We start from the raw sequence: 144179 nt of genomic DNA on the forward strand, positions 1-144179 counted from the left end.
ATGTACTGTGTTGTATTTACATTTTAATACAACACGTGCGCTATAACGTGTCACCAGTTTGTTCATAGTCAGCTGTTTATTGCGGATTGCGTCTAACGTGATCATTCATATTCATACGAAAACTTCCACAGAAGCTCAGCTTCTCTCGGAGTCAATGGAGCAGTTGGCGTGTGCAGACGCTGGGCTTCTGCATGATGATTGGAGGAACTGTCTGAAAAGGCGGAACCACTTTTTGATTGACAGATTGCAGAAACATACACAACAGCAGAAGCTTTTCTGCTTCAGTCCTGTGTGGATTTTGTGAGAGAAGTCTGTAGACAAATAGCTGGTCGTTATTGACCATTTTCATTTGTGCACATGCACTGTAAATAAAATCACTTTCATAGCATTTCAGTTTTACTTAATTAGCGCATTTTCTTGTTCTAGTTCTGAAGTGAACTTCCGCTTTTTCAAAGACCAGCAACTGCCACTGTTGTCTACATTACCCCGGCGTTTCATTGGACCCCAAAACAGAAGTTTGAAATTGTTCCTGGTTCAGTTTTCATTTGAAAACTCCAGGGCTTCGTTTTCATACATATGGGCAAAAACAGAGCCCTTTGAAAATGATACACAGTTTCTCACATACGGTTCTTTAAAGGTTCTAATCAGTCGTAACTCGACTATCGACTATCATGAAAATGTAGATTGTAGCCTTTATTGATAAATCATTCAAACAGAGCAGGAAAAAAACAAGCTTTGTGTTTACTTTTTCATCTAGATGTTAGACATGTATATTCTGGTGCTGGAGGGTAACTATTCACACGTCCACATAATGAAACCAGTTATGTCACTGACATATTGTCCTGTGTGAGGTGTCACGAGGCAGGTAAAGCAGGGCGATGACTAAAAGTAGAAAGCAGTATGATAGCAGGGGGACAGTGATACTGACAATGCTGACTGACCTTTACAGAGTAATCACATATCAACAAGTCACCTTGTGTGTTGGGGGGAAGAATTTAACATGACAAGATTTACCACAGGCTGCTGTGATTTAATATGTAGACGTGCTACAGGTTGGCATGGCATGCGTGATATACAGTGGGCACTGGTTGGCAAACAGTTTAAGAAGTTTAATTCTCTCTCAGTTTACTTTATGTCAATATGTTATAAAGAAATTATTAATAGCACCAAATATATCCTGCCAAATGTGCCTTTAAAGCTTTGTGGAAATGAAAAGCGATGTTCTTTTAAATCAGGGCTGCTTGTATTTGTCACGATGCCTTTCATACCGTATCTTATGCAAAGCATTTTGAACTGGTTTGCCTTTTGATGGCGTTGTATAAATAAGTTTGCCCTCCAGTTTTGTTTTTGAAATGTCAAAGGCAGTGAGAAGTGTGTATGACTTGTTTATATGATCTTTTTATCCAAAGTGATACACACACAATCGTTAAAAGCCAAAATACAAAGAAAGAAAACCTTCCTCATACATGTGCAATAAATACATAAATAAATAAATAAATAAATAAACTCGCCTGATTTTTTTTTCTCTGTGTCATTTCTTGAGAAAATGTCAAAAACCCACACATTTCCTGAACCCACCCCTCTTAATCTGATCCAATCCGGGTTTCTTCATGGGTCATGTTCCATCCCACGGCCAACTTTCATGTAAATCAGTTCAGCTGGGTTATTACATAATCCTTGTGAAAACAGACAGACAGATGACACAGAAAACATAACCTTGAGGTGGATGATCTACATCAGCAGAGACCACGTCAGGTTCCATGTCTGCCAGCCAAGAACAGAAATATGAGGCTGCAGTAGACAGTGAAATGATATATATTTAATCTTCTGCTTTTTTTTCTCTCCTGTGTCATAAAGAAACATGGAAATGAATGTGCAGACAGGGAGAGAGACGAGAAGAGGAGCGTGAAGGACTATTGTGTTCATACTCCACCCAAATCAGATGTTTGATTCTGGGAGACGAGAGAGCACAGACTGGTCCCAAACTCCAGGTTTATGCTCTCAGTTGGGCGAGTGGTAGCTGTAGGTGAGACTGCCAAAGGCTACAGTCTGGGAAAACAATGTCTTCCAGAACTGTTACATCAACTGTTGGCCCTGGTTGGACACTGTACTGCACTGCAGTGAAGCTGGAAAACCGGTACAAGGATAACCTTTGGATGGCACTTTTCTACTATACAGTTGACTACTCATGTTTTTTTTTTTAAATTGAATTGTTTTCAATCAATTGTTTTATTTGACTTGGAAAACTCAATGGAGTATTTTGTATTCTATCATGAATATTGCCATCGGGTATTAAAGACATTTGCTTTACCATTTGAATGGCAAGCATGTCGGGTTCAATGTCGTAAACGCCACAAAAAGCCAATAAAGTTTGATGGAGTGTCGATGACACTGCATGCCTTGTCAGCTGATTCTTCAAAAAGCAGCAGCAGCCAAGAGGTAAAGTTAGCATCTCGTAGCTAAATCTGTGTGGAGAACAAATGACACGAGTCAGCAAAACAATACCTAAAAAAAACATTATAATACAGCAGTAGAATCTGTTATAATCACTCAATCACACACAAACACACACACACTCACATCATCCCTGTGGAAGTGAGCAGTGTCCCTGTGCTACAACCTTGGGTTGACCTCCTGGGGATGTTTATGGACAGGGGCTCAGGTCATGTTCTCAGTGCTGTGTGGGAATCACACGCTCCGAGAGGTTGTTGGCCAGTTCACCATGGAAAACATTTCTGACGTCTGCAAATAAACTCTAGTGGGGGGGGGGGGGGGCAGGAGATGTTGTTGTGGTTCTTTGGTCTCACTGAACTTACAGCATTGTCCTGCAATAACACACACACTATGTTAGGTCATCCCCATTGGAGACATAGTGAAACTGGAATATGAGCTTGATCGAGCTCAGGAGATAATCTCATCAATGTGAATTCATCCCAGACCTTTACCAGCCGTGACTGTACATGTGTGCGTGTACTTGTATGCCTTGCCTCTTTAGGACCTTGTCTGGTGTACGTTCTCATGACCAGTGGTCCCGAGATGTCGTCTGTGAGAGCCGCCAAAGACTTACGCTCCATCATGACATTGCACGTCCTCATGTGACAGAGATTTGCACTTCTCTGTTTGATGGTGGATTGTGCCGTCCTGCTTTGGCCTGCACAAGCGCCAGACATGTCGGCCACTAAGCCACTGTGGGATTCCCCGGACCTTTCAAGGCAGTTCATACCACAGGCTGAGAACTTGTGACGGCTGCTGCAGGCCAGTAACTGCTGCAGAGGTGTGAAACACACAACACGACACAAAGGGGGACATGGTGAGTGGGTGAAAATCCCTCTAGTCATCGTCATACTTACGCTTCACAGCTACTTTTAAGTTCAAGGGCTCACTTAGCACACTGCAATTCAATCTAGAACTGCCATAAAGAAACAGTTTTAACGAAAACAAGACAAGAGGAGGAGGTCACATGGTGGAGGAGTGGCTAGTACTGTTGCAACCTGGTCTGACTAAGGGCCTTTCTGTATGGAGTTTGCATGTTCTGCCCGTGATCCTCCCACAGTCCAAAAACATGGACATCCATGTTAATTGGACACTCTAAACTGACTGTAGGGGTGAATATGAGAGTGAAAGGTCGTTCATCTCTGCGTGTTTGGAATGGCGACCTGTCCAGGATGTACCCTTTAGTGTACTGTGTCAGCTGGAATTGGCTCCTGCTCCATAAAAGAAGTCCATAAAAGGGGGGGAATCTACAGTTCAGACCACAGGTAATGTGTCAACACCCTGTCACAGTCAACTTTAGTTTCCAGCAAATCACCACCTGCAAACACACATAATCTGCCTGGATTTCCATTCCCCTCAGAGGGACAGCTGCATCCTTCATGTGCTCGCGCTTCTGGAGCCATGACTGCTGGCGGCAAAGCTCGCAGGTGCAGGTAATCTGACACTCGATCATCTGTCATCACAGCAGAAGAGAAAAACAAATCGTGCCACACATACAGATGTGAAAATCAAGCAAATAAATACATCAAATCATGCAAATAATACATTTAAAACATTTGTGGATTTGTGACGCATAACACATCTTCTAGATTATTGCAGAAAACCTGACCCGACCGCAGTTAACATAAGTCAGCCTACAGGCCATTGTAGGGAACAGAAGCTCTTTTTAAGCGGGGCATACACGAGTTTTCAATGGTGTGACTATTTTTGGGATTGGGCCAAATTTCAGCTTAGTCATGCATTGTGTAACATGCACGATTAACCCTTCACGACCGACTCCCGATCGGCAATCGTACGGTCGGATGAAAATCAAACCTGTTTGAAAGTTTGGTCGACCCTTGTGAGGGTATGACACTGTTGAAGCAGAGCCACGAGCCGACTCACCTGAACCGTGTAGTAAATCGTGAGCTTTGGCTTTTCATCGCATGTGATTTAGTCATAGAGTTTGAGCTGGAGGTTTACAAAACAGCTTTACATAATCGGCATTTGAACCTAACCACACTGTGTAATTAAATAAGAATCCACTGTTTTCTGTTATTTCATGGGATTATTATTTTTTTTTTCTTGTTGAAAGACTTTTGAAGGGTTTATATTTGAATGATCTTTACTACGTTTGTCTTCAGACACACAACCATCCAGCTCTGTCCGTGCTCTTGTTCATCATGTATCCAGTGACTGGACTGCTTGTAGCCTGGGATTAGTTTAGGGACATCTTGTCTCACAAATCAAACATGCTTCATTTCCGTGTTATTAGAGGCTATTAGTGGTCGAGGCTAATAGATGCCATATTTGTTGCCAGGGGCAGCTGGAAGATAAATGTGCATCTCATGTTGATCCAGTGGAGCTAATGTCTCCCATTAACATCGAGACCAGTTTGTCCGACAGGAGAGGACTGCCAAAGTACACAGAGATGTAGCAACAAGTGGAGCAGAAAGCTTCGCTAAAATGGAAAAAGAAGCAGATTAAATGATGGGAATCGAGAGCGTATGATACAAGAGCATTGTTTTCAACATCCTCTTCACAGATACTTTCTGGAATAAGTGTGGATGAGTCATCCTGGGGAGAAAATGAACGGTTTATCTGATTAAACCATATTTGCCAGAATGAAAGAAGATCCTCTCTGACACCACTTCACAGAAATCTGCTGAGACCAGCATCTACTGTACATTTGGGTAACAAACTCACCACTGGAAACAAATAAACTATAAATACATCAAACGCATCCAAACTTTATCCACTTAACCATCAGCTGAATGAAAAAGACCTTTTTACAAACTGATTGGACCAAAAGAACCAAAAAAAAACATTATCAAATCACTACTATAAGTTCATTTAAAATACATTATGTTGGTTTTTTTTTAATGTTCAAAAGCACCACAGGTGGATAAAACATTGTTATATCAATATGCAAGTCTAGATTAGATTAGGTTAGATTCAACTTGATTGTCATTACACATGTCACAAATACAAGGAATACAATGAAATGCAGAAAGTATCTGACCAGAAGTGCATAGCAGTGAGGTATAGACACAAATATGTACATATGGTTATGATGAAAAGTAGAAATATGGCTGTATAGACATGAGATTGTATTGAATTGAATATGGCAGTATATACAGACTGAAACAGAATGTGTAAAACAACAGGATATGGAGCGGTTTAAGTAAATATGGCAGTATGAATATGGTGGTATGTACAAGTTGGTACACAAATAAAGAAATGGTATTGTTAATTTGCAGTAAATGTAAAATGGCATTTACTGGGTTGGAATATGATCGTGACTCATCATTACACAGTTTCACTTGAAGTCCAACAAGCTGAGTCTAAGTCAGTGTAATAAAACACCTTCACAGTAAATAATCCACGAAGGTTGGAACGTTCAGTTTGTGTGCAGACATTTTACAAGGTGTTGATTTATTTGTGTGATCATTCTGTGCCTGTTAGAATGTTAGAATGCGGTCCGATTGTCAATTTTGCTTCGGAAGCTTCCTCTAACTAAGCAGAACGACCACAAAGTATTTCAGTGGCGGCCATGATTATGGACCATATTCTAAATGATAAGGAAAAATGTTTTCCTATCTGATGTCCTTGAGCGGAGGAAACACTGGACATTTCTTCCTTTTACATAAAAGTGGTTTGGACAAGCAAATCGGAGAGGGGTTTTTTCACGTTGGTTTTTACAGCATACAGCTGTTTCCTGGAAGTGTTTTGCAGCTTGACAAAAACAGGACCCAAAGTGCAGATAGGGTGATGGGGTGAGGGTAAGTCTTTTATATGCACTTACAGCAAGCTGACAGGCAACAGGACCCAAAATAAACTCTCATAATATATATGTGTGAGAGTGTGTGTAAGAATCCAGACGCAGATGGAGAGAACAATGGTCAGAGCTCAAACATCTGCCGAGGCTGCTCAGTTTCCCACAACACAATCTCTTTCCTCACAAAGGTAAAACAATTACAATAAGAAAAATAATCAATCTAGATCAACATCTGGAGCACCACCAAAATCTTATAATTTCACCCGTTGGCCATAACATTACATCCCCAGAATATTTCTTTACTTTTTGAGCCTTTTTTGACTCACAGAAAGAGACTAAACAGACAGACAAATGTGACCAAAAACATGACCTGCTTTTTGGAAGTAACAACACAAACTGGCCTCAGATGAAGGGAAACACACAGACCAAAGGGAAAGGGAGTTAACAAGGCACAGCTGACACACATGAGAACCTAACAGGGAACAGTTGTGTGAGTGATCAGGGTAGGTTAGTGGGAAGTAAGACACACAAGGCGGTAAACTGGTAGGTAAAACAGCAAGCAAGCGGCAGAAAGGAGGAAACTTCAAAGTAGGACAACAAAGGTAATGTCATAACAGAAATGCATGCCAGATGTGACACTCAAACAAGAGTGAGCCATCCCAGTGCACATCCACTGAGACATACCTGTTCAAATCTGCATGCTCTTTCTCTTGGTACTCAGTTCAAACTGGACATTATCGACTCTGAAATAAGCTTTAACCCTCCACCATCCACACGAAGCTCATGAATTAGTTGCACCCCAGACGTGGCAGCGCTTTTCTGTAAGGTGGCAGGAGTGTGACCTGCAAGAGCCTTGCTCATGAACGCCTCTGGCTTCGTCCACGTGTTTTTCATGCATTTCTAACCTCAGAAAATATGATATTCTGGATGCAGGGCATTTCATGATGTTACTACAGTAATTCTGTCGTATGCAAGTATTTGCTAATAAGCACAGAATATATTGAAGAGATGGGAAGCATATATATATGTCGGCTGTCGACAGTTATTCATGTGGTGTGACCTCACAACAACAGCAAGATTCCATATCACAAGACAAGTTGTGGAGTGTCAACTGCATGACTCTGAGTGTCATCTTCAGTTGTGCAGGGTCATCAGTCACCATTTTTTCCACATTTACATGTGAGACACAACACGTCACTGGCTCAAACCTGCAGGGATTTAAGTGCTAAGTCATGGTTTAGGAACCACATGGCATCCAGCAGTGTCAGTGGGTGGTTATGACCTTCTGCACTTTCAAGCCATATTTCATCGATGTTATGTAACACGGCAAAGGAATGAGAAAGTGGAGCTTACCTTTGTCTGTGGCTATCTAAAGGTCTACACAACCAGAGACTGTGTTGATTGAAATGTCTCCATACACATGGTGAATTGTGTTATGGCAGTTGTCTTAGGGACCGTACACATGAGAACAAGTTTAGGAGAAAGTTTTGTTTTGTATTTTATCTACCTGAAAGGCTGAACAGCTGTTTTAGAAAATGGTTAAAAATATTGTGAGGGGAAAGTTGTGTGTCCGTGTGGCTAAGGCCTGTGTATTTCACTGAAGCTTGTGTAGATACACCATGGACGGTACTCGTAGCAGATGTTGTTTGTCGTGGGTCAGATTGAATAGTTCCTCACAGAAGATACACTTTGCTCAGAATATTGTGTTCTCTGTTGTGCTACATTTATAACAACCTGTGCAACACTAACACAGAAGAAGGTCCCAAATGCAAATGTTGGCTTATGGAGGGTAAAGAGTCATATCAGTCAGGCTGTGATTTAATCTGATTCCCCTCTGATCCACCTGTGTCCCTGTCTGTGATAATATGATGTAAAGATGAGGCACTCAATCTCAATCCAAGAGAGATGAACTAGGCTGAGGTTTTGGCATTATTTTCACATTTTATTTTGAAGAATTTTGTGTAATTAATATGTTATTGTCTGAGTCTTATGAGGGTAAAGTGGATAATGCATAATGTAACCCATGTGACAAGAATTATGCAAATTAAGAGCATTGATTGCACATGGAACAAAGGAAAATGTGTATCCTTTTGTTTTGACTCTTTAGAAGCCAATGCCACAGGTAGAGCAGCTGCAGATGTACAATAAGTGGATGAATCTTGCAGGGAAACCAACAAATACCCAATAAAATACATCAAATTAATCAAATCTGATTTCTATGGATGAGAGTTGCTTCACCCAAAGTAAATGCATCAGAGTAGGTTTTCTCCAAGAAAGTTAATCAGTCATCTAAAGCTCAGACACCACCTTAAACTGCTGGCACTCAAAATATGAAATACCAAAAGATCAATCATCACTGGTCAGATTAGAGAGGAAACTATTAACTCTGACGGGTTTATTTTCTTTGTACAGTGACTCCACATTATTCCGTGTGACCCATCATGTGTGTTAGCGCAGATTTTTGCAACAATTTTAATATATTTTACTTATCCTTGGCCAACCGTTTTTATATAGGATTCAGCATCAGCTCCGCTTGCCCCTGGAACACATGCTTCTCAGAATAGAAGTGCCAATTACCAGAGTTGCTGTCTCCGTGGACATGTTGCTGTGTGAGGTGAATTCATTTGTAACATGAACTGGTGGTGAACCAGAGGCTTTTGTGTAGAGCTATGTTCGTCAGACACACAGTCACCTCACTGATTCTAGCCCTGGCTGAGTCATTGCGAGGCTAAAGGTCCAACACTGGCTTGCAGGAGGTAGAATATTGATAAACAAAGACGCTTTTAGTCCTTCACTGGAGCCCAGACGTGTTCTTGAAATTGTCCAGTGGGACTGTATGTGAGAATATTTTCTGAAACTTCTCCTGCCAGCTCGCTGGTCAAATCTCCAGGTAACATCAGAGAGAGCCAACACAAAAGAAAAGACGGCAGATAAATTATAGCTAGCAAGCAAGTGGGCGAGTGTTCAACCTCCTGCAGCTCAACCCAGGTGCCACCTCTCACCCAGACATTTCACACGTTCTCCTACAGTTGTAAATGTGTCAGACACACAGAGAATGTCCGCACCCAATTTTCTGGAAATGTACTAGTCCAAGTCTGAACACAGCTTTAAGGTATAATTGGGCAGGAACATTATAAAGTAGTTGATTGTTGAGTTTCAGCCACATTAAAATACTATTGTTTCCTATCATGTGACGGATGACGTGAGGCAACCTCCCCATGATTGAAACACTTTCCTTATAAATGACATGTTTTTATCACTTGTGAAGTGCTGAGTCAGCATTTCCAACGATTGTTTTCCAGTTTACTTTATTGTTATTTCATTTTCCTCTGACATTTTCAGCCACCATACACCAAAATGTCTAGTTTAGGATATTCTTTGTCTTTATTGCCTGACTCACTCAGTACTTAAACCCTAACCCTAACCATGCACAGTTTAATCAAGCTATGGCTGTAGTCCGACTAAGACAGGGAATCGGACAACTTGCCAAGTCTGAGTAGGTACCTGCTGTACTGCTGATAATCACAATACAAATTAGATCGAGCATGGCTCTTGTGGTTGCTGTGTTATACAAAGAAAGACACTGTCGCGGTATGATTTCTGCAATTTATACGTCGTCTCCTTCTACTTCCAGGTTAAAGACCGGGGAGGGATGTATACGCTTATTAGACTCCGGTTCAACTAATCGTAGACATGCAGGAGTAGTCAGACTATGAATCGCATTATCAGGTATGTTAGTCCAACTAAGACTAGCAAGAGTTTCGTCAGACTAACATGTTTACATGACATTAGCGATTGTTCCAGCACAAGGACCTAAGAGTAGAGTAGTTTTAGTAGAACAGCCAATAGGAGCACCCAATCTCTAGCTGCATTGTGATTGGTCAGAATCTCCCGTCACAGCCCAGAGGATCACTAACGGTCATTTCTGATATTTATTTCAGACATGAACTGAGCTTCCGCAGTGAGCGACACAGATGCAGCCTCGAGGTAGACATGTTGTCTCCTGCTGCAGACACAGATGCTGTCTGCATGAGTCAGGACTATGCGGATTAGGAGGAAATGTTTTTTTGGTTCTTCTTGGCACTTTCAGCCAAGGAGGCGAGCAGTGACATGAGACCTTCCGCAATCCTCAGGTGAACCTGCAGAGCTTTCTGAAAGGAGGACTCTAGGTCCTTGTTCCAGATGTTCATTGTCATCTTGCCGTCTCCCCGTGTGCAGCACGGAAATGTTGCCACATACGAAAAACACACCTCTGTGAAGGTCATCTTCAGCAGTTAGCTGTAGGCCACTGGACTTGCTTGAGTTGAGTTTAATATTTCAACTTTCATCTAAGAGGATTCTTCAGTTCTGGATTGTCTTTGATAAATTGCAGGAGGAACAGAAATTGAGTGAATCAGATTAGCAGAAACATAATGGACAGTTGTGCATGAGGGGTATGTTGCACTAAGTCCCTGGTCTAAATGTCTTCACGTCCCTGCAGGTGTCTGCGTTGACTTACAGTCACAGCTCACCAGGCTCCCAGTGCCTCACTCTAAAATGAGACCCGTGCTATAACAGTAAGCATGTGGTTAAATCTAAATTGGTGGATCGCTGTATTTGCGTGGGCGGCATTTTTTTTATCACAAGGAAAGTGAAAGCAGGGATTAGAGGAAAAATGCCTGTTTGTGCCGAGGGGAACTGTAATGACAGGGCGACAGACTGGAAGATGTGAACACTGTCATCTACATTGCACGACAACCTCAGGAGAATAGCGAGTCTGCCAATCATGCCTGGTCAGACAAACGCCACATTACTTTGCAGTAACAAGCTTTTTAACATGCAGTTACAGACAGGGACGAATGCGTTTGCTCAGCATTAAGGGAGTCATTTCAAGGTCCTTCAACTCTCAGCTCACTCACTGTGTCCTCACAGACTATTTTTAGGACGGAAACAACCTTTTTCCACAGAGAACGTGACAAATGATCTAATTGCAACAGGTCTGCGAGTAGGTGAAAGGCAATGAGGAGAGAATATATGTGCATATGCTGACCTGTTCCATAATATGCCGTAGTAGTAAACACACGCTACATATTCATTCTATGCAATTTGCTGTTTCCTGCGTTTTTTGATTTGTACATAAACTGTAACAAAGTCTGAAGGATACAGATGAATGCGGTGATGGATATGTGTGTTCTGCTATCTCGAGGCGCCACCGTTATTGTGGTGGTGAGTCACAGTGACTCACTACCTGCTACTGTCTTCTAACCATGTAAACAGTGGACACAGGACAGTCTTTGTGACAATAGCCTGAAGAAAGACAACTTCAACGCCACTTATTGCACCTCGCAAGTCTGTTTATTGGACAAACCTACAATCATAGTCAACAGATTCCCGTTTCTCAAAAACCTTCTTTATTTACGTCTCTCTCTGGGTCTAGGCTTAAACTCCATCGGTTCCTGCAGGACATCGACTTTAGTTTAAAAACACATCTAAAACATTAAGAGATGAGACAAAGTTTTTCTCAAGGTTCTCAAACAAAAATAATGATTTTGACAAATCAGACAAAGTACAAGTGCCATACAGAAACATTCAAGACACTTGACAGGATTGGACGTTGCCCTGTACGTCTTTGGGGCAGCAATGGATTCATTAATAAATTACCCTTGGTCTTAATTCCAGAGACAGGGACTTTTTTTCACAGTGATTTCGTAGTAATTTCCTGAAACAGCTACTCACTGTTAATAGTTAATAGAAATGTTATATATCTGCTCCCGGTCTCTTGCTTCTGTCTCTACCTCAACTTCCTTTCTGCCCCCCATTTTCCTTTCACCACAACCGGTCGAGGCAGATGCTGCACATCTTTAAATCTGGTTCTGTTTTTTCCTGTTAAAAAGTTGTTTTTTTTCTCTCCACTGATGCCTAGTGTTTGCTTATTGTGTGAACTGTTGGGTTGTAGGGTCTCTGCCTTACTATGTACAGTGCCCTAAAAATATTGTGGTTCAGCACGATACAAATAAAGTTGAATTGAATTCAATGTCAAATAATGTCACATGCTCTCTGCCTGTCTGCATGGCCAACCCGTCTTTGCACTCTTGTCCTCTTGGCTCTGTGTGAAGCCACGTTTGGTTTCTCCAGCGCTCACCGAGGTGGGATCACGTCTGTCACACCGTTCTCATGACTGCGCTGAAATGCTCTGGTTTATTTTAGTTCCAGTTTTCATACCGTGTACAAGTCACCACAGTGCGGGTGGAGGCCTTGTGAGTGTATGGTCAGCCTGACACTCGTCCAAACTGAGACACACCCCCTTTTCCATGTCCTCATGTGACCCAATGACCTCATATAGTCATACACACGCGACACACACCTTCTCTCCTAAATTCTTCCTTCAATTCCTTAGTATAACCACTACTTAAGTGCATACCTGGGACCTTAACCACTGACCCAAATATGAACTTTTAGCGGACATGCTTTGTTCCCAATTGGACAAGCTGTACCTAATTAACTGGTCTTTAGTTTTGACTGTCTCTCTCTCTCTCACACACACACTCACTTCGACATTAACACTTGGTCTTTCACAATGTAACACACACCCACTGACCTCCGAGCAGTTGTCCATGTCAGTCGTCGATTGTATCCTGATTGGAGAAAGTGTTGTGGGATACTGGAAATGTTTCTCTTAGATTTACTGTCGGACCTCTGAGGCTGGAAGACCCATGTTAGAACACAGAGCAACTGCTAACTATTGACTTTCCTAAAAGTTAATGTTTGAATTGAGAATTTTAAAGTTAGGCTAAAAGGCTAATATTGTAATATAAAATTGCAGTTCACCAAATTGATTGGTGAACTGGTTCAGGTGTTGAGTTTTTTTGTATTCAGTATTGTGTATGTGTATTTCAATTGCATTGTAAATGCAATTTCTGGCCACATCTTCCTCAAAAAGAAGATTTTTTGACCAGATTTCTGATACTGGTCAAAAATCACTCAGCGAATTCAGAGTAGATCTACAATCAGAGTAGATCTGATTGCATCAGATAAAAAATCTGATGCAATCCAAACATGCTATATATCACATACTTCACTATGCACAGACTGTTAATAGAGATCAGCAACAGTTTTTTTAGCAGAGTCATGTTCAAGTTCCATTTATTTCTTCTTTATGGCAGACTGCAACAATTTGTTGCACAGCTGGAGAATTACGTCTGTGAAATAGCTTGAAATGCACCAGCACATCGTATTGCACATCTGTATTGGACACGAAAAAAGTGGTATTGTGCCATCCCTGATGTCCCCTAGGAGACACAGAATTTGCTCTATCCACCATCACGACCAGTGAGACTGAGTGATCAGCTTCAACGGCAGAGGCTACAGCTCGACATCAGCTCCTGCTCCGTGTACTCAATCATGCACAGAGCTCCTCCTAGTGCTCAGCAGGACTGAGTGAGTGTACTAAGCAAGATTTCTTTGGGTCCAGTGACCCTCTTAATGACTAAATCTAAAGTGAACGCAGAGAGTAGAGGCATAAGCACGGAGACTTTTATTCTCCCTCTGGCTGCATGCAAATGAATTCTGTTCACTTCTACTGACTGTATGTAAAGCATATCTGAGTGAACTGAGTCACCTGTCACAAAAAAACTGTCTCTGCTTCAAACACACTATATATAGAAACCACATCTACCAGTCTGTGCCAGCTCCTTCAAGATCAGCTTGATATTTGGTCATTGCAATGAAACAGTTATCTTCAGTCAGGCAGTTCTGTTCATTTTTAATTTTTAAATCTCATTTTGTGATTTCTGTTGTATGTTCTTGGACTATGGTTTTTGTCAGTTTTCTGTTTTATTTTGTAGTTTGTCTTCCTTGTGTCATCATGTCTCATTTAACTTCCTGTGTTTCCCTGATGAACCACACCTGTTCCTAATTGTTGTCACCTGTTTCTTGTTAGCTCCCCTCCCTCTCTGGTTCTCCATTGTCTTTGGCAGTTTGTCCAGTCTGTTTTCTGTCAGCATCTTCGCCTCTTTGTGTCTCTTCCTCATGTGTGATTTTTGTCATGAAACCTGACCATGCCGCATTTACCTTTTCGTTGTTGTATAACTTTGTCTGACAACGGACCATCTTCTGTTCACCTATTAAGGAAATTGTTCTCCATTATATTATTAATTCATAATATCCTCCTCCTTATCTGGATTACTTATCAGAAGTTTTTTTTTTGTGCACAATCGTGCAAAAAGACAGAATGGAAATATAACTGCCCATTTACCATATTAACATTAACTTTAAGCCACCTGTTTTGTTTTAGTTGGGCATTAATTTGGTTAAATTATTCAGACAAATTTTCATTTACTTTCCATATTGACTTAAACTTGAATTAAAACCATACCTCAAATCTCTGACCTGTGTAATGCCGCAGTGGATACTCCTATCAACAGAGTAAGGATACTGGGCATATTGCACGCAGTTATCTTTTAATTGTCCTCAGGACTCAACTCAACTGCAGTAGATTATTTGAAACATGAGTCTCTGTAAATGGAAGCCAGATGTTGGGGAAAAGGTTAGAGAACCTCATGAAGGGACAGAGGGAGCACCTTCTCCCACTGAGTTCTAACATGAATTACATAAGATTGATGTTTTTCCATCACGGGTCAAGTGTTGAATTATCGGCCCTGTTAAAACTCTGCCACACTGGGGAGATTTCTGTAATAATCATGTGACACATTTCCTCAGAAGTGTTTGATCTGCGGTCAAACGGGCCATGGTTTGCTCTCAGAGGAACTGACTGAAGAAACCGCTCACATGTCCTACATTTATTTAGGTTACACGTCACATAGCACTTATGACTAGCACTTCATAGTTTGGCTTACTTGAAGCTCTTACTTACTTCTAGCTCTTATTTGTACCCAAATGTTTAAATGCACTTATTGTAAGTCGCTTTGGATAAAAGCGTCTGCGAAATGTAATGTAATGTAATGTAACGTTCACATATCTTCACATATCCAAGTACAAGAAAGCATTGTATGTTCTTTAATCAATTTTAATCCAAACAAATTACTTGACACTGATATTGACACTGTAGCTACAAGTTTATCATACACTCCCAAAGGTGCATAAAGCCTGCACACCAGCACATGGACAAAAGCATTGAGAAATCTGACTATTACACCAACAGGGACTGTAATGACAGTACTTTAATATGGAGTCGGTCCCCCTTTTGCAGCTTTAACAGCTTCCACACTTCTTGGAAGACTTTCCTCAAGATTTGGAAGTGTTTCTATGTGAATTTGTGGTGTCCATTCATTTTGTGGAGCATTTATGAGGTCAGGCACTGGTGTTGGACGAGAAGGCTTGGCTCACAATCTCTGTTCCAGTTCATCCCAAAGGTGCTTGAGGGGATTGAGGTCAAGACTCTGTGCAGACCAGTCAAGTTCTTTCACACCAAACTTTATAGTCTTTATAGTCCTTGCTATGTGCACTGGGACACAGTCATGTTGGAATAGAAAAGGGCCTTTAATCAAACTCTTGCCACAAAATTGAAAGCATAGCATTGTCTGAAATGTCTTGGTATGGTGAAGAGTTAAGATTGTCCTCCATTGGAGATAAGGGGTCTAGAGCCCAAAGCCTGATTGAAACACCTGAATTCAATACTTAACAGGTGTGGCCAAATACTTGTGTCCATATTGTGTAGTTGGCTATGACAGATGCTGTTCTCCTAACCTCCAATAGCTGCTTGTTGGATAATATATTTGCATTTGAAACCCCTTTTCAACTCTGCTGATCAATTATTATTATTGATCAGAACTCTTCATTCAAATCTGAAATCACTAAACCTGTTCTTCATTTTAACAAAGCACTTCAGCTTGGAGCAGCTCGACTTCGTGGGCTCATGTGGCTGCTCTACCCTGATAGTAATGGCCGGCAAAATGAAAAGCAAGATGTTCCAAAATGCAATTGTACAGCTCATGCTTTTAGTGTAGGTCAGACCTTGTCTTTGACTGTGGAAATACAGGGGAAATGTGTTAGAAATTTAACTTTTTTTTTCCATGAAACCTGCTGTGGTTAATAAAAAGACTTTTAAGTGCAATGTTAAAAATGTGCTTAATACAAATACAACAAATCTGAATTTCCCAAAGACAGATGAAAAAATAATTAAAGACACATTCAGAAGTAAGTCACTGCATAAGTTCCTCAGATTCATCTATGGCAGCCAGCATAGACACTTGTACGGGGACACAGAATGACACTGTTAGCCATTTAGTCTGCGGTGGCTGTGTTTGAGTTATGTCTAGTTAAGCGTGTAACTGGGCTGTACACCATAATTGCTTCAATAATGGGTCAAATGCTTAATTGGTGTGGTCAAGATGCAGAAATGCTAAAGAACATCAGTGGATGTCAGTGATTCTGGTCTGAAAAGGAAACTTTAATCACACAGAATGATATAAAACTACAAATAATAATAGTAAAAACAGTATTATTAACAATAATGATACATTAAAGTGAAATGAAAGTCCAGCCGTGTTCAATCAACAATGTATACAACAACTGGAAAAGCTGAAACAGCTTGTTGCAGTTTAAAATCCCGCACTGAACCTCACGACCCCAACAATGTTATTTCATCTCAGTTTGTTTGTTTAAACTTAAACCGAACAACCTAACTTGATACATGCACAGGATGCACAAACCATAGGAATGAGGACATGTTGGGAAAGTGAAGACGTTCTGCTGTCCCTTAAGACGAGGTTTTAGGGTTAGGGTTAGGCATTTAGTTGCGATGGTTCAAGTTAGGGTAAAGGGCTAGAGAATGCATTATGTCTCTAAGTGACCTCACTACAAATGCTGCACAAACGTGTGTGTGACTGAAATGTATGTGTCTGTGAGTACGAGCTGTTGAATACATTATGCCAATGAACCGTCTCCATAGGAACAGTAAAAAGACTGTGTTTAGTCTGCTGATCTGATTCGCCTGTGTGTGAATACACATGCCAACCCCTGTTGAAAAAGAGTTAAAAAAAAACAACCCAAAAAACCCCAGAGAAACCATGCAAACAACATGCTGTTTGAGTTTGCTGAAGACACACATGTCAAATTTGTCTTAGATGATGTGGAAAAATTATGGAGCTGTGGAAGTTTAAAATTATCCACAGTCGAGTTTTCCCAACAGCTGTAGAGCTGAATTCTGGAGAACTTGTATCACTTACTGTGTGTGAGTGAGGAGTGGGGGTTAAGGATAGATTTAGATTTGGATTAGATTAGATTCTTTATAGTCATTGTACACATGGACATGGTGCAATGAAACTTTTGGAGAGGTTTCGCTTAAGGGGCATACATTCATTCATCCATACATGTGTGTGTTGTAGCCCTAAAGGTAACGTTAATTTAGTTGTCGACCATTTTTTGAAAATCAAAATGACCACAAAGGTCATTTCTTATTACCTGTAATTGGCTGCATGGCAATCAAAGCAACTACGCTGCATCACCTAAACTTTTTAAAACGGTCACATGGTCATTAGTGTCTGTTCTTTGTCATCACAAGACAAAAAGGTACAAATACTGACTGAGGAACAAACTCCATAGAGTCTCTGCACGTTTGGTTTATTTTTGGACCTAATGTTGATGGTTCCTGTAATGATGTTCCATCAGTGATGGAAGTGCAAACTGTCAGCACTCCAGGGTTTTTGAACTTGATATGTAAGTTTCCTGTTGCCGAGTATGTTTTTGTTCCAACAAGCTGAAAACAGCCGAGTGGCTCTTTGCTTCTGTAAATATTTTAGTGTGTGTCAGCTCCTATACTGTACATCCAAACACACATGTGTGAGACTGTCAGCGCATTTGATGTCTTCCTTTTGTGGATTCACCCATGAATGATGGCAGCTGGCAGAGAGGGGCGCTGACCCACACCGCTCAGGAAGACCTGAAGGGGCTCTGCAGTGGGAAACATGTGGGTGGACATGGATCGCTTGCTCAGGCTCAGCAGATCTTGGGGCCACAGGAAGAGCCAAGGAAGAGCCTGGGGTGCAGAACAGCGCAGCTGGTAGAGAGGGTCAACCTGGCACAGAAATACTCTTCAACACTGAAATAATGTGAACGGAATCTGTGTGTGTGTGTTTATATTTGTTGCTTTTTGAGGACCAAAAATCGTACAAACAATACGGAGTGAGGATATTTTGGCTGGTCCTCACATTTTTAAGAGCTTAGTATTGGGTTAGGGTAAGGGTTACGGTTAGTTGTGATGATCAAGTTTAGGGCAGTGTTTCTCTCGTGTTGCTGGGGACCCACTGCCCTGCACGTCTTAGTTTCCCTGCTAACACACCTGATTCAAATAGTCAGCTCATCAACAAGCTCTGCAAAAGCCTAGTACCGACATATTACTTTGATTCAGGTGTGTTAGAGCAGTGAAACATCTAAAACGTGCAGGGCAGTGGGCCCAGAGGACCAGGATTGAGAAACACTGGTCTAGGGAATGCATTATGTCTATGAAGGCCCTCACTTTGAATGCTGCACAAACGTGTGTGTGTATACTTGTATTTGTTGCTTTGTGAGGACCAACAATTGTATAAACCATACAGAGTGAGGACATTTTGGGAAAGTGGGTACATTTTTGCTGGTCTTCAGATTTTTAAAGGGCTTATGGAGGGGGTGGGGTTAAAACCTGGGGTTAGGGTTAGAATTGGTTTTCATTTCCCTTGTGTGTGAGGGAGAGAGATCAATTTTTAGCCTCAAGATGGCAGAAAAGGTCCAAAATGAGCTAACACATTAGTTATTGGTGAAGTTTCATGTTGCAGCTAAATAGCCCTCACTTCACTCTTCCCTTCCAAGTGTGTTGTAGTTTATGTCAAAGCTCAAAGGATGTTTTATTTGTCTTTTGTGGGCAGTTGTAAAAACGTGGTGGTCCAAAATGTCAAGTCAATTGTATTTACTGTATATAGATGGTGGTCTCCATGCAGCTGACCCAGCTCCTGATATAAATATTAAAGGGTCATAAAAAACAATTCATACAATCAGGTGATCAGTGCACTCAGCATGTGTGTACAATTCAACATGAGCAGGACTTTATTTTACTTTACACACATTCACAGCCCCCTCTAGTGGAGCCTGGTTAAACTTGGACCTGATAGTTTTAGACAATGTACAAAATTGTGAATGATCTCCAACACTGACCATGGAGTGGAAATGTAATACATATATTATAACTAAGCTAAATTGCAGCAGTGATAAGAGCTAGTGTTTCTCATACGGACGAGAAGTTGAGCCACAGTTGAACACATTGTATTTGATTCCAATAAAAACATTCATCACTTATCAAGTTGGCATCGATTGAGTCAGTCAGCATTTGATCATGTATCGTGAATCAGCGTCTTTTTGGTCCTTCATAACACAGTGTGATGCTCAGCTTTAAATTTGCGGAATACATTTGTCTTCTTGTGCTGCTGCTGGTGGTGGAGTCTTTCAACCTGTTGTCGGGACTGTTTTCGTGGGGAGATGTACCACATGACCACACCGGTGGGGTTTATGGAGACTGTAAAGACGGTGGTGGCATTTAACCCTTTCACTGTTGAGGACGTAAACACGTCATAAACCTAAAAGCAGGAAAAGAACATATTTGAGGCTGATTACAACAAATGTAACTCATATTTGATCTTTTGAGATGAAGCAAATGTGCTTGACAGAAGAATTCAAACTCTCACTTAAGTAAATACTCCAAAGGTCCGGGACAAAGGTCCAAGGTCCTTGACATTTAGGAGGACAGTGTATAAGAGACAATGCCAATTATCATTTTGTAACGTGTTACTACGTTTCGTGAAACTAAATGTATTTTTACTGTGATACGTCGTAGAGGTACGCGACTTCTTTGTCCCTTTTGCTTTGTGCCGTAGATTCCTTATTATATTTATTTATTTATATATATATATATTTTATTATGTTTTCTTGTCACATGTAAATACATTTTGTGGAAGTGGAAGCTGAATTCGTTAGCCGAAAAAGTACAGCTCTGTCCACACAAATCAAATGCTTAAACCACCAAAGGACAAAGAGGAAACAGCAAATAATGTGGGAAACTGGTTTATAGTATGCAAACACTACTGTACATCCCTGATGTGCATGACAAAGGGAGTTGTGAGCAGAGTAGTCCTCTGTTTGTTGCACTCTGCAGTCTCTCTATTAGATGTCACGAACATCTACACACCAATGTCCTAAATTTTTGTTCCCACCAACAACTCAACACAGCACATAAAAAAATAAAATAAAAATGATCTTTGGACATAGACAAACCTCATAGTTGCCAGGTTCATACTGGAGTTTTGCCAGAGAAGTGTGGTAGAGGTAGGGCATGTCTGTCCGATGGCTCAGAAACACAAGCGAGCTGGCTGAGTTAGACAGAGGCCTCCAGAACACCTCGATGTGGCTCTTCTCCTGTTCAGCAACACACACAAATATAAATAAAATACACACCTTGATGTTATTGTAGAACTAAGCTCTCTCAGAAGGAGTTCACCAGCCCTCACATTGTTGATTCTTTACTTTTTAATTTCTCTGTATATAACTCATGTGTCAGACCTGCAGCAGGCGTCTGCCCTGTATACCCAGGGGGTCCTGGTTGATGGTAATGGCCATTTTGTTTTGAAGGATTGCCCTTGCGCTGTTGTCCAGGTTTCGCAGGTCATTAGACATGACGAGAGGGGCTGCCATTATCGCCCAAAGAGCCATCTGAGAGCGAGCCTGGTCCACACTGAGACCAAAGTTGCCAATGATGAGCTGTGGAGAAATAACAACTGTATGAATTCAAAGAAGTTAGTCTTCTACAGTGAATACACTGAGGCTAAATCCATACTACAATGTATTTGTTGTATGCTGCAGTTTTTTCTCTCATATCATTTACTGACTATCAGCAAGGACAATTCTTGGTGTTAAGTGTCTTGCCCACACTAAAATTAGCAGGTATACTTGGATTCTTGAATCTAAAAATAGCAAAAAAAATGTTAATGAAAATGAAAAATTGCCAGTGACTGCTCTGCTATTTGGTGTTTTTATGTTAAATATTGAGCACTGTCCCAAATTACAAAAAACAATTAATGGCTCACTGCTAAGCTAAAGACTGGAGGATGAATGTGCAAATGATGGAAGTTGAATTGCTGTCAAAAAATAAAGCTTACAAAGGAGATATTACCTACTCACTCTGGTGAGCATGGTTGTGTGCCCACTAATGCCAATGAGCCAAAACTGAGAACTACCTTGAAGAGTTATTTGACTCAGGAGTGAATGCCAACTAAATACTTTCATTGGTAAAGGGGTGAGGAGGTAAGCAGTTTGAAAGGGGGCCACGACTCGAACCTCAACAATCTGGGCAGTAGACCTACTGAACCTCCTGAGCCCCTGTCCTTATGGTGATCTGCACAGGGAGACAAATCCATTATACTGTACCATGTCGGGGTCATTCCATCGCCCGGGCCCTGCAGCTGGCTGCAGATCATCCTGGTTGTTGGCAAACCACCCAATGATGTCTTGCACACTGTCCCATGAATCCTGGATGTCGTCATAATTCCTCCACAGATGACAAATCTCCCCCAGCAGAGAGTAGTTCACCTGCACAAGCATAGTGTCATCCATTCAAGCACATCTATAGTCAAATACCAGAACCTGGACTTCATACTGACAACTTCTCCATGGAGTGAATGCTAATTATAAGAGGGACACCAGTCATTACAGTAAATCTAGAACATGCGTGCCTTGTTCTGTATTAAGTCCCAAAGTCCCAGCTCTTGGGTTTGACAGTGACACTCACATTAGGTGGAAGTCCCCCTACATAGGCAGGCCAACTGCATGAGTATCCTATTGGTCTGCCTGTAGCGTTCAAAGCCTTGGACATCAGAGGGTAACCTGTGGGACACAAGACAAAAACAACCTATAGTTGGTCCTTGATCTCCAAAAATGTAAAGTTTATGACAACTTCATTCAACAATAGGTCAGCGGTCTTACCCAGCATGTGTTCTATGGGATTAGAGAAACAACCGTCAAACTTCAGATAGTCTACTCCCCAGCTAGCAAAGGTCTGGGCATCAATCACAATTTTGTCCAATGGGGTGCCAGGGTATCTCATACATGTGTGAGAGCCCATGTCTGCATAGATGCCTAGCTTCAGTCCTCGGTCATGGATGTACCTTGCCAGTTTTGCAATGCCCCCTGGGAACCTCGGGGGAGAGCAAACACAGGAACATTTCATGCATCAACTGATACGATACCAGAGAATGACTCTGACTGTGTTTCAGGCTGAGGCCACGGCTCATGTTTTCATTGCTGGGCTACATTTTTAGGATAAGTGCAATACTAACACTGTAATATGACAGGTGCATGTATTGTGCGTGTACTTATTTGTCACGCTACCCAGGATGTAATAGTTTCCCTAAGGGGAAGATCGAGTTCCTATCCTTTCTCCATAAAGCATGTGTGGTTGTCAGTAATCCCTTAATATGACAGTGGAACGTGACAAACATAAATAAGACGTAATTGGGTCACAAAGTTAAACCTTGTGACCCAATTAAATCTTATTTACTGACTAAACAAATACAAGTTCTGACCCAGATTATTTAAGTGTCATAATCATTTCACAATTAACTGCATCAGTGTGAACTGATATAATCCATCATAAGTGTCTAAGTGTTCAAATCTGCCAAAGGATAAAAGCAAGCATTTGAAAATGAACCACTGTATGTACATAATAACAGATTTGTGACAAAGTGTAGGCCTATACTTTAGAAGGTCATCAAATTATTTTTGATTCAATTTCTTCCTAGAGAATTACTGTTTGTTCATGAGTGTTGATGGATCACAGTGAAGTAAACACCAACCTGGAGGGATCAGGCTGGAGCCTCCCTTGTTCATCTCTCTGCATAGACGTCCAGCAATCATCTATCATTACATACTCATAGCCCAGTTCTCTCCAGCCATCCTCCACCAGCCGGTCAGCCATGTCTCTGAACAGCTTCTCACTGCAGGCGAGAGAAGAAGAAAAAAAAACGGCGCTCATCAGTTATGGAGGAGACACATTTACAGGTTTTTGCATCATCTCTGTTTTCAGGTCACATGTTATGCATTCTTCTGTTAGTTTCCTTAAAGTTCTTGTGTTCTATAGCTGCAACTAATAGTTATCTCGTAGAACAGGAATATTTAATTTTCTATCAATTATTTATGACTGCATTGACCACATGCTTTTATTGCTGCACACTTGGTGACATCTCCAAGGTCTGGGCCTTAGACCTCTCAAAATGTCTCCAAAAGGTGCATAGAGGTCCATTGTGTGACATTTGAAAGCTTTTAAAGGTGGGAATCACATATATTAGTCATAGGTATGTTTGTTTAAGAGTGAAAGTGTTTTAAAATGAAAATCATTTTCTGTAATCCTGTAAATTATGTTACCTTTTAGAGGAAAATAGACAATACTATGGTGCATATACGGACTCCGGTGTAAATAACAGTGTATTATCCAGTGGATGCAGATGAAGCCTCTGAACTTACAGTTGCAAATGCTGCCAAATCACGATTCTGGAGGCTTCAACGCGGGATTTCAGATTGTCATGGGTGACTTCACAAACGGATCATCACTTGAGCAAATTTCACCGTCTTACATTGGCATGTTTATACAACAGCTGACAAACCAGCCTGCAGCTTGTTATGCAAATGGACAAGAATGGATCCACACATGGTTCATGTGGAGTCATTTCAGTTCAGAATATCCAGTGAAAACTAAATCCGACTTTTTCCCAGTGAATCATACCCGATGCAGTTCTGCGGGTCATCTTTACAGTCGATGTCACAGCGAAAGCGCTCCCACGCCATCCAGCCCATAGGTGGAGTCTTGAGCATTCCATTGTCCAGCGCTGCAGTCAGAGAGATCATGGCAAGGAGCAGAGCTACTGATGAGGGCCCCATTCTATGAGAAGACAATACAATGTTTACTGACATACAGAAGCACACACACAGTCAGAATGTTCCTTGACACTGACACTGGTCACTTTGTTTTGTTGTATTATTGTAATATTGTGGTAATATCTTCTTATTTCTACGGTAATGTTGTAATGAAAAGATACTATTACAGTATTTCCATGTTATTTCCAAAGTAATATCAAGCTAAGAGCATGGTAATCACAGTAACTACAGTCTAGCGTCAGTATAATCAAAATGTATAATTACTAAATATGAGATTCATCCCTCTCTTAGGTCCCACACACATACATTCATTGTTATTATGAAGCTACTACCAGTGTTAACTATGTAACAGTGAATTTAACACTATAGCCTTCAGTTTTTACCATGAAACAGTCACAACTCTCGCTATTATGGATTAACAACGACAATTTTCCATTATGAGGTCGAGTTTGTTTTTACATTACAATAAAGGTGAATGATATAATAAGTAATTTGAGCATGTATTCCTGAACAAACAAAATCTAAACTGTTGAACCAATGTTGCTCCAGGAGGAGTTTTAACATGCAGGAGAATCATACGTCGTGTATTTAAACCCTATGCAAAGAAGAGAATGAGCATGGTGGTGTGTATTACCTGTTTACTAAAGATCCTGCAGTCTTCTCTTCTTCCTGGAATTTGCCCCGAGCAGCAACACTCACTCACTTCCTGATATGTTAAACTGTGTGTCATGTGACTGCTCTGCTCTGTGTCACATGATGAAACAGGAAACATTTAGTAATCTGATCCTCGTGTACTTTGGACCGATGTGTTGTGCTGGGTCTTTTACAGCTTCACCATGAGGTTTGACACAGGAAATGCAAACATAATTAACACCTATGAAATACTGGATTTGTTTGGTTTTTTGCTGTTTGTGCTGCAGTAAAACATAAACTGGGAAGTATTTTCTTTTCAGAGAGGCCTAGTTTTGTCAGTGGTTACTATCATATTATGTATTTAGATGGTTTTGTTTCTTTAGATATTTCTATTTTTATTCATTTATTTGTTAATTGTTGTTACTTTATTGTCATTTCACACGTACAAGTCTTCAGATGATATCAAATAAATAAATAATGAAACATGGTTTAATAAATTCAATGGGGCAGCCCATCGCCAAGTCGAGTAGGAGCTTATAACTGGAGTGTTGCTGGTTTGAGTCCCGCCAAGTCAAGGACTGGGGTACCCTTGAGCAACGTACCCAATCCCCATTGCTCAATGATAACTGGACACTCTAAATTGACCCCAGCCAATCTCTGCCAAACCAAATACACAGATCAACCGCTGTGGCGACCACAAGACAGGGAGAAGCCAAATGAAGAAGAAAAATAAAGCTTCTATTATTAATAACTAAACATAAATGAGATAGTGTGCTTTATCAGGTTATGATAAAGTACAATCATTTCTTTATTTCTCTCTCTCTCTCCCTCTCTCCGTCATACAGTCACATGCAGATGCACTCATGTGTGTACAGTATGTTTGTACTAATGGAATGTAGTTATATGTAAACAAACTGGTACTTTAAACTGTCTACACTCACAAATGATGTTTATCCTTTGGAGCCTGATGACAGACATACAAGTTCACATCAATGTCACTGTTTCTTTGTGCAAAGTAAAACCTTGGTGCAATAAAATAGATTTATTTATAACAAGATACTGGGACGGTAAACTCCAGATTATTGTCCATTCCTGGTCAGGTATCAGATAAATCCAGTCAGAAACATGTTAGTCGTCTGTTCATTTGTACAGTACTGTACTTACCAGAACCTTTTCCCTTTTACCTTAACCACAACCAGTTAAAGCTTAACCCTAACATTAATCTAACCACGCCACATGTTTTAATCCCAACTTTAATCAGAGCCTCAAAATTAGGTTCTGCCTCATTAGGACCAGGTTTTGTTTCCTATGAGGACAACTGATTCCGACAAAGGTCAGCGTTTATGGCGGAAAAGGTCCTTATGACGTAACAAAAAAAAGCACACACACACACACACATTCTTTTACACATTTCATCCTTATCAACACATCACTTGAGTTGCATACATTGTCCTTGTGGCATCCAATTGACAGAAAACCAGAAGAACAACTTGCATACCAAACAGAGGAAAACTGGTCAGTATGGTGTTAAACAGTAAAATAAAATATATTTACTTGAACCCAGGACCTAAAAATGGAATGCATGATTTAATATTCAAATGACAGAGGGATTTAACAAAGGAGTTTTAATCTGAACAGAGGTTGAAACATTTTTGTAGAAAATGGATAACATTGACAAACATTATACGCCATAAAATAGGTAGTTAAACGATAAACATTGGCAGCTCATTGTGCACGAGTAACATTTTTGACGGAAGGCCCATGGGATCTTGACACATGTTGTGTTAAAATGGATTGGTCATGGCAAAGACATAAGCCACAGGCACCTGCAGTCCAATGTTGACAACATGCCATTTCCCCATCACTAATGCCCCGATAACTAATCCTGCTACCGTTCCCAAAGTTCCTTGCCATGACGACCACCTTCCGGCCACAGCTGATGCTGCACCCACCGACACCCCCGCTGCACCCACCACCCCAAGCAGAGCCCCACTTTGACCCCCTTTCCCCAGAGCTGGAGCTAAAGCCTCCACCCCAACCAGTAAACCTAGTGCCACTAAAGCCGCCCCTGCTATGACTTTCACCTCTCCAGCTGCTTGCCTCACTAGTGGCCCCCCCACTGCTGCCCCCAATGCCAGCTGACAAAGTTTTGCCACAAAGAAAGCTGCTTTCAATGCCTCCAAAGAGGACCCCTGGTTCATGCGAGTTCTAACGTCTTCCCGGGATGGTTTCTGCCCTGTCGCATGCATCTTCATGGCAGTTGTGACGACCATCTGTCCAGCGTGTAGGGTGAGCATGGCAATGACAAACGTTGCTAGCATTCCCATGCATCCTACTAACATCCAGAACTTAAAGTCAGAAGATTTTATTAGAAAATAGGCCATGACTATAACCAAAGCCAGAAGCACTATGAATACAGACTGGTGCCCTCCGTAGCCAAAGATCCCAAAGCCTGATGTTACTATGGCAACAATTGTCATTGGTATTCCTGAGAAGGCCAGGAAGTCCACATGTTTGACGACCACAGTGTTGATCCATTCTTGGAGGGTTCTTTGCTCCATCTCTGCCTCTGCAGCTTTCACCTTCTTCCTCTCGATCTCCTCTCTCTTCCGTCGCTCAGTGTCCCACGTTGTCCTGTCCTCATTTCCACCAGTGTCGCTTCCATTCTCCAGTGTCAGGATCTTCTGCTCTATCTGCACAGCCACTCTCTGTCTCTGCTGAGACTCTGTAATCTCGATCTTTTCCCTTTCCCTAACCCAATCTGTAGACCCCAGAGTGCAACAGGCCTCACTCTGTTTCCAGAGGAGCTTCAGTACAAAGTGCAGGGGAGGTTTGGACAGAGTGAAAATGCTCAGAGCCCACAGAAGACCCACCATGCCGTACTTCATCACAATCCATTCAACAGCAAGCCCAAGCGTGGCTCCACTGAGAGTGGTCCCGAAGGCTCCAGCCAATCCTGCTGATGCCCACAAACCACCGGAGTTTGAGTGGGAGGCCGTGCAGCTCCTGGTGGCCACAAACATGGAAGCCGCCACTGCTGCCAGAATCACACCAGCTACTGCCGATGTCATCGCTGTGGTCAGTGCTGAGGCTCCAATTAGGGTCCCAAGCCCTAAAGGACCAACTTTCTCTATCTCCTCTATCACCGGTCTCAGTGATCCTGCTTCAGTCATCATCGACAGGGTTTTGTCCAGTGGGTCCTCGGTGGCTCCCAGTATACAGCCTGCCACGGTTCCCAGTGCAAAGCCTACAGCTGCCTCTGCAAGAGGGCTCCTGGCACCTGAGACAAGTCGAGAGGAAAAATGTTAGGCATTGCTCTGAGGTCATTTTATTTTAAGTAAAGTTCAACTATGTTCAACTCTATTTGGTTTCCTTGGTCACATCTCTCCTCTCTATGAACGTTTGCTAGATTGATGTTAATAAGCATGATTCAATGTTAATAGTTTTAGTTTTTGCTTTTTCTGTCTTCATTACTGGTGGCAAAGACAACACCAGTCTTGTAATACATCCAGCCTAGTATCTTTTGTGTTATCTGTACATTTGGAAACCCTTTTTAAAACGATGAGGCTCCATTTTAATTTCAGCAGTAACCTATGCAGACTTTCTGATTTGCCCTGTCAGATGTGGCTTTACCATTACATGCATAGTGGTACATTTTTATTTCATTTAACGTGTTTTCAAAGGGGCCCATTCAGAATAAATACAGTCCCAGAGTTTTCAGAGTAAATTCCGCAGTGTTAAATATGCAGTGTCAAAGTTCAATGACTTTATCAGAGTTTCTACAACAACAGATTGAGTAGAATGCCCACTAGGAAAGAGTTAATTAAACACCATTTCTGATAAGGACCAAATACACTCTGACACAGTGTGAAATTAACTCTTTAAGTGTTTATTTAACACTGCAAATGTACTGTGTATTTCCAAACATCCTAAGGCCTGAAACACCAGTGTGCTGTGGACGGCAGGTATAACCCAACATACATGATGTGTTTTGAAAAATAATGGTAGTCTGGATGTAGCCTTACTCTCAGTCAGCAGTACTATGTGAAACAAAGCAAAAAATGGACATAGCATTTTATTACACTGTTATTAACTCAATTGAACCGATACTTGTTTATTTACACTCTATTATTTATTTCTTTGATTTTTACTTTGTTCAAAAAGGTGAAAGGCATTTAAGTTAAAAACATATTCACTGTGACAATGACCAAGTTCGCTGACTCTCTGATGTGTAACTGACTGGCTGATCTGGTTTCACCAGCAGAGCCACAATGCTGCCATGATAACTATCGCTACACACTCAGCATGTGACTCCAATAACTCATGACAAAACTATGAAATTCAAGGCAGAAAAAGGAGACAATGGTTGGAACACCGTAATCCCCCATCACCAACAACATTCTTTGCATTTTTATCTCGCAGAAGACAAGACAACTGTTAAACTGTTGTAGCACTGTTACATTGTTTTGTTCGAGAGGCGTAAGCATTAAGACACTGTAGCTTCCTGTCAATATCACAGAGATGAATGAGAATGCAGATTCAGAAAGTGTCTTTACCCATTTGTGTCTGTGCCATGTTGTTCGTCCTCCTCTCCTGCGAGTTTCACCTCAGCCTTTCTCCACACGTGCCTCTCAGGTGAGTGGCTGCTCTCATTGAGTCGTGCTTAGAAGTGCTGCTTTCCCTCGTGTTTATTTGACAGCAGCCGACACACGACACACCTACTACTACCGGTTTGTCCAGCAGTGTCTGTCCTCTGAGTGATCCTGTGTGCAGGTTCCCTGTAGCACTCTGGTGTTCAGTGTCACATGTGACGCAACATGCCTCTATATAGGGTCTGTCAGGTTTCTCTTCCTAATCCTGTACACATCACTAAATAAGGTGGAATATCATTGTTTTGATATTTTTGTGCAACTGTGAGGAAATGTTGTATGTGGCTGTAGTATGTGCTGTCAAGGTGTTGTCATAGCAACTTGTTCTTTTTCACCTTGAGCTCAGGTTGAAATATTTTCACATTGCCATATGTACATTTAATGTACATTTATAATCACTCCCCCAGGACCATAAACATGTTTTATGCATCTAGAACAAGCATGTTAGGCATTGTTTGACTTGAAGCAGACTTATAAAAGAGGCATTATATCTCATATATTACATTTTGAGAACAATTGTTTCCAGAGGGCATGACAGAAAATGTTTGCAAGCAAAATAAGGGAGTGAGATTTCAGGCAGTGGAGGATTCAAAATCACAAGACCAGAGGCAGTGTCACAAAAAGTTGCTCAAATATACTGTAGCTGATTAGACGAGCTGCTGGGGGGTGAATGATAAGTGGAGACTGCATACTAACACTGGTAAGTGAGTAATGACGGGCCCCTTTGACATGTAAGAACGGGTGTTAACAATCATTCACATTAAAAAAAGTCTGTTCAGTTCATGTAAGTCCGGACCGTGTGACAATGAACAAGCATGAAACTGAAGAAGCGAAAAAAGAACTCAGCCATTATTATTTTGTGGTTTTCCATACTGTGGCCTCACAAAATGCAAAGGCCCCACTGAGCAGCAGGTAAAACTAATCAAGGTGTGGGACATATATTGGAGGTAATTGGAAAATGATAATTTGCTATCTAAACACCTTCCTTTACTCATATATTATGCACAATTGTGTTTTACATTATATTGTGTAAAGTCTGCAACTCCACCCTTCCTTGTTATAACAGAAGCAGAAATCTACTTACGGATATTCAAATATAATATCTAATAATTAATAATTAATATTCTACCTACTGTGATGGAAAATACATACAAACACACCCAATGTAAGGTTTATCCTACAACTAGTAAAGCACATTTCTTAATTAAGATGTCAAATTATAGTTATTTACTTGCATTCCTGAACATAACATTTTGTTTTAGTGGTTGTGGTGAATTAAAAAAAGACAATAAAATAACAATAACATTTTTAGTTGTACAGTTTTAAAAGCGTTTTTGAAAGATTTCTAAAACATTTGTGTCATGCTGTGTGGTCGGAACGGAACAGGGCGGAAGTACCGGAAACGGAACTATTTCAATGTAACTCAACTATGGCAGCTGTGGCGAAGAAACATGTGCAGACGCCGGGTGAGTTTTGGGGACTTAATTATTGTTTTATCTGTGTCTTCTTTTAAAAACCCAACACGATGTTCGTTTAGGTCTGAAAAGCGGAAATGGCGGTGAGCGAAATGCTTCCTCTGCCCTACTACGGAGCTAGCTTAGCTTAAGTTAGCCTTACCTTTAGCCTTCGGGCTAACTTGGTGGTGATTGAGAGTGTGTACTATGTCTTAAGGCAGCGCCTGATCATACTATACGATAATACTTTAATGTCAGAACATGTCTGAAAATCATCAGTTGCAATACAGTCGCGTTGTTTGCTAAAACATACGGTACAAAAAAACTACAGACATTAAACATTACAATCACCACAGACATAAATACACACGTTGTAAGATGGTGTTTAAGACTCCTTAAAGTTCCATATTTAGTTCCAAGATTGACTGGTCTACAAAGGCGTTTTTCAGTCTAACCCTATTAAACTCTAGAGACCTAATGATAATAGTCTGCATTTCATGGTTCAGGACCTGGTTAGGGTCACAGGCAATGTTCTTAGCAGATGATTCATTTTGACGAAGTTTTGATTTCACAGCAATAGGCAGACTTAAACATGAAGTGGTTGTGGTTAAGGTAAGGGTGTCCAGCAGTGTCCTAACAAGAGTAGCTGTGCAAACCTGTTTGTCTGTGAGAGGTTGGAGTAATGTTTTCTAATGTGTGTGTTTGTTTGTTTGTGTGACACCGTAGACGAGGAGGAGCCTCAGTCTGAGGACATTGATGACCAGAGTGGCTCTGATGGAGGAAGCATTGATGAAGGGTCAGGTGACGAAGAGAGTGCAGGTGAGGAGGCTGAGGACGAAGACGGAGGAGAAGGAGGAGAAGAAGAAGAAGAAGAAGACGACGACGTGGAGGATGATGAGTCAAATGCCAACGCCGGCTGGGCAGAGTCCATGGCAAAGATTCTGGGGAAGAAAACAGAGAGCAAAAGCACCATCCTCATTAAGAACAAAGAGATGGACAAAGTGAAGGAGCGAGAGCGACAGGAGCAACTGGAGAGAAAGAAAGTGGTAATAAGACCGAATATACAAACATAGTAAATGTTTATCCATAGTAAATGTCATGATTAATTGCAAAATTACACACCTTAAAGGGTTATTTTTCAAGTTTTCAATACTCAAATTTATATGGGATTATTTTAACATATCCAAATAATTACAAACACTGTTATGCCAAAAGCATGACATGTCAATCTCAATCCCAAAAGCATCACATTAAACTGAATGTCACATTACAAACTAATACAGTCAGTTCTTCAACTAACCAATTACCTCCTATTAGTAACACATCTATTACCACAAGGTGGCATCAGTAGTAGTATTTGTGTTAGTGGATGGAGTGTCCTGCCTCCTGTTTGGGTGCAACTTTTTACTTGAATGTTCAAGACTTTCTAAAGCTGCGTTCATGAGCGAATGACTCCGAGCGTTTTTTTTTAGTCAAGTGTTATGTCATCATAATTCATAGTTATGGCCAGCCTAGTATGTGTGCTATCTATATCTATACTATGTACATACTGTATTTGTGCTTGTGTCTACCAGGTTGATAAGAGGCGTACATGGGAGATGATGAACAGAGTGAAACCTGACATAGGGAAGGACCGAGAGACGGAGAAAGGTCTACAGAGGATTGCTACCAGGTGTGTAATTATTTCTGTGACGCGGTGTTCAACTCGGTGTCATCCCTGATGTGACGGTGTATTTTACTGCTCAGAGGGGTGGTGCAGCTGTTCAACGCTGTGAAGAAACATCAGAAGACTGTCGACGACAAGCTGAAAGAAGTAGGAGGCTCAGAGAGGAAGAAAGCCAAGATTCTTTCTTCTGTATCCAAGAGAGATTTCATCGATGTGCTGAGGAGGACGGAGGGAGGCAGCAGCAAGACTGAAAAGAACACTGTGAGTTCAGTCATGTCTTATTCTCTGTGTGTGTTTACGGGTCTGTTTCTAAATGGATATAATACAGCAGCAAACACCACACCACCACTTGGATATGATCAGAAATTGAGGTGCTAGGTTTTTTCCTGCACAATAGTTTGCCATGCCATAATTCTTAACCTCACGTGTCAGGGACAGGGAAACAGAAACTGAGTGCAGCTGTTATTAACTTAACGATATTTAACGATTTGGTTACATAACCACATACACAGCCAGCTGCAGCATAATCCAACAGTTACTCTTGCATTGTTTTTTCATCTTACAAGCTACATTAATTAAAAAATGTATTGGTAGATGTGGCTAGAACTGTGATCCCATGCTCCAAAGACAAAACATATGTATCTCTTAGTTTCTTATTGCAAGCTGTTGAAATACACTTGACCTGTTTTGAGTCAAATAAAGTGTAATTTCACTGCAAGATCACAAGGTGTCAGTGTTGCCTCATAGCATGTTTAAGGAAAAGTACGAGCTGTAGTGTAATAAGTGTGTCTGTGTGTGAGAGCAGGCGGCTGCTGTGGAGGAGGAGAAACCTGCCTGGAGTGTCCTCAGAGACGACTTCATGATGGGAGCCACCATGAAAGACTGGGACAAAGACAGTGATGGAGAAGCGGAACCACACACAGGAGAGGGAGCAGAAGAAAGTGATTCAGACTGATCAGACCTTCTATTCACTGAAGGGACTGTGATGAGAAGGTCTTCATGGAGGACCTGTGTGGGGGAGGGAAGGAACCCTGAGCAAGATGGACACAATACAGAAAGGGTCCTTTACTGATTGTACTCACAAGAAAAACATTTTTTTAATACATGTCACATTCCTGTTTCTGCTTTTGTGTGAAAACGGGGACGTAACAGATGAGAGTGAATGAAATGAAAGAAGCTGCTCAGTGTGGAGCTCCTGCCTCCATCACAGACTAAGCATCGGTTTTTACTCTTTACTGTTGTGTAAATAGAAATGCTTTGTACAGTGCTGGTTGAATAAACAGCCAAGTCATTTATCATCTACAGTGCTGCGTGCTCTTTCTGAAAACTCCAGGAGCCACAGTCGCATCAGAAAAACAGCTGCTCACTGCAGGTTGTAATCAAACTCACACAGGGTTACGGTGCACATGAAGCCACATAAGGTGCTTATTTGGGACACTGGGTTGGTAAAATTATCTTCATTTAAAAATGTGGGTATACATGTTGGAAACAATTCACATCTTTAACTTTGTATCCATCTAATAGTGTGTGATAGTTAATATTTTTGATGGTATAATTTGGTGATGCTTCCATCATTTGTTTAGTCTGTTACACAGTAAATATTCAACTGAATATGAACGTAAAAAATAATGTAAATCAAATTGCAATCATGTTATTTGTCAAATACATATTGTCTCTAAATCGTTCAACCATAGTGTGATTTATAAAACCCTTTTAAAACACTTATAAAACAATACACATTGCATACAGATTGTATGAATTGTTTTTCATTACATGAAATACATTATATTAGAGGCCAGGTCAGCTCTACAAAAGCTGCCATTTTGGATCTTCATGTGTTTACAATAGCCCACATTTGACTAAACATCTTTTGAGTTTTGTTAACTGAACGCTACAAAGATTCTCACACATTTGGAAGGGAAAGGTCAAGTGACGGATATTCAGCTGTAACATTAAACTTCACTCATAAATGTTGCTAGATTTGACACACTGTACCTTCAAGAACGTCCAGCTGTTGTGCGGAGCTCTGCTGAAAACACGCACACACCTCGCCTTTTCTCACATGTGTCGGTGATGTTACTGATTTAATGACAGCATGTGGTTTGCTGCTGTCTGTAGGTGCAGACAGTCACTGAGCAGCTGTCCGGCCTGACAGGTAGCAGCCTCTGGTCGGGATGGAGCGAGCAGGGGCCGACAACAGGTCCTGGTAAATAATTTTAAGAACAGTGGGATTTTGTGAGGGGTGTGAACATCAATCAATCTGGTGCAGAGCAGGTTCAGATTGTGGGGGAGGGAGTGAGTGCACAATGGAGACTCTGCTGGAGCAGCGCACTGTGGAACCTGGCAACATGTGACACATCCAATCAGCCGACAACCTGATCCATGGCCCTTACTGATTTGTTTGTTATGTCACCTTAACAGCACTAACTGGCTCTCACCCATAAATAGCATCATTAACCAGTTGTCATTTACAGATTAATTTTGAATTTTTATTGTTCAATTTATAGTTCCATATCAAAACAAACAACTTTTATTTTTGAAATTCTATGAAATATCATCACAAATGTCATTATGGCTATATATTATGTAGGTTTTTTTTAACTTCCTTCACTTCTGTGGCCCCCAGATCACTTAAGTTTCAGACCCCTGAACTAAACTCTTATTTGTTTTGTGGCAGTCGACATCTGTAATGTTGCATTAATGCCTCCTCCTTTCATTTTTTTCCTTTCCTTCTTTTTTTTTTACTGTGTAAGATGCTCTGCTCTGCTCTCTGTGGGGTTTCATAACCAGAACTGCTCCATATTCTGCTTTGGGCCCAATTAAAGCCTATAAGTTGGTCCTGAATGTTGCGGCATGACAACAGGGCAGAGAATTGCCTGGAGTCACGAGCTGAGAGAGAGAGAGAGAGTGGGGCCTCCTGGATTGTTCACAGCAACTACAGTTTTGTAAGTTCCCCCCCAAAAGTTTATGATTGACAATGCAAAGAAGACTGCCACAATAGTTCTGTCAGGGAACCCACAAAGAGGTCCCAGGCCACAAGCCTGCTGCCAGAAACTCTTATGCCCAACTTGTGAACCATGAAGTGCAGTGCTAACGCCTCAGGGAGTCAAAGGAGAAAGCCAAGAATATGTGTTGTTGTTGAGTAAATTACTAAGCACAGGCCAAATGTTTAATTTGTTGCAGCAGAAACATTTGGTGTAGGTTGTCAGTAAACATCAATTTGATTTGATGCTGTGCTACCCACCCCCCCCCCCCCCCCCCCCCAGTTGCCATTTCCTTGGCCCACTGAATCCTTTGGAGCTTCCCTGCCTGAATGTGGATGTGAGGATCTCCAAAAGTTCACATCAGGGCATTGATGATTAACTCCATCACAGACATAGTGATGTGAGGCAACACTACACGTCACACCTTTGTTCAGTCAACTGTGTGAAGTGAATGAATCTTTTGTGGACAGAATGTATTCACTTGGTTGCAATATGCAACTTCTACCCTAGATGCCACTAAATCCCACACCCTGCATCCATCCAGTCAATAAAGCTGTGGTTGATTTAAGAAAAATGGAAGAGAAGAGAAGAATTTTATGAATTTTTAACCAACAAAAATAAGGTGTAATACATTTCATGTATAAACATCAAGTGTTTTGTTGTCTGTGTTCATTTTACACTGTATTTTATTTTCTATGTGTGAAAGAAGGGCTTTAGGACCCTGCGTCATGACGCATCAGAGTGGGCCAATAGCCGCTGCAGCGCAGTCCCAGAGAGAGAGAGTGTGTGTGTGAGAGAGAGAGAGAGAGAGAGAGAGAGAGCGCGCACTCCTAATGACTCTTTATTCAAATAAGCAGTGGTGAGTCGGAATTGAACGGGTCTCCTCTGCTGCGACAGTGACGCAGTCTCGGTGTGAAGCGGGCTGAGGAGGGAGCACGTGGTAAATCTGAAGGCGGCCACTGCTGTCCACTTGGCACGCGTAAAAGTTCAACCGTTCTCCAACTAGATGGGGTGAGACAGAATACGCGTCAAAGCGCTCTGCACTCGCACCAAGCACAAACTCCCAGCTGAGACTTGTTGTTGATGTTTTTGTTTCTGTGACAGGAAGACTTTTTGTTACTCTGTGTGGATTTGTGAAAACATTGCCTCTCTGTTGACCACAGGACAGTTGTTTTTTTTGTTGCTGTTTCCCGATGAAGCAATGAATGTGTGAATCTGAGCAGAGGAACCTGGGCTGAAGTGCGGTGGAGGTGCGAGATAACCCTCAGATGTTTTCAACTCTCCCGTTTTCCTCCACACATTTAAGACTCGCACGTTCAGCTCGTGAACACCCAGCGGCACCTCAGCCCTGCGTACACCCGCGGTGCGACCACCGTGGCTGGGGAACCTGATCATCCGAGTAACGACTCTCTCTCTACCCCACGCCCCCTCTACCCCATGCCGGTGGAGGCATTTGAATGGATTTTCATGGATACTTTATTGAAACTTGGGAGATAGAATCTAACGGTTTTCAAATACGTGTTCGGGGCCACTTGGCTCGTGTGCGTAAATGCTCTCCACATTGATCTTTACGCAAGAAATGCGTCTACCTGGCGACATTTAAATCAAATATTTTCCAGTCTGTTTTTTATTTTAATTTTAATTTAATTTTTTTTTTTAGATATAAAGACAGTGGTGGAGAAGATGAACCTGTGCGTCGTGAGTCTTCTTCTCACTTTGGATTTAGCCACGGTGGCGCTCAGTCTGTCCACATGCAGCACGCTGGACATGGACCAGTTCAACAAGAAGCGCATCGAGGCCATCCGAGGGCTGATCCTGAGCAAGCTGAAGCTCACCAGCCCGCCGGAGGACTTCCCGGAGCCCGACGAGGTGTCCCGGGACATTGTCGCCATTTACAACAGCACCAGGGACCTGCTGCAGGAGAAAGCCAACGAACGTGCGGCGACGTGTGAGCGGCAGCGCAGCGAGGAGGAGTATTACGCGAAGGAGGTGTACAAAATCGACATGCAGCCTTTCTACCCGTCAGAAAGTAAGTGTTCGTCCGTGCGTAAAACCTTTGCGTACCCACGTGCAGGCCTTATGTGGTCTCTACTGTTTGCCCATCACTTGAGTGTGAAGTCCCAAATAGTATTTGTGTGGTCACGTGTGCTTGTGATTATTTTGGAAAAACAGTCCCATCATGCACCGCTGAAGAGTGTGTGTATGTGTGTGTGTGTGTGTGTGTAAGACCTTCACTGCTTTAAAGCTGCTGTCAGTAAAACCCATGAGTTCAAACGTGTGTTAAAGGGATAGTTCAGGTTTTTTTTTTGCAGTCAGGTTGTATGAGTTTTTATTTTGACACTTTATCAACTCTGACCTCACCGAACGCACTTCTGAGCGTGCCGCTGTTTCCGTAAACTCGCCCGGAACGCAGACACACACTCAGGCCCGTGTCATACTCGCTGTGTTTTATGACCCCGGAGAGATGCTTCGCATTTCTGCATGGCCACCGTGCCGTTCATACCAAACTGAGCGTCTGCGTCAGTCTCACATTATGCTCATGCATACTCGATCACACATTCCATTCCAGTGATTTCTCACCTGGATTTTGCCCTCATTTGTTGGTCCTTGTGTTGCTTGAGTTCCCGGGTTGTACATGTGTTAAGTGTGTGTGGACCTCCTTGCATAATTTCAAGCAAGTTTCCATGGTAACTGTCTTCTTCCTTGTCTCCTTTGACCAAAACAAGAGTGTGCCAGCAGCTGTAATGGAAAGTGCTGTCCTGCAGGGAGCCTGTGCAGTCAGAGCATACAGTGTGTGTGTGGACTCGACACTATAGGTGTCCTCGTGTGTTCGTCGGCGAAGGGTTTGCACGTCACGTGGACTGTAGCGTACCTCTGTGGAAAGTATGACCTAGACATTAGTGTGCTGATCAATCAGGGATTCTTGTATTTAGCAGTCCTGTCTGAGTGATAAAGATGCTTTGGGTTATTTCTGTGCTGAATCCACCACCTTCAGTTGTGTTGTTCTGTAGCTCAATCATTCCCAGAGACTGGGTCAGGGGAGATTTTTGGGGGCTCGCCAAATAAGCCTCGACAATACAGCTGAAAGGTCATTCATGATTGAATGATTTAGTCTTTATTGCTGTTTTTATTGTGTTCCTTGTTTTGTGTTGTGTTATTTCCTCTATTGACCGTGAGACTTGCGCAAGAATTCCATACATTTATACTTGTGAAAATGGCAACAGATTTCCCTCTCGTCTTCAAGATAAAGTATTCCTAAATCACTGGGTATCGATAATCATCATAATTAATATTAAGACTGAATTGATTAGAGTTAAAGAAACCAGTACATTTTGGTTTTAAACATTTTTATGGAAAGAAAGCTAAATATTAAAGAGTGTTTGTACAGTGCATAAACATATTGCTAGAAGTTGAACTTTTGTTATATTGTGATTATATAGATCTTTTGCTCAACCCTATGACCAGTTAGTTTAGTTAGTTCCATAGAGGTATCAGTTTCAGGTATCAGTCGGAAATGGCTGGTTTCACTCATTCAAAAATAATATTGTTACAGAAATGGCAGGAAAGAAAGAATTAGAAACATTACATTGAAGTTTGAGAGTTTGCCATCTTTAAAAATATATATATGAAGTTTGATAAACACTGCTGTGGCTGACCTTGACCTTTTCACCTCTCATGTGGAAAAGACATCTTTGAGTATATCAAAAGAAAAGAACATTGCTCTAGAAAACTAGGTAATCACATCAAATGAGACTGCGGAGCCATTAACTCTATGGTCTCTCCCTCCACATGAGAAACGTGAAACACATGAATTGAAGTGAAAATAAATTAGCACGACGTTTTGTTTGCCCTGAGGTTTACTTTGAATTAAATGTTTTCCTTGGCCTGCCTCTTGTGTAAATACCTTTAAATATGAATAGATTGGGTCTGGTGCCAAGTGCAGCCAGGAAAGCATTCACAGGGTATAAATAATATTGAGTCAACACGCAGAGAGGAGAGAGAGAGAGGAGAGAGGAGAGAGGAGAGAGAGAGGAGAGAGGCCAGAACTGATACCCATTCATGTGAACTGGTGACACTGGCCAGGTCCTCACATCTGGAGACAGTTGCTGACAGGAGAGAGATCAAGCAGTTAACCCTTCAGCTGATAAGACAGATTTATTTAGTCTGTTTCACTTGACACATGAGTTGAAGTTCACACACACAAACACTATCAGCCTTATTTGGTCGGGCTCCAGGAAGACCTTGGGGACAGTGATGTGTGTGTGGCACAGCGGGCCTGGAGACCTTTTAAAAATGTTGGGCATCAGGGCGAGGAGGGTGATTGAGGGGTGTGTGGGGGGGGGGGTGTACAAGGAAGGTTAGGGAGACACCGTTCCAGGCCTCACAGTCATCTATTTAAACCAAGATAGCTGGAAGGCATTGTGTGTATACCCGGCCTGCCACTCACTCCATGGAAAATTCCAGCAGGCGAGATGCTCTGTTGCTGGGCTAAAGGCGGGTGAAAGGAACCCCCCCCCCCCACACACACACACACATCCACACATCCACCTCCACCCTGATCTTGTTCCTTCACACCTCTCTGTCAGTCCATCGGCGTTATCTGCAGGTGCTCACAGTAGCCACGGATGCTCTTCCTCACGCCTCCTACATGTGCAGTACGTGACGGCTGCGGCAGCACTGATCTGCAGCGCCTGTCATTCACTCCAGATGTGTGTATCCCGCTCCTGTGACTTGTGACATGTGCAACAAATCTACACGTTTGAAAGTGCGAAGAAAACTCATTTTTCACTGTATATTTCTGCTGTAAGACACGTGTCGCTCGCGTGGAAAATAGACGAGAGGTCTCTCTCGTGGCTCAAGTGTAGTATGGATGTAAGGATGTCACTGTGATGTCATCATGGTTTTCTCAGTTTGGAGGTTTTGAAAGTTAAGAGTGTTACTAGTTGGGCTGAGTGTCATTTTAAAACCATACTTGAACTTACATACTGTACGCTTTTCTCGCCACCAATGTTGCTGTGTTAACCAAAGAGGAAGCTGACAGTGATGATTCTGAGGCAGAGGAAGATGAGAACATTTCTGGAGCGAGGTCTTTTCACTAAGGGCAGGTCAAAATATCGTTGTGGTGATATTTCGTCGGCGTTTCCTCGTGCAATACGATAATTGATACACCAGGGCAAAACATCAATAATTGACTGCACAGGTGAAGGCACTCTAAAATAAACAGTCCCTGACAGTTTCACTCGCCAGGCGCCACTACTTCCTGTCTCCTCGCGGCGGCGCTGCTCACGGAATGAGGGAAATTTGCAACAGAAGTTACGTGGCCAAAGAAGAGGGAGTTTACAGCGGTAAAAAAGGGTGGAGAAAGCGACATTAAGAGATGCTCCACGTAGACGTAGACCCAGAGAAACTTGGGCTCATCCTCACGACGGAGTCGGAGCATCTGAATGCTAAGTCCGATTGGAGCAGGACATTGAAATAATCACACAAGTTAATATACTCGCGTCTTTATGCGAGATGAGTCATCAAAAGTCTCCCAACAATTTTCAGGGCAGAGCAACCTCTAAAATCTAATAGGAATATTCAGGAAAATGAGTTTTGAAACCAACATGTGTACTTTCCACTATAGAAAGACAAACACTCACTCACGTCTGACAGGGACACGGTGCCCGCTGCTGTAAATCTCCTGTCAGAACACTTATAATCCTGGCAAAGCTTTTTAAAGTGCATTTAAAGAAGGGCTGTTTGTTACAGCGAGTGAACGTGGTGTGCCAGAGATTTACTACTTATTTGCAAAGCAAATGTGGAGCACATGCTGCCCGCTTGCTTTTATTTATTGAGCTGAATTCAAAGGCACTAATTACCTCCCCATCAGGTAGCGATTCAGCACATTACACACTTTGAACCACTCGTCGACGGACGCTTGTGTCGCATTAAAAAACGCGAGCGTTCAAACAGTTCAAATAACCAGTGTGAAAACTCACAAACGAGGCGAAATGAAACATTAGAGCTACTTTAACAATGAAAAGACACTGAGACTGAAGGCTTGTTCGGTTTGGTATTAACCGCATACAGAGACTTTGTTGTGGCGACGACGCTGCAGGGCAGAAAGTGCTGTTTTGCCTCTAATCAGACCTTTAAAAAGTCTGCAGGAAGGATGTGTCACTTTTTTAACAGGATGCACAAAGGCCCGAAAGGAGTAGAAATGCCTAGTAAATGCCTAGTAAATAGCTTAGTAAGCAGAGTGTGTGTAATGTAGTGGCAGACTGTGGGTGCCGGGAACATCGCCTCCTGTCCTGTCTCCACCCAGAGCACAAACACATTTCAACACAAAATTGAGAAGAAGCATTGGTTGCCAGGATCTTAACGTTTCCCCATGTGTCCTGACTCGCGACATCTGCGCTGCGATTCGGTCACCAGATCGTTGTTGTTTTGGATTGTTGTTGTTTAGATGTTTTGGATTGTCGTAGCTGATGTCACACAGTCCCGTCATGCGTCAGAATCCAACACTTTGGCAGGTAGCCGGCAAAATGTTCAAATTAACAGGCAGCATCGAAACCAGGCAACTCTTCTCTTTGCCAGCTGTATGGATAAAAAGAAGAAATGAAGATAGCTGTTGGGCCCTAGGAGGAGGCCTGAACATTAGACTGGATCACTAAGCATCCAGAGAGACAGCAGAGCAGATAAAGAATCCAACACTGAAGACAATAGTCTTCCACAAAATCAACTGTCAGTGAGCATAATATTTGATTAAAGAATAAAACATAAAACACATATAAATGTGTATCAGTTCCACTTTGATAGTGGACCATGTTTGTTTAGTTGTTCAGTCGGCTCGACTATAAAGACAGAAGTTTACTGCATTCTTATTACTGTTTACTTTAGAATTGTCGCTCTTAATTCAGTTTCCTGATCTGGTCACTGTCCGCTCAGTTGTACATTTTCTTTTGTTTTCTAAACATTGGCTCACACAACTATAGAAGTGAGACCATTCTAAGATGAAAGTTGACACGAAACCGGAGAGGCTCATTTTACTGTCTCCTCAGCTCTTGTGCTTTTATGATATTTAAGAACATGAATGTGTCTCTGTTTTGAAGTGAAGGCACAAGTCTGGGCACATGGCTGTGTTTTTAGTTCGCCTTGTTAACACTTGTTTCGTGTGTGTGTGTGTGTTGTGTTGTGTTGTGTTGTGTTGTGTTGTGTTGTGCAGGCCTCAGTCGGCTTTGTTGTTGAGCCTGCGTGTGATAGATGGTGTTAGTCAGAGAGTGAAACCTCTGGATAATCTCCCCCTGCGCTTCTCTAAATAAACCCTGTCATGTGGCGGCTGTTGGTTTGTGGAGGGAGGCTTGTAAAAACAGCCAAAAACACAAACACACACACACACACACACACAGATCAGGCTCAATTTGAAGGCTGGCAAATGCAGAGGACCCAAAATAAATCAAGGAAGTCCACTCATTTTCCTGTTGTGGACCCATGTGTCTCATGGTGATAATGTGAGCATTAAAGATCAGAAACTCGGATAAGTCGCGTTGTTCAAGGGATCAAACGTCTCCCATGTCTCCTCCTTAAGTCGCATAAACCCGGAACATGTGGGACGGAGAATGTGTCTCTGTTCTTTATTTGTCCACCGTCCAACACGGCCACACTAATGGAGGTAACAGTCTTTCCTGAAGGACATTCGTAGCACAACGCTGAGACTGAAGTTCAAATCCAGCTTAAAATCACATGTGAATGAAACACACCTGATTCATCACAGATCAGATTTGACTGTTCGCATTCACAACTACAAGTGACCTTAATGTGAACGTGACTGACAACAGAAAACGGCATATTTTTAAGACCGCTCTATTATATATATGTATAATTAAGAAACTAAAGCTGTCGCAGCTCTGGAGAGCATCGATCTCCTCCAGTGTCGTTTGACTCATCGCATACTTATTCGCAAAAAGTTGCATTGGCCACATTTTGCATATATGCACATTAGGGGTGGGAATCACAGGGTACCTCACGATACGATACAATACACGATACATGGTCCACGATACCTATAATATCACGCTAATCAATATATTGCAGGACAATCGTGTAGCGACACATCACAATATCTGTCTGTCTGAAGAAAACAAAAACGTCCGTGAAAAGTCAAAAGTGCAGGATTTTTCTATTTATTCACAACGTAGAGAACAACGTGCATAAAGTCTATGTATTGAAGACGGATGGAGCATCTGTTAACGTAGCTTTCGCGCCTTCTTTTATGAATTAAAATATCGATATTTGCCGTGGTGTATCGATTCTTGTATTGCACGAGGAAGGACGATGATACTGTATATCATCAAATCGATATTTTGACTCACCCCAAATATACTTTCTAGAACCACATACTGAATTGATGATTCACTTCAGATTGTTCAGATTGTGTTACATTAAGGGGGGTTCATTTGCAGATATACCACCTATAAGTATGTTTGTATTGCTTTAAAATAAACCTTTTATATGTACAGTAGGAAAGGGCCTAACTTTACGCAGGCTCATGGCATACATCACAGTCACTGTGTTACTGTTGTGCGACCGCAGTTGTCCGTTTCTATGTTGTGGCCGCATTTATCTGTGAGGTCTGCAGCCCTATGCTTGAAGTCCAATCCAATCCAACGTTATTTATAAAGCACTTTAAAGACAACACAGACCAAAGTGCTTAGGGACGACTAACAGTGACTGATCTGCCAACCTGAGAGAGTGTGAGGGAGTGTATGACTAAAGCAGGTCGGACAGATACTGTGGGCCAAGACCATGAAGACATTTAAAAACAAAAATAAAAGAATTTTAAAATCAATCCAGAAACAAACTGGGAGCCAGTGAAGTTCTGCTAAAATTGGACTAATGTGCTCTCGTTTTTGTGTAGTCGAGCAAGTGACGTCGGGCTGAACCCAACACAGAGTGCATCACAGAGGGACAGAGAGAATAAAGGCGACTGCAGAGAGAAAAATCTTTAAGATCTCCAGGTATTTTCCCTGAGTGTCGCACCTCACCACAGTGTTGTTGTCGAGAGCCCCGTCTTTCTGTGCACTTACGCAAGACCTGGACTCTGCTGCCATCTGAACTGCTCGGCCACTGTGGCCAAGGAGAATTACATAACACAGGGGAGAGAAGGAGAGAGAGTTAAAAGAATAACACGTCCTCCAGTAGCGTCCTGTATTGTTTACAGCAACAGAACCAGTCCAGTGTAAGGTGATCGTCTTAACAGGAGTGTGGCGGCTGGAGGGAGGGGTCTGCTTTCTGGGCTGTGGTGCAGCTGGACGGGAGACTGGACAGTATTTGTGGCTTTGCCGGTGCTCAGCCTCAGGTTATGCAACACGCTGCAGGAGCAAATTGTGCCGGAGCTGCGGTCGCGGCTGTGTGTGTGTGTGTCATTCGCTGAGTGATGAGGCAACGTTTTTCTGCCTGGCTGCGTCTCCACATCTGCACCTTCCACAGCGTGCGTGCGTGCGTGTGTGTGTGCATGCGTCTCTGCTGTGTGACTCCTAATTGCCTTGTTGCCGTCCAGCAACAGTGGAAGTGAGCCATCCCAGCGAGCATTTGACAGCCTCCACCACGCACGCTCTGCCAAGTTTAACAGCAGCCCAAATTAGAACCAAATTTTTACAGTGTGCTATTATGGGACGGTCAAAGTCATATTCAAAAGGGGTACAGGAGCACGTACAGTAAGTTTTAATAGGATGGGGGGTCGGGGGGGTCGTAGCACAACAGACTTCCACATACAAGACCGGGGTTTGTGTCCTGTCATACACTTGAAAAATAATCTTTGTGTATCAGCCCAGTATTGTCCTGTAAATATTGCACAGGTTGTGTGTATTGTGTGTTCTTTGATGGCACGGAGACAGAAAGTGCTCACGAACCTGGAGGCGCTCGTCTTCACAGATCTCCCTCAGGAGGGTAACAGAGTGAAGAGGTGGTTGCCAGAGTGCAATGAGTCTGGTATGATGATTTCATCGATGCATATGCATCATGTTATGAAGTTGCAACTCAAGCACAAAATGCCACCAACCCACAACTGCAGTCACTTAAGTGCATTTTTTAAGGGATTTTAGTCGCGTTTCGTGCTGAGTTGATAACTCTTTGCAGAAACGGGTTGTTTTATTGACAAACAGTTAGCCTCACTCTATTCTTTAGTTACTGTGTGCACATTTTAGAGCGATCTTTTCGAACACGGACAGGTTTTTATGTGTATTTTCTCACTCTTTGTTGATTACAATATTTCAAAGCATGTGATAATGACACATTTATAGTTAAAACAGTATTTTAACATGCAGTGAATTGTAAATAACTGCCAGATATTGGAAGTTATTCTGGAAAAAATGGCCAAAAGCACTTAGTTTTTTAAATGACTGTAATAACCACATATTGGCTTTGACGTGCAACTTCTCAGCTTTCAGAAACCGTTGCCTTGTGCAAACGTGTCGTCAGCGATACGCTCGTTGTTAAAGGCTTAAAGATTCCTGTGTCTAAGAATTTGTGATATCTAATGATGAGATTGCACATTGTAACAAAGTTTCGCTCACGTATCCAACAAAAAGGATGACGTCCCTCTTCATTTGAATAGTCGGCGTCAGCTTTAAAACACAAAATGCCCTGATTGTTGTAAAACCACGTGGCCCTGGCCCTGCACAGTCACATATCTGAGGCGAAGAAAAAGCGATAGTGCTCTGATATAAACATACTTATTGGTAGTATATTCAATTCCTGCCAATAAACCTTTCTAAATGTTACACGCTGGACCTTTTAAATCCACGGTTGGAAACAGAGATCCTTGTGTCGGTGTGATATTGTGAAAAATCGAATAATCAGTACGACTGCCCGGGTCAGTTTTAGCCCGTCGGACATGTTGTGGTCGTGTCACTGCGGTTTATACTGTTTTACTGACTGTTTTTATTGACTGTACGTGTGTGTGCGTGTGTTTGTGTGTGTTTGTCTGTTGCCGGGCCATGTTGAAAGGACCTTTGGAGTTCTGGGTATTTTTAGTTCCCAGGGATTATGTGTGGAGTTTTTTTGTTTTCAATTTGTTATTGGCAGGTGAGCGACTGGGTGGAGACATGTGCAGGGGAACCAGACAGGCGAGAGCGCTCACATTCTCCCTCTGTAGATCCTTTTCCTCTTTTCTCTCTGTCTCACGTCAAACTCACAGGCTGTTCTTTTTATTCTCTCTTCTGCTGACGCCTCCCTCCCCCTGTCCTCTGGCTGTTTCCTTCATTTCCTCCTGGCTGCATGTCTGTAGCACACTGCTTCTATCTTCAGCTTTTTTTCTTTTTTTTATCATTATTATTATTCTTTCATTCCTAGTCCTGTGCTTTGTCACCATCATTTTATTTGTCATAGTAGCGTGATCATGTAAACCATCATCATTTTCACGTGTCAGATCATTACGACCACCATTGCCGTAACACGCCGGTGGTCCTGCTGAGGTGGGAGACATCTGAAGGTCCCCGTGTTCTCTGGCACCAGCACAGTAGCAGCACATCCTTGACGTCCTGGACACAGAGAGATCAGACGTGTTCCAGCACATTCCCCAACACCTTGTCTTGATTCTTAGTATTTTTCTTTCTCTGATCACTGTCAGTCCATACAAACATCTGCTTAGAAGAAGAAGAAGAAGAACACAGGGCTCTGACTGTGACGATTTAGTTCAGGTCTTCACACTTGCCACGGACTTTTATGTGTTATTGTTAAAGCCGAGTTCACGTCACGCGGCTTTCTGAAGTTGTAGACGTTGTTGTGCCGTCCACACTCACATAGATCCTGTTGTCATTGAGAGTTCACTCCACACGAGCGAGCGGTGACGTGTCTCTTCACGGAAAAAAAAAGTTGCAGAAACGAAATCCATGCCCAAAAGCCCAATGCATGTGTGAAGTTGGATTAATAAATTCCACGAGACACATGCTTTTACTTTGTCCAAAGAAATCATCTGATTGTCATGTTGTCTCCTACTGGGCACCCAGGGGTCTGTTTTAGGACCACTGCTGTTTTTATTGAACATGCTCCCACTTAGCAGTGCCCTTTGTGCACTAAAAGTCAATTTCCACATTTAAACTGATGATATCCAGATTTATGTGGAAATCTTTCCTTGAGTTCTAAATCTGGATTAATGTTTAACTACTTTTCAATCTCTGCTGTGTGAGACCCCCCCCCACACACAAAATACTGAGCACTTTGCCAAAAGTTGGAATAAAAAAAAAAAACCTTAGAACAACCCCTTAGAAATGAGAATGTCCCTTAAAAACAGTTGTTAAAACGTGTGATTGTTTAAAACACATGACAAGTTGTTGAGTGAATGTTCTCCATCAATGTCCTCCATCAACACACGTGATAATGGGGTGACATGGGGGGGGGGGGGGTGCTAACGGCAGCAACAGACAGGAAGTTATCCAAAAGATGTACGACAGACATTTATGTATTAAACGTGATAAAAAAAACATGCTACGTAAACCCATTTCAAATTGTATGTTTTCTCTCTGTTGTTGTTCTCACTGTTCCCTCGATGCTGCCCGCCCCCCCCCCCCTCGTGTGCATGTGTTAAAAAAGTCAGATATACTGTAAAAGTAGGTCAGATATTTTCCCTCAAGTCGATCCCAGCATCTCAACCCTGCAGACCAATATTTAGTCTCTGTTTCCATTCTCAAATGGTAAAAGTGATTCTGAGGTAGTAAACAGTTGCATCCGGTAATAAATCTCAATTTGGTGGAATCTCACCCCCACGCTTTGCTTTGCAGTAAAGTGAACTATGGGAAGTGAAATGTTTAAAATATGGTGCAGACCCCATAATATCTCTCTCTCGCTCTCTTACACGCACACACACATGCAGAGCTGAAAGGGACAATAATAATAATGATGATAATGTCCATGCCAGAACCCACTACCAGTGCTCAGGAGACGTATGTGCACATGTGGATTTCTTCATGCCAACACATCTGCAAAAGCAGTCACAGCTGAATTCTTAACAGCTCGGGATCACAGCATAATTATTTCACAGCAAATGTTTTCATTTATGTATTCCCACACTTTGAATCTGTTATTGTTCAAGCTCATGGCCGCAGCAAAATAATGTGGCTGCCACCTGTTCAGGCCATGAAAGAGAACTGAGGTTTGGAAAATAAAATGGTAAAATGGAAATGGTGAAGAAAAGAAAGAAGAAGAAGAAGAAGAAGAAAAAAAAAAACCTTTCATGATCTAGAATTAGTAATAAGAGCTGAGGTGCCTAAATCCTCATGAACCTCCTCCAAAGGAAACAGTTTTAGCCCGGATTGTTTCTTCCTGTCTTCGAGGTCAGATGTTTACCCACTGCAGGTGTCCTGCTCGGCTCCAGCCAAGACTATAAAGACGCTTTCATGTTGCGACCTCCACCTCCCTGACACTGTGTAAAGTAGCCCAATAACACTGAGGCAACCCCTGCTGAATCAAGACATCTATTCCTCAGAAACCGTGGAGTCCAGCTCAGAGTGGACAGAGTTTGGTCAGCTGCACCCTGTATTTGACACGTCCACACCTGTGGAAGTGTTTCTGTGGTCAGCTGAGCTCAAAGGCTGCTGGGAGCTGGGTGCGAGCTGTACATTTTGTAACAGCAGCTTCCATTAGGTCACGACCTGAGCCTTTTAAAACTGCTGGATACAACACTCGCTTTGAGTTATGTCCTGAAGACGGAAAAGGCTCTACAGTATTTGCAGAAATGGCTGAAATGATGTATGTGGGGGGGAGATAGATTATAGAGACACAGTGTAGACACATTTCAACCTTCAAATAATGTCTCCATGAGGTTTTAATGGTACATCCACTCATAACAGTGTTTTTTAGTGTTAGTTTTAATTTCTAATATCATGAAAAATAAAACAATCTTAGTCAGCATATCTGTATAACATGCTATAACATAGGCTGCTGTACCTGGTCCTGAAGACATTGTTGTTTGTGCAGAAGTCTTGCTTCAGAGTTTACTGGCCTGCAGTCTGTTGACGTTACGTTTTAGTATCGGCTCAGCTCGCTTGGAACCTCACCAGAGCAGGTACCAAAAAAAGCACCAGGTACCAGGCACTATCCCAGGGTTCTAGGAAAATGGCGGTTTTACCTATGGGAAGTAATAGTAGATGTTACAGCAATGGCAGTAAAATCAAAAATCAATCACATTTTTATTGTACATTTGGTGACATTAATTTGTCATCTTTAAAAAGTGGGTCCCCATATAAAAAGGTTGGGAAACACCGGTCTGAGATTAGTCAGAGGGAGTGGAAGCGGTGCGAGGAGCCGGTGGTTTCTGCTGACAAAGCCACCAGTCAGAGAGTTTGCAGGCCAACACTCAGCGTTCTCCCCTCAGGAAGGAAGTCAGTGTTTGACAAACCCTCACACAGGTCTCCTTTGACCTCCGAGGTCCTTCAGTCTGGAGAACTTTCAGAGCTTCAATGTTTCAAACAAATTGGTCACTGACAGATGGCTCTGCTCACGATTTAAACTACTTAGAGGATTTCTGTTTATTATCATACTGTACCACTGTCATGTGATTAAGCACACTGGAGCGTTACGCCTTCCTTTTTGTTCATGTCAGAAAATGTTCAAAGTTATACTGAATGAAGGCTGGAGTTGGAGCTTTTCACACAGCTTGTTCTATCAGGATGTCAACCTACAGCCAGTGTATGACTCATTTTGATATAAAGAGAGCAAAACGTCTCATTTCTCTGACACACGTTTACTGCATTTCTGTGACAAGGTTTCCAGTCCAGCCTCAGACAGATTCAAACAGATATGGCCGGCGTTTGTTGCTATTTTCCCTGGAAATGTTACATTTGTACATGCTGTACTGTGGAAAATGGACGAATGTTTCCTTTTTGGCAAAATGTTACGTGCGTGTCATACAAGCATTCCTTAAGTGACGTACTTCGCAAACATTTGAGGTAAAGTTCTCACTTAGGCGTGGAGTGGTTGGAGGTTTTTGAGACTAAATGCGAGAGGTTTCGTTGCATATTGATGCAGATGTGGAGGCGTTGATTTTCTGAGGAAAAATCATGATCTTTACCACATCGTAACCAGGCAGACAGACAGACAGACAGGTAGACATACAGACAGACAGACAAGATAACTCCCCATAATGTTTTTAATGCCTGCCCTGATTTTTAGAAATCTTGTGGCCTATATATTTAGCCAATTTTTTTGGCCAATCTTAACATAATAATATCTTATTTATAAGGCACTTTACATCGCAAAATCAACAATAATTAAAAAAAGTAAGATCAAAACAGTAAAAACACAGATATAACAATAAAAGCATGATGATTTAATGATTATAAGCAATACAAACCATTGCTTAACACCGTCATTGAACAACACTAATGGTCTATTGCTCCCATCTACATTTTATGCCTGGACTGCAGTGCAATAATAAAAAATAATGTATAAAATAACCAATGAATTGTTTTACCTCTAGCTGTATGGCAGCCACTTGTAAACGTTGTTCTTATTTACAGCTAATCTCCCTGACATTGGCTCATAAACCCTCGACTACTTTAACTTGTCTATAATCCAAAGAGTGCACACGCTTCGGTGCTTTGCCAATAGTATGTGAGGTAATGGGAGTGATGAGTAATGAAGTGACTGATTACAGGACCCGGGCCCAGCGTCGGCTTTGTTTGACAGCTCTCATGTGACATCAGCTTTTCTCTCAAGAGGGAGGGACGGCATGAAAGAAGAGCATCAGTGTCACTGCATGCGTGTGTTCTCGTGTGTTCTCGTGTGTGTGTGCGATGACATCACTGGTCTTACTACTGTCTTAGTCCCGTTGATGTGATGAAACGACCAACACATAAACACACCAGATTGGTGCCAGTTGTGGTGGATCATCTTCATGTTGGGTTTGGGGTGTATCAGCAGTGATGCAGACGCTCACGGCGGCACTGATTTGGATGACACTCCACACCCTCAGCCAATGCTTGGAATTTCCCGTGCAGATCGAATGCCCCAGTGGACGCCCATTTGCTTGCACGGTGTGTGAGGAGTTAGCTGTTCCTTTAGAATGATTTCTGGTGACATGACACTCGTATTTTGTGGAGTAGAAGCCTCTGGTTGAGGCAGATGTTCATCTGGTTCTGTCACAGAGTTCTTGCTTTTTTCTCTCCACTCTTGCCAAGTGCTCGCTCATTGTGTTCCTGTTTGGTTTCTCCACAATAATTTTAAGATTTTAAAATCTGCACCGCACTACAGAAGCATATTGCATTCACTTATTTTCAAAAAAGAGAGATTTTTTTTCTGGTCTGACATGTTTTTGTGAGTGAATACGATCGCTGAGAAGCTTCCATTTCTGTCTTTAGATCCAGTTTTCCTTTGCTTTGGGTTTGAGACATTCTCCTGTCTTTTAGTAATATTGATGGTGTTGTTATTATTAGTTTGTCGACTTGACGCAGGCACCTCGGGACTTTGCTGTTGTTATGACGGAAAGAACGCTCGGATCTGCTGAGCGTTGCAGTGTTTCTCCAATATGATTCAAATAAATATGGCATGCTTCGTGGATATGGGATGATGCACTTGAAATGAATACAGGCTAGTACGTAAGCGCACTGCGTCCTGAGAGCTTCCCGTCAGATGTTTTGAGGTCCCAAAAAATAAAGATCTCATAAATGCAGAAAAACAGAGTTTTTTTTTTTTTAGGTTAATGCAATACGCTTCCGCACTATCCAAAGAAAGAGGAATTCAATTGTAGACCAACAAGAGTTTAGAGCAGAGTTTATCTTAAATGTCAAAGTCACAGGCTTGCTGTTCAAGGTTCAATAATGTTGTTTTTTAATAGCTGATATCAGGGCTGCATGTTTGTTTGGCCACTTTTCTTTTTTTTCTTCTTTTAGCGTAATTAATAACATATACACAAAACGAATAAACATTTATGAACTAGCACGTGTAGCTTGTGTCCCCAGTGTGCATTTTGTGTCTGTGCTGCAGTGCAACATATCATATTTTAAATAACAAAATACTGTGTAAAGTAACAGATCATAAAAGTAGTGACTCTATCAAGTTTCTGAGAACAAAATATACATAAATAATCATCAAATAATAATTGACTGATACTGATTTATTACCTCTATTGTGCAGTTCACTCTCCACATTTGCCAGTTTGTGATTAGGAGTCTTGCTGTTGTTCACATGAGGTCACACACAACACGATATTTGTGTGTACTGATGGATGTTTTCTGTTTGTGACCTCTGACCCATGTTTTGGTTGTTGCATTGCTCTTATCTCCTCCCTCTTCTCTCTGGCGGATCACCGTTGTGTTCCTTCACCTCATCCTGGTCTCTGATTGGTTGGGTCTGAGTTATTGCAGACTCTGATCTGATGCATGTGGGAGGAGTTGGCGAGTTTCTTAAATCATGTCTGAACCGTTTACACGCGGCATCTGCCGATCAAGTGTTGATTTGAGGGGATTTGTCTGAGAGTGGTGAAGCGTATTGGTGGCAAATCAGAGTGAGATTTGTGAATGGACTGAGCTTAAAGCTCCACTTACTTCTGTTGTTTTCCATGTGAGCCATTAGCCACGGCTGAGCGCATTTCAAGGAAACACTGTCTCGACTTGTGCTCTGCTCAGTGCATGTGTATGGCTCATTTTGGTGACACTGTATAGACAAATGTTGGAAACAGGCGCTGCCTTGAGTCAACAGGTTTAAACTCTTTCCTGTGAGCCATGTTTGGACATAATGTTTGCTTGAAACCTACTGAGTTTGCAAGGTCCTGCTGATAGCTATTAGGCTGTCAGGAGACCGGAAATCTGATAAGGGAGCTGGCAGGAGACGTTCCAGAAAATGTCTAGAGTGACTTTTGCACACATTTTGCATTCTTATATGCAGCCACACTGGATAATTACAGGAAAATGAAAGCAGCTTATGTTTGAAATTCAGCCTCGATCGATGCCATTGTCAGTATCGTTCATGCCAGGTTATTCTAGAGGAGCGTGAGACTTAAATATGAACTTTATTTAAGTCTTTTTGTAATTTATGATTAGGGATGAGCCGGCACAATATTCTGTATCGATATTAGTCTGATAGGAGTCGAAACACTGCATTGGATATCAGAAAAAGAAGAATATGGAATATGACACAATTCAAAATCCCTAAATATCACAAGCTTCTATAAGTGCGGATAGTATAAAGTCTAAATATACATAAAAAGCAGCAACTGTATTTTAATTGGTAAATGTTATGAGCTATTTCTTCTTTATTTGTTTCAGAATTGGGGTATTATTTTTTGAAATAACTAGCACAAATGTGTTTTTAACAGCTTATTCGTTTAAAAGATGTGAAACAACTTTATCATACTGAAATCTGTGTAGGTAGATACTCAAGGCTGTGATTTCAGTACGAGACACAAAAAAAGAAGTGGTATGCAGCCGTCCCTATATTTCTAATGTTCTCTGGGCTTCTCATCATGATTTTAAAACAATATAAAAAAGAATTATCACTACGGAAGACAGCAGATATGAGTCCAAACCAAGTACTGTGCTCTCTTTGTGAACGTCCATCAGGAGTAGTAGATCATGGATGTGTGTGTGTATGTCTGCCACGCACAGCATGTGTCAGCGAGGCTGTAGCCCTCCTCTGAACCTCTGCTCAATGCATCCAGTGTTTTGTTGAAGCACAGTAGACTCATTCATGAGGCCCGGCAGCAGTTTGTGTAAACAGTCCCGGTCCTCCAGGAGCTGGAAGTGTGAATTTCTCTGCTGACGAATGGGAAGGAAATGAGAAAGAGCATCGTTAGTCTTGGCTCATCTGCCTCAGCTGCTCAAACTGCATGCTGTTTTATGTTGGCCACAGATCAGGAGCATGAGCATCAACCATGCGGAGGTTGACGTGAGCTTGTCAGATCAAACGAAGGCACACGAAGAAGAAAGTCTGTCGTTTTTGATCAGGTTTCTGCTGTTTTCACTCAATCCCTCAGTACTTTAAACTGTACTTTCCACTCATTCCATCTCTCGTCAGACAACTATTGTTCCAATATTAACAAGTTTGATCCCCGACCCCTCAACTATTGACATTTTAGTGTCCTTATACTTTGTTTATGACAAAATAACAAACAAAATGGGCAATATTCACATTAGCCTCAGCTGCGCCCCGTGTTCTGTGCGAGGACATATGGATTCAGTGAAGCATGATGACGTACAGTACTTTTTTATGTTGAAACAAATCACTGAAACCAATACAAGCCTGCAACAAGAAAGCACCTTGTTTATATTACACTCAGTTATTTTTCAGTTATGCGGACTTGACGCAAAATGTTCTAGATAAGAGACAACGTTTGAAAATGAAAAAGGCCTGTGACTCTTTTGGGATCACAGGTGTAAACAATATCTTCATGGTTCGCTCAGAAATTAGGCCACAGACGAGCTTCTCTGTTTTTGATGGAAAATAGAGCTCACTTTTTAAGAAAGGCTGGGAATTCAAAAATTCTACTGTGTCTAAGTGCTTCAAGTTTTAAAGGCTGATTCCAGAGAAATACTCCTTTTTACTATTAAGTGAAAAGCAAAAAAATTCAGGCAAAACATTTAATATCTACCCCACACATTGAGAACACCAGTTACGAACTCTAACAACTACATATTTTCGGAATAAGCTGCTGTTTCTCTTGCCTCTGAACAATAAGTGGAGGTTTTAGGAGGTTATGGAGTGGTTTTGTAACTAACAGCGTGTGTGGTGTCTCGAAAAATACCCTGTTTTTCTTGTTAAGTTTCTGAATGTGTACTGAACGGCAATCCAGGTCTTAGTTTTCCCTTCAAGGGCCCTTGAATGAACACTTGGACTTGAAGAACTTCTTCTTCTTCTTCTTCTTCTGATCATTTCCAGCAGTCTGTACATTGAGAGGTGTAACGTTGCCCTCAGTTCTTCATCATAGTTTGAGGAGATGAGAGGATGAGAAGAACTGTGATAAAGAACTTCGGTCTCATTTATCTTCATCGCATTTCAAAGTCCTTCGACGTCCCTCAAAGTTCTTTCTCATTTCCTCTGCCTCTTTTTCACAGTTCAACGTTCTCCTTCATTCTAATCCTCATTGTTTTATCCCCATCCTCATTCCTTAAATCTTCTGGATCCTTCCTCTCTCTCAAAGCTCAGTCTCATCCCTCCATCCTCCCGTCTCCACTTGAGGAACTGAAGAAGCTTCTTGGATAAGAGGTGAAATGTCTTCAAGTTGAGGAAGAAATCCAAAAGTCCAGTTTCTACAGATTCAGTAACCTTTGGAGGACAGACCAGGTCTTGAGGATGATGATGACGTTGTCAGCGGACATGATTTTACAGTCACATCAACAGTTATTTTTTTTTATTTGTCAAAGCTAATATATTTTGTCCAAATTCCTCTTGGCTGACGGCAAGCGAGACGATGAGGAGACAACGCGGCAGCAGAGGTATTTCACAGGTCGCTGTGAGAATCCTGAGAGTTGGCTGCAAACTCCACTGATTCATCCAGCAGCTGAATCACACACTAAATTCTTCTGTCGACCAGAACCTGCTGCCGCAGTGCGTTTCCGCCGCCCCGCTCACTTACACACATACTCCAAATCCACGTAGGATGTAACGGTTTCTCATCAAGCAAATGTAAGATTTGCCACTGACGTGGTCGGAGCGTCGCTGCAGCGAGTACATCGCCGAGGTTATAGACACGGAATGTGAATGTAATTAATCATACGCTACGGCCTCCACTGTCACCACATCCCAGCTCAGGATGACAATGACGTCTATTCAGTGCACTTTCTACCTCCGTATGAACCACAAATGTCTCTTCATCCATGATTCAGTGAAAAGAGTAACTTCTAATTTCATGGAGCAGATTGGAAATGGACTGTGTTTTATTTTGTTTTGTGTATTTATTTTCTAGATATTCTCATCCTTCTGCAGGTAGAAGCACAGTGTCAGGAACTTAGCAGTAAAATAGAAACAAAGTTCTGAACAAGAGGTAGTGACACATGCTGCTCCCCTCCCTAATGTCTCGCACCTGTGTGTCTTTGTCTCTGTTCAGGTGTGTTCCTGAATGATCTTAATCCATGTGAGAACTCTCCTGCAGTCCTGAGTCTAGCGTAGAGATTCTGAGTTGAACTCGGTGTTAAATATGCAAACTCCTTTTATCCAGTTCTGCTTTGTGAGCCATTCTGTCCGAGTGCACAGTAACAAATTAACCTGCAGCCGCTGATGCAGGGTTCCCGGGCTCCTGATGGCTGTGCTGGTAGTGTGTGAAGGGGAATGACTCGTAAGTGGCTTTACTGTTGTGTTTGACCTGTGTATTCTGGACATATCAAGGCATAAACTTGTGAAGAATAAGTGAAGGTACACAATTATGTAAGAGTAAGAGTAAAGCACGTTGTGTGGTCTTACATACACTCACTAGCCACTGCTATGTTTTTTTAACCTAATACAGTGTCTGATATGGTCTTCTGCTGCTGTAACAGCATCAGCGTCAAGGTTCTGCTTGTCGTCCATTGAGAGATGGTTGCCTTTCTGTCATCTCGAGCCAGTCTGACCACTTGCATCAACAAGGCATTTCCACCCAGAGGATATTGGATATTTTCTCTTTTTTTGAGGTCAACACTGGTTGTGAATGAAAATCCATGTAGATCAAGTGTTTCTGAAATATTCAGACCAGCCTGAGCGGCATCAACAGCCGAGTCCCATTCAAAGTCACTTGTTACTTCTCAGTTTAACCTTCAGCAGGTCACCTTGATCATGTCTTCATGTCGAAATACACTAAGGTGCTGACACGTGATTGGCTGATCAAATACTGTATCAAAAGAGTAGATGTTCCTAAAGAAGTGCTGTGTGTGTACTTGTATTTATAGCTTTGTAAGAAAATCTATCTTTGTGGGAATATTTTGTCTGGTTCCCACAACATTTAGATGCTTTTTCAGGGTTAAGACCAGGTTTTAGGGTTGAGTTTAGGTTAGGGTTAGGGTCTAAGGAATGCACATATGCACAAACTAATATAAAAACAAGTTTGTGTGTGTGTCTGCTTGTACTTGTTATCTAAGGACCATTTCTGACACAAACACTGACAGGATCTGTAGTCCTCACAGAGACCAAAACCTGGTCGTAATTAGGCAGAACCTCATTTCTTAAGAAGTGGTTAAGTTTAGGGCTAATATTGTGGTTATACTAACGTTGAGGTGAGGCATTAAGTGGTAATGGTTAAGGTTAGGTATGAGGATGTGTTTGCGCTGTCCAAATAAAAGGAAGTCATTGCAGTGTCCTAAGAATAGCAAGCCTGTGTGTGTTGTGTGTGTTTGTCAGCTGGTCGCAGTCTTCCGCCTGCTGCTCTGCTTGTATACTAAACAAACCTCACTTTATTGCTTATCCCCAGCTTTTGCCTCACGTGACCTCCATCAGTCTCAGACCCGCGGCCCGTCTCTGTGTTCAGTGCTGGGCGACACTGTCAAACACTCGTCGACCGCACACATGGTTTCCAGCGTTACACCATACGTATGCATGTGTGTGTGTTCTGCAGCATCTGTCGTGGACATTGCAGCACACATGGCTGTCAGTGCTGCGCGTGTGTCGCCCTGCTCCTGTATAAGCGTCTGTCAAACACTTCCACACACATGCTTCTAAGTACTCCATGAGGGGGGACTGTTGCTACTGTGTGCATGGCTGCTGATGCACCAAGGGAGAGTGTCTGACACTGATCTGTTTTTTCAACGCAAGAAAAAAGCATTACATTTTTAAAGGGGCACTCTGCAAGTTTTGACAAACCAAGCTGTGTTTATTGGCCTCGTAGAGTCCTGTGAAAACAGCTGTGAAATGTCTCTTGGGGCTCTGAATAAGTAACCCCCTGATGATGTCATAGTGACGTCACTGGGTTTGAAGATTGCTTTGAACAGAGAGCTTGAGCTACAAACTGGGGTGCGAGACACTTCACCATGCAGGGGCAATTTCAATGAAAACTAAAAAGAAATCACAGTGTTTATTGTGTCACTTGTGAGTCCCATAATTTAACGAAACTGCAATACAAGTAGCCATCATTACACCCAGGGGTTACATTGGGTTTACTATGGAGGGGGAGAGACCTTGTTTTGGGCAAGGTAAAACTAGCCATTATTATTTTATTAATCACTGCAGACTACTTTGTTACTTTAAACACACTTTAAATTTTTATGTTGGATAAAAAAAACTATGATATACTGCTTCACCAACTTCCACTTTCTCTCACACACACACTATAGGGTGCATGTGTATATATATATATATATATATATATATATATCTATATATAGATAGATAGATAGATATATATATACATATATTCCCATGAAAAGTTTTGGAAGTTTTAAAACATTACATTCAGTCGGACTACGTAAAAGTATTTACATTGGGATTTTGACAGCTGCTGCTGTTCCTGCAGCACGCAGCTCCAAGTTTCCTGGACGCAGTAACACAACAATAAAAGACAGATACTGATTTTTTGATACATAGTCAATGTCTTTTCATACAATCCTTTGTGCTCTACATGCTCCCTGTGCCTATAGAAACTGTTGGAGACACCAGGAATAAAAGATTTTAAACACTCATCAAAATCTTATTATGTTTTATTTGGTTCTATTTTACCAAAGTGTCATTTGGGGTATTGAAATGTGGTGCTTCAAATGTCAAAGAGTGTCAGATCACTGATGTGACGGAAACAACACCAACTTAATGCTTCACTGTCATAACATTTAGCCTCATCCTCCTCACATCTCTGTGTGTTTGTCTGTTTGTTTGAACCTTTAATTCATCCACTGTTTCTTTTCTTTTTTATAGACGTCATCTCTCCTACACACTTCAACCCATACTTCAGGCGTCTGACATTTGATGTCTCCTCCATGGAGAAGAATGCGTCAAACCTGGTGAAGGCTGAGCTCAGGATCTTTCGTCTTCCGAACCATGCGGCTCGAGTGTCTGAGCAGCGCATTGAGCTCTACCAGGTAGAATGACACTTTCCTCTGGTACGACATCTGGAGATGGAATTTGGGGATTTATGTAAAGCAGGAAAAAAGTTGTTGCATTTAGACGAATTAGACGTCACTCAAGTGAGTTGCATGATGATTCTGCATCAAAACGAGCCTCCTCGTTTCCTCCTTAGCCAGTGACAACGTGGCATTTCCCCCATGTGAATCTGAGCAGCAGAGGACAGGATGTGAAACAAAACAGCGCCTTAATGATGAAGATCGCGGGTACAAGCGGCTGAAATGGGTTTTCTCACAAGGGTGGCTGGGGTCTCCCTTAGAGATTCGGAGTAGAGCCGCTGCTCCTTTTTGTGGAAAGGAGCCAGCTGAGTAAGGATGCCACCGGGGCGCCTCCCAAGGGAGGTGTTCCTGGCACGTCCAACTGAAAGGAGACCTAGGGGCAGACCAAGGACCAGGTTGAGAGATTATATCTCCTCATTGACCTGGGGATTCCCCAGTCAGAGTTGGACGATGTGGCCAGGGAAAGGGAAGTCTGGGGCCCCCTGCTAGAACTGCTACCCCATGACCCGATCTTGGATAAGCAGTTGAGGATGGGTGGACTGTAGCTCTTGCCTTTGCTCCTTTATATAAGTTGGGAGCCGATAAATTGCAAAGGTTTTGTGATGCAAACTCACATTTTGCTTGGTTTGATTGGCTGGTTTAGGTTAAGTGGAACGGATGTCCTGGATTAATGATGAAAAACCACGCGTGCCACAAAATATGGGAATTGTGGAATCTTGGCAAGACATTTGTAGTGATGTGTCTGTGTGTGATGAGTTTGAAACATGTAAAGCACACTCCTTATTTCTAAGCTTCTCAGGCGGCTCTGTCAAAAAACATGACACATATGGTTGTGTAAAGAATGACCAAAGGGAGCCCGAGCTGAAACCCCATCTCCACACAGCTGCATGCGGCTGTCTAAATGAATGGGTGGAGAGCTATAACTTTTCATGAGCACTGGAACTTAAACGCCGCATATATGGAATCATCAGTCAATTCTTATAAAAATGCTGTAAAAGATAAGTGACTTTGCCCCAAAATAAGGTCCAAAAAAAATCTTCTGTTATGCTGTTTTTTACGGCTCAATACAGAGACGCAACGCCTTCAACTCTGGCTTCAGCTTCTCCCACCCCAGCACTTAAACAAAAAGATTTACATAACCTGTCGAGAAGTTTGATATCCCTTCTCCTTCATGCTTGTTTGAAGGAGTCTTTCCATTAGTCTCAACTGCAGCAACACTAATGATGGGTAGAAATGTTTCCTGGTTCTCGTTATAAAGCGCATGATTGGCTTCTGGGAGGACGAGGTGGGATATGAATCATACTCCACTATCATTGCTGTTACAGATTTTTCTATTCAAAATGATGTAGGTGGTCTGTCTCTTCTCTGTAATGACGCCTCGGCTCTCCACAAGGGTTCAACGGCCACAGTAGTTTAAACACAGCTAGTGATTCTGTCCCGGAGCATGAAGTCATCCCGTGTCTGTCTTTCTGTCAGCCTGCGTCTGTGTCAGTCAGCGCCCGGGCGGTTCCCACGCTGTGTTTACGTCCAGACAAAGAGATGACAGCGCGACTGAACACAGCTCCAAACAGAGACTCTCTCACACAAACACAGAATCTGCAAATGTACGAGGGAGGAAGGGACGGGCCGGTACAAAGAGAGAGATAACATTCACCTCATTCACATTCATCTCTCTCTCTCACACACACACAGATTCATATCTGGTTTATACACAAGCAAAACTTAACACTTAATCTAGTAATGTTTGGAAATATATCAGCCTGATGTGGATTTTGGACTTGGCTGAGACAGGAATCCTGCAGATGTTCCCATAGATCAGACACTGACATAAAAGGGAACTGCACAAGCTTATTTTCCTTCCTTTCCTCACCACGGTCAATGCCGTTCCACTTTTCATACTTAGTGTTTGTATCAGTCGGAACATGGTGAAAATCCTTGGAGTGGAAAGAAAAACTTATATCCAGTATGATTCAAAAAGCCTAAATGCTTTATTAAGTTGTATAAATATACATAAATAGCATTTAAATCAAGTCATGTTTCAGCTGTTCATTTCTACTCTAGGGTAGAAGAGTAGTTGTTTATGCATCAGCACAACAGCTTAATCATTTCAAATATGTGAAATGACTGATACAGTGTTGGTATCTGTAACTTTGAAATGTTTCAAAGTTTGTGGTATCATAACACACATGAAAAAGTGGCATCCCAGAGCTAAACTATTTACAGAAATAGCCTTCTATCACCAACATTTTTTTCTTATCTGAGTTCCATGTATATTAGTGTTTAAACAGTGCGCTGCGTTATGTAATAGCTGCTGATTAGCTTCACATTGGCAGACTCGGAGGGTGACGCTGAAACCTTTCTAACAATGACATCATAAAACCGCTAAATAACATCCATGCAGTTCATGTTGTGATATAATAATATATATTACTCTTGGCTTTAGTTGGTTTGACATCAAGCTCTAGAGAAATACAAAAAAGCCTATAATGATCAAAGGTTTTTGGGGTTGGAAAACTTGCCTCTTGCTTTGCATTGATTGGCTGCGCGGGTTCAAACATGAACATTTGTCACAAATGAATACTAGGACTCACTGATTAGCTGCTTAGTTATTGGTGCCTTGGTGATGTTTTTGGCCGATTGAACATTCAATTTCTTTTAAGCCAAAAAGTGCATGTTATTTGAGTCTGGGGGGAAAAAAGGGGGAAAAACAACTGGATGCTTTTTAAAGAGTCCTTAAATATGATTGATGTTCCACCTTCCATGCTTCTGGTTTGTCCACAGATATTAGGACACAAAGATCTGACATCCCCAACGCAGCGGTATATTGACAGCAAGGTGGTACGAACACAAACAGAGGGAGAGTGGCTGTCGTTTGACGTCACAGAGGCAGTGAGTGAATGGCTGAACCACAGAGGTGAGCGTTTATTCCTCCTCCTCCTCTTCCTCCTTTTTCCATCACTGATGCATCTCCTTCACTGATTCATGTTGTCATAACTCCTCTCTCTCTCTCTCCAGAAAGAAACAGTGGATTCAAAATCAGCCTGCACTGTCCCTGCTGCACATTTGTACCATTAAATAACTACATTATTCCCAACAAGAGTGAGGAGCTGGAGGCACGCTTTGCAGGTTATTTGATTTTAGATTATCATTAAAGGTTGTTACAGTCAGATGCCGTGTCTTAATGGCTCCGTTGTATTTCCAGGTATTGATGACAGCTTCATTCATAGTGGTGACCTAAAGGGGTTTAGGAGGAGGAGACACAGCGCTCGAGCTCCACACCTGCTCCTCATGCTTCTGCCGTCGTACAGGCTGGAATCTCAGTCCCAGCACAAGAACCATCGATCCAAGAGAGCTCTGGACGCCGCCTACTGCTCCAAGTACTGAATACGGATTCACACACTCACTCGTTAGCATAGCCATTAGCATTTTTGTTTGTGGTGTTCCTTCTTAATCAGTGATTTTTCTAACCACTGTGCCGCGGCGCAAAAATCGTCCAGTGTATTGATATTATTTGGTCAATGTCTGCCCTGATAGAGTAATACTCCTCTAGGACGGTGGGTGGAAGTATGGAGTGCTGTAGTCTATAACTTAGTAACATAACAGAATAAGTGATGCATGAACAATTAAACACGTGGTTACATGCCTCGCCTCAAAAAAGGTTGAGAAACACGGATCTAAATTCAAAATTTAATATTGAGGTAAAAGTAAACAGGGCTATAGAGGCCTACCGACAATCACTAAGAATACAGAGTTTAGCATATTTCAGTGTTTTGCATTTGTTGAAGAAAAAAACCCAACATGTTCTCCATTTTCCTCATATCTCCGTAGAAATGTGCAGGACAACTGCTGCTTACGTTCCCTCTTCATCGACTTTAAAAAGGACCTCGGCTGGAGGTGGATCCATGAGCCCAAGGGATATGAAGCCAACTTCTGTGCAGGGGCATGTCCATATCTGTGGAGCGCTGACACCCAGCATTCCAAGGTATCGTATGAGGGATGGGGTCGCAGATTAAAACGTGTGTGGGATTAGGTCAGTAAGGTTGTGAGTAACGTCCATTATTGTGATTGTGATTGTGAACATCCCAAGAACCTCTTCATTACAAGTTTGGCACAAATGTTCTCTTGGACTCGAGGATGAACTGCTTACAGTAGATCTGGGGCAGCCAGACGTCAAAGTCAAGCTCACTGTGACCTCAGAAATCCTATCTTCTTGCTTTGTGAATGTGTTTCCTCAATAACGCGTTAAAGAAGGCTTTCAAATTTGGCCCTCGGACTGGAAGATTCACTGCTTAGATTTGGGTGTCCAAGGATCAGGATCTCCTCAGCTTTACAAGATGTGTTTTTGGTCTCTTGGATATTAAATACCAATTCAGTCGATATGAATGTAGGGATGGCTCAGTACCACTTTTTCTTCAGTCCAGTTCCTTTACCGGTGACATCACCTTGAGTATCTAGCAATGCAGATATCAATCCTTTATTAATTTTTTACATCTTTTACTCCACCAAGCTGTTAACAACACATTTGTGTGGATGGATTTCTATCTCATCTGATCCAGTGATTTTGTCCCATATCAGACAATATCGAGTCTCACATTGGCCCGTCCCCGGTTATATGAGACTGGAAAAAATGTGTAGACTGAAAACTGTTGGTCAGTTGAGGCTAATAAAAATAACAGCTGGGCGGTGATTCATATTATTAGTTCTATATTTGCACTTATGTCGTATTTTTTCATGACATGCCTGTAATCTGTCTGTTCCAGGTGTTAGGCCTTTATAACACCATTAACCCTGAAGCGTCCGCGTCGCCATGTTGCGTTTCCCAGGACCTGGAGCCCCTCACCATCCTCTACTACATTGGCAAGACCCCCAAAATAGAGCAGCTCTCCAATATGAAGGTCAAGTCCTGCAAGTGCAGCTAGAAGCCCGTACGAGTCCGAGCAAACACACATCTCTCTGTGCACACACACTCACACACAAACACACAAGCAAACGCGGTCAGACCAGAACTCGCACTTGTTTGTGCACTACAATACTGGCAGCAGTGTTTTTTCGCACATACAGTCTCTGGAGATGTGTGTCAGAGAACAGAAGTACAGAAACACGTCAGCGCTAGTCCAGTGCGAACACAACATACAGGAGCGGGACTGTCACGATACCCGGAACTTGACTTTGATACCACTGCAAAGTGGCAGACGCACAGTATTGTACTGAACGGTTAGGTTCACAGTGCCTCATATTGACAACAGCAGGTTCAGGCTGCTCTATTCTGGTGTAGAGCCAACACTGGGCAAGTCTCACTGTCTGTGTGGCCAAAACAATAAGAACTATGACGAAGAACTATGTCCACGTATCACTCCACAAGCTTGTTTCATAGCAAAGGTTCAGATGCTCATTGATATAATCGTTCCATTTGGAAACGATTTACAAACCTGATAAAAAATGCATATCCTACTTAAGGTGCAGTACATTTATTGGCCATTAGATCTTCTTCTGTTAAATTTGATATTCACAAATATATCATTAACAGCACAGCTGCCTGTCACAGAATTGTAAAACAGCAAAAAGGTTAGTAAAAGGTTCACCTCCCTTCCCCCATTTCACCTCACGAATGCTTGTATAATAACTTTATTATTATTAATAACTTATTACATAGCAGTTTTTACAACAAATTAAAAAAAACTACAGAATAAAAACAGAGAAAGACAAAGGTCACACACATTAAGACATCAAACTGTGACCCAGTTAAAGCACACTTGGACAAAGAAAAGCACCAGTGGAGCCGTTGTTGCCTCTTTAAATAACACATTTTATTTTATTTTTTTCTTATTTTAGATATCATAGATTCTTTACTTTGATGACAGTCCTGGTTGTAGTTTGCATTTCCTGCATATTCCAGTGTACTGACATTCCATTTCATCTGGCTTTAGCAGTGGTATCCAAGGCATGAACTGCAGGCGACATGCACACACACACACACACACACACACACACAGACAGACAGTACAGTACATCCATATACACAGTATATGTGACGGTGACACAGACAACAGCTTTTGCACAGGTGTGTCTTTTGGTATTTTGAAGGCCCTGGCAGCAACACGCAACACCTCACTCACTTGTCGCACCACGACACGAGAGTAAGGCAAACACTGGAAGTATAAGTGATAAGTGTCTATATGTGAAGAAAAGAAAAAAACAACAAAAAAACATCGCCCCCCCCCTCACCCCAACATTTATCCACCAATCATCTCCCCCTCCCCCCCTTGACTCACCCGTCTTTACTGTCAAACCACATCCTCATTTCTGTGTTTGTTTGTTTTTATCGCTCCATTCCACTTAAGATGTGTCTGTGCTTTTTGGTTTTAAGCCCCCCCCCCCCCCCGTTAATTTGGATTTAAGTGACGAGATGAGAGGAGAGGGAGCATCAAGTACACACTGATGACAACGACTTTATACATTATACAGAAGCAGTATAGTTGCCTCATCCACCATATAAGAAACAAACCAGTCTCTTCAAAGGATCATTTTTGGTTTATTAAAACAATGGTTTATGACTCTCACTGTACTTTTAGAAGTAAAACCTGAATCAGTCGAAGACATGAAGAAAAACACCTAATCCTACAGTATAACGTAGTAGTCATTTATTCATGATATGGTAGTTTTATCCACTGACACAAGACAAAAAAGTCTTGTCATGTGAAAGATTAAATATAGGTCAGTTGCAGCCGGATTAGATTATTCATTAATATTAATTAGTTAATAGTCCACCTATAGACGTTTAGTAACATATCAGTGCAGGTGCAAGTGCACCGTGTACTGGTGATTGAAACAATGCCATGAAATAATGAACGAAAATGAAACTATAATATAAGTTTTAAGTCACATTGTTATTGTTTTTGGATGAAGGTCTTTTTCAAAATAAGATAAACAATAGATATACAGTACAGTACCTCAGTCATGAATGTTAATGATGTTCAATAATAGAAATATCTGAACACTGAAGGAAAGAGGAGAGAAAACCTCAGGTTTTAGTCCGGGCAATGTCAGTTTGGAGATTTGAAGATTTTAGGAAGGTTGATTTGTTCATTTTGAACTGGCATTCTGATTGGTTACATGTTTACCTGTCAGAAAGAAAGCATTCATTTGAACTGTCTAGTGTGCGAAGACCTGGTAAAAAAAGGGAACGATTAAATATAACCAACAATCCTATGTTCTAATACACCAGCAGAATCTATTTTATATGAACACATATGGTCTTGATGTGCAGAGAGACATCTGTCACGTTTACTGTGCTGTGCTTGGAAGACAAGTGATTACACGTCAGCTCAGTCCCATTCATCGCTTGCCCCTGCCACTTTGCCCTACCCTTCCGTTTAGCACGTTCATGTGTTCATGCATGTCCTGTTTCTTATTGGGCTAGAGGAGTGTGAAGTGTACAGAGATCGCTGTCCAGAATCCCCCCGATGAACCAAATCCAAGGAAACTAATGCTATGTTAAAGTTAAAGTCTCTTGTACACCATTTGGACAAGTTCCTAATCATTCTTGCAGTCCATCGTAGCGATATAACAGCTTTTCTTCTCTCTTTCTTTATCCAGCAGGGGTGTCCCATTCCATAGGGGTAGATTTTAACCACTTCCAACAGGCAAGGGGGCAAGGGGCAGGGGTAAAAATGAGAAATTGGATTGGGCCGTAAACAGATGAGGAAAGGCAGTGATGTCATGTCGTGTCATGCGTGGCCGCAGAGTAAAAGATGTGGTGTTTTTGTGTAAGTGATGGCGGAGCTATAATGCTCGGAGAAACAGTGATGATTTCAATGAAAGATGACAGAAGGTTAAGGTGTCAATGAAGAGGAGACGATCACGGACAGATCCCAGCGTGTCCGTCCATCAGCAGCTGCTTCTGTCGCTCGGTTTAATCAGTGTCGTCTTGCTGCAAACACAGAACTTTCACTCTAACCACCGACCTGCAACAGTAACAACCTTTTGTTCCTTCAACAACAAAGAAAAGAAAAAAAATGCACTGATGCTGTTTTCATTTTCTATTTTAAAATATCTACGTTTCTTAGTTAGTCTGAAATGCCCCCCCCCCCACCCCCCATTTTTTTGTTTTTGTTTTTGTTTTTAAAGTGTTGATGTAGGCGACCTGCCCCCCGGCCCCCCGGCCCCAGTGGGCGTTTAGTGCCAGTGGACTTTACGAGAGCTGGGCACCAACTCTGTCACGATAGAGCTGTTATTTTGTGTAGTTGTTGTTGTTGTTGTTGTTGTTTTGATTATGACGATGTTGTTGTTATTGTGATCCACTATGCTGTATTGTAACACAGTATTGTTGTGGTGCTCCAGTGGTAAATAAATTATTTAAGTTTCCATTGAAACTTGTGTTTTTTCGTGAAACGTGTGCTTTCTTAATATTGAGGAGGCACGTTTAGGTTTTATTTTCCAGTAAAAAAAAAACAATTTGATGAATGCTATATGATCCAGCTACCGTGTTTTGTAAATACCTGGTGTGTGACACATAATTATCCTGGAGACGCAGCAGGGCGGCAGAACTGTGAGTTCCTCTCACACACGACGTGTTCTGACCGTGGAAAGCCACAAAGACGGAGCAGCGGCTCGGGTTTCCGTTAATGCACTCATACCTGGTAACATGATTAAAGCCAGTCAAACACAAACACCACTCTGTAGCACACGTAGGACAAAAGGAGGGCCCGCTGATGCCTGTGCCAAACGGTTATTGTCTCCAGCAGGCACACATAATGCACACAACACTCAATATAAACAATATGTCTTCCTGTATATCCCTTAAAAAATATGCATTTGCTCATAATTTAGTGTACTTTTATTTTTTTTTAAGCCATGTGGAAAGTGAGGGTGTGGATGTGAAGCACATATGGCTTCCATGCAGGAGACTGGGTTTCACGTCCAATTACAGATCTGCAAATTAAATAAACCTTTCTGTTACCTATTACCTGTAATCAGAATATTGTCCTAACCTTAACCAAGTGTTTCCAGATGCCTCACTCTTAACTGTGCACTATAGTTGGGGGTTTAACGGTCACAGTCGTGATCATTTCACAACCTTTTGTTGCTGTTAAAAGAAAAGAAAAAGGAGGAAAGAAAACTCTCTCTGTGACGCTGAGCAGGTGATGTTTCAGGCGAGTCCTTCAAACGTCTAAAGAAGCAACAACTGGTGAGTGAGAATCTTTAAAATCCTGCAGCAGATTTGGATTAAAACTTTATTTACCATTCCCAAACTTTTACATTTAAACAGTCGTTTTGTAGAAAGTGAAAATCCACACATCACACCTGTGATACAATGTCCACAGTCACGCACAGCTTCTGATGTTCCTTTCTGTCATTTTTGTGGATATTCTGTTGTTGTTGTTTTTTGGCAGAAGAACATGATTGGCTCCCGAATAATTGGGTCCACCTCTCACCTGTGTACAAATGCTGAACCACTTTGACTCTACACTGCAAACGCTCTGGTGAGGGATTTATGCTGTGTGTCTGTTTGTGATGTGATGATCCAATAAAAAGAGCTAAAGTGCAATGTGATTGCAGGCTTAACGTGCACTCCACCTCAGGTCACGCACGTCATTGGTGTCCTCAACAGTCGTGGCTCTTTTTCTTTTCATCACCAAATGTTTGTGTTTCACTGTTGAGCTGCAGTGGGCTCTTTGCATGCACTTGTTGACTCATTGCCTCAAACCTGGGAGGTTGTGTTTTCAGCCACATTTATTTATGAGTAGTAAACAACCAAGTGAATTTCACAGATTTGGATTAAAATTTTCTGTGGATGAAGACAATGATTCGATTTTTTTGGTGGTCATTCGGAGAAGGTTTCCAGATTCAGGATTCATTTTTAATGTGTGTAATAGGGGAGTGTGTTGACCTTGTGTTAAACTCTGTTTCCAATGGAGAATGTCACATATCATATGTGTCAGACTCCTGTGCCATCAAAACTGTCCAAAGCCAGAGTGGGAGATGAAAATAACTACAAAATCTTAATCATACTTTGTGCCCTCCATCACTCCGCTGATTACAAGAGACACCACTTATATTTTGAGACTCAAATCCCAGGTAAATCATGTCGGGGGAGGGGGGGAGGGGGGGGACGTCAAGCCCGGACTCTTGGATGATGACAGGATGAAAGCGATGGGATGGTTGGCGTCAAGAGCAATGTGGGAGTGAGTGCAGCATTAACAGTGTGGGGGAGTTTCTTTGTCAGCTCTGGAATGAGACTTTAAGCCAGGCTACGTATGAGGGATTACATCTGCATGGTGGACCAGTGATAAATAAAGGCCGTGTGGTCCCAGCTCTGTGTGGTTCCTGTCCAGGGGAGAAGACCAGGGGAGAGCCTGGCACTGGCTCCAATCATAAACTGGACCACCACGAATTATACCTCATCATCTCCACACTGGAGTCTATTGAAGTGTGTCATCATCAGCTCGGCGGTGATCATGTTTGTGCAGAGCGGAGCTAACCTGCGTTGACATGTCATCCTCCATTAATCAGTTGTTGGGTCAATGTGACCATGTGTTTACATGTACAGTGAGAGGAACTAACAAAAAACAGGTCATTCAGACATTGTGTCTTCATTCATCAGCCTCGTTTTCCAGAATAAACATTTTTTTTCTCTCAGAATTAAATGTTAAAATGTGACATCTTGGCAAATGGTTTCATTTGTGTCAAATAAACATTTCTCAATGACATGCTTCAGAAGTATTTTAGAAGAAGAAAAAGAGGAAGAGGAGGGGGTGGATGGTGGCAAATGACTCTTGTGGGAAAGCAGTAGAGCACAGTTTCAACCAAATGTCAGAAGTTTTTGATTATTCTTATTTTGGTTTCTGATTTAATTTGGTGTGTGGACATTCCAGCGTGTTTTTCTGGAAAGGTTGTTTTTTATGGACAGGATTTTGACACCAGGAGGAAAAACTATTATCTTCTCCACGTCCTTACCACGTGCCTAAACTTAACCATATTTGTCATCAGGTGTCACCACGCTTATTTCCTCGGTTCTGTCATAAATGCCACATGTGGTTAGACTGACTGTAGACTGTGGCAACACCAGGGGGAACAGCCAGGCTGATCCAACACAGGGACCAGATCTTCAGACTCAGGTCTGGAGGAGGAGGAGGAGGAGGAGGAGGAGGAGGAGGAGGAGGAGGAGGAGGAGGAGGAGGAGGAGGAGGTAGAGGGAAGTTGGACGCACCTGCAGCCCATCAGTTAAAACACCAGTGAGTCACCCACTCAGTTTGTTTGCCAGCTACATTCCGGGACAGACGAGAGACAAAAGACAAAGTATGTAACGTTGTCCCGAGCATTAAAGAACACACTTCGTGATACTTGAAATCGGTAACATTCTGTTTTTATGTATGTTTAAAAAGATCAAATTACCCACTGATTGTTTGCTCCCTCCCAACTGGTGGAGGTTGATTGTGGTGATTGCCAGCACATGTGTCAAGTGGGAGTGGCCTACTTTATACATTTAAAGCCAAAGATGTCACTCAGATTCTGATCTGGAGGCTGAACAGTCATGTTTTAATGAGAGAGGGAGAGTTTCTGCTACTTCGGTCGACCAGATCTCAACACAGTAAATGAGGGACAAAGAGAATTTGACACAAGACACAAGGAGAAACTCCTTCAGCTGACTTGACCCAGTTATAAGTACTTTCCCCATTTTTTTTTGTTGCGGCAGCATCTTCTTTTCTTGGCTTATTTATTTTTCCTCATTATGTCTCATTTGAAACTGACTCAAACTGATGACAAGATGGTGTTTGACATCTTGATTGACATCAGAGAAGCAGATGAAAAGCATTGGTATAGAGTCAAATAAAATGTGGCACACCAGTGGCAATATGTGGGATGCAAAGTGGGACACCTGGTGACCAGAGGAAGAGGCTCATCATATCAGTGAAACGGAATCAGAAATACTTCATTAATCCCTGGGGTGAAATAGGGTAAAACTGATCCCGAGTGATGAGAGCAAAGGTGAACTCAAAGGCTCGCTGTTGTGTCTCAGGACTGAGATCCTTCACAGACTGACAGCTCATTAACCCAAACAGGAAGAATCTTTGTTAAAGTTCATCCTTTTTCCCGTTTCCCCAAAACTCCTTTATGAAAGGCTTTTTGTTTTGGCACATGTCCTGTTCTCAGAGCCTGTTATTTTAGCGAGTCTCACCTCTGTTGCCCCCGACGTTGCCAAGAAATGTGAGCTCACATGTAGCTGCGGTTTTGGACCCCGGAGACCGGGGTTCTGATCAAATGTTTGCCGTTAAATCAAGCAGAGACACTGCGCTGTATTTCAACTGCCTTGGGAGAGCGGATGCGCGGTCCACAGTTGAATGAGTGTTGCAGTAGCCGCTCTAACTGCTCATCACAACACGAGAATCAATGAAGTATGTGAGTGGTGCTCCTCCTCTGGATCCTGCTCCAATTATGTGCAGGAAACGAGATGGTATCTGAAATGGAACCGTTTAAAGGAAGTCTTTCATGTGAGAACAACAGGGGCTCACACAGCTGTCGACACTTACTGTATGAAGAGGTTAAATGTGTTGGTCCGCAGTACTATATAAGTTTAAGGAATCATAAATCTGGGAAATAAAACACAAGGACGGGACAATTGAAGACATGCAGTAACTTGAAAATACAACAAGCTTTTTCATTTCCTCCTACAGGTTTTTTTTTTTTCTCCTCATGAAAAATGATGAATTATTTCATTGTGGGGCCACTCGGGTGGTGTAGTGGTTGGTGCTCGGGTTCGTGACCCAGTTGGAACAAGGGCTTTACTTCCCATGTGTATGTGGGTTCTCCGGTTTCCTCTCACAGTCCAAAAACATGCAGATTTGGGGATTAGGCAAATTGGACACTAAATTGACCATGGGTGTGAGTGTGAGAGTGAATGGTTGTTTGGACCGGCACCCTGTGAACCCCGCCCTTTAGCCTATGTCAGCTGGGATTGGCACCAGAGCTTCCCGTGACCCTCATGTGAAGGAGAAGATGTATAGATGGATTATTTCATGCTGAAACATTCAGCTTTTACCCTTTTTCTCCAGCGACTAATACACTTTTGTATAAACTGGTTGTCTTTGGCTCAAACACTGAGATATATATGTCCTAAACTTGCCATTATGATGTTAAAAATGATTGTGCAGAGTAATGGTGATTGAAAAACAGCACCATCCATGCTTCCCTCGTGTTTGTCTCTTGCCACCAGGACGTTAAATCAACATCTCAGTTTACGGCACAAAGGAACTACTTTATTCCTATATTGCCTTATTCCTTTTTCATTATATTATTTCTAGGAATGCACAATTTGGATTAGCAATAATTCTATATTTTTAGCATTTGTGGTTATGTTCTCGCAGTGTTCTATTGCCTGCTGAATAAATACTTCAGCTCTCATTTCCTACTTTTAGTGTGAGCAATATAGCATCACAGTCATGACAACAACCTTTGAGGTGACTTGATTTAAAAAAGAAACCTGGGTTACATTAATTACAGTATTGCTAGAATGAAAAAATCTCACACACATTTTATACAGCACATCTATAGGTAATGCTTTACAATCATTCACACGCTGCAGGCACAGGCACCATGAGCAATGTGGGGTTGGGGTTTTGCCCAAGGGCACTTTGGCCCTTTGACTGAAGGAGCTGGGGATCAAACCCCCAACCCTCAGGTCAGTAGACAACATGCTCTACCTTTTCAATCCACAGCCGCTTGTGAGTGTGCAGCAGGGGGAGCACAGCATTTTCACAGAGAAAGGGCTCCCTGTCTCTGGAGAGTAAAGTGATTTTGGAGATTTTGGTTACTCAGCTGCAGCTGCCGGCACAAAATAACACAAAATCAGAGAGAGAGAGAGAGAGAGGTGCTCAAACCGTGACATCAGCGGTCAGCAATGCACTGGCTCCCATCAGCAGAGAGAAAAATCTCAGGGGCTGGGCTACCGACGGAAAGCACAGATCTAACCGCACAATGTGTGTGTTAGGCAGTGTGTTTGTATTTGGATGCTCGCAGCCAAGGCATTCCTCCGACTGTAATTTGACCGAACTCGATACCAATCTCGGTCTGGTTCAGCGTGCCTGCCCACACCACCTCTCACTCTGCTCACCCTGCGTCTCGTGTGGCGGCAGTAATAGTCCATGAGACAGATTGTTGCATTGCATCTGTAATTACACAGGAAGGCCCACTTTCTTTGAGCTCCGGATTAGGCGACTCTCTTTGTGTTTCCCCGCAGAAAGAGCGGCACAAAGAAGTATTGCTTACAAGCTCAGAATAAAGATTCCCTCCCCCCTACTTTCTTTCCTTTCTGCTGCCCTCCTCTAAACTTTGACAGGCATCTTGGAGATATCACAAAAGAGAAAAAGGCAGGAAGGCAGCCCCGGAGCCCCGGACATTCAATCCCTCCAGCGCCAGACTGCCTGCCTGCTCGCCTGTCTGTCTGTCGTTTAAGTCAAGTTCACTTTATTGTTTTGAGCCTGAACACAAAACACTTTGAGCAAAGTGCCCTGAAAGTTTAAAAGAAAAGAAAACAGGAAAGCATATAGAAAATGTATGTGTCTGGTTTTGGGTGATAGAAAAAGCAAATTAGGACACTCTGGGGTTTAAAAATAAAAATAAAAAAGTTCTTTATCTACCCTTGCTTATCTTTGAGGGGATGGAGCAGCAGCACAGTTGTGAGTCAAAAGCAAAACACTTTGGTCACCAGATAAAAGTACAATAGACAGAATTGTTTGGCATTTATTGATCAACAATTGTAAATCAAATGGTCTGTGAGAGACACTGACACTTTTGCACCAATATCTGACCCCTCAAAGGAGACAATGACCAATCACAGGGCACTCAAATAAGCTGTTCTCCAACTAATCTCCACACATGTCCCATATTAAAAGATCACAAATAGAGACTGACAGTACATCGAGGAAAGAAAAAGTTGATTTGTCAAATAAAGACACTTTTATATACACTCTATTTGTTTTTGGTCCCGTTTCCAAAAAAGGAAGTTGGAAAGAAAATGGTTATTTCTCTTTAATCTGTTCCCAAATATTCAGGTGAATCATGGTCACACCAGATACTGACCGGTTCTTTGTGAAGCGTCCGCATATAAACGTGTTCCTTTAAGATAAACTGCACATTTAAGAGTGCCACTTTCACTTCAATTCATGGAAAATGAGAGTGGGAGTTGTGCATTTGAGTGCCACTAACGTAAATGTTTTCCTCAGCCATTTACTTACTTTTCAGCTTTAATTAAAGCTACAGTGTATTTTCATTTAACTGTAGGAGGGAGAACATGCATGTTCCACACACAGAAAGCTCTCTGTGCCGTGGTCACATACATGCACAACCTTAGTCAGAGGAGGTGGGGGAGGAGCATTGAGAGCAAATCAGTGCTGACTTCAGTGGACATAAACAATCGGTGGGCGATACATTCAAGTACAATGGCAGTAAATGAGAATTGACTTTTTTTGTTTGAAAGTCTTGACACTGATTTGCTGGTTAGCTCCTTGTAAATAGAAAAGGAATAAACAGATGGATATTAAGACCATGAATAAAGTGAAAACACATCTAATACGCACACATGCTGACATGCTGTCATCAGAATCTGTTTATTGCCACGTAGGTTTGAACACACAAGGCTTTTGGTGTTTTTGGTGCAGAGCCAACACAGTAACAAGAAAAAACAACCAAAGAAGACTCACTATCAATAGATCAAAGCAGATTGAGTTCAGAAAAGAGGCAAGAGTCAATACAATATGAAATAAAATGTAAATAAGTGAAATAAAAGTAGAATATAAACAGAAAATGTGTGTGTGTGCAAACGTTGCTGTACAGATCAGGTATGGGCATTAATGTAGTATCTATCATGTTTAATAGTGGAATCAGAGTCACTGGGGGGTCTTTAACCCAAATACTTATATTTGGGACATATTTTGATTTAGTGCCTTGCTCAAGGACACTTCAGTGAACGAACTGGATGACCAACCACTGACCCCCTGGTTAGTGGATGACCTCCTCTACCTCCAGAGCCACAAAAAAGGGAATAAAAAAATGCTTTTCATCTTCGTAATTTGTTTCAGTTGCTGCAGCTGCTTTATTTTGACTCATCTCGGTGCAAGATAAGGTAAGCGTTAAACCAGCATCACATGTTTGTGTAGAGAAGACAGCAATAGTTGCACAATATTCCACTGTTTTATGAAGTGTTGATGCGATTCAGGGACACAGATGGAGGATCCACCGAGAAGAGATGAAAGGTGTCTGTTCTGGGATCCGCTACAAACTTTAGTTCTCTGTCTCTCGTGATGAGCTGATGTGTAACAGGGAGACCCGTGTGGATGTGGTGTGGGTGGGCCGTGGGAGAGAGAGACAGAGAGAGAGAGAGTTCCAGGCTGAATATAAAATCTGCAGAGTGTTTGTGCGGCGACTGAGTGAGTGAATGAGTGAGTGAGTGAGGTCAGGGATGAGAACATTAGATTGAGTAACACTATTCCTCGTTGGTTCAATGACCCTATGCAACATCGGAGCTGTGCGTGTTAAATCCCACTTAGGATAACAACGTGTAATAATTAAGAGGAAATCTGGGCTGCAACGGAGCTGGAGATTCCCAACACTGAGGAGACAGAAAAATAATGTGTGTGTGTGTGTATGTGCGTAGGGGGGTTATACTCAACCCTCAGCACCCTGATAATAGTGATCTGGTATTGTCATTATGGGGAGCCGGCCAACACATCCACAGCAAACCACTGCGTGCTTTTAACTCTTAGTTAGCACAAGCTGCAGAGAACAAAACTCAGCTCTGCACAAATGAGGAACACATTTTCATTCTGTGGTCAGATCGCATCAGTACACAGGTTCAGATGAGCTGGCCACGTCTGCGCACACACACACACACACACACACACACACACACACACACAGATATTTGTGCAACTATTTCTTCTTTGGACACTGCATTGACTTCCATTCATTTGAACAGCCGAAACTAAGAGTTACCCTAAACCACAGTATTAGATCTTAGCCCTGAACTTAACCAGTCCTTCAAAAATTAGGTTCCGCCTCATTAGATCCAGATTCTGGTTCTCTTGAGGACTACTGGTCCTGACAAGGTCAGTGTTTATGCCAGGAAAGGACCTTTAAAAATAAAGTAAATCCAAGTAACCTCTAATGCTGAATTTATTTTATATACACCTTCCTTATTGTACGCTACCATTAATAGCCATAAGAAGATTGTTACTCTGAACATGTTTGTGTGTTTTTGTTACTGGTGCAGGAGAACAAGTGATCTACAAAGTGACACAAGCTTTTGTTCTCAAATTTCATGAAGAAAATGAATGTTTTTCACTCGCAGGGTCACAGGAGTTTGTGTTAAGGAGGTTAAGGAGTCACAAACTAACACATTTGAACTCGGTGAAGTTCAGCAGAAGAGCAATTTCACAACAAATCATCTATATTGTCTGGCAACGAATTAGCTTTTGGGGGTAACCGTCTATGTTTTTGGGGGCTTGCGGTGTAGACAGTGCATATCCAGACCGAGACTTTCATTTTCCATTCAATGTACACTTTTTTCAGTCTCACAAACACCACGAGACATGAGGACAGAGCTGCAGCTCGATGTTATCGGCCACCAGATTAGATTTTTTTTTAACAACTAGAAAACATCTGTCTGTGCATGAATGCAGATAAACTGATTGTATTTCTGTTGATGTGCTTCACTTCTTTTGCCCTGCACACAAACAAAGCCACGCTCAAATGTGATTAGTCAAATTAGAAAAACAAACCAGATGGCTTGTACGCCCCCCCCCCCCCCCCCCAAAAAAAGGTTCCTCTTGTCAACAGATTGTGCACATTCACATGAAGAATCTGTTTACACAGATTATGTGCCGAGCGGCATCAGTGTGAGACCAGAGCTGTGGAAAAGACAGAGGGAGTGGTGGAATACGACATGGCTGAATGGAAAGTGCACAGAGCTGTCGCGTCTCCTGCTCACGTGCTACTACTTCACCAACAAAACCCTGCCTGGCTCGGCCTTCTTTCTACACACACACACACACACACACACACACACACACACACGTACGCTCTCTCTTCACTTTTCCAAGCAAATGACTTTGCCAGGGTTCCTGGATGCCTGCACAAACATCTGGGGCTGTAGTAACTCAGGACTCAGGACACAGCCACAGTCCTGTACATACAATAGTATTATGTTTTACTCAGTCACATTACAGGGCTGGGAAATTCCCAGAGCTTTTTAAGGATTTTATGGATTCTTTTTTGCATGTGTGGGGTGCTGGACAGGGAGACACGTGTGTACAGAGTTGCCCTGTGAGTCTTTCACATGATACAGGTAATGTTCCGTGATGCAGACATGGCCCTGTTTGTTATTTTCCTTCGTCTGCATAATGGATGATGCTCATATTTAGACACTTGACACGTGATTTTGTTATTATTCCTCCTCCGTTTGGTCCCAGTGAACCAAAATGATAAGTTTTTTATGCTGCAATACTCAAATAATCAGACCTGCATGAGGGTAGCATTCACTTTTGAGTCTTTACGCTGGGGCTTTTTTGTGTTTCTTCTCTAGAATCACTTTCTGTATGCAGTGTGTGAATGTCACTGGGTTACACGAGGTATAAACACAGCTACACTGAGAAAGATGGAGGCAGTCGTGGAGCTGAATGTGACCGACGTTTGTTTTTCTTTAAAAGTGACACACTTACAGCTTTCAAAAGATTTACTGCACAGCCTCAATACAGCGCCCGCCTGAGCAAATCATTGTACGTTTCCCTTGTAAATCGAAAAATTGTTTGCATGTCAGGATAAAGTTGCTTGGAAAATCTGACCATCCAAGAGTTGATGTTATCTGACAACTCAGACATAAGCGGAGATATTTAAAGAGGCTTTAAGGCCCCCAGGCAGAAGGGACCTGGTGGGTCTTAATTGAATGAGACCCGACCGCCAGAAAAACATAAGACCAAAACCAAAAATTTGTCTATTGACATGGTAAGTCTGTAAGCTTTGAATTGACAACCAACCAATTTTTTCTGCTTGGTCTTGGCATAACTAATTTATTTAAAGTAACACAATCTCCCATCTTGAATCTATAAAGAAATTCTGGCACAGATGGCACATCACTGAAGCATTTTTTTTAATGGCACTCAGATCTGACCAACGCTGGTTTCCTGATGAACCCCTTTGATATCTACATTAAACCGTGAAAGAAAAAATCTACCCAGCAGCTACAGCTGCTGATGAATGCTCTCTGGTTTAGTTGTGTGACCTGCAGAGCAGCTCAGTAAGGGGTCATCGAGAAAAGTACCCCCCTGAGCCCCCCCCCACGTCCCCTTCAGCTACTTAATAATACCTAATGACTCACACAACACGCATAGATGAATGGCCACAGTGACTTGCACCAGCCTGTGAGATTAATTGTGTCTAATGGTTTCTAAGTGTTGTAATGTTGTTCTAATGTCTATAATCGAGCTGTCGCTGGTCCTTCCTGAGGAATAACAGAATCTTTTCTTATGTGTTTCCCCCAAAACAAAACACTCTGTACCAAAGCTTTCAGTCCTGAGGGATAATTCACTCAGTGGAGTAATTTAGAACCCAAAATGTAGGATTTAAATTCTTTCATGAGGGTGTATGACAGCATGGCAGGGATACAGGCAGTGGAAATAGGACATTTAATTGCATAATTGTTTGAAGCAGCAGGGTGTTTAGATTTTCTAGCACAGGAGATTAAAGAGTAGCAAAGTGTGTCATGCCAACCAGCAGCAGGAACAGGGAACTAGTCAGGAAAAATGAGAGCACAGAGAATCCTGAAGAATTTAGTGTGCCAACCTTGTCCACTCTAACCCAAACCTGAATTAATTCTCTGTGTTAAATAAACACATTTTCTGTCTCAAATGATCTGGGCATGGCGCATTTGTTCAAAAATGTAAAAAACACTTAATCATCCCAGTCTAACAAGTCAGTTAAACGTCAGCGATGTCAATATTTCCACTCAGAACCTGACAACAGGTGAACTAGAGAGGGCGAAAGCAAGACAAGCCCAACAAAGGGAATGGTTTTGCACTTATTCCTGACTGATTACTTTCCAGTTTTATATTTTCTAGTGTACCTGTCACTACTGATCGTGTCAGTTGGTTTCTGGAACCAGGAAAACTGCACAGGAACAGGAAGAACCGGAGCCCTGCAGAGCTCTACCAAAGGATCACCTGCTGGTTACTTGTGTCCATGTTTCTGACTGATAAAGTGCATGAGGGTGACATGAGGGCCTGATGGACCAGTGTGGGACGTGTGCTCACAGTCCAGCACAATGGTTCTTGACTGGTACCCCCCAAAAGAACACCAGAACTGGTAGGTCTGCCAGGTGTGCCCTGTTCTCTTCACAGAAGAAGGGACATTCTAAATGTAGCATAACGTCTGAAGACAGCGGTTCATTGTCACCAAATTTCACTTAGACATCTCTATTCATGTTCTTTTTCACCTCTCCAAAAATCAAAGCCAAACCCCGATATTATGGATGCTGTCTTTGTTAAGAATCTGTGGATCTTTGTTTCTTACAGACACACTTGGCCATTTAGCTACATCAAGCTTTTTCTCTATAATGAGCAACTATGGAGAGGAAAAAGCTTAATGCAGACAGCATCCATAATGTTGTGGTTTCTGTTTTGATTTTTGGAGAGGTGAAAGTGGGCATGACTCGAAGTGTCCATGAGAAATCTGGTGATGATTGATGGCTGTTTTCGGACATTCAGCTACATTAAGCATTTTAGAATGTCTCACTGATGCCTCGATCCAGTTCTGGTGGGAGATCCTCCAGGACACCATCTGCCCGTCTCATCATAAGCATGCCCAGATATCGTTGTGAGGGCATACAGACCACTGAGACACATTATGTGGTTAACGTGATGAAAATGTGTGCAAGCTGAATTAGCCTGTGATTTCTGGTTTGGTTTTTTATACTGTGATTTCCTGTTAAGGATTAGAAGAATGAAGACGACCTCTTTCAGACACGGGACTCATTGCCCTGTATGTGTCGGATGATTCCAGATCTACTGGACTCAACACGATTACTACAAACCTTGGAAATGGACAAAGAACAACTGCTTTAGTTTTTACTGTCATTTAAAAAAATGCCTTTCGATTATTGCTTTGGTCTGGCACAAGTCGAAAGGCAGTGATGCAGAAAGTGTCTCTGTGTGAAATTTGCCTTAAAGCAGATGATTGCATCATCGTGCAGATACTTGCCTGCTGCCAAAGTTGATAGAATATGTTGTGGGATTGAGGCTATCTTTCTCAGTGAAGCTGACATAGCTGCTGTTTATTTTTTTAGTGACTTGATACTCGGCTAAACAAGACCGAGTGCACATATGATATCTTTGTAGCTGAGCCAGCGTCTACTGTACTTGATTTGATGAGTGCGGGTAACGTGCATGCATCTGTGCTATAAGCCCCTGCATGAAAGCCTCTGTGACTCTCTGCCCTCCTTTGTGTGTGTGTGTGTGTGTGTGTTTTGTTCGTGTAAGGCCCTGTGAGAGAGGCAGCAGTGGATTGAATAACTACTCAATCTCCCCTGTGGAATGGACCCCCTTATTGAATGGAGCGTTGTCTCTCAGGCCAAGCATTGGCCTTGATTTGGTGCCAGGAAACGCAACTGTCCCTGTCCATCAGCATGACGAGCAGAGCCACGGATAAACCCGATGACCTGACAGGGGAGGTTCACAAGTGTGGGCTTAGGGTTTGGATAGGTAGGGAACAAATGAGGGCACTGATTTACAATCGGGGCAAGCAGGGGGAGGAGTTAAGAATGGGGTACTACAGCCGTGTAACATGTATTTATTAGGATACACCTTTTTTGGTGCATTTAAAATCATAAAAGATACAAAAAACATTAAACAACAACCAAAACACAGGACATTTTACTAGAGAATTAGCAACAACAACAAACATTCAATACAGCAAAAAACACAAAAGATTTGTTTCCCCCAAATTTTGAAAAGGAACTGGAAAAATGCATGGTGCATGGTAAGAACACTGACAAACTATACACAAGAGTCATAGGCCACACTGGATGTGTAATGGTTTTCTTTCAGGCACCCATGTAATCAGATTAGAGCAGCTCAAAAAATAAGGATGTAGTCATTTGGTAGAAGTAGCACATAGCCACCAGGGAGTGACTCAGCTGTTTGCAAAAAAGAACACCTTGAATGGAAGTCTATGGGAAAATTAACCTACTCCTCACATGATTTATAATGTCAGTAAAAGTTATTGGTCTCCATCGCTAGTTTCATGTCTTCTTCAGCAGCAAATAATGTCAATTTGGTAAATAGGTTCCCATTTGGAGGAAATGATGATAGATGATAAAGCATGGCACGTGTGAGTGAATACCAGTGTGATTGACAGCTGCTGTTGTCCAAATTCGGCATATTTTGAATGAATACAACTGCAACAAATCTAGCACATCCTCAAAACATCTGTCACACAACTAACTGTATTCTCGTGGTTCATTGACGGATAAAAACAGTTACAAACATCATAATGACAAATACAAATTGTGCAACTGACTGTAGAAAATATTTCAGTTGCAATGAGTGCACAAAGGTAGCCAACAAAAGGCCATGTAGTCATTTCATCTGGGAAAAATAAAATAAATGGATGAACTTTTTTACAACCCTTCCACAGATAGGTTTCTTTTATACTGTCATTGCTTTTCCTGTGTATTGATGAGGAGGATTTCAAGAGACATAACAGGAAATAGTCCTTCCCAGCCAATAAATGTAGGTGTCACATGCCAACTATACTGACGTAGTAGAGGGGCTGAACCACAACTAGTCTATAAGGGGGTGGTCTAATATTCAAAGGAGTGTTGCATATTAACTCCTTTCAAATCATTAGTCTCATTAAAAAGTTTGGACAAGGAAGTACCCATCTGTTCTATTAGATCCTTAATGCTGAGGAATGAAGGACCACAATTGTCGCCTGTGTTAGAAATGGGACTACCGAGTCATGGTGCTGCCATGCAAATGAACCCAAAAATTGATACAGAATTCCAAATACAATAGGCAGCAACGTCAAATGCGCAATATCTTTCAATCTTAAGGAGCTCAGTGTCTTGCCGACCTGAAAGTGATGCAACAGTTTGTCAACGGAAGTAATAAATTTAATGTAAGTTTGAGCGAGATTGTGAAAAGCTTCATATGTCATCACATGTATCTTGAATTCAATATGGATTGTTACAAGCATCAAGCATAAAAGACAAAAGGATTTGGGTGATAGGGGACATTTTTACAGTAGATGATCTAGTCAGAAGTTTGGCAGCAGCAGTTGTAAATGGTTTAACGATGATTTGGAGAGACAAGTGAAGAGGGAAATGACGTTATCAGGAAAGCAAGCAATGAATGCATGACAAATCATCTTCCACGGAGCTAAGGAATGTGTCTGATTTTGGTAAAAAAAAAAAATTATCAGGTGGAAAAAAGCAGGAGCGAACAGTGAATTAATATATTGTTTGAAACTGACAGCTTGGCTCATGCAGACAGCAGGAACCCGCAGGGAAATTCTAAACTCAAGCCAAGACTTTCCATCACCTACACAATGACGCCATCAGGAGCAGAAAATGTCAAGTTATCTGTATTGAGTCAAATGCAGTTATCAGCCATAGAGTTTAACAGAACAGACAGACTGGAAATATTGTCGTGTGTAATAACTAAATGTCATCTGCATCACAGTCATGGGATATTTTGTCAAACTTACTTAATTGTACAATTGGCAGAATTGGCAAAAAAATAGAATCGGGCCAAGGACAGAACCTTGGGGAACTCCATAATTAATTTGAAAAGAATGAACCATTTTGAAGCAGATTAATTTATTCCAGCCCTCAGTATCAAGCGTGTGGTGACCCACAGTATCCAAATACGATATAATAGGTACAAACCATCACACATATTTGTTAGTTATCTGTTCATTTTATATAGAAAGCGTAATAAAAAGTGTATTCGTGAAGAGGATTTTCTTTCCGGCAGACGTGGTTAAATGGCAGTTGGCAATCCTTTATGTTGCAATTTGACAATCCTCCTATGAATAGAGCATATTATTAAGCATAATAGTAGGTCTTTTTACACGTACCATATAATTGATAGATTTACCACATATAAAAACCACAGATGTTCATGTAACTTAGAACAATGGAATTTGACATAAGATTCATTGCCACAGAGGAAAACATTTTCTGGGACTCTGAATCATCACTGAGGAATCACCAACATCGCACCGGTCCAAAATAATTTTAAATGGAAACACTTTCCCCATTCAGCAGCTCTCTGGACTGAATTGGTTCAGTTGATTTTTTTTTTTCTTTTTGTGCCACAATAAATCATCAGCTCAAACTTGAGTTTTAAATTTTGCAGTGTGAATACCTCAACCATCTAATGTCCCTTCCAGACTTTTTCTTTGACCCACTTTCATTTCAGTTTACTGGATTTGATGGTGGAATTTAACAGACAGCAGCTCACACTCCAGGGCTTCAGCTGACTGAAAAAGTCAACTTTGATCAAATCGCCTAACTGCCAGAGACTAACTTTACCCAATAGATTGTCATATTTAGATTATAAATGTTTAAAATAAAACTTAAAAAGATTAAGTTAGCCAACAAAATAAAGTTCTATGCACATTATTTTCTCTTAGATCATGTAAAACGGACACCGTGGAGTTATTGTTTGCGTTTTTGGAAAGAAATGAACAAAACATTACTCTTCCGACAGAATCTGTTAGAGATCTAACTGCAGTGCTAAATATTTAAAGGCTACTAACAAGAATCTGAAAAAGCTATCACTAGTGAAACCTTTGTTCATTGAGTATAATTACCTGGTTGTTTACCGAAACAAATAAATGGACTGGTCCATAAACACAGATCTCCTGGATAAGAATAGTCAAAGTTATCTCCATGTAATTGAATTGCACTTGTTGATACCCAAAAGAGAATTCAAAATCTGAAAAAGAAAAGAAAACCCCCCAAAAAAACTACTCAATACTCTTAACTTCAACATACAGAGTGACCTTCTTACAGAACTCTTTGACTTTTGCTATTTTGTTTTTTGTTTGAACATTTTTGATGATGCAGTTTTTCTTTTACTTGCAGTCTGCTCAGTTGATATGTTGCAGTGCAGCTACACGCTTAATGAACAATTCTACTGTTAATGTCCCAGGTTTAGGTGATAATTGCAGAGACAGGATGTAACTGCAGGGAATGTCTGGGAGTTCACCATCTTATCAAGGGGAAAAAAGTGGAATGAAAGCAGCGCTGTAGGTGGACCTGGTGATTAATGTGCATCAGGGCTGGCAGGCACACAACCCACGCTCATACCTTTCACAGGACTGAAACACGCTTTGGCACTCAAAGAAAAACACCATGGAAGTAATGAATACTACGGTCTGAAGGGCTGCAAGTTGAATTTCGACTGCACCTTTCTTATTTCCATTGGAAAATGTGTAGAAGACGTTCAATGGAAAATGTGTGCGCTAAGTGACTAAACAGACGTTTACTCAATTCCACAGTCATATGCTCAAACATGATCCAAGAAGGGTCTGAGGAGGGGGAACCAAAGGTAGGAGTGGGGTCTAAGTACATTTTTCAGCCAACTCAGTGGACTCAAATACTCAATACAAAAATGTCTGTGAGGTTCTCAGTCTTTCAGCTCATTGAATCTTCAAGAGTGGAGATATAGGCTACTGGGCTTGCTTGAGTTTGCTAATTCAAGACCTCAGGAGCTGCGTCACTATAGAAATGTTGATATGAAACATTTGAAACCAATTTCCTATGCAAATGCAACATTTTCCATAGTTTGCAGAAAAGTGTGCCATAATTAAGCAGTTACACTGAGTAAAAATGTCACTGTTAATAACGAACAAGGCCTCCTTTATTCATGTTCCTGCTTTATTATGGGCAATTCAAAATGATCAATCTGTCGACTGTGTGAAAGAATACGGGCAGAAGAACATCAGACCTGCGTGTCAAACAGTAAAACAACCCCCACTGTCCACAACTGTTTCCTCATGTCATGATGTCATCCTGTGATCTCCAGTGTTGCTCCACAGAGAACCAGCTCCTGCCAACAACACTAGGAATGTTGGTTTGCTTCTGTTGGGGTTGTGAAAAACACTCCAAAGTATTTCAGGAATAATCAAAACACTTGTGAGTCCAACTCTGCCTCAAGGCAGACACGTTGTTCTGCACCGCTTCATGCTGGGGGGAGATAACCAGGAGGGCTGGTGAGTATTGAGCACGATATAGTCCAACAGCAACAAAGAGTCCACCTGTGCATCACTGCAGCAGAGTACAAGTTAAACCAGTGGAGGTCAATGAATACAAGAATGTCAGAGGATGTTCAAGACTCCTGTGGAGTTTCTGACGCAGTAGTAGTCATGAAGCAATGCTCTCACAAATCGGTCACTGTTGTACTGGCACTGGAAATAAACATAACTGTTATTAGATTGCATATTTGAATAAATAAAAGTTTCTTTTGTTCTTTTTTGTCTTTATTTCTTTCCAAGTTCTACCCCTTGGCGCCACATAAAAGGAGTTAGTTATCGTGTTATCTGTATGTAATTGCATGTCTTAAAACAATAGTGTGCGACTTTTAAATATAAACACATGTACGTTATATTCAATTCTTTGTCGGTTGACTTCACACAGTGCTAATCAAGCCTAACGGCTCCACACAGCTCTCTGGCCCCTTTTACACCTGGCATTAAAATGTGTTTTTTGCGATCAGATTACAACCAGATAGGATCTGACGGCTTGTAGGTACAGGTGTAAATAAATCAGAGACACATTGAGAGCTCCTCTGCTTTTGTTGATTTCTGTTTGTCAAAGACAACTTCTTCCCCTGCTGCCGGGAAATCTTTGCAGAGGTGACGGGGGGTGACGTAAGGGGGGGGATGACCGTAATTGGATAGTAACTGGATCTGGATGTTTACACCATGTTAATACCAGGTGTAAATGCATGTGAGGAAACACTATCCGATCGCTATCTGATCACAGAAAACGTATTCCAATGCCAGGTGTAATAGGGGGCCTGTGTGTGTTTCTCAGTAGGAGAATTTAGATCTTATGACACTCAGTGACATTCCTGCACTGCAAACATGAAGTGATTTGTTTTCTAACAGGACAGATAGAGGGGACAGCGGGACGGCTGCAAACAGAAAGGAAAGGTTTCAGAGGTGAATTATTCTGGTTGTTGCAGGTGAGGTGGTGTTGAAGCTCTGAACTACAACATCATACAACTACACTGTTCCTGCTTTGTTGGCAAGCAGTTGGCCAAAAAATGTAATACAATCAAATTAAATGCGCTTATTTTATTGGGAAACACCTTTGTACCACTGTACTGAAACATGTATTACAGGGCCACTGTGCGGGGTTCTGGTCACTCAGACCTGAAAAGCCTCTCCAAAGTTGCCTGACAATAGCACACTTTGTTTTTAGTTTTGTTTTGTAACTCTATTGTTCTCATTGTTTCCCCCGTTGTTTTTAAATTGGCTCTATGTGTCAGACTCTAGTGTCCAATGTAGAACAAAATGCAATAATTGACTTATTTCAGCATTTTTATGGGAGCCTCGATGTGTCTGTGTATATGTATAAGGTTAGAACAGTTAGACAATCAGCCACGAGGAACATGGCATTTAACCTCTGTATAATATGATCTCACGCCCAATAAAGTGCAATAATGAACCCAATTTTCCGCACATTTGTTGGAAGTGTTATAGTAGGCACACTGCAATAAATTATGCACAACTGTGGAACCTTATTCTTGTTAAAACTTTAAAAAAAAAATGAATGTACAGCAACATTCACTCCGGTAATCTTAATGTGTTTGGGAACACTGACGTCAGTGTCTCCTCGCCGCCTGTTCAGAAAGTGCAAGGCTTTAAATTCCAATCCTCCCGAGCGCTCAGAACCACGACCAGTAATAACAAACATGTTATTTTCCAATCAGCGTAATTAGTGGTTATTAAAAAGTTCCTTTCACTCTAATGGTTGTGTTAATGATTTCTGAGGGAGTGGAATGGACGGTGCCAACAAGGCTGTTACAGGACTGTAATGATTTCTCCATTTTTTACTTGCAGTGTCCCGCCATCTGCAGTTAGAGCCACACTGTGGTTGGCATGTGTGTGTCTGCATGTGTTTCTGAGTGAATGTCTGTGTGTGTGTGTGTGTGTGCGCGCACAGGTGACACACTCACCCTCTCTCTGTAATCTGAATGAACAGACCTCCAGTGTGATACTGCAGGACTAAGACTGGGGTGCAGTGGCAAACATGTTGGAAGTCCTCAGACCTCCTGGGCGAGTCAGCCAGTGGAGACCCCCTTGGAGACCCCACCCGCCTCTACCCTCACCACCTCACTGAGCCCCTGCTGTGTCCCACCAGTGAGGGAGTGCATGCCTGAGTGTACGGGGGAACAGAGGTATTTTGTGTGGATCAGTGATGTCATCTCAGTGCACGTTTGGGACATGTAAGGCATTGATTGTGCACACACAGCCCACATTGTGTAAAGATGGAGCCTGAACATGGGAGTGATTGCACCATTTAGCTACCAGTATTTTTCTACTCTTCTCTACCCCTTGATTAAAGGGGTAGTTCAGTTGTTTTTAAGTGTGGCTGTAGGGGGTACAGACATTAGGACTGCAACTAACAGTTATTTTCATAATCGTTTAATCGAGTAATCGTTTGGTCCATAAAATGTCAGAAAATGTTGATTACCTGGAAATAATAATGTTCTCAAATGTTTTGTTTTGTCCACAAACCTAGATTATTAAGTTTGAATGATTTTGTTGTTATATGGAGCAAATAAACCAGAAAGTACTTTGAGGGGAGTTAGCAGTTTACATTGTTCAGTTTCCAGCCAAAAACAGCTCTCTCATTATTGTAATTCTGTCTAAAAGAGTCCTACTTATCATCAACTCATGCAGGTATAGATTGTATTAGATGAATCCATCCAAATTTTTTATTTTTTTTCCCTGTACCAGTAGGCAGCCATGTCTCCATTTGATGAGGAGCTTAGGACAGAGAGCTGCAATCCCCCCCCCATAAAAAAAAAAGCTCTGACACACACCCTCAGTTCCCCCCGGAGGGAAACTATCTCTTTCTGTGTAATGGAGGTGAAAGTGACCTGAGCAGACACAGACATCAGGCCCCGCAGGTCACTCCTGTCCAGTCAACTCACAAGTTGCTCCGACATCACGTATGAAGACGAGAGGAGAGGCTTTATGAGCGGAGACAAGGACACCCGTGGGTGACTGCTGGCAGGTGTCAAGTGGAACATCCCGAGGCACTTGGACCAACTTGTGAGCAGAGACAAATGTGAGCTGAGGGAAGCTTTGCTGGAGCTGAATGACTTTTGAGTCAGAGAAGAATATAAGCTGGTAATCCTAAACTCAGCCGTGTCCTGAGAACCAGAGAAGCAGTCAGTGAGGAGCCACACTATGGCTGAGCAGGCTCCAGGTGTCGTTGCTTGTTCTTTGGTCAAAACTGTGCATTTGTTGTTAGTGTGTTTTTCCAATGTGTCTTATCTTTATTGAGTGAAAAACCAATATATATAAAAAGTAAATCATTTTAGGAATGCATGATATTGGATTTTGCCGATATATCGTGAGTGCTTGGGCCGACAACTGATACTAATACCAATATATTAAGGTTTTTCCTTGCAGAGGTCATTTAGTCTCTTCTGTGGTGAAATCAACATATTTTTCATACTCATGATGCAGCAGATGTAGATATACATTTTCTTCATTAAGCAAAATAAATAAATGTAAAAAATAGCTCTAGAGGGCACCAGCATAGAAGTCAATGAGGTAACAGCCGATTTATCATATTGTAGTCATTAGTTAGATCCTGGTGTGTTGATATCCAATAATACCTTTTAAAGCCAATATATGCTGATATTGTGCATCCCCAAATTTTATTGAAACAAAACATGTTTCTAACACCTCAATTAACTATACTTCTTTCAAGCTGATAAATGTTTCCTGGGAAGACAAAGACAAGGTCAATATTGTTTTTTTCATGCTACTACTGAGCATTCTGTCTGCTCGAAAAACGATCATAACTTTACTTCCAGTAAGCTGTCATGGCTGCTGTAGCTCGTCACTAATGCAAGGAGACATTTAACATAGTGTAAGATTCAAGCCACTTAAGATTCAAAGAGGAGAAAGGGCGAGCTCTGAGTCATTTTGGAGTCTTTTCTCAGCTTGTCAGCCCTCAGTTGTGGAAATGACAGATCAATATTAACGGAGGTCCCATCTGCTCTCTTGTCTGAATTCTTGCTCGAATAAAGAACGGAAGTAAATCCAGAGTGCCACCTTCCACTGGATACTTTGAAGTACTCTCTGTCTTAACTTCACCATCCACAGCTTGTTATTACCTGTGTTTATTTTTGTATTGAACCAGAACAGACACACAACTTTCACACAAAGCGTTAACAGGTTGTCAAACGTGCTTGTCTCATGAACACAGCATATTTAAATACGGGGTGTAGTATTTCTGACTGACCGGCTACCAAAACCAGAAGCTCAATAACCGAACACAGAGCGTGAGATGTCTCTCTCTGCTCAAGAAGTCAACTACGTTTACAAAGTTAATATTTGTTTCCTGACATTTCATGAGACAAAATAGCTCTTGAATGGAACATAGTGATGATTGACTGGAACAGCATCTACTCTTACATGTTCAAATTGGTGCGGTTCACTTAGACTGACAATAAATGGTTACAATAATCGGCGTGTGGGAAAGTGCTTCACAGAACTGCAAGTTTAAATTATTGGGGGGAACGTAGGTTGACTTTGACAGGAAAAGGAAACTGCAGAAGCGTGGCGGAGAGGCCTTGGTCATCAGATTGTGGAGGGAAGTGAAGCCACACTTATCACACAAACTCTTTGGGAAAATTACTCAACTGAGTTGACAAATCTGGAAAGTATGGCTGTTGTGGGCAGGCTTTTCATGTTCGATTGGGTTTCATGATCTTCAACATGTTAAATTCATCACAGTTTAAATGAAAGAGAGAAACCAGTCACTTTTTCCACTCTCTCATTACATTGACCTCAGCTCTGGTGAACTAGGCGTCCATACTGTAATGTAGAACAAGAGTGAAGCTGGGACTTCCAAGATATCTGCTGGGGTTTAGGAGAGGAGGGGGGTCGACTCAGTCAAGGCTTATTTTCAATGAGTTGGATATAATGTACGCACAAAATAATTCATGTTTATGGTGAACAGTACATAAATAATATATGGAAATTCTTACACCACAAGACAAATCACAACAGCCTCTGTTTCAAAGGTGAAAACCAGTAAATCAGTTTGTGTAGTTTCATTCAATGAATCAATAAGAGTTTTATAAACATGTAGATGCAGTCACGTTACACACAAACAAAAAGTCAAGGTGCTGAGCAAGGTAGAGGATGTGCTCAGCTGTCACTGCCATAAGACAGAATATTACCCAAAGAAATTTATTTAGCAAATGTAAAGTCCTCAAGCCAAACAGCTGCCTCCTGGTCTGCAGTATGGAGGGCAACCAATCCTCCTTTCAGTCCACAAGCAGACAATGAGCTTGGGCTACTGACCCATTTGTGAAGGCTGGTCAAGCAGGGGCCGTGTCCAGTCCTGAATCTATTGAGGGTTGACCACTGTCTTCTTGGGAGGGTTGTTGCCAGGGACCTGTTGAGTGGGGTCTGATGCCAGATGTTTGTTTGGGATATCCTTGGACTGCCACTCCTTTCTCCGAGCTGACCAGATGGTGAAGTCGGAAGGTGGGGGGTTCTTTCAAATCGGTCATCTAGATGGTAGATTAACACCCAGAGAAATAAGCTACCCTGACTGAGAAACTTACACAATGCAACCTATTCTTTGAGTATGGCTTAATTGTTGGTAAAATAAGCATTACCTGTTTTATTAATAGAGCGCAGAAATAGACCAACAACTCCTAGTTCCAATGAGCTAAAAAACACTGATTTATACTCTTCTTACATGTCACTAGAGGTTTTTTATTGTCAGTTAAAGTGCTTTAGTACGCACACAAGAGTATGTCATTTAATTGATTTACCTTGCATAGCTTCTCCAATTTTCTCCATGTCTGGTCTCCATTTTTTATCCATGTCTGTCTTTGATGTGTGTGTCCACAAGGAATGGTAGGTGCCAGTTAGTTCCCTTGTGCATCAGCCTGTATGCTACTTGAGGACCGCCCCCCTCAAGGCCTCCCTTGGGCCACATGCAAGTGAACAAACATAATTTGCCTGGAAAGTTGAAAGTTCAATAAAATAATTTTCTTTTTAAAAAATCAGCATCATGTTCTGTATTTGAATATATCACTTAATGATCTGCTGGTACCGACCCACCAACTACCGCCTAATTTACCTGGAAACAGTTAAATAAGGGGAGAACCGCACTTATGTTTTTCCACTTAAACCACTGGTCAGTTACAGCAAGAATGATAAAGACTGTTATTCAGAATAACTCAGTTGCCAACATTAACACTGCTCCTTATAGTATGAAATGCTTGCTGCATTTGTTTTATACAGTCGTATTAGGTCACTGCTTTATGGTTTATTCTGCCTGAGAAACCTTACTCTGTTACACACACACTTGTGCTGAAACTAGTTAGCTCTATCAAGGCAAATGGTATTAACTGGACCCTACACTGTTCCCAGAATCACACTGTTATACTTTCCACAAGTGGTATTCAGTCAAAATGACAGTTCTGGCAGTAGCGGCCCTTGTTTACCTCATAGCGCAGAGCACATAAAAATGGGAGGGGTTTTAAGAATCCAATGGATGATAATAGAGAAAGTGAGGGTGAGATGACCTGAGGAAGAGGCATAGAGAGAGAATTCAGAGAGAGAGAGATCATAAAAAAACAGAAGTCTGCTTGTGTGCTAGTTTATTTGTTGTCTTTGCTCTTATGTGGATCATTACAGCTGAACAGGACTAAGGCAGCTCACATGCATAATCTTAAAAAGACTTGTGGGGACACAAGTGGGGTGTGCTTCTGTCATGCCGGTCGCTAAGCAACCAAAACCTGGGAGCTACAAATATGACTGAACTTGCTAGAGCCTCACTAATGAATTATACCAAATAAATAAATGTAAACAAAGACAATAGCATGGTGCTGTGTCCTTACCCTAACTTTCCTGTGCTTGAGTTTATCCTATTCCTCAGCAATTGATTCATTAGCTTCATCCAGATGATGGAGGTTTATTTCAGAGTCAACAAATATCAATTTGACCAACATCTTTGGTCCTAGTATAAAAAAACGTTGAAAGCATTTGCTACATTACTAAAAAAGCTGAGATAATTTTCATTTTGGTGTGTTGCGTATGCAACCAGAAAAAAACAGTCACGTTGCAGCCACACTGCTCTTGTTTGTCTCCATTGAAAATAATGTATTTGTGCATACAAAAGACAAACATTATGTGAGGGGCAATGAGAGGACCTAATTGTGCCCTACACTGTTGACGGATCTTGGTAGTCCAAGCCACTATTCACTTGTGCACTCACCAGTCTCTCCAACAGTTTTGTTTGGGATAGCGTGACCTTGTAGATGTTAACTGACCACATCAGATGGGGCATGGTTTTTGTGATGATGGTTTGTGGTGGAAATGTATAAACGTGAGACCTATATATTTACTAGGCTAGCTGTGAGTGGTGGTTTCTCATTGCTGGAAGCAGCATTCAGTGTATTTGAAGATGCTTCTTTCAGCCATGACAGGAATCCAAGTATCTTCTTCAAACCGTTTTGATTTTGACTTTTGAACCTGTGGTTCTGTCAACAAGGGATGACTAACAGAGGCAGGTTGGTGTCATCTGAGCTGTGGTGGTTGGTTCGAACTGTCGGAAGCTGTTCTGTCAGGAGAGATGGCTCTGGTGTTCTCAGCCAACATGTTTGTGGATGCTGTTCTCTTGAACAGCTGCCAGACAAATTCACAAATCCCCTTGAAAATCATTTTTATTTTGACTACTGAACTTGTGGTTCCGTCATTGGTTTTATTCTTGACCCTTGCAGAAACATGACTGGCAGTGGCAGGTGAAGTCTCAGCCACATTGGTGTCCTCTGAGCTAGGTTCCCTTGGTGGTTTTTGAGAACTGTCAGAAGCTGGTCTGTCAGGTGAGAGGGCTCTGTTTTCCTCAGCCAAAAAGTTTGCGTATGCTGTTCTCTTGAACAGCTGCGAGACACATTCACAAATCCCCTTGAAAATCATTTTTATTTTGACTACATAACCTGTGGTTCCGTCATTGGTTTTATTCTTGACCCCTGCAGAAACATGACTAGCAGTGGCAGGTGAAGTCTCAGCCACATTGGTGTCCTCTGAGCTAGGTTCCTGTGGTAGTTCTTTAGAACTGTCGTAAGTTATTCTGTCAGCAGAGCTAGCTGTGGTCAGTTGTTCTGGTCCTTTGTTTTTGTTTTGTTCTTGTTTTGCTCTTGCTTTGATTTTGACTTCAGAACCTGTGGCTCCGTCATTGGTGTTCATCTTGTCCCTATCAAAAACATGAATAACAGATGTATCTGAAGTCTCAGCCCCATCAGTGTCCTCTGAGCTAGGTTTCTGTGGTGAATTTTTAGAACTGGTGGAAGTTCTGTCACCATAAATGTCACCAGTCCCTTTGAAATGGTTAATTTTGGGTTCAACTTTTAAACCCATGATTCCGTCACCGATGTTAATCTTGTCATCATGTAAATCAGTAGCTGAGGCAGGTGAAGTATCAACAACACTGGTGTTATCTAAGCTAACTCTCTGTGATGGTCTGTCATCAATTGCAGCAACCGTTCTGTTGCCCAAGCTAGTTGCATGTGGTAGTTCCTCATTGTTAAAAGCAGCAGAATCACTGGGAAAGTGATTCATGGAGAAAAAAGGATGCATCAGAGCTTCAGCGGGGGTGGTTCTCTTCTCTGGATCTACTTGCATTATCTCTTTAAGGAGGCTTATAAAGGCCTGTGTGTCCTCATACATAGCGGTACCTGGGCGAGTCTTCACAATGTCACGAAGACTGGCAAACCTATGAGATGTGATGTCTGTTACCAACGGGTGAACAGCGCACTCCTCATCTGACTTGAGGCTCTCTGAGTTCCCTGAGATGTAATATGTTGAACACTGGCACTCAGTTTTCAGTTTCCAAGATAAGTCTTCATCTTTGAAAAAATACTTTTCGGTATGAATTCCAGAATTGAGCAAGTCATCATCAGGTTGACCAAACAACTGCATAATATCATTAATGTTTGCTAATTCACAGTTTCCTGAACACAATTCATCCTCGAGGTACCCTGTGCTGATGACAGCGCCTAGGGACCACATGTCTACAGCCTCACTCAGAGGAAGGCCCAGTATGACTTCAGGGGCTCTATACGGAAGTACTTGTAAGATATCACCAAGGCCCAGTTTGGAGACATTTTGAGCCCCACCAAAGTCAATCAGCTTCACCTTACAGGCCTGTAGACCATGATAATCCAGCATGATGTTGTCTATCTTGATGTCACCATGTATCATTTTTATGCTCTTGAGAGCATCCAGTGCCACCAGCAGCTGACGTGTGATTTCTTGAATCTCAGACAGACGCAATGCCCTGCTGTAGCATATCGTGAATTCCAAGAGAGTCATGTCCAGCTTTTCAAATTCCAGGAAAAGATTTCCCTGGAACTCAAAGTGCCCGTTGAACTTGATTAAGTTGTTTTTGTCTGGGTCAAGCTCCCTGAGTCGTTCGAGGTTGTGCAGTTCTTCTTTACCAAATTCAGCATTTTCTTTTGGTATAGCCTTTACGGCCACCGCCTCAGCGGTGTCTGATCTTTTGCAAAAGTACACGCGTCCAAAAGTGCCTGACCCCAGAAATGTCTTCACTTCATACCCATTTGATTCCAAAAGTGGAACAAAGTCATCATTTGATAGTGATGAATCCATTTCACCTGCTGAGTCAGTTACTGAGCTATTTCCACAAGCTAGCTGGTTAGTTGCAACTAGCATCTGCAATATTGCATTACTGCCTCCTGGCTTCTGTTTCACTTCTTCCAACAATTTCTGGCAGGCTGTAGACTGAGAGGTGCAATGCTGCCCTTCAGAGGAAAAATGAATGCTTTTGCCCGCAGTTTATAGTTCTTCTACAATACTGCTTGAGGTAACTGCTTCATTTATGCCTTTCATCTGTACAAATGATCACAACTGCCTCGTTAGAGTGGTGACATCACTCATGAAAGGAGCGTCAACAAATATGTTGAGCAAGGAAACTGCTACAATGACAAGCCTCCAGGTGCATTGTCCATGTTTGGCTCAGAATGCAGCTCTGCAAATCCAGGGAGCAGCTAGAGAGAAAAGGCATCAGCGCTGTCTAAATGCATTCGTTGCAATAAATGTTTTAATTGGGACAAGAGTGTTCCTGACTGAATTTACAACAGAGTAATTAGGGAACAAAAGTGAAAGAGAAGGTAATGAGTGACACAAATCTGAAGATGAAGCTGATAAAACTGTATCTACTGCAGTCATTTTACCTGATGCAAACATAATCGAGGTGTTAGTGGATGTAATTGGGTTTTGCTCTAGTTTAAAGTGGGCTAACTGAACCTAGGTGACTACTACAATTACCCAGACCAACCAATGGTGTTCAGAGTCCACATAAAATCCTATAGAAGAGTGAAAGTGAGCAGAATAGGGAATGTGAATAGAAATGGAGCTCTGCTCCTAACAGATACATGGTGTAGAGTTACAGAGTTACTGATTGTTGTATTGAAACAGAGGCATGAGCTTCATCCTCTGTTCCTGCCTCTTTAGGTTTCTCCTTTTTGAAGCCCTTGCTCTCCAGTTACTGTCAATGACAGATCTATTCAAACAAAGGGCAACGATCCATTCCAGAGTTTGTCCACCCTTCCAAAATCAACCCAAGCGGGGCCTGTGCCATGCAAAGTGATGGGACAATTGGCTCCCTTTGCCATTATTTTCCAAAAATACTCTTGGAAGTTGGCAGGAGTTGCACATATAAAACACTGCATTCCCTTTCTCTTTCCTGTGTAATGGGAAATTATGTGAAGTTGGGCCCACTACAGAAGCACTGTGTTATGGTTAAAACAGATGCCCGGGGACAACAGGTGCTTCCCCAATACCCACTGGAGACACATTTACCCACTGGTGAATTTAGATGTGGGTGACATAGGTAACCACAGGGCAGTTTCTTGCCAGATGTGGCATCTGCAAAAAAAGTTTTTTTAGTGTTCATCAGTTCATTTATTCATCAATAACACCCTTCTGATAGTGCTACAGCAGTTAGGGAAAATGTCCATCAGGCTATAACCATAAAAAAAACATCTAATAAACTGATGTTATGGGCATAATTTGGGGCTTTGTGATTGTTCAGCGTTTCTATAATTTCTCTAGTTTTTCAAGTGTATTGTTCTAATTTCATGTCTTAATTTAAAAAAAATACAGCTCATACAGAATGGTGTTTGTTTATGGTTAGGTGGCTCAGCGAGAACCACCAAAGGATTTACCCTGAGTACTGGTCTGGGATCAGCTTCCTCTACCCCACATCTGACCTCAGCTATGAGCCAGTCGGCCAAAACTTCTCTGGATCAGTTTTTGTGAGGTGAAAACCACCAGCTTTGCCTTCATGTGGCAGCAGCAGCAGCAGGAAGCCCTTCACAGTGGTGGCAGTATTCGTGGACGAAGGTGTGTGGAGTGAACAGGGGCAAGGGGATTACTGCAAATGAGAAGTTCTCAGTGTAGGCAAGGGACTACTCATGACTAAAACAAGGTCATAAACAGGATCATTTGTTGCTCAATCATGCCTTGGGGACAGAATGAGGGGTTTTATTTGCCCAGTTTTTTTTCTAACATGAAACGTGACTGTATCGTATGCTGTCCCTGTTGACCTTTGTGCTGACATGTATGCTTTTAATTTTCTTTGTAAAGAAAGAATGGAGAATACATCCATCCACATCAAAGTCAAGCCTGTGAATAAAACTGTGTTGCCAGAAAATTCCTTGGCGTCCTGTTAGCATTCCTGCAAATCCAAAACTTCTGCTCCTATGCTGTAGGTACAAGGAATCACAGATTATTACAGAGAAGAGGACAAGTACTATGAGAGAGGTTAAAAGAAAAGCAGCAGTCGGTGCCCAGAGTGCACAGTGCCAAAGTTGAGTGACAGCGTTGGTGTCGTCCCTTCTATTATCTGGAATTTTTTAAAGGTTAAGCATGTTTATAGTTTTTATCTCCATAAAAATGTACACTGCACTTTCATGTCAGTTGAATTATGTGGCTCTTCCTGGAAAGGCTGTTTTTGGTGGGAGGGCTTTGATGTGAAGCAGTAAAAGCTGCAAGTGTAGGCTGAGGCAGGATTCTGAGGTCAACAGTGATACACTGTAAAGCCAGGATGAAAACACAGGTAAATCTGGTTCCACATGAAGCAGAAAAGGGGAAAAACACTGCAGCGGTTAAAAGCTGCAAACTCTGCTGGTTGCAAAAATAACTCTGTCTTTGCAAAAATGTGCCTTTTTTCACTTGATTTAAAATGTCGGTAAATGTTTTCTGGGGAATTAATGGTCAAAGTAGTGATGAAGACCATTAATTCCATTAAAAGTAGTATTATGTGACTTTTTTTCAATAGAACAGGATGTCAGTTTTGTAAAGCATGGAACACATGAGTGCACACCAGTGTGATTGACACCTAGTATTGTCCAATGGGGGCATGGTTGCAGGTGACGTTCTTGAATTTGTAAAAATGGCCATGGTGTGGAAAGGATGGAAAGAATAAATTGAATAAATATTTGACTAAAATGACTAAAAAAAAATGATCATCCATCTCCGAGTGAGGTCAGTGAACTCAAAGCTGCAAATGCATTTACAAGAGTTAAATGACTGCAAGTAATGGTTCTTCCCATGAAGACATTCTGTAGGACCAAGACATTAGGCTGTGGGCTGGTTTTGGCCCGCGGGCCGCCATTTGGGGAGCACTGGATTAAGCGTTTGTTCATGTTTTCCGAAAGTTCCTCTTGCCATCTGAGTTGGGATTCCCTGAGTTCTTTTTTCAGCCTGCCTGCTCACTTGCCAGTAAGTGTTCATTAATGACATTTAATTAACTGCCTTGAATTTGTGTCCTGCATATCACAAATTTTTTCCCTCATAAAACATCTGCTTAATACTATCATCGCAGGCATATAAAAACAGACAGTAACTGGATTCGCTTCAGGCCTCGTATGAAGCAACATGACACACACACACTTGATTCTCGGCATCATTAGTGGGGTTCAGGGCAGGGACACAGTTTGTGTGGTCCTGACCAGAAATCGAGTGAAAAAAGTCTGAGGTTTATACAAGATAAGACCCACAAATGTGTTTCAACTGATATGCAGATCCAGACATTCCACGAGATAACTTCATACTGTAAGAAACAGAGCTGGAAAACAGGCTTTATTCATCAAGATAATACCAGTCAGTCAGCTCCACGGTGCCTCTGTGCCTCTTATGAAGCACAAGTGCAGCAAAACAGTGTTTTGTTCAGATGTGACCTTTATTAGCAGTCACTCGTATACATGTATCACATCTGTACGTCACTGTACATTGAGGTAAAGTTAAAAATGGTTTGATCAAAACACAGTCTTTTATAATACAAAGAGACACTCACTAATCATTTTTACTTCATTAATGTCCTGTTTTATGTGTATGTGTGTGTGTGTGTGTGTGTGTGTGTGTGTGCTTATACATAAGCTCTTTGTACACTTTCACTTCACCTCAAACGTCCTGTACTGTTACAGTGTACTTATGTTACCTCAAAACATTTTAAAAAAGAAAGAAAAAGAAAGTTTCACATAGAGCAGGAGATCCTCCCGCGAGATTTGGCTGCGCTGCAGTACGTCATCGCGTGATTTCCTTCCTGCTGCCATGGCTGCCGCCAGGAGACTGCAGTTGTGTGCGGTGTCTCCGACTGGAAGACATTCAGCCTCAGTGATCTTCCTGCACGGCTCAGGTGCTCAGTGTGTGTGTGAGCGTGTGTATGTGTGGGACTTCTTGTGAGGACCAAAATAGCGTAAGGATAAACCTAAGGGAGTGAGGACATTGTGGGTGAAAGTGAGGAGGACATTCTGGTTGGTCCTCACGTCCTGGTTTTTTTCAGGGTTAAGACCTGGTTTTAAAGTTAGGGTTAGTCACTTTAGTTGTGATGGTTAAGGGTAGGGTAAGGGGCTAGGGGATGCATTAAGTTAATAAGTGTCCTCACTACGAATGCTGTGCTAACGTGTGTGTCAGCTGTGGCTGCTTTTGTTGACTCTGTGGAAACATCACTAACTTCCTTGTGAGGAAGCTCATACTGGGCTAGGTTGCCAAAATGTAGCTGTCCTGTTGTGTGGTTGTTGGTTTATTTTGTGTTTTATTGTTGTTTTCTTATATTGCTATTCATGTTCTCCTCTCCCCTTGTTGGCTTTAGTTGTGTTGTTTATTCTTGTTGTTTTGTTTTTGTTATTTATTTGACTTTAGAGTGTAAAAAAAAAAAGATGGAAGGGCAGGGGTGTAAATTAAAAGGACACTTGGCAGGTTCAAATGCGACCTGTGGCCAAAGGGACTGATTTTGAGCTGGACCTCGATGTGGGCACTAAATAAACACAAGGAGTTTAAAATGAAAAAGGCACCTGTACAGAACCATGAGTTTATTCCATCAGCAGGGAACTAGCTGAACAGAGTGATGAATGCCAGAATTAGACAAAAGACGACCTGTCAATGGGTGTGCCCTGCCTTTCGCCCCATGTCAGCTGGGATTGGCACCAGCAACCCTCATGTGGAGGATAGAGCAGTAGAAGATGGATGGATTGATGGATAGTCTTGTCGTATTTAGAGATACTTCTCACAATTTCTCATTAGAACCTTTAAGTTTAAACACACATTCTCACCCTTGAACTCGGCCTAGGTGTTTCCTACAAACTCAACACGATATATATCACGATACAGAGGCCACAATATGATAACACTGGTATTTTGAATGTTGATCATCATACCCTACACATAATTTACCACAACAGCACCTGACCTCTGCTGCCACCCACTGGCTTTATTCCACACTGCAGCTTAGGTGATTTTTTTTCCCAAGACTACCATCACAGCATTTGCTGCACACATCGGAGAGGCGTACCTCACAATATAATGCGGTATCAATTTTCACTGTTAAATAATCTGATTGAAGAGAAAAATGAAAAAGAAAATAGAGCTTTTCACATCAGCTACACCAGATTTGTTTTCCCATGGTATAAATTAGCACATAAATGATATTTTTTAAAACTTGTGTTCACATTTGAGGTGAAGAGTTGTGATGAATTATTTGCAATTTCCTGCTGTATATTCTGATCCCATATGATGTACAAAGGCCTTTAGATTTGTTATGGAAGAAACACAGATGCAAGTAGTTAGATCAATTTTTTTTTCCCTCTCTCTGCTATTATTAAGAACACAAATCATTTCGTCATGTGTACTTGTACTTAATATTGACAGGCTTTTTATTAAAGTTGTTGTTGTATTATTCCTCCCATCATTCTGCTATCACTCATTTCGCTGTTAAAAATGATAGTTACCAGCTGTGCCACTGACCGGGAAATATCTAAAGAGATTCCAATTTAAAACTATTTATTGTCTCTCGGGGGGCTTGGTTTGCAGTGAATGACAGAAATAGCCACAATAGCGACATAAAAGTCATCACGTAGTTAAGATGACCGAATAAAAAGAGGCATCATTCTGTTCAGATGTTAAAAATTTCAACAAGTGTTGTTTTACTCATATTTTACAGTTTTATAAATGCAGATGCTGGTTCGGCCTCTTCCACAGTATATTGTAGACACCATACCAGGGTGATACATGGTCAACGATACCAATAATATCACGATACAATGATTCTGTGATAATCAGAATATTGCCAGACAATTATACAGCAATACATCACAATATTTGTCGAGGGGAAGAAAATAAAACATCCGTGAAAAGTTGAAAGTGCAGGAATTCTCAGGATACATGGTGCATAAAGTCTGTGTATTGAACGTGGATGGGGCATCTCTTAACGTAGCTTTCTCCACCATTATCCCACTCCAAGTTTAACTCATTCATTTGAGCGGCGCCGCCACAAGGAGACGCCCGGCGAGTGAAACTGGCATGGAATATTTACTTTAGAGCACCATAATTTGTTAAATATCGATATTTGCCCTGGTGTATCGATTGTCAAACATGCTTTCAGGTTCGTGGGAGAGTGTTATGTATTTAAATGTATCCAGGACTCAGCTGCTGCTGTTTGTGCTCTAGTCTCACCTCGTTTTCTGTCCTTTTCTAGGTGACACTGGACAGGGACTGAGAGCCTGGGTGCGAGATGTTCTGGTGCCAGATCTGGCCTTCAGCCACATCAGAGTCATTTACCCCACAGCTCCAGTCAGGTACAGCGATCAGCCTCAGAACCCGCAGGTTAAACACAGTTCACACACTTTTAATATCTAACAGTGTTGTTAAAGGTACAGTAAACAGGATGTGTCTATGTTGATGATCACTAATTATAATAACCATTCAGTATCATGTAAATCAAGTGATCTGAGATGCAGAAGAGCATTTCTTCACCTCCTCTAGCCTTTGCAAAATCTGGCGATGTTGAGAAAATAGAGAGATTTGGTTGTTCCACTACACCCACTCTGCGTACAGGTCCCTTTAGTGGAAAGTCTAAAAATGATTTGGACAATAAACACAATGAAACATCAGCAAAGTTTAAGAGGGGGAGAGATTGCCTTTGGTCATCTGTTGAATATAAAATGAGTCTGACCATGGTTGTGTAATAAAAAGAGCCAACAGTCAGCTACTTTTTTGAGCGATCCTGGCTTTAAATGTTTCTCTGACATTTACTAGACAAAGTTTAAACATAAAGACAAACTTAGTTGAGGGAATATCTACATGGGATTTATTCTATCTAGACCCTATGAAGCTGGTATATGTACTTCATGCAGCTTATATGGCAGTTTTCTAGTTGTGCTGCAGTGTACTACAATCATATGGACTTTTATTCTTCAAATTAAATATCAACTTTGACTTCATTTCATATTTTCCTTTAATGCCTTTAAAGCAGCGACTTTTTTGAGAGCTCGCTTAAATTTCGGATCAGCGATGCACAGTAGACTGCAATGACATCCGGTGTCGTAATGTTACTGTACTTAAGTACAAAATTCACATATCTGTAATTAACTTAGTTATTTATAATTCTAGCAACGTTTACATTTACTCCACTACATTTTTCCGAGCTATCTTTGTAACTCGTTACTATCAAATAAAATCAGAAGAAGAAGAGTTGGTAATGGTCTGTATTTATAGGTAGCTTTTCTAGTCTCTACAGTTTTGTCATTCACACGCTTCCACATGGGGTTAAGTGTCTTGCTCAGGGACACACATAAACTAGCAGAGCCAGGAATTGAACCCACAACCTTCCAGTTGAAAGACAACTTGCCCTACCACTGAGCTACCATTACTGAAACAACCCTGAAAAGAACCCCCCTATCATTGACTTACATGGATAAGTTTGTCTGCAACCATAAGTCTGATCTCCGACACTCACCTTGCTTCCATTAGGCCGTACACACCCATGCGAGGAGCTCTGTCCAATGTCTGGTTTGACCGTTACAAGATTTCACGGGACAGTCCAGAACACCTCGAGTCCATAGACGCCATGTCCAGCTCCTTAGGGTCCATTATTGAGGATGAAGTCAAGGCTGGGATCCCCAAACACAGGATTATCATCGGTATGGATTTGGTTTAACTTCATGTTACTGTGTGTGCTTTATGTTAAACTCTCAGGACTCTGATTGTGTGTTTTAGTCGTCTACAGACACCTCTGATGCTCATTAATGAATTCAAAACAACGCATTAGTGTAGTCACAGTATAGAGAGGAGAGAGACATTTGACAATGTCCACTGGTGTTCCACATTTCCACTGAAGGACTCTATCAGCAAGTCTCTGTCTTTTATTTCTCAGTGCCTTTCTCTCTCACTGGATCCTTTTTCCTCTGTCCTCTAAGTACACTCTCTCTCTCAAACACACACACACACACCTCAGTCCATCTGAGCCTGGCTGTTCCTTACTCCCACTGTCATGATATAAAATGAAGAATGCATCTCATCAGGTTACTGTGTCCTTTCATCTGCTGCCAGGAGGGAATAAAAACGAGCTTTTCAGGAGGAATTCTCAGGTCACGAAAAGCCTTTTGCCCAAAAATATTCCGCTTATCAAATTCACATATAAATAACAATGAAACAAAGCCACTCGGATCGAGTGCGATTAACATTATGGCCGAAGCAAGGTAAGAGTTCCCACAGGAAACACATCGAGGGCCACTGAGTGTTTTAATGTGTGCGAGTCATGGCTGCACATGAAAGGCGAAACTGCTGAGAGCAGTGGGAAAAGGGTTAACCTCCGAGCTCTGAAATGTATAACTATTTAGGCACTCTGTGTGTGAGTGAGTGTGTGTCTGTGTGTGTGAGTGTGAGTGTGAGTGTGTGCGCGCGCGGCTCGACTCCAGACAAAGTGAGTGAAAAAACACATGCTCCTGGGAAACTGCTGAAATATTATCTTACTAAATCATAACATTTTGTCATTAACTATAAATACTCAGTGCTGGAAACTGCACCATGTACCCAGAGTCCATTTCCCCAGCTGAGGGTCTGACAAGCGCCAGAAGTTTCCATGGAAAAGGTTTCTGCAGAGGCCGGCCACAGGCTGCCGTGTGTTTCGGTGCGTTTCAGTGTGCAGAGGTGTGTGGGAATTCTCATGCGCTCGCTCAGGTCGATACGACAAAAAACGCCGTACTTCATGTTGACAACATGGAAATAATCAGGAATTCCGACTCAGACTCTTTGGAAATGTTGTGCTTCAGGAGAAGATCTCTTTTGTTTTTAAAGTATGGCGGATGAAAGCGACGTAGTGGGGGCGTTTTGTACATACAGACCTTATTCAGATCTGGTATTAAAATCATAGTTCACGTTTGTGGAATTGTACTGTTACACACTCAGAGCTGACTGTGCTGTGTGAACCACACATAAGACAGGCTAGGCATGCTCTCAGTGAAGACAGCTGCCAGCGGGGACACCAGGAAAACCTGATTTTAGCCACTTAACAAAGGCAAACTTAATTAAAAAAAAAGCCCTTTTGATAATCGATTAAACAGTTTGAGTGTTCTTTTTGTTTGTTTTTTTAAATAACTAAAACAAACTTTTTGATCTTTGAGCTTCTTAAATGTGATTCTTTTCTGGTTTCTTTGCTTCATAAAACAAGAAATCATTTAAATTGAATCATTTTAGTTTGTGGACAAAACAAGACATTTGAGAACATCATCATTTCTAGGTCTGAGAAATGATGATGAACATTTTTCAACATTTCCTGACATTTTATGCACCAAACACATACTCCATTAATCTACAGGTGAATCATTTATGAAAATAAACTTAAGTCTACACTATCTTAAAATGTAGGTGCCACTTTATTTACTACTAAACAGACTTTTCTGACTGAAAATTAGGAATCTTGACTTTTTCCGACCCCACTAATCTATAAAATCATTTATACCACTTCACTAACTGCTATAAAATATGATTATGCTGTAAAATGATTATGAATATCACATATAAACACTAACAAGATAAGCCCAACCTCAACACCAGAGCAGATTATATAAGCAGCAGCTGTACTGAGTTTCCCTGACCCCTATTATTGTAATGTGGTCACTGCTTGTTTTCCCTGGACCATTAACACAAACATAGATATAGTATTATATACAAACGAGGGCTAACATGACACAATCTCACCTAAACTGATTAGGCTATATTTACAAAGTAAGCTACATTGTTCTGGCCGCACCACATGGAGAGAGAAGGAAATCACAGCTGAGAAAACTGAAAAAACACTTAAAAAAAAGGTCAAAGTTGAGCTCAGACATCCTCAGCACCTGATCTGACAAAATAAATAAAAAGAAAAGCTTTCATATAACAATGAAATTAGAATAAAATGCCATAAAACTAATGATTATACGACAAAATTAGCAAAAAAAGAGATGTTCTGTCACTAGTGTTAACATTAATGTGACATAGTGAAATTGATTATGCTTTCTGGCAGCGGCAAGCTGAATACTTTTGTTCTTGATGACTAATAAAGATTTTAGCTGTAAAAGGCTACATTTGGGTGAGAGAAGTCTCCAAACTCTACACAAGAGTTCACACTATTCTTAGGAAACCATGACTTCCATTCATTTGGACATCCTAAATAACCGTAACCATAACCAGTTAATGCCTAACCTTAACCTAACCACAATTCAATTATCAGCCCTAAACTTAACCAAGGTCAGTGTTTAAGCCAGAAAAGATTGTACCAAATGCACAAGAACACAAAGAACGTCCATAAACGGCTCAGCTTCACGTCGCCGCATGAGCTCGCTGGTCCCTGCATGTGAATTCCACCTCTCCTCCATTTCTTCACCCTCTCTCTCTCACTTGCCTCTCCGCTCCTCAGTGCTCTGACAGGATGATGGGTACTTGCACGCTTTCCCAGATGTGCACAGTGTGCCCAGATGTACCCAGATGTGTGAGATTAAGGACAGATTCATGAAAGGTTGCTTATTCCAAGGTAAAAAAAAAAGAAGCTGATGATGTGGAACTGTGGAGTCTTATCCATCTTAATGTCTTTTAAAGAGAGGTATTTTCCATCTTTGACTGCATTAAAGTGCTCAAGGAAAAGCCGCTGTTACTCAAACAGAGATGCATATATTATAGGAAACTTGTATAGTCTTAATATTTAGACATGCCTCCTCTGATTCTGCAGTTAATGGGTTTTGTGTCTGTGCCTCATCAAAGGTGGATTCTCGATGGGCGGAGCCATGGCACTGCACCTGGTGTGTCGGCATCACCCTGATGTAGGAGGGGTTTTTGCTCTGTCCAGCTTTCTCAACAAAGACTCTGCTGCTTTTCAGGTAAATCAACAGTTTCAAACTAAACTTAATGGATTTTATCAGAGTAGGCCAATTAATCAATTAGTTGTCAAATATTTTGATAATCGTTTATCAGTTTGAGTGTTTTTTTTTTTTTAAATAATTAAAACTAGTCTTCTGATTTTTCAGCTTCTTAAATGAGAATATTTTCAGATTTCTTTGCTCCATATGACGATGATAAGAAATCATTAAAACGGAATCAATTTGGTTTGTGGACAAAACAAGACATTTGAGAACATCATTTTTCAACATTTTCTGACATATTATGGACCAAATAAAAACAATCTACATATGAATCCATTATTAAAATTATCGTTATTATTATTATTATTATTATTATTATTATTATTAATAGAAGCAATAGAAAAGCTAATGTAGAAATCGAACATATATTCAGTTTGTTTCAATTATTATTTATATATACAGCATTTTGACATCGTTTTTTTTGCAATTATGTATTTTTCATAGATTAAATGTTTTTATTTGTCTACAAAATTATACAGACAAGTCAAAGTATTATGGTACAAGGGATAGTTCAGGTTTTTTGAAGTGTGGTTGTACGAGAGACTGGCACATGATCAGAGAACCAGCATGAGATACCACAGGGACCTTCAGAGGTCTTGGAGGATCCATGCTTCTGCTTTTGGGAGCTGTTTTTTTTTTTTTTGCGAAAATGGTCATACCCTTATGTATTCGTACCTTGTGACTGTGTGTGTGTTAAAGGATGTGGAGAAGCGGCTCAAAGCAGGACTCTCCCTCCCTGAGTTGTTCCAGTGCCATGGAACCAGTGATGAGCTGGTGCTTCATCAGTGGGGGGAGGACACTTCAGTGCTGCTGAGGAAGTTTGGCATGAACACTGCCTTCCACTCCTTCCCGGGCCTGAACCACCAGCTCTCCCAGCCTGAAATGGAGCTCCTGAGAGGCTGGATCCTCAACAAGCTTCCCGCCACTGACTCCTTTGACTCACACAATTCATAGTTTGCTTTAGTAGTAGATTATTTCTCAAAGACATTTTACACAAAAATCGGGTCTCTCCATGTTTGGTCCGTCAACATAGAAAACCGCCAGTCAACATGTGCTGAGGTTGGATGTGTGTATGTTTTATATTACTTGTGTATATACAGTATAATGTAGAGCATATACTTTTCAAATTACTGATGATGTACATTCCTGCTTTTAAGAGAATTCAAGTAAACACAATACACTCTATCTTGCATTAACACCTGACGTTACTGTGACTCAAATACTGACTCAAATAGGAACATTTCCTGTTGGTGCTGCCCAAGCTGTGAGCTACAATTTAAAAACTCACCCGAATTGTCCTTTGGTCACGTCAAATCTCAGGTCATTGCTTCTGTTAATTCTCCACTTTTTAATATTCTTATGTATAATTATACCAAATAAATAAGGATATAATGCACTAACTGCTGCCGGCTTGTTATTGTGGTAAAGTTGCAGGCAGCATGAAATAGTGCCACATCTAATGTTGTCCTTAGCTTTTTACCTCCATCAGTTGATTGGTACAGTGTTATTTTGTGGCGTTGATGTTTAAAAAAATCAGATTTACCCCAAAGTACCCCAAACCTACCAGACAGGGCAGCAGTTGGTTGTGATCTATGTTGAACTGTGCACTAGTGTGCAGTCTGCCAGAAATAATAAGAAAGAAAAAGGCTGTTTTAACACAGAGATAAAGTGGCAAACACATTTTTTTTTTTTATTTATTTAAAACTGGTGTATATTTTGTTGAGTGGCTTAAGTGGCTTGAGTGGCCGTGCTATGACAACCCCGTCCATGTGGAGGAGGTTCTGTGATGTGATGGAAAATGGCGTGCCTGATACCAAACCGTGCTTCACACAACACTTCAAAAACCCTGAACTATCGCTTTAACATGACCAAGGCAGGACATAAACATAAAGAACAAGTTATTACTACATCCACGGCTTTATAAGTTGATCCAGCGTAACAGTCCAAAAAAAACCTGGCCCCTCTGTTGCTGCTTTTATTTTGCCAATAAGGCCATTTGAAATCGATTGGTATGTGAGACTTATGCAACATCCTGTGAGTGTGTGCATATAACTCCTAAATAATGAGTATTCATTGGACTCAACAGGTTCAGAAAATCCAGTGGGTTGGGGGAGATTTTTTTTTTTGAAGCTAGGAAATTATCTGTAATATCTCTGTGTTTATTCCCCCCCCCCCCCAGAAAAAAAAAACAGAACTGTATTTTCATGTCTTATTTCCCACCTTGTTTTTTTCCTCTCAGTTTTGCTTCTTTCAGTAGTAATGCACTGTACTCTGGAGATGGTCCGGACCGGAGGGGCTGTATGTGAGAACAGACATTCTCAGGAGGTTCTCCTGCCAGCTCTCTCTAGTATAATCTCTGAATGATTTAGCTCATGTGAGAATGCAGCAGGAGAAATCTGCAATTGTCCTGCCTCCTGTGTGTTCAACTCAGGCTCTCCTCACCTGGATCCCCCAGAGATTCCCCTGCTGTTGTGAATGTGTCTCAGCCAAATTGCAGAGGATGTCCGGACCCAGTTCTCTGGACATAATCCGGATTTCATGTCTGAAAACACTTTACTACTCTCTGCTTTTGCACAGAGGGTGGAAATGTAAGGATCATATGTATTGTTGACTTGTCAGGCAACAATTCTGAGATCATTTGAGGCGGATTGGTGTGGACGGATGGAGGAGAGATGGATAAGGATGCAGGATAAGGAGATGGACACAAACGGGGTCTTAGCTTGAGGCAGGGGGAAGAAAAAGCTAGGTGGAGCCAAAGCAAACAGAGGGAGCTCAGAGTTTGGTTCTCATCGCAGTCAATGATTGCTTCCAGCTATGTGTGAAAGAATGCTACTGTTGGAACAGCCAACAGTCACCCTCTCACCTGACACCCCCAATGATGAAGTGAAACCTCCACCGATTCTTCCGTCAGCCCTCACTTCACTTCTCCCCCTTTTCCTTTGAATCCTTCCCCCTCACTGGGCTGTGTGACCGCCCAGGCATGCTATGATTCAGTGATAAGGGACTATTTGAAAATAAAAATAAACTTCCAACTGTTTGTGAATGAGCCCACTTCCCAATTGATTTAGGACATCAGTCAACATTTCCTGTGGAGTTAATGGTCTCCATTGCTAGTTTGAGGCCTTCATGCCACATATGAGTGGAGACCAGTGTGATTGACGGCTGGTATCGAAAACTTCCTGTCGTTAAAAAGTGTCTTGGCGCCAGTCGAATTGCGAATCTCCAGGATTCTACTGGAGGTTTGACTATGTTCCTTTTTCACACTCCATGGGTTGGATGGATGTAAAAAAGTGAAACGTGTTCCTTATGGTTTGTGCGACCATCTGTGAGATCAGGTGACTGAGCCAACGCTCACACATCTAAAGAATGTTTTTGTTTTTTCTTGAAAGAACTTTGATTATGTTCTTCTCGATTTTAGCTCTGAAATGTCTTACTGCTCAGCATAGGAATGTTATTAGTTTAAACAAAATGGTGCTCACTGGCCACGGTCAACTTTTCTTTCTAAGTATCACCGCGGAATCGTCGTCTTTTTCAGCAGTAGCTCATGTGTTTCCCTCTCTGGGCTCTGAAGTGCATCCCCCTGTTGGTCAAACGACGATGCTGTGTGTCAGGGGGAAGGAATGCTAATCTGGACAAGTTGCAGACTGCAAAGACTCAGGTTTTTTTTTTTTTTTTTTGGCTGCCAATTTCCACTGCACAGTACTTTCCACGTGGAGCTGCTCCAGAGTAGCCAGGGTACAGAAGGAATTCCCGGCCGAGGGAGCGGAGGTGTTGACAGATTGCAGATTGCTCGTATGACCACACCCCCTAAGAGAGGATGACAGGCTGGAGGGATAACCACAGGATCCTGGATTAATTCTTCTGGATAGATGACGATGACTGATAGGTAAGAGAATACAAACCTTGATGTCAGTAGTGGATCAGTGGACATGCTTTTTTGGGCCAAGAAGAGGCAAACGCTGTACCTTGAATGTGTCTTACCATTGTGCATTGATCTCATTTTTAATTATGCCCGCTGATTGGAGGCCGGTATACAGGTCGCTGGGGCAACGGAATTTTATTTCCTTCCATCTGCTCTTCCGTAGTTTTCTGTGGGGATTTTTTTGCAATTTCAGATTAAGTATATTTTATCTTCAAATGAAGATCATTTTGCCTAGATTTTGCCCAGATTTTGCCCAGGCCCAGGATCAAAACCCTCAATCTTTCTAATTTCCTTCAATGCCATTCAAAGTTTGCTTCTTGATTGGTTCTTATTGGCAAAGACTCCACTCCTTTGCGGAGCTTTCTCAAAACACTGAGAAGAGCCATGGTGACCAGTCGTGGTCTAAACCTCACATTTTGATTAATGATTTGTGGGGGTTTTGTCCCAAAGATGGGGGACAACTTTCATGTGCAGAGCCACATCACTGCTCGCCACTGGAGTCAGTCATCCATTCGTAGTCTAGCAATTAGTCTTGTTTTGAAAAACAAAATATAATAAATTTACGCTCACCTGCCGCATAATTAGGTACACCTGTTCATCTGCATGTGGAAGCAAATATCTAATCAGCCACCATGTTACGACCAAGCACCGGAACAAGGAAAAATAGGGGATTTAAATGACTTTGAACGTGGCAAGGTCATTGGTCTGGTCTGGTCTGGTCTGAGTATTTTAGAACCTGCTGATCTACTGTGATTTTCAGGCACCACCATCTCTTACATTTACAGAGAATTGTTGCTCTCTGGGCAAAAACGTTTCGTTGATGCCAGAGGTCAGAGGAGAATGGCCAGAAAGGCAACAGTAACTGTATAATCTGTTACAACCAAGTAGGGCTGGACAATACAAAAAAAAACATGTCAATATTGATATTTTTATTATTTGCTTCCTTTGAAGAAATCAGTTAATTGCAACTTCGAAGCTGACGTTCTCATTCTACCATGACTCAGACTCAACCATACCTTTCATTCTTGCCCTTCTTGACCCACTAAATTCTAAGTTCTGGTTTTCAGAAAGTTACCATGACAACCTGAAGATCAAGAATTCAGTGAATCAGAGCCATCAAAGGCATGACATCATCCAAGTGTCTAGTATATTGTAGCATAAAGGGCATAAAACAAAACTAAATGAGAGAGAACCGGACGTTGTTTTATAGTAAAGAGTTATTTGTCTGTTGAGCCTTTGTCAAGCTGTGCAACAACATGTCGAGCATTCTTGACTCAGTTTTAGCAAATATAGGCTGGGATGAGAGCTTTGCTATACCCGAGCCCAATGCTGAAAACAAGGCTTTGCTTGACGAGATTCGTATGAAAGAGGCAAAATTTGCGCAATTGAAAAACAAACTAGAGAGCAACAAGGATCAAAAGCAGTTCATCGGTGAATTCCTCCAAAATGGCAAGCAAGAGCTGGACAACATTGAGGCTCTGTGTAAGTTTAAGGAAAGAGAAAGTGAGTTTCTTCAACACCTCACATCCCTCGCAGAGAACGAGACAGGGCGCATGACACAGGACAGTGCTAAGATGGAGAAAGAGCTTCAGTTTTTTGCAGACAGGAGAAACGTGTTAGAGAATAGCATCTCCAAGACCAAACAGAAGCTACAGGAGTTCAAGGAGCAGATGAATTGGGATCAGCAGGCCATGGATGCCTTTTTGAAGGAGTCGGCACTCAATGATGAGGAAACAATGGCCATTATCAAGTATTCCCAGCAAGATGAGCAAAAGATCAAGGCACTCTCGCTGGCTATAGAAAAGAAGAACCTGGAAGCCAATGAAAAGCGCAAAGCACATGACAAGGAGTATGCCGAGACTTTAAGTGCACAGCTTGCTTTGGATAAGGCTGCAGTGATTTTGTGGCAGGCCCACCAGGAGACTCAGCACCTTCTTAAACGGTGGGAAAACACAGTCATGCAGATGCAGAGACGTGATGCAGAAATGCAGCAGTGTGCACGGCAAATTGAACAGGCCAAACAGAAGATCAGGAACTTGAACACTGCTATTTTAGTAAGGAAGCACTTCCTGGAAACTCAGAGGAAGACCAACAAGGACACTGAGAAGAAGATAGCCCTTGCCCAACAGCTGGTTCTAAAAGTGCGTCAGGAATTGGAAAGTGTGGAGGATAACTGCAGCGCGGTGCAGCATGAGCTGGATTGTTGGAAGGGCACACTCAACAAAGCAAAGAACAATGTGAAGACTGCGATGTCCAACATATCCAAAATGCAAGAAAACATCCAGGATAACAACAATAAAATCAATGAGGCCAAGGCTCACAATTCTGCGCTTGAAGAAAAGCTTCAAGCTGTTACTCAGTCTTCACTGAGCGAGGAGGAGAAGGCTGACCAGATGGAACAGTTTCTTAGAGATGAGGAGCAGGAGATCAAGGAACTGAATGACAAGCTGCGTTCTTACATTGAACAGCTCTCCATTTGCAAAGAGTTTTTGCAGTCCCTAAAGGACAATGAGAAGGATTGTATCGCCAATGTTTCAAAGAGCAGATACATTATTTCCTGTCTGAAGAGCGAACTCAGAAAACTGCAGCACGACCAGCTAAGACACCAGATGACCGTTAATGAGCTGGAGTCGAGCATCGTCTACCTGAGGAAGAAACTTGCTCGGCTGCATGGTGACGTTCGCTTGGAAGAAAAACAAGAAATCGCCATCAAGATTGATGAGTTGAACAAAATGGTTGAGGAGAAGAAGAAGACGGCGCATATGCTAAGCATCGCACTCAAGCAGTCTGAAGATGATATTCACTTTTTAAGGAAAGAACTGGAAATTGCAAAACCTCAAAAGGTGCATCTCTCAGAGAAGGTAGAAGAGCTCATGCTAATTGATAATAAAAGTGACATGGAGGTAAAGAAACTCCAAATCAAGAAGCAGGAAAGCATGGTGGAGCATAACATCATAAAGTTAAAGGTTAAGCGCATTAGAAATCAGCTGTACAACAAGGCTGATGCTGTGCTGTCCTTGGAGAAGAGGAAGCTGGAGCTGCAGAGAGACATAAAGGAGCGGGAGGAGGAGCTCAGGATCTACAGAGAGATGCAAATCCAAAGGCTCAAGATCATTGAGCAGGAGAGACAGAGACTCAGGGCTGAACTAAATGAGAAACTGTCCAAGATTGATGTGACAAAGAAACGTTGTGAGATCTTGTCATTTTCAATAGATGCTCCAGAGGGGGAGGAGGATAAGTGGCATGCTTACCATCTTGTAAAGGTCACGCAAGTAAAACAGGAGCTCAGGCAAAAGGGAGACCATCTCGATGCTACGGTGTGCAAGTTAGAGCTGGAAAATAAAGCTCTGGGGAACACCATCACGTTGTTCAGCGACAGCAACTCAGTATTTCGCAAATCTCTCAACAAAGTAAAAGAATCGTTTCCTGAATACCAGGAGAAAATGAATTTAGCGGAGCAGCTCAGGGGAAGTGAAGAAACACTCAAGTCCAAGAAAAGAGAGATCCAAAGACTTCAACAAGACATAAAGAATATGAATAATGTGTTGGAGAGTCTGCTCCAGGAAGAGCTGCTGGAGAAAGAGAAGATAAAGGAGAGAGAATTAGTTATCGTGAAACTGAACAAAGAACTCTTTTCTCTCCAAGAGAAAACTGACAGAGCGAAACGACAGTGCATCAGGCTGATGAAACAGATCCGCGCGGCAAACAACACCAACACTGAGACCTTTGAAGAAAAGGACATCAAACTGAGGGAGTTAAAAGAACTCAACAAGAGCAGCAATAAGATGTTGAATGACGCCTTGGAGGACAAGCCGGATCTAAGATCAGTGGTGGAGACGTACTTCCAGGAGGGATCCGTTCCAGATTAGGGCTTTTACTCTTGATTCCCAAACACTAAAGACTGTGGTCCTGGAGATTTTTCAGGGGTAGCACATAACTGAAGAATGACCTAATATTTGTGTAGCTTGACATAATGGACATACTTCTGTGTGTTGACCCGCCTATTCTTAATTTTAATGTTTTTAAATTTGTGATTTTTCAGACTCACCACATGTTATATACATTTTTGAAAATGTCTGAATAATCCTGTATTTTGAGACCCAATATGACCTCAATAAAACCTTTATTTTATGCTGCTTAGGTCTGGAATGATGTCCACGCTAACTTTTTCTATACTTGTGAGAAGCCCCCAGGTGTACTGTGAGGATCTGATCTATACAGTCTGCCAGATTCTGTGATATCTTGCTCGATCTCGGGTGGATTTAAAGTGCGCACTGAACTCTTAAACTTGAAACCTGCACTGGTACCGTTTGGTAACCATTTTTCGGGAGCGTTGCCAGCAAACATGGCACTATGAGCCAACGTCATGTGACATCCGGAGCTCCATACACCTACATGTGAACGCACAAAACTGATTGTTGGGATGAAATGGGATTGAGCCGTTTGCCATGATTACATTATGGTACGATACACTTTGGAGTGGGAGAACGGTACCTACCTGAGAACGGTACCTACCTTTACTTGGTAGGCGAGGTGTGATACACTGGTGCAACATTAACGAACAATCTCATTCGATGCAACACAACAGACAACAACACATTGGAGGACATCCAGCAGCTCTTTTTTTTCCCACCGCTCAGTTTGTGACTGTTTGTCTCAACAAAAATGGTTGGGGCCGGTTATTTTGGTACCATTCCTAATGGAAATACAAAAAAATATGTACCAAATCTAAACTGTTCCACTCGATGGTAACATGACTTTACGACACCTCTTTTCTATGCTGCTACAGGCGTAGATTGTCAAGGTACACACAGAAGACTGAGCATCGCTCTCCTTCACCCCTCCTCACCTTTGGCACCAAATTCTACTTAATGTTTGGAGCCTTGAAAGTATTTTTACCTAAACATGTACTTTCACATGTCTTTGACAAGGCAGTTAGTGAGAACAAGCATGTGGTATTGTTTGTGTTTTGGTATCATGACAACCTCTTTTTGATATTTCACTCAGCCGTTGACCAGAACGAGCAGAATAATCAATTCATGGCCACTCAGAACGCCGAATGCACTTTATGTGCATTACTGTGGCTGTGGGAATGTTCTCACTTCTTGTCTTCGATGTAACTCTCACCTTTCTGTCATGTCTGGCTAAAAGCTGCAGTGACAGGCTCTTGAGGAATCACTATAATCAGATGGCAGCTGAAAGCAGCCAGTCAGCAGTGAGAATAATCAGACCGCTGGACCACCCTGATGTTCAAAGAGAGAGCTCTTCTTGTTTTTCAGGGTTCTGTTGCTTTCCAAAAAGCATCAAATGCACAACTTTAATATGAAGACATGAAAACATTCAAGCTGCTTAAGCCCAGGGGCGACACACAAACCCCATCAGGAGTCTCTGCACTGGCTCAGCTCCAGACGAACGCCCCTCTTCTAAAATTACACCCACTCGACCCCCTTCCTCTTGCCATCACCATGGCAACCTGCCAACTAGAAATCATGAAAGCTGTTTTAGCTTATCTCATCAAAACCAATGTAATTGTTTGCCTTTTCCTGTTGCCAGAAGACTTTGTGGCCATTAACACAACGTTAACAAGGCCACAATTCCCAAAATGCAACACTGACATTTTTTGGAATGAGAGTAGGGATCTAGGATCTTTTCTGCTATATGATGATATTTGCTTATGTTTATTTTATATATATGTATTTTTTTTCTTTCATTTTCACATCACACACATGCAGATACAGCTTTTGACAGACAATACATGATAACACATGTTCTTAAGTGTGTTTGGTTGGGTTCCAGTTAGTGTATTAAGCACATGTCTTCACTGATACTGGGCATTTCTGAGGACAGTATGGAATCATAAAAAAAGATATGTGTATAAAAGTCAGCATGTAAACAGTAAGCTGCTCATATTCTCAACAATGTACAAAGAGGAAACCTAATTCAGCGATTCAGCAATTATCCAGTCGTCATGCATTCAAGGGCAATGTCTCAGATGCTTTAGTAATTCAGTTAATTTCTCCATTTTGTTTGGGGTTAGACACGAATGTCAAGAACAACAGTTCGCCACTCCTCACATGCGCTGACTTTTGACTGGGAAAAACGACTTTTGTGGACTCTCAGAATTTGGTGCATATCTCGAACCAGCTACGCATTTAAAATTGTTTATGTAAAGTACAAAACTCGAAGTTCTTGCAAGTCGAGCTGTGTTTGGTTTGAGCTGCTCGAGTTTCTTGCTGACTTTTACAATAACGCTGTAGAATCCTAAAGCCACAGCGCTCAAGAACGCCATACACGATATGGACAGAAGTATACGGACACCTGACCATTACACCAACAGGAAGTGTAATGACATAATCAAATACATATACAATACTTTAATATGGAGTTGTTCCCCCTTTTGCAGCTTTAACAGCTTCCACTCTTCTTGGAAGACTTTCCTCGAGATTCTGAAGTGTTTATAGCCCTTGGTTTGTGCACTGAGGCACAATCATGTTGGAATAGAAAAGGACATTCCTCAAACTGTTGCCACAGAGTTGGAAGCATAGCATTGTCCATATCTTGGTATGCTGAAGTGTTATGGCCTGAAGACCTGAATTCAATACTTAACAGGTGTGGCCAAAAATAAATAAAACCAAGAAGACAATGACATGAAATAAGAGGGAAATAAAAGGGGGAAAAAATGAATAAAAGAAGTAAAAGCTGTGAAATCAAAAAGTATAAAAGTAATTGGTTTGATGAAGATGAAATGTCCCTGTGATGTTTGTGATGTTGTGAAAGCAGCAGTTTGCTGCACCGATTGCCGATAGTTTTTCCTGTGATTGGAAAAGCAGCTCCTGGCGTCCAGCAGAGGAAGGAGGCCTGTTGACTCAGAGCCCTGCGGGGGCTGCCATGTTTTCCTACACTGTTTTGGGGGCTTGGCTGCTGAAGTACTCAGGGTGACAGAAACTCACTTCGTTTCTTGAACCTTGTGGCCCTTTATTTGAGCTGGCTTGGATCACGGTTGCCAGAGAAAACCTCTCTAAAGCAGAGAGCGGAGCCGCAACGCAGGATAAACACTAACCCCTCCAATCACAATATGCCCCTCCCCAGCCCTGCTTATTTTGAAGAGGGATCACATTCAAATTTTGTCCTATTAACATTTCAAAGTATGATCAAATCACTAAGTACCACAAGCATTTTTTCCCCCCTCCTCCGTTTTTTCCAAGTCACAAATGGATGCTGTTTGAATGTAAAAGCGTGGAACCTGATCACTGGAGGAAATCTAATTTCGTGTAGCTTATTGTTCCCAATCTCCCCTCTCGTCTATTACAGTGATTCAATTTAGACTTTTTCGAGGGCCTTTGACATCACAGAGATACTGTAAGTCGTCAGAAGTTTATACAACAGCGCTGAGTGGACTCCATCTTAAAGAGTGGCGCTCGTCCAACATATATATTATTCTAACTTTCTTACTGCCATGAGACACTGGCTCCTCTGTCCGTAGATTGCCCAGCCCCATGCTTCGCTGTTGATCCACATCATCTGCAAGAAACTGACTCCTTATGACCAGCTGCTGTAAACAGTGGCCGCGTGTCACCAGTCTGACATGAGCCTGTGTGGGGAAAGAAATCTACAAACAACATTTATTTTCTACTTCTACTCATCATGATATTGGGTTGATTTTAGAGGCAAGGGAAAATACTTGATTAGAGGTCTGTAATGCTATAGTGGCCCCTAAAGGCCACAATGTTCTTTACACGCTGAAAGGAAACAACAGCAGACTGATGCTGGAGCTCGTTTTTCTGTTTTTCTGAGTCATTACAGATCAGAGTTGATCGTGTCTCGTATTTGACTTTCACTGGGTTCCCACGAGTCCTTGAAATCCTTGAGGGTTTGTGAATTTGGGGGAAAAAATCAAGTTGAATTGTCATGGGTCATGGAAAGAGCTTGCATTATGTCCAAGAAAGAAGTTGATATTTAGGTAATATTATAATATTGTGGACACTGTCCACTGTCTCTCTCCGCCGTTGACGTGAGATTCCGTGACTTTGACCGACATCCCAAGGACAATCACTTGTCCAGATGCAGAGCGTGCTGCAAATCAATAAAAGTGGACGTCATGGGTGAAGCGGCTCTTACAATTTGTGGGGAACTCTGCTTTCAAATGCAGAATTAGTGAGACTGAAGTGGTGTATATGCTGCAGGTTTTATAGTCATTTTGAGGGGCAGACTCTCTTTTGTGACATTTCTTTAAACAATGTCATACCTGTAAAGAATATCAGAGAATATCGTATATGGGAAGTTCTGTTTCCACGTGGACGAGGACTCAAACACCTCACTGTCGTGACTCAGCTGTGACGCCAGCGTCTCCTGATCATCCACACCTGGTTTCAGTCTGTTCACTCACTTGCACCTGGCTGCACTGCAGATACCCCCGGTTTCCTGAGATACAGTACATTGCCAGATTGTCAGCTTACCTCAGTGGTAACTGGACGACGCAAGAATTAAACACTGCCATACTGAGAAACACAGAGAGTCATGTGGAGTTCAGTGGCTAACTGAGAGACTGCAGAAATGACATACTGTGCATTTTAGACAGACTTTAGAAAATAATAGTGAAGGTTAAAGCTGTAGTGCGTACATTTTTGTGATTTCTATTGTTCTGCCTCTCTTCGGTCTTTGAGACAATGAAACGTTGTTTGTAATCTGCCTCTTTCATCTGTCAGGCAAAACTATCAGACCTGACTGAATTGGTGACTTCTGTAATACTGTGTTCACCCCCGGACAAGATTTTTTTCGCTTCGCTTTGTTCATTTTGTACAATTTTACTCTCTCTGTCGTGGAAACCTCTGCAGAGAAGAACTCGCCGTCGCCGGACACAACTTCGCGAGTTTCACCGTTTACCTCCGGCGCTCTGATGGCTGAGAACCACCTCCAGCAATCCTTTAGCGTGACCACACAAAATGGCGGTGCCAAAAATTATACATTTCCCCCTCCTTTATGAACCGTCTGGCCGAACTTTGGGCTAGGCCCCTTTAAAAAAAATTAAACTGGAGCCACAAACGCAAATGTGTGCATTGGACTTGTATGTAAAGTTGTCGTGCGACAAATTCGCATTGTGTCCGGTGTAAAAGCGGCATAAAAACAGTCAGTCTGACCCACAGCAGCTACGTACACTGAGCTGTCTCCTTCACACCAGTGCGCAGATATGGTCGGACTTTTGATCTCCACACTTTCCTCTTGTTGCTTAGAATAATAACGCTGGTTTAATTAGTCATGTTGTGGTCACATGGCACTCCTAAATCTCTGACTTGTTCACGTGCAAAGCTGCATTCTTATTTTTCATGTTATAACCTGCACTTACAGACTATATTGTCTAGTGTGTGTAGTGTCAGCATTTGACTTTTGTTGGAATGGGAAATTCCAGTATGTTATTATGTGTCAGACTGATCGTTAATTATTTGTTTGCGTTTTGCTTCCACATGCACAAAGGCCTGCAGTGTGTGTGTGGGTGTGTTGTTCAGAAAACAATTGTTCTGATTTCATTTATAGTCTCACAGTTAAAATTTTTATGTAACACATTATGTGAAGGGTGCTGTCCCTTCACTCTCGTGCGTCTGAGGATCTGAAAACCACTGTAAACAATGTCATATGTTAAAAGACAGTTGGAAATAAATAAAATAATAAAGTGGTGGTTGAGTGCTTGTGTTTTGAAGTTTGAAAATAAGTGCACAATTGGCTTTTTCTGAAGCTGATGCTGATTTATAGCAAGCTGATATCAGTTGTCATCTTTGATGTATCGCAGCACCTTCTGATCCCGAACTTGCTGCTGTCTTCTTGGTTTTTAACAATGGTTGGCAATCACTACGTGCACTGTTGTCACCTTCTGCTCTGGAGAGTAGACCGGAGAGAGCAGCCTAAAACCTATCCATCAATTCTCTTTGCTTCATAAACTCAAAGAAGATTTTATCATCTACAAAAATGTTTCCTCAGTTTGCTGAAAAGTAAAATATCAAGGTTTTTTTTCTGAGAGACCACCCTGAGAAAAACTCTCCTTCCCCCTTTTCCTCCTTTGAATAATAATCATGTAGTTATAATATTAAACTTTATCTATACGGCACCTTTCAAAACAGGACCTTACAGGACTCAAACAAAGAATAAAAGGCAAACAAAAGTTACTTAAAGTAATGTGGAATTTGACAACACAATAAAAGGAAGTTTTCTAAGGTATTTCTAAGGCCATATATTCTGTTTTGACTTTTCTTTTGTCTTTACCATTGGTTTTTAGTTCAGGTTCAGGTTCTGGTTACCTGTTTTATTTTGTGCTTTCTCCTATCTCCCCTGCTGATTGTCTGCCCCGCCCTAATGTGCTTCACCTGTGTCCTATTTGTTCTCACCTGTGTCTGATTATCCCTGTGTATTTAGTCTCAGTGATTCCCAGCGTCTCTGTCATTTCACTTCACATTTCGGTCTGCTCTGTTGTGCTGCTTTTCATGTGTTTAGTGTGTTCATACTGTACAATGTATTTGGTTTGTGTTTTGCTTTTTGCTAATTTAAGACTCTGTTTGTTCACTTTTACAACTGGGTTTGGGTCCTTTTTATTTTACACCTCATTACACATGGCTCCTGTGGTGGGTCGTTCCAGGGAGTGGATGACTGACCTTCTAAACACAGTAAATGTTTGTAAACTGAGGTCTGAATGTGACTGAGGACCTCAGGTTATGACCAGATATACAGTATATATAATATATATAGACCCCCTATTTCTTTCTGCAGAGGGTTGAGTATGTGTTTCTCACTTACTGTCATGTAGACACGCTCAGTTTCCTTGTGTTCTGGTGAAGACAACAATTCCCATGATTCCACATCAAATCATCACGCTAGATCTTCTGTTATGGTTTTGATTGAGAGACCCCTAGCAGCTGAAATTACATACTGTGCATTTAAGACAGATTTGAGAAAATAGTGGTGAAGGTTAAAGCTGCAGTGTGCAACTTTTGTTGTTATTCTGCCTCTGTTTGGTCTTCGTGAACAGAAATGATGTAACACTTCCATCTGATATAGGCCCAGGTATGCTACATCCTTCATCTGAAAACAGACAATACTATCAAACCTGACTGAGGGAGCATGAGTGTATACAGCAGCAGCGCAGGGGTGGGCGGGAGCGAGAAGCATCGAAACTGCTGGTTTCTTGACCAGTAGAAACCTTTTTTGTGGGCATTTTTTTGTGTTTTCAATCATACTCAAAACTGTTTTCTCACTTTAGCACAATATTGCTGTTGCCTTCTTATGTCTTTAAATAAAATGAGTTACTTCCTGAACATCCCTAAACATAGAGAAACACAGACAGAGAGTTGTGTCGACCTGATCGGCCTAATCTAGGTTGAGTGAAGTCATTTGACAATGGTTTGAATGTAATATTACGTTTATAAAAGTTACACACTGCAGCTTTAGAGTTTCTGAAGGTCTACACACGAAAGCTGGCGCAGTGTCTGCATTTCACTGTCAGCGGTTTGACATGAAGTAGTAAAACCACATCTCCGTCATCAGGGAGAGCCTGTGTGTCTGTGGGAGACACCTGAAATAACCACTGCTGTAGTCACACATCCCTCTCTAAATGTTGATGAATGAAGACTAGGCCTCAGACATGTTGGCTCGTGGTACATGTGGTATGCGATGATCCTGCTACTCTGTGTGTCACACCATCATTTTTCCCACTGTCTGGCCTCAGTGGGGCCTAGTGACTGCACTGTGGTGAGGGAGAGTTCATGTCACCCACAGTGAGAGGGAGTCAGCTCCAGACAGACAGTGGAACATGGCTGTTCCAATCATCCTGTCATTTTCTTTGTCTCATCCATTACCCCAGTTGTCAGAAACCAAAAGCTTGTTTGCTTTTCCATGTTTGTCTTAAGAGCTGCTGATTTAACCCCAAAATTGGAGGCAGGGCGTGTGTGCATCGTAAGATCTCCATCAATTGTATAATTCAGTCCTTGTTTTTACTATAGACACCGAGCTCGCCGCAGTGACACAACAGGGCACAGTTTGCAGTCTGGTTTGCCAAAATAGAAATCAAATTGAAGGCGTTCGGTTTCGACAAACACCACTGAACTTTATTGAAGTGGCCCCTTCAACTACCACAGATTAAAACGAGGACAAAAACAAGGGAGGACGGGACACCAAGACCAGATGCAGAGACCCAGAGCAGCACCAGAGGACCAGGAAGATACAGTTCAGACAAACCATGTGCACGACTACAGAAAATCTTTGTCTCTGTCGCTATGAAGTGTGTCTATGTGTGTGTGAGAGAAGGTCCACCTGGCATTAAAATGTGTTTTCTGTCATCAGATTCCTATCAGAGAGCGCCTGACCACTCAAGGACAGCTATCCGATCTGCCAAACCACTTCAGGAAGTGGTTGGAGTGGTTCTCTGCTCACGGACATACATGGGTAGTTCCGAGCACAGCTAACGTGAAAGCGACAAACAAACCTTCTCTGCTTTCGACGGTTTTCCGCTTGTCAAAGACGACTATTTTTCCCCTGCTTCGAAAAGCAAAGAGGAATTTGGAGGAAAATCCAAAATACTGTTCTACTGTATATACCAGGGTATGTAATCGGAGAAAATGAAACAAACAACAAAAAAAATTATAAATGAAATTATAATAATTAAAATCACCTTATCTCTTGCTCCATCGTAATCTAATTTCACTATACCAGTGTCTAAAGTGAGGAAGAGGAGGAGGATGCAAATGATCTTACTGTGAGTAAAGTCTGTAGCTGACTTTGCTGAGTCTATTTACACCACTGTATTTAAACGTTGGTGACCAGGTGAAGTAATCAGATTACAGTAGTGACACATTATTGCCCAAAGCTGATCATATTCACTTCTACAGTGAGAAGCGGTCCTGATGTTTTTGTCTCACCATTCATTTCAAAGAACATAGAGACTTTCGGTGTCTTCATATCATCATTGTCTTGGCGGCTGCCTGTTGTGTTCAGCCTGCACATTTTCCACACTGTACTCATTATATCAAACTGCCGTTGTCGATGTAATCCTAACGGAGAGGGACTATGACCACATAATCCACCTACGCTGCACTTGGAGCAGCACTTCAAATAAAGTGTGGCCAGTCTTTTTTATGCTCCTTGTTAGTGTGGCGATGGTATTTGGCGCACTCGCATGTGCAGTCGTCATCCATTTTTAGCAGTGTGACATCTTTCCCACTTGCTCTAACCATGAGCCGACTGACGTCAGCGTGCGGAGGCCCCACAAAGGCTTGTGGTGTGTGAATGTGTGGGATGAGAGACGACAGGGTTTCTCTCTGGAACTCCCGTATTACTCAGCGCTTGGCTGCCTGTGGCTCCACCACTGCTCAGTTCATGTGGAGGATAAAAGCAGCGGGGCGCACAAATCTCCCAGATAGACAAATCTTCATCGTCACTGCTCAAAGAACAATAAAATCTTTCACATTGGATGGCAAAAAAAGATCCAATAAAAATCAATAATTGCAGGCGATATGTGTACAATATGAACCACAGTGGCTTTTACCATTGAAAACAACCACTGGAGTTCAAAACAATGAATGAGCATGAGTGTACTAGATCAATAGAAGCTGGGGTCTATTTCACCAGGCAGGGTTTCTCAATCCTGGTCCTGGGGACCCAGTGTCCTGCATGATTTAGATGTTTCCCTGCTCCAGCTCAACTGATTCAAATAAATGTGTTGCGTTATCGGGCTTCTGCAGTGCTTGTAGATGGGCTGACCCTTTGAAGGTGTGTTGGAGCAGGGAAACATCTAAAATATGCTCTGCAGTGGGTCACCAGGACCAGGATTGAGAAACCCTTGTGTAGAGTATGGAAAGATGTCCCTGAGACAGTGCAGCACAGCACAGAAGGGTTAAGATGCTGGCTGGGAAAGGTGTACATGGTACCGTGTGTGGACTGGAGGTCCCACGAGCAAGATGGAAGATGCCTGCAAAGGTGATTGAGAACAACTGGGCTAAGATACTTTCAGATCCAGACAGACAAACCGGTATTGGCTAATCAACCAGATCACATCGTGATTTGTCGATAAGCAGTCAAAGTAGGGCAGTGGTGATGGATGTGGCGATCCCAAGCGACAGCAACATCAAGAAGAAGGAACTCGAGAAGCTTGAGAAATATGAAGGGCTGAGAGAGGAGCTCCAGAAGATGTGGGGAGTAAAGGCAGTTGTGGAACACTAGGAGCTGTGACCCCCATATGGAGGTCCATCTGTCTGTATCTGGGGCCTCTCTGTCCAACTGACGAACCAGGATATTAAGACTGCTCAACATCTGTTCTAAGGTGGTGGGCCAACCTTTGGAGACCTGCTTCCTCAACAGCTGCTCTAAACACACACTGAAGCTGGTCAGATCTCCACAGAGCCCTCTCATGTCCTGACTGAAGAGTACCAGCTCTTGCCTTCAGGAAGGTGCTTCAGGGTCCCCAGCTTTGACATTCCATCTCACTTCTTAACCTGAGGAAGTCATTTAATGTCCTGAATTGTCCTGTGTCTGATTTTGTCTGTCAGAATGGTGGTGCAAGACAATTTTCTGTGCAAACAGAAAAAGTATTATCTCATGTTAATAAACGTCATAAAAACCCTAACCCTAACCCTTTTTTTAAGATATGAATATATATATATATATATATATATATATATATATATATATATATAAATTAAATAGCAAACAACACAGACTGCACAATGCACACAGCTATAATTAATTTGGTTTGCTTCTTCAGTCTTTGGTGAAGGGAGGAGAACAAAGATTACATTCATTCGTTTTTTAATTACCTATTGCTTATCCTTTTATGGGTCACAGGAAGAGCCGGAGTTAATCCCGGCTTACATCAGGCGAATGGCGGGGTCATTGTCAATTCATGAGTCTCCAGTTACTCTTACCCCATTCTGCATGTGTGGACTGTGAGAGGAAGCAGGAGTACCCAGAGAAAACACACACACACACACACACACACACACACAGGGAGAACATAACAGAAATGCCCAGGATTCAAACTGGTGACTGATGTTAACAGATAAACTGATAAAGATGGAATACTAAAATGATACATGTGATGTGAAAAGGTTAAAGAAATAATAATAAAATGACAAGAAATTGGGTTTTAAAAAGAAAACTTAAATTGAGGAAATGAGTCATAGAAAGCATTTAAAGTTGTGGTAGGCATCTTTTTTGTTGTTTCTCGTGTTTCCACGGTTCATTAGAATTAGTTTAGAATTACCAAATAGATGTTTATATGTATGTGGAATTTGCTTTGTGATTTGATGCAGAACAAACTTTACCAAGAAATTATAAGGTTAAAAAGGTTATTAACCTTATTATATATAATACATTTCATTAAAGGACAATGTACTGAGCAAAATGCTAAACAATAATAATAATAATAATAATTTCTGTTTCTGGTTTGCATGGTGAGTCTGCTTGAATGGATGATTATGGGAAACTGGGCCGACTTCTCACTTGATTTAAAACATCTGTAAAAAAAAAAAATGTCCTGAGGAGTTAATGTCCTCAATATTAAGTTTCAGTTTTTTTGTTCAATGGTAAATGATTTGAGACTCAAGATGATGACGTCGCTGCTGTTGCTTCCGTTTGGAGGATAATAGACAAGAAAGTACAGCAAATATGAGCGGACATGAGTGTGTGATTGACGTCTTGTACAGTACAGCCGGTGCCGGGTTGCAGGTGAACTTCTAATTTCAAAAACTGACATGGTGCAGGTCCGCCGGTAGACTTTTGTTCACTTAAACCATCTTTGGTCCTGGTATAGCGATCCATGAAGTGTGAATACACATACAGTTAACTGCTTGTTTAATCACATGATAGTGATGATAGTGAATTTGGACATGTAGACATAAGTAAATAAGTAAATGTTTATATAACACTTTTCACAGACAAAGTGCTTTTACAGTGGCAGGATAACTAGATAATACAAAAGCACACATAAAATGTGGAAGTATACCAAAGTCCCAATAAAAAAATTATTGCAGGAGATAAAAGAAAGTGTATGTAGGCACACAAACGTTAACCCAATGCTTGTTTAAACAAGTCGCTCTTCAACTGCCTTTTAAAACTGTCCACAGAGACAACAAACCTGAGATGGATGGGTACGGCCACATTCCACATTTTTGGTCACCACGGGTTTTTAGACGGGTACATGGGACTGAGAGGAGGTTCTGGCTGTCGGACCTAAGAGAGCGTGCGGGTGTGTAGGGGTGAATTAAGTCTGCCAAATAAGCGGGGGCCTGGCCAGGCAATGTTTTATAGGTGATTATTATCATTATTATTATTATTATTATTATTATTATTATTATTATTATTATTAAGTGGCTTTGCGGACATTTTTGAAGGGGTTAACATGCATTAAACCTCTGGAAACTCTGCATGGAGGTCAGGCGTGGCGAAAATGCGATATTGGCATAGTGTCCTGACCTGTGCATTGCCCCAGTGCTCTATAGCGCCCCCTGAGGTAAAAGCAAGCCAAAACTAAGTAGCACCGAATTTCATGAAACTTGGTGGGAACAGGTTATAGCTCAAAAAAGTGGACCGGGACCATGGTCTCAACTCAACAGGAAGTCGTCCATTTAAATGTTTTTAATGTGCACACATCTGAGCACTTTTATCGTACCAATGTAAAAAAAAAAAAACGTGTCAATTTGTACTCGTTTTTCTATTGCTATTCTGTGCAGTATACCCTCTGACCTTGACCTGAAAGCATAGCATGTCAAACCTCGATGTAGATGGTCTTCAGCAGCAGAAGACCCCACCTAATAAATGTACCTAATAAAGTGACCGGCTTGTGTACAACAACAACAACAACTTACACAACGCAAACCACGAGCCCTGATAAAGACCGTGTCAATCCTCCCTGAAGGCATCAGTTGGAACAGAAACGTTCTGGGTGAATGTTGGACATTCCTTGGACCATGACAGACGTTGAGAACACAGTGATACGTCAACAATCTGATAAAGGCTCACTGTGTTAGCCACGGCAGCACACGCTCAATGTCGCCATTGTCTGTTTCTTGAAAACCACAGATACACGTGAGCACATGTTTCGGAACCAAAATGACGTTACTTATTTACACGCTACAGACGTGCATATCAATGCGATATTGTTTTTCATTCCGCTTGTGGTGCTTTTGGCAGTAACGAGGAAATGAGGTTGATGATAATCATTCCCTGGTTATGGCTGTGGTTAGGTTTAGATACAAAAAGCACCTGGTTAAGTCGAGTGAGAGATCATGTTTTTTTCCCCCCCACTCATGGCAACAACATCCTCTCTACAAAAACCATGTTGCAATTTCTCCATAAAAACACTCTGTTTTGTCCTCATAAACAATCCGCAACTGATCTTCCGATGTTTGATCTTGAAACGTGGTCTCCAGCTTCGTGGACGTCGTGCTATGCTACACAACACCTCCTGGTGAGAGGTTTGCCTCAAGCACTTCAGTTTGAAGATGTTGACGTGACACATTTGAAATCTTTTCCCAGAACACAACGTTCTAGCTCTTTGTTTCTGTACTGAATGCACCAAATGTAATGCTTTCCCATGGTTTGCAGAAGACAAACATGTCAAGGTTTCTCCAGAGGACTTTCAGATTTAGTAAAGCTTTTTTTTGGGGGGGGGGAATAGAAACTATTTACCATAATCCAACATGACAGCATGATCACAAATAGATGTATTAGATGAGGAAACAGCTTTACCTGTCAGCGTCAGGTTGAACAACAATCAAATGTGTTTTTTAGTATTATGGACGGGAGATTGTGAGAAGTTGAGTCTCACTGGCAGCCTGTGTCTGTTTCATATTATCCTTAACGCTCACTTAACTGAAAATGGCTTTAAAAGGCAGTCAGTATTTTATATGTTTCTGACCCCAGGACACATTTTTCATCTGAGAAAAAGCTGTTTTTTCTTTGCTCGCTAATTTGAAATGCTTGATCTTCAGCAGAGGTCTGTGTTTATAGTGGAAACATGCGTCCTTTTGGACTACTATCTCACACCTTTGGAAAGTCTTCAAAGTGCTGACAGGAGCACGGTGTTGTGTTGTGTTTTCACATTTAAGGTGACTAGGGGCAAAGACAGGCACATATTGAACATGGAAAACTAACCTCCATGCACATGTATTGTGTGCTGAGGCCTTTGCACTTCATGCTTTTCCCTCATGACTGCACCCCCATCTCCACCTCCAATATTTGCACATGACACGACCATTGTGAGTCTCAACACAGACAATGATGAGAAAACACACACACTTGAAGGGACACAAGCAGCTCTGGACATTCCAGGAGCTGCAGGCTTAAACTTTAGAGGACACTTTTCTGTAACAGGCCCCAAACTGTGGAACAGTCTGTGAGACTTATTATTATTATTAGTAGTAGTAGTAGTAGTATTAGTATTTTATATTTTTCCATTGCTGTGTTTTTACTCATTTTATTTGGTGGACTTTCCTTATTGTATTTTATTTCTTCCTTTAACTTCATTTAAGCATCATAAAGCACTTTAGGGCAACAGGGGATGTTCTTATACATTTGACCTTGACATCTGGGCAGGTGGTTTGAGATCGAAAACCTTCTCCATAACACCTCATAAACCAAACATGGTCAAAAAGGCCCAACAACGGAGACTCTTCTTCCTTGAGGAAACTGAGGAAAGCCCGCACAGAAACTGACGCTCACCTTCTGCAGAAGCAACATCAACAAGAGCATTTTGACCTACTCTATCACAAGATGTTGTTGGAAAATTTCTGATTCTGGATGCATTCATACCACTGTACTGGGTGAGGCCAAAATCTTAGCTGGAAAAAACTGCAGAGTAGGATAACTGAAGTGTAACAGTTGATTTAAGATTCCATTCAAGATGCTCTGTCTAGTACCCCTGGAAAAAAGTGTACAATTGTTGCATTTATACCAAATGTTTCTATCTTTTTAAATGCCATTTCTTGAATTGAGACATTCCTTATGCTGCCACAAAGTTAATTTCAGTCATGTGTTATGACAATTTAAATAGTTTACCCTCACAATTTCATTGTGTCCTCACTTCATTCAGAAGCTTTTCCAGAGGAAGCACAGCATCTGAACCAAAGGTAGGTTAAATCAACAAACTGGGACTTCATCACAACTTCACTAACAAACACATGGCGCCACCTGTTGGAGAACAAGAGCACCAGCGATTCATCAGGCTACAATCCTGCATGAACAGTTTTAATTTGTATTTACTAAGTAGGCACGCAACTAAAAATGTTTCACCTCATGCTACATGTTTTCAGGAAAATATTGTCTTGTTGGTTCTTTATAGAAATCATTATAATAATAATAATAATAATAATAATAATGACCAGACAAATTTCACATTTAGTCTCATGAGCCAACACTATGGGAACAAATAAAAAATATATCCACTTATATGATGAATGTGTAACTGAATGGTGTAAGGATACCTCACATCAAGAAGTTGTGTTTCTTACTGATATTTTATTTCTTACATTTGTCCATGTCAATTAGAACAATATAGGGATAATTTTTAAAATCCATTCACATTTTTTAACATCTGTTGGGCAACGTCTAGCAATGTTCTCATAAAAGAAGGGAATGTGCAGCTTTTGATTTCCTTTTTTCGTAAATGAACAGCCTGTTTCTTTTCCAACGTCTGTTCTGTTTGGTGAGGATGTCGCAACTGTATAGACACAAATACTTAGCAGATAAGAGCAACTCGGGACACATTATGTGCCAATCATTTATATAATTTTACATTTTTCTTTAAATATGACAATAAAAATATTCCCACCCTTTAAACATTCATGAACCAGAGTCCTTCAAATCTCAAACAGGTTTTTCATACATGATTAAGACTAATTGATAGAAAACAAAGTAAAAATCCACAGTCTGTCCAGGCATGATTCCACTGGCTTCATAAATCTGAGAGGAACAACCCTGAGTAAGAGCCATGGGTGGACAATGTCAGGGTGCAGTAACAGCTAATCAGAGTCCGCGCTGCAGCAGGAGGGACTCAGCTGGGAGCAGCAGGAGAGCACTGGGACATTTGGATGTAGGACTGAGGACCACTGATGTCAACAGTGGCAAAAGAAGTCATGTGAAGATGTGTTCGTGCTTTGCTGGTTTAAATAAATCCAGGAAACATGTACTGTAGGAGCAGGATGACTCCCACCACCATGAGGCCACAGAAGAACAGCACCAGCCAGATCGGGAAGGATCCTGGAAAAGAACAAAGGATGAGCTGACAGGCTCTGAGTGTATGCATGTGAGATGCCCCTTTGTGTGATCCCTGAAAAATGATGGATGATGATGATGATGATGATGATGATGATGCAGGACTTACTTCGGTTGGCTACAGAATGTACTTGACAGCGGCTGTCCACACCCACACTCAGCAGGGCCGTTTCATTATTCCCTTTGATAGATTTGCCTTTTATCAGCAAGTCGGGAAGGAAGGCCAGGTCTGTCACAACAATACCATGAGACTCCTGGACATAGTACAGCTTCTGCACACATTCAGAGACAGAGCAAGTTTCCATCATAAAGCAGTACTGTTTACGCAGATTTAAGCCCCTGTTAGTTAAGGACATGCCCTTACCTGAAGGGAGAACGCAATGTAGATAGCTACTGATCCTGTCACAGTTCCAAGTCCAAGAAATGTTCCAGAGTCACTATTAAAAGATATTAATATTACTATATAAATATACCATTGCTGCCCAACGGTCCAACTGCAATGTGTTTGGTCAAGTGCATTGTCAGTTCAATAAAAGCATTAAACTTATGGCAACATTTCCACAAAGGCAAATAGATTTTTCAACTCTTAACAATCAAACAAAGCAAAAAACTGTGTTTATAAATGAATGCAGAAGCCAATGCAGAAGTGTCTGAAACCTGTACTCGCTATGTGTACGCATGTCTATGAGAAAAATATTTTCCTATGATGTCAGTTGCAGTTGTGACACACTGAAGAAGCTGGGCATGAGTCAGCGCTGGAGCCGAGTAGCTGCCAGAAAGCTCACATCTATTTACCTCTTGTGTACACGAGCCTTATAAATGTGATTGACAGCTGCATCAATGCATTGTTACTGGTGTCGTTCAGATCAATACCTGGTAAATGAACAACTGAGAAGCACTCGGGTTAACTATTATGTAATAAAATAAACCACAAAGCTAGAGCATGTGGTAAGTTGTGTGACTTGTGGATGCAAGAATAACTTCTGTAGTTTGCTGTAAACACAAATAAAGGCTGTGACCGTCAGATTAGGCTTTAGCTTACTTTATGTGTGTCTGGCTCTGACAAAAAAACATACAGAACACATGCCGGCCAGTGAGTTACCTGACAGCCAGAGTGGAGATGACCTCAGCGCCACAGGGAGCCGTCAGCATGGGCAGGAAGCTCTTGCCTTCCCACTTGGTGAGGTAACAAGGAGGAGGTCTTCTTTCTCTTTTATGGGGGATCTGCACTGTGTAGAGTCTCAGGGCATCTTTCTGGTCTTCTACTATTCCAAACCTTTAACACATGAAATACTACATAAGTCACTGTTGCATTATCAACATGATTCTGATGATGGGACCTGCTTGTGCAAAGTGTTTCACATAAGAAGAGACCTGCAAGCCAGGTATCGGTAAGTCTTCTCAGCCATCTCAGGCAAGGTTTCATGCCATTTCAGGCCCATTGCCAACTGGTTGCCAGTCCACACACTGCAGGAAAAGTCCCGGCCAACAGTCACCAGGTGCTGCATGAGAACCAAACACAGCATATTAATCATTACTCATGAATCAACACACTGTACAGGTTATTATTCAGAGCTTGCTTTAAATATCCACTCCACGAGGTGTCAGTGTTTCACCTTGTTCCCTGGACTCATATCCAAGTCTTCAATCTCTCCTTCATGTGCCTTGAAATCAAACTTCTTCTTTAGGGATGGAAACTGTAGAGTCAAGACAACAACGCATATAAATTAAAGTACATACGATTGGTTATATCAGAGTAAACATCTTTTCTATAACGATATAAAAGGACGTCCGTCTTCATTTTCACGCTGTATTTTAGTGGACTTTTTAAAAAGGTAGTGTCACGGCTTATCTCTAGTAAAACAATAAAATACAATTCTAGTATAATGATATTTAATCAATTGTGCAGAGGGCAGACACTATGAAAGTAAATGGTTTAATTTCCTTCTCTAAATGTTTGCTGGTGGTAAAAAAAAAAAAACATTAATGTTCATTCAATTGAATCATAAAATGATCCAACAATAAAATCTAAGGCCCCACGAGAACTGATTAGCTACAACTGCTCATACCTGGTATTAAAAATGTGTCCTGGATGCATCTCCTGTACTGTACAGGAGGTGAAAATCCACACAGAAAGAACCAGGATGATCAAACCAGTCACTTTATCATGGTGAAGTACTTGTATATACTATGTATACTATGCATTCATTATCAGAAATGGGTGTCATTTTTAGATTTCGCCACTTATTTCAGCACCACAAAGAGCTTTTGTGGGTTTGGTGGGTAGGAAACGTAACTGCATAACAAATGAATCCAGCCCCGAGCACGTCCCTGGTGTGTACAGACACACTTGAGTGTTGCTTAAGTACAAGTAGTCAGTGTTTACCTCCCAGACTCGGATGTGTCCGTCTGTTCCTCCAGTCAGCAAAAGGCTCAGGTCAGGACTGAAGCGAACTACTTTCTGTAGTGGATCCTGAGGGTTCAGGTCCGACTGCACTTCAGCCAAAACCTTCACAGAGATGTGAGCGGTCTCATTCTTCATATCGGACGCATCCCCAGAGGCTGCAGCTCCATCCTGTCCAGCTTTGTCTCCTTTCCCAGCTCGTCGCCTGGCACTACTCTGCTGCACATTGTTCCCTGCTGCACAAACAACAAACTCTTACTCAATGGAAAAGAAACAAACTGGTTTATAAACTACAGCATGTACAGTACATGAATACTGTTGAAGGGACATTTCCTTTATAAAGCATTTACCATTTTTAGCAGCAGCTTTGCCTCCGTCTTTCTGTGTACGGTGTTTAAAGCTCATCAGGCAGCAGGCCCCGTCTTGTCCCACAGCGATTACACCATCAGCTACAGCCATGTTCATGTTGGCACGCATGTCAGTGTCATGAGAGTGAAGGAGGCTGGCACTGTACTGGCGTTCTCCAACCAGCTGAAGATCCAGGAATTGCTGAAACGCAAAATCACAAATCCACTGAGATTTATACACCGCTCACAAAGTTTGAAATCCAGGTTTCTATTCAAAGAAGAAAGGTGACTGACTGAAGCTGTAAAACATCAGCTGGATGATTGATGTTGATGCTCACAACTCACCACAGCATTCTTTATGCCCGTCTTGGAGGCACCTCCTCCTCCTGTTGTGATCACCAGCCCTGTTTTAGGGTCAACTTTGATGGAGTATAAGGGAAACGGAGCTCTGTACAGATCTGGAACCCTCCTTTTCCCCATGGTTGCAGAGCAGGTTACTCACACCTCTTCATAAAGCTGCTGTGCACCTGTGGAAAACAGAGTGGGTTAGCTTTTGTCCACCTGATGGGTGTGCGATGGGTACCGAGTAACTAAGTAACACACAATTGGGGCTGCAAAGACTATTCAATTAATCGATTATTAATTATTAATCTGCAACTATTGAGTGTTTTTTAACAATCAAAACAAGTTTTCTGATTTTTCAGCTTCTTAAATGTGAATATGGTTCCTTTGCTCCATATAACAAAGAAATCATTCAAAAAGAATAATTTTGGTTTGCGGTCAAAACAAGACATTTCAGATCATCATCAAATACTATAACCAGGGCAATATTTTGTTATTTTTTCACCCAATATAGTGGTTGTAGGCTTAAATACAACACAAAACCACTGTCAAGTATAGAATATTGCGATATTACAGTGTATCTGTATTTTTTAGAGTGTAGTGTCAGGTGGTACAGTAATGCACCATTATGTTTTAACTACATTAAACGTAAGGATATTAGCCATTTGGCAGAAGAGCTAATCAAATCGCCAGAACTGTCGGTTAAATATTGTCTCCAAATCACTAAGGCCTGGAAGATAAATTATAGATTCTGTGTGTGTGTGTTCAAATGAAATGTGACAGAAACAGTATGTGAGAGGATTGTTGTTGTTGTTTTTCCCCCCAATATGTCTGTGCTTGTGCTTTGAGCAGCTGCTCTTCTTCTCACTGTGTCCTCACAAACCGCAGACAGCACTAAAACAAAGCTGTTCCAGCGTGAGCAGCACAGTGTCCTCCCTCTGTTTCCACCACCAGCAGAAATAAATGACTCGGACAAATAATACACACGTCTGCTTACACCTGCTGCACTTAGCTTCATAGCCTGCTAGCTTGCTAGCACTGACCGGTGAGCGTTTGCCCTGAAAGTGTCCTTACCTGAGCAGCTGCTCCTCCGTCACTGATGCTTTGCTGTCTGAGCGGATAAACAAATACGGACTCGGACGACTCCGCAGACGCCTGTCAACGACACAAACTTCTCACGAAGGGGGCCAAGCTAAATGCTAACAGCTACACACTGACGACAGCCACTTCCCTACGTACACGTCAGCAGCGTAGGAGTGGCGACGTAGAACCTTGCGTTGTGACGTCACCGAGAGCACGTCCAGTGTTGTGGCTCTTGTCACTACATACACATAGCGTGTAACCATTAATTATACACTTGAATATAAAATGTTTTGTATATATGTTTTTTTATTTTTATCTATTGATGTGTTTACATTGTTTGTGGCTCCCAAAGTGTGGGCCGTGGCCCCCTAGTGGGCCGTGACGGTACTGCAGGTGGGCAGTGAGAGGTCAGTCAGTCATCATCTACCGCTTTATCCTCCACCAGAGGGTCGCGGGGGGTGCTGTGCCAATCTCAGCTACATCGGGCGATAGGCGGGGTACACCCTGGACAGTTCGCCAGTCCATCGCAGGGCCACACACAGATAGAGACAAACAACCATTCACTCTCACACTCACTCCTATTGTCAATTTGGAGTGTCCAATCTACCCAGTGAGAGGTCATTAAATATAAATAAAAACATGTGTTTTTTTTTAATTAATAATTCCTGTAAAATATCTTCGATATTATGGAATACCGTTCAAGTATTATGAGTTAGTAAGTCATAATTATGAGATGGTATCTCACAATTATGAGATACTAAGTCATAATTATGAGTTAGTTAGTCATAGTTATGAGACGGTATCTCATAAAGTCATAATTTCGAAATAGTATCTCATTATTATGAGATAGTTCTGTATTTCATAATTATGGGCTATCATTTCAAAACTATGACTTACTTTCTCATAATAATGATTTGGGTATGCATTCCTTTTTCCCATGTGCCATAAACTGGAGTCCATAGATTTTTATCAGACCTTGTAAAGCAGGTAATCTTTAGACTATATATAGCATATAGTATATACTGTATATCTAGATTGGATGTACTGCAGCTATATACAGTACTGCAAATAATTGTATTTGCCAATGTTTTGCAAACACATTGTATATTATTTCTTTATGCAAAAAAAACCCAAAACATTTCAAGGTGGTAAATTTGGATCTCTTACTTTGTTACTGGCACTTTATTGATATATATTTATTTGTTAGCACAACATCAATCTCAGTTTTGGCCAAAATGGAAATTAGTCATTGGTAAGAAGGACAACATATTTAGATTTTAAAGACATTTGTTTTCTTCAGTTTTGTGTTACATTTTCCTTTCAATATAGAATAGAGAAGACAACCAACTAGTACTCCACTCTCGAGTGGTACTCAGTATAAAAAGAACCGCTGCTCTAAACTCTTTCACAGTAATTTTAACATGTTTTTATTTGCAAGTCAAGTGTGAATTAACTCTGGAGTTTTTTTTATTCAGTGTCTCTGTGACGTCTCTCTACAAGTACAAAAATTACTTTATGTGATGTAAATATGTAGTCTAATACCTCAGCATATAAGACATATTAATTCATAAATAAACAAAACCAGACTGGCTGGAGGCAGTGTACTCTGAATCCGTCTGCACTATCAGTAGTCGTGGCCTCTCCTGCAGGAGCAGCATACAGTTTATTAATTATAATACAGGTTGCTCTCTGTGGTAATCCGTCTCCCACTGTAACACCATTAGAGAGGTAAATTAATTACCGCTGGTGCGTCCACAGGCCTGGTGATTCTCTGTAGGCCTGAGCACATCTGAAACTAAGGCTTCACTCGCTGAAGGTTGCATGTTCTTGCTCTATACGTGATAATGCAAAAAAAAATACGTGCCTCTGTTTTTGTTGGGTTTTTGTTTGCAGTGTGTGACCTTGAGAGTCTGCTTGGACACTGTATAGCTGGGAGATGATGCTGATAAAGTGTTTTTGATCAATGGCCAAGCGTGTGCATAATGAGCAGAGCTTCACAGCAGGGTTTTATTGGAACAATCAATACTGGCCTGCAGGCAGAGTGGTGTCATTGGAGGGAGTTTGTGTCAGTTGGTGACAAATGGACACATGGATGAATCAACCCAGTCTCCAGGATCATACGTGAACATTTTACTCTGTAAACCACAGAAAGTATGTGACTATAGTTCTAAATCTAAATACACACTTTTTTAGAAATTATAGACTAAACTACCTGTGGCCCTTGTGGTTGAAACAAGGACATGATGGTGATGACAACCATTGTCCTGTTATGTCTGTGGTTAAATTTTGTGAAGTTGAGTTTTAAATTTGGGGTATTTAGTGATTATGTTAGTTTGGCTGTTACTTTTATCATCCACATCTTTTAATTTATTTTAGTTGTTTTAGATTAGCCTAAACTAGCCTTGTGTGAGCTTCTATGCCTATGCCTTTTTACACTGTTGTCCACTGTGGATTGAATTTCAATTTCTCATTTCAAAAATTCTGCCTCAGCTGTGTTCTCTAAAAACAAAACAAAAAAGACACCTGTTGAGTCCCAAGACCAGCAGGAATCAAAGGGAATCCCACTAAATAACACACAATCTCCTCTAAATAAACTTCCATTTTAGTGTCCTTGAGCAAGGCACCTCCAAACCCTCACAAAACAGAAGAAGGTGCTGCAAACAATGAGTAGAGAGTCTGAGACAGGTGTTGTAGTTGTTGTTGAGGGTTGAACAGTTGCTGTTGAAGAGCAGGCCGCACTCAGAGCATCTGCTGCTCCACATCAGCCTCTCATCCTGACCAGAGATGGTGATGGGTGAAGGGGGCGGAGACACAGCGGGAGAGAACGTGAACATGGCGAGTCAAGTCTTTTCACAGAACTCCACATCACTGCAGAAGCGTCCAAGGTGTGACTTTCAAAATAAAAGTATGGCATCTTTAATAAAAATGATCAATCCTGACTAATGACTAATCCTGACGTATCCTAAAAATTAATTAACCATAACAGCATTTCTCTTTTGAAATTAGGTAATTTTCATATCATCTTCTTTTTTGAATGTGAAAAATACCCCATTACGCTACTTTATTAGTTTTCTATGATTACTCAAACAGTAACTTCATATAATAGGGACATATACATCATATATTACATTTCTGTGTGGGGACAGACATACTGTATATACAAATACTGATACAAACATTGCTGAAATGTAATTTAAAAAGTACATTAACCATTCAATATACACAAAGCAAAAATGTGTCCCTGTAGAAATGCAGCAACAGCAAGAAACATATTTTTTTTTTACTATTTTCTAAAGAAAGAAAATTCACACACAAAACCAAACAAAAACATGAGAAAAAACATAAAGAATAAAAAAAATAGGTAATTGATTATTTTCTGGTTTTAGTCAAACACTGCTTTTATTTTGACAGTAACCGGAAGTCTTTTTTATGACGACGGGTGCAGCTTGACCGTGAGACTGTTCCGTGTCTTCTGCGGAAAACACCCAAGCGCCAGTAGAGAGAGACAAGAGCGGGGGTTGTGGACGCGTGCTGCCCGCTGTCCGAGAGTCATCGCGCGTCTTCCTCCAGAGCGAGGCTGCCGGTGCTGCCGGGGCCTCCGGACACTCACCGTCCTGCTGCCTCCATCTGCCTGAAGGAGAAGATGTTGTCCGGCTGTAACGTGACACACGGTCAGGTAAGAGTCAGTGCAGATACTGTTCACGGTTCGCACAGCAGCAGCAGCAGCATCTGGATGAAGGGACAGGACAAAACGTTCAGCTGATAGGGCAGCGAGACAGGAGAGCAAGAGAATCACATCCACATGATTGTCACATTTAATGTACATAGTTGAGCTCAGGGATGTTTTGAAAAAGCAGCCATTTGCTCCGAGTGTGTGTCTTGTTTGTGACAGTGGACATGTCTGTGGAACACAGCTGTGTTTTCACAGCCTGCTCAGTGCAACATGTAGCTGTGAAGGCCTACGACAGAGAAGAGCCTGCCTCTGTATGGAGAGCCAGTGACGACAAAAAGCTGATTTACCTGGATTTATTGGAAAAGTGAAAACTATGTGGAGTGGAGCACTATGATCATTTCCTGTTACAAGTTTCCTGACTAAACTAATTACCATTCACAGTATCACTGTAAGTACTGCAAATGTAAGAGTTCACTATGTTAATTTAGTGTTTTGATTATTAGGGGCTTTTCACATTAAATGCTTGAAAAGCGGTGTTTTCAACCAAGGTGCTTTTATGGTGGCTTGGCATCTGTTGTTGCCAAGCAACCTAACCTGGGAGCTGCTGAGATGGCTGAAGTTGCTGCAGATTCATTGAATGAATCAGTGTAGTAAACTAATGGCACTTTTCCACTATACAGTCCCAGCTCGGCTCGGCTTGACTCCACTCGGTTTGGTATGGTTTTCCATCCCTATCAATGTGGGCGGAGTCGTCATAGCACGGCTGCATGAAACTGCCCTGACGTTGTTGTAGAAGTGACACACACAAACTGACGAGTAAAGCAGTTATTCTCGGTGTAGTGAATCATCAGAATTAGTTAATTAAAGGAAGATTAGTTCAGTACTTCCTGACATAGTCACTGACCTGAAATGCGGCTGAACGGGTTGTGATTCACCTCACAATCGTCGGCGTCGCTAAATACACCAGACTCCTCTGTTAAATATTGAGATTTTAGAGATTTCTTTTGCTAAATGTTGGAGATCAACGCACGTTTTCTGAATTTTTTTGTCTTTTTAAATGATCTACAGTTCGGCATTGTTCAGTTTGATTGCTGTGTCGGACGACTCTTCCAGTGACGTCTCTGACCAGTGGTCAGTGGTCGACAGTCTGTTGACGCCGTTTTAGTATCGGCTCAGCCCGCTTGGAACCTCAGGGCAGAGCAGGTACCAAAAAAAGCACCAGCTACCAGGTACTATCGCTACTGGAAAAGGAAAATAAATGAGTAGAGTCGAGCCGTTCCAAGCCGAGTCGTGCTGGAACTGTGTAGTGGAAAAATGACTCTGGTGTTTGATACACTGATTCAGGAGCTGTGTTTGGTCAGTAGAGGTTCAGAGTTTATATCACAGTGAACAAACACCAGTCTGACCTGCTTCTTTGGCCTGAGCATCAAAATAATCCACAAAAGCACTCTCTGCATTCCAAAAAAGTTGAGATATTTTCATCTCGGTGCGACACGGACGTGCCCAGAAAAACAGACGCGTTGCAACCAAGTGTCAACTGGTCGTGATGCCACTCATTACAATCTGAACTCCCTGTTTTGAAAACTTGAGTTTTTTGTAATTAGTTGCGGTGCCACGTCGAAGTCTTGCAACAGCGAAATTTCATCTTCAGTAGGAACCTCTAAATGAGAACATAAATAACAGAACTGACATCAATCGTGTCAGAAAAGAGCGAAAACTAGCATTTGTGACCATTAACTCTCAAAGTAAAATGTTCTCTAATAATGTAAAACAAATGAGAGTTCAAAAGTAAATTCATTTTCCTGGGGACTTCCAAATGGAACTCTTTTTTGCAACCAGTGGAGTCTCCCTCCCCCTGGTGGCTATTCAACATATTTTTAATTGTGGGTTGTCTTCATCTGGTAAACTGGACGACGACGTCCACTTTTCCTGTATGGTGTATGGCCACAACGGATGTATTTGTGGATGCATGCATGTGACATGTGCCTCCCTTAAGAATAACGTATTTGTACGCTCAAAAGATGCTACGTGTGAAAACACCCCCTATTCCTCAATTTGCCATAATCTAGCTTCATCTGGTTTGTATTGTAAGCTTACGAATTCAGAGAAGCAGATGTCCAAATGTCACTTATGTTAGAAAAAACATGACTGACACCGCTAGAAAATGTTTTCAAAGTGCAGTGTTACTAAAACAGGGTAACAAGGACACATATCTTACTATTTTTAAGCAAAAAAACCCAATATGAAGTCACTGTAAATCAGGTGGTCCTGGAATGACTGAGAAGATGCAGACTCTGCGAGAAAAACAAGGATTGTATGTTTGTGAGCGCCACAGCATTTTTCCCCATTCACATTTATCCTGTTAACGACGCAATATAGTATAATATAATGTAATATAATTAGGGCTGCAACTAAGTAACGGTTATTTTCAGAATCAATTCATCTGCCGATTATTTTCTCGATTAATCGAGTACTTGTTTGGTCCGTAAAATGTCGAAAAATGTTTGTCAAACCTGAAAATTATGGCATTCTCAAATGTCTAGGGCATGAAACAATTACTCGATGAATTCATTAACTAACTATTTTGACAATCAATTAATCGGTTTGAGTGTTTTTAAGGAATTAAAACAGTTTTTCTGATTTTTCAGCTTCTTAAATGTGCATGTATTCTGGTTGCTTTGCTCCACATAAGAAATAAATCATTAAAACAGAACAGTTTTTGGACAAAACAAGACATTTAAGAACATCATCCTTTCTAGGTTTGATCAACACTGATCCACATTTTCTGACATTTTATGCACCAAACGATTACTCGATTAATCAAGAAAATAATCGACAGATTAATCGATTATGAAAGTAATTGTTAGTTACACCCCTTGCTTCAGTAATGATTATTTCTTTCTTAAATGGAGCAAAGAACCTAGAAAATATTCACATTTAAGAAGCTGAAAAATCCGACGGCTTGTTTAAATTATTGACAAAAACACTTAAACTGATTAATGGATTATCTAAATAGTTGACGATTCATTTAATATCATATAATAAAGTGAAGGATAAAGTGGAAAAAGATGGATGGATCATATAATATAGTATAATATAATATTCACTCTGTGGTAGATTTCAAATGTGATGCAGCATTAGCACACGACACCCTGGCCTGAAATCAATAACTTCCATTGCAAGGATGAGAACTTAAAGAGATTAACTGTTTCCAACATGTGTGAGTTACATTCTTTATAACATTTGCATAGATCATGAATCTGTCAAAAGTATAATTTGAAAACAACGTACTGTCTAGCCCTAGTAAAGACTATATAGCACACTATTCTGTCCTTGGATGTTGGCCTCATGCTCTGTCCTCAGAGTCGAGCCAGCTGCAGGGAAAAAAGGGGTCTGTGCTGACCTGGATGTTGTGTGACTGTGTTGTGTGTCCTTTATTCAGGTCATGTGAGGTGGAACCATGGAAGCCACAAAATGCTGCCTGACTCTCGAGAACGACGGCCCGAAGAGGAAGTCCTCCAGAATGAAATGAATTCAGCAGCTCTGACATGGTGCACAACTGTGGAGTACAATGGTGGAAGGGAGGCGGTGCAGCCGTTGAACTGCTGAGGCTGAATGAGGAAATAAAAAAAGTGCACGTAGTTCTGGATCACGTTGCTGAGTAGGCGTGCTTGATCTGTGCCTGTGACACAGGACTAAGTGAGTCAGACGACAGCGCTGCATGGAGTGACCACGGACGCAGCTATGTAAGAAGACGATGCACCGGTCCAGACCGCCTACACTCTGCTGTGATTGATGCCACATGTGGGCTCTCAGGGGAACGTGGTGGTTGCTCAGCAGGAGAGGAACCAGCAGATGATGTACACCTGAGCGCTCAGTCGGTGTGACGTCTACAAACAGAGTTTCCCTTTTTCTCGATAGAAAGCATTCAACGGACGCAGCGAGTGTCTGCCATGCCTCGGAACCGAGCCTTCTCTGAACCAGAGTATTCGGCGGAATACTCGGCGGACTGTTCCGTGACTCTGCCGTCGGACCCCGGGCAGGCGGTGGGACGCACACATGAGGTCACGGTGCGGAGCTCAGGATGTTGCCTGTGTCTGCCGCGCTTCATGCGCCTCACCTTCACACCCGAGTCTCTGGAGAACCTCTACCAGACCTACTTCAGGCGGCAGAGACACGAAACCCTGCTGGTGCTCGTCGTGTTCGCCGCCCTCTTCGACAGCTACATCATTGTCATGTGTGCGGTGGTCTATACCACTGACAAGCTGGCGTCTGTGCTGGTGGCGTCAGTGGGACTGACAGCAGATGTCATCCTCTACCTGCTGTGCCGCTTCGGCCTGCTGCCCGACCGCATCTCCAGGCGGGTGGTGCCCTACGCCCTGTGGGTGCTCATAGCCATTCAGATATTTTGCTATCTGGGTCTGAACTATGCTCGCTTCCACCAGGCCAGTGACACGGTGGGCTGGCAGGCTTTCTTCAGCTTCTCCTTTTTCCTGACTTTGCCTTTGAGGCTGACGCCCATCGTGCTCATCACTACTGTGTCCTGTGGGGTCCACACTCTGGTTCTGGGTGTCACCATTGCCCAGCAGCAGCAGGAGAACATCCAGGGGGCAGCACTTGGCAGACAGGTAAGGGAAGTCAATAATGTTGGGGTGGTGGGGTGAGAACCGGATTGTTCTGACATGTGTCCAACATGTCTTCAAGCTTCCACAACTCTTGAGGACTTTAACCAATGAAGTAGTTTTGCAGATACACCAAAAGCTACCAGTTGACATCATTATGAGAAATGAAAACACAGAAACAACAACCAAAACTTGAAACAAGGAAGAGTTTCTTCTTCTTCTTCTTCTTCTTCTTCTTTTTTAACCTTAATTAAAAGGAATCGTGAGGAAAGTCTTTCAAGAAGTGTGGAAGCTGTTAAAGAGCTGCAAAAGAGCTTCAACTCCATATTAAAGTACCGTATATGTATTTGAATACGTGATACAGTCCCTGTGGGGGGTTAGAGGTAGAAGAATTCACCGTCAGTCCACTGTCCCCGAGGTTTTGTAAAACCTTGTTTTCATTTGAGAACCATAACATTTCCAAGCACAACATAATAATAAGCTTTCATATCTATGGGTCAGGAGGTGGTGCACAGTCTGAATTCCACACATAAGCACGACATTTTGTCAGTCAAAGCAAAACAATTGAAGCATCAGCATTGACAGATAATGTTTTTTATAAACACTGTCCTGATGTTAACATGCTGTATATGTAAAGCTGGACACCAAAACTCTTCATGACATATTTTCTATTTACCAGTGTTTTCTCAAACCTTTTTTTATACCAAGTACCACCAGAGGAAGCTTGCGTATCATGGATTTAGACAAATTTATTGTCGGGTCGGTTGTTTTTTTGGTTGGTTTTGAACGTATAAATATAATTATGATGCAGCTTTCAATGAAATCTGTGAAAACAAAGCGAAGACATCACCTCCTCTCTCTGCTCCGCGCAATGAAGGCAGACTCTCGACTTGTGTACACGTGAACACACATCACACATGTTTACACTGAGCACAAAGAGGACACACAACTTAATAAATAAATATCACAGACACTGAGCCCTGCCATGCCATTGCGTAACATC

At 41.7% G+C, this 144179-nt stretch overlaps 8 protein-coding genes across 11 annotated transcripts in view; 5 read left to right on the forward strand and 3 right to left on the reverse strand.

The window, feature by feature from the left end:
- Positions 1–19467: 19467 nt before the first annotated feature.
- LOC131471437 (alpha-N-acetylgalactosaminidase-like) lies at positions 19468–24864 on the reverse strand. The gene is made up of 9 exons (XM_058647990.1): positions 24774–24864; positions 23988–24143; positions 23062–23202; positions 22193–22404; positions 21999–22093; positions 21638–21799; positions 20774–20971; positions 20489–20629; positions 19468–19794 (listed from the first exon to the last, which is right to left on the reverse strand). The coding sequence occupies exons 2-9, from the start codon at positions 24140–24142 to the stop codon at positions 19585–19587; spliced, it is 1314 nt and encodes a 437-aa protein (XP_058503973.1). The 5' UTR covers position 24143; positions 24774–24864; the 3' UTR covers positions 19468–19584.
- Positions 24865–26556: 1692 nt separating this feature from the next.
- On the reverse strand, positions 26557–29452 carry LOC131471317 (uncharacterized). The gene is made up of 2 exons (XM_058647816.1): positions 29329–29452; positions 26557–28052 (listed from the first exon to the last, which is right to left on the reverse strand). Exons 1-2 carry the CDS (start codon positions 29345–29347, stop codon positions 26557–26559), a joined length of 1515 nt encoding a protein of 504 aa, XP_058503799.1. The 5' UTR covers positions 29348–29452.
- A 1358-nt stretch (positions 29453–30810) lies between these two features.
- rrp15 (ribosomal RNA processing 15 homolog) lies at positions 30811–33839 on the forward strand. Its single transcript, XM_058647991.1, has 5 exons — positions 30811–30887; positions 31602–31921; positions 32450–32547; positions 32622–32802; positions 33347–33839. Exons 1-5 carry the CDS (start codon positions 30851–30853, stop codon positions 33494–33496), a joined length of 786 nt encoding a protein of 261 aa, XP_058503974.1. The 5' UTR covers positions 30811–30850; the 3' UTR covers positions 33497–33839.
- Positions 33840–36354: 2515 nt separating this feature from the next.
- On the forward strand, positions 36355–67879 carry tgfb2 (transforming growth factor, beta 2). Of its 3 annotated transcripts, none has more exons than XM_058648366.1 (8): positions 36355–37066; positions 37186–37554; positions 59310–59473; positions 62297–62429; positions 62531–62641; positions 62718–62892; positions 63344–63497; positions 64276–67879. In XM_058648366.1, the coding sequence occupies exons 2-8, from the start codon at positions 37209–37211 to the stop codon at positions 64432–64434; spliced, it is 1242 nt and encodes a 413-aa protein (XP_058504349.1). In that variant the 5' UTR covers positions 36355–37066; positions 37186–37208; the 3' UTR covers positions 64435–67879. The 3 variants fall into 3 exon arrangements, with proteins under 3 accessions (XP_058504349.1, XP_058504350.1, XP_058504347.1); XM_058648367.1 differs by having other exon boundaries at positions 36355–36536; XM_058648364.1 differs by having other exon boundaries at positions 36355–37554.
- A 29263-nt stretch (positions 67880–97142) lies between these two features.
- lyplal1 (lysophospholipase like 1) lies at positions 97143–107932 on the forward strand. The gene is made up of 6 exons (XM_058647817.1): positions 97143–97201; positions 99382–99497; positions 101835–101934; positions 103109–103278; positions 106379–106494; positions 107236–107932. The coding sequence occupies exons 1-6, from the start codon at positions 97143–97145 to the stop codon at positions 107488–107490; spliced, it is 816 nt and encodes a 271-aa protein (XP_058503800.1). The 3' UTR covers positions 107491–107932.
- A 3759-nt stretch (positions 107933–111691) lies between these two features.
- LOC131471599 (coiled-coil domain-containing protein 39-like) lies at positions 111692–114594 on the forward strand. Its single transcript, XM_058648228.1, has one exon. The coding sequence runs from the start codon at positions 111715–111717 to the stop codon at positions 114325–114327; it is 2613 nt and encodes an 870-aa protein (XP_058504211.1). The 5' UTR covers positions 111692–111714; the 3' UTR covers positions 114328–114594.
- Positions 114595–129929: 15335 nt separating this feature from the next.
- Positions 129930–133973, reverse strand: preb (prolactin regulatory element binding). The gene is made up of 9 exons (XM_058647818.1): positions 133802–133973; positions 133460–133658; positions 133092–133345; positions 132322–132402; positions 132080–132207; positions 131808–131981; positions 131070–131142; positions 130815–130977; positions 129930–130690 (listed from the first exon to the last, which is right to left on the reverse strand). The coding sequence occupies exons 1-9, from the start codon at positions 133934–133936 to the stop codon at positions 130596–130598; spliced, it is 1302 nt and encodes a 433-aa protein (XP_058503801.1). The 5' UTR covers positions 133937–133973; the 3' UTR covers positions 129930–130595.
- Positions 133974–138375: 4402 nt separating this feature from the next.
- The window catches only part of adcy3a (adenylate cyclase 3a), a 33098-nt gene continuing 27294 nt past the window's right edge, over positions 138376–144179 (forward strand). For both annotated transcript variants that reach the window (XM_058647560.1, XM_058647561.1), the window contains exons 1-2: positions 138376–138557; positions 141997–143182. In XM_058647560.1, coding sequence (XP_058503543.1) covers positions 142508–143182 — 675 coding nt within the window. In that variant the 5' untranslated portion in view covers positions 138376–138557; positions 141997–142507. The remainder of the gene's footprint in view (positions 138558–141996; positions 143183–144179) is intronic.

Source organism: Solea solea, chromosome 13, assembly GCF_958295425.1.
Source record: "Solea solea chromosome 13, fSolSol10.1, whole genome shotgun sequence".
Taxonomy (NCBI): Eukaryota; Metazoa; Chordata; class Actinopteri; order Pleuronectiformes; family Soleidae; genus Solea; species Solea solea.

Bases quoted from the DNA above. Each gene is read 5' to 3' on its own strand.
- lyplal1 (XM_058647817.1), top strand. From the start codon at position 97,143: ATGTGGCAGCAGCAGCAGCAGGAAGCCCTTCACAGTGGTGGCAGTATT. The intron at 99,498-101,834 runs GTGCTCAGTGTG...GTCCTTTTCTAG, and splicing joins GATCTTCCTGCACGGCTCAG to GTGACACTGGACAGGGACTG. The intron at 101,935-103,108 runs GTACAGCGATCA...TGCTTCCATTAG, and splicing joins TACCCCACAGCTCCAGTCAG to GCCGTACACACCCATGCGAG.
- tgfb2 (XM_058648364.1), top strand. From the start codon at position 37,209: ATGAACCTGTGCGTCGTGAGTCTTCTTCTCACTTTGGATTTAGCCACG. The intron at 37,555-59,309 runs GTAAGTGTTCGT...TCTTTTTTATAG, and splicing joins GCCTTTCTACCCGTCAGAAA to ACGTCATCTCTCCTACACAC. The intron at 62,893-63,343 runs GTACTGAATACG...ATATCTCCGTAG, and splicing joins GACGCCGCCTACTGCTCCAA to AAATGTGCAGGACAACTGCT.
- LOC131471437 (XM_058647990.1), bottom strand. From the start codon at position 24,142: ATGGGGCCCTCATCAGTAGCTCTGCTCCTTGCCATGATCTCTCTGACT. The intron at 23,203-23,987 runs GTATGATTCACT...TCTCGCCTGCAG, and splicing joins GACCCGCAGAACTGCATCGG to TGAGAAGCTGTTCAGAGACA. The intron at 20,630-20,773 runs GTCTGACACATG...GTTGCTGAACAG, and splicing joins AGGGCAGACGCCTGCTGCAG to GAGAAGAGCCACATCGAGGT.
- preb (XM_058647818.1), bottom strand. From the start codon at position 133,936: ATGGGGAAAAGGAGGGTTCCAGATCTGTACAGAGCTCCGTTTCCCTTA. The intron at 131,143-131,807 runs GTAACTCACTGG...ATCTTTTAATAG, and splicing joins ATCTCCACTCTGGCTGTCAG to TGACTCTGGAACATTTCTTG. The intron at 130,691-130,814 runs GTAAGTCCTGCA...GTTCTTTTCCAG, and splicing joins ACATTCTGTAGCCAACCGAA to GATCCTTCCCGATCTGGCTG.
- rrp15 (XM_058647991.1), top strand. From the start codon at position 30,851: ATGGCAGCTGTGGCGAAGAAACATGTGCAGACGCCGG. The intron at 30,888-31,601 runs GTGAGTTTTGGG...GTGACACCGTAG, and splicing joins GAAACATGTGCAGACGCCGG to ACGAGGAGGAGCCTCAGTCT. The intron at 32,548-32,621 runs GTGTGTAATTAT...TTTACTGCTCAG, and splicing joins CTACAGAGGATTGCTACCAG to AGGGGTGGTGCAGCTGTTCA.
- LOC131471599 (XM_058648228.1), top strand. From the start codon at position 111,715: ATGTCGAGCATTCTTGACTCAGTTTTAGCAAATATAGGCTGGGATGAG.